We start from the raw sequence: 142,773 nt of genomic DNA, 5'->3' as shown, positions 1-142,773 counted from the left end.
TCATTTCAGTAGGGGAAGGACATGGTCAGACTTTATGTGACTAGATGAACAGAGAAAAGACTGAAAAGCTAGTTAAAAAATAATTATAAAAGCTAACATTTATTGAGCATTTAATGTGACAGGTATTATTCTAAAAGCTTTGCATTTATTGTAGTGCTTTATGTATATTAGTTCATGTAGTTCTCACAATTAGCCAATGTATTATCACAGCCATTATAAAAATGAGGGGAAAAGACACAGAGAGGTCAAGTGACTTACTCAAGAATTCCAAAGCTAATAAGTAGCAGAGATAAGATTCAAACCGAGTCCAGTTCAAAACTCATGCTCTTCATCAATATGCTTTAATGCTCCCTTTTTCTATAATAGATTAGGGCAATAACACAGGCTTGAAATCACAAGGTTCTGCTACATGGCAAAAATGATGGGAAGATGGAGAGATTATGTGAAAGCAATTTGGGAAACAAAAACTGACAATGTGAGGGAACAACTGTGAAGCATAAGGGAGAGAGGAATCTAAGATGACTCTGACTTTTGCCTGGCTGGGGGTGGCTCAGTGGTTGAGCATCAACCTATGAGCCAGAAGGTCATGGTTTGAGTCCCAGTCAGGGCATATGCCTGGGTTTCGGGCTCAGTCTCCATTGTGGGGCATGCAGGAGGCAGCCTATCAATGGTTCTGCCTCCCTCTCATTTCCTCTCTGGAATCAATAAAAATACATTATTAAGATGACTCTGACTTTTGACTTGACTAACTGGGTAGCTGATGATGTTAGTCATGGAGATGCAAATATACATAACTCTGGCAGGCAAGATAGAAATTATTGGACACTTAATATTGATGTGCCTCTGTGACCAAAAAATGATTGCCAGGAAGCAATCAGAGATACTAGTGTGGAGCTCAAGGTAAAGATCTGAACCACAGATGGAGATTTAGAGTTCTCAAGCAAGTGTTAAAGGCTTAGGAAGAGCACATGGGGTAAGCAAACAGAGTTGAGAACACAACCTGGGGAGCATTATCATTTTGAAAGTAAGAACAGAAAAAGTAGCCAGCAGAGAAGACTAAGGAAGATGGTCATAAAGCTAAGATACCAGGAGAGTGGAGTCATGAAAGTCCAGAGTGGAATTTCAACAAAGACAAAATTGTGTTTAATCCCATTAGAAAGTAGATTATGTAACCAGGAACATGTCTGTTTTGTTCATCAAAGTACTCCCAGTGCCTAGAGGCATGAAACATAGTAAATGGTCAAAAACTTTTTCTGAATATGAATAAGAAACCAATAGTATCAAATACCACACAAAGTTCTGGGAAGGCAAAGACTGAGAAGTATCCATTTTATTTAACAACCTCAGGTGTTACTGATCTTGTCCAGAGCAGTTTCAGTGGAATGGTGGAGGGAAAGCCAAATGGAAGGGGTTTAAAAGAATCAATTCCAAGAATGTTTCAAACATTACTTTGCTACTTTTTTCTCATTTAAAAACTTTTCTTTTTGTGTGTTTTAGATTATTAGAACCCTGGCTTTAAAAATTCTGTCTGTGGTAATTCATTGCAGTATTTTGAGTAGAGGAATAATATTATCTGACATTTTTACAGGATTCTTCTGGGTGCTTGCTGCATTGAGGATAGACTCAATGGGATATGAGAGGCATGGGCAGAAGTTGGCAGATCCACTTGTGAGGTTATTGCAATAATTCAGGCAATGGGTGATAGTATATGGGACCAAGATGGTAGTAGTGGGAATGATGAGAACTGTTAAAACTCTGGATGTATTTCTTTAAAGTATATTTTATTGATTTTTTACAGAGAGGAAGGGAGAGGGATAGAGAGTTAGAAACATCCATGGGAGAGAAACATCGATCAGCTGCCTCCTGCACACCTCCCACCGGGGATGTGTCTGCAACCAAGGTACATGCCCCCGACCGGAATTGAACCCGGGACCTTTCAGTCTGCAGGCCGACGCTCTATCCACTGAGCCAAACCAGTTAGGGCAAAACTCTGGATGTATTTTGAAGGTACCGACAAAATTTAAGGGTGTCAGCGAAGAAGAGGAATCAAATAGGTATTAGAATGACAGGAAGAGGAGTTGATTTTAGAGTATATTTTAAAATAATAGCACAAATACATACACACTGACAACCATATGGTGATAGCCAGAGGCAAAAGGGAGTGAGGGGAGGTAGAAGAGGGCAGATGGGGGATAAATGGGGATGGAAAGAAACCCCGCTTTGGGTGATGGGCACATGATGCAGTATGCAGACAATGTCCTATTGAGTTGTACAGCTGAAACATGCATGGTCCTGCCAACCAGTGTCACCCCAATAAATCCAACAACAAAAAATAAACAGCACAGTTGATGCGATGTTGCAAAAATTGTGAAACATAGTAAGTCAGTGACCCCAATGTTTTATCTTTTTTTTTTTATGTTTTATTGATTTTTTACAGAGAGGAAGGGAGAGAGAGGGAGAGTTAGAAACATCGATGAGAGAGAAACATCGATCAGCTGCCTCCTGCACACCTCCTACAGGAGATGTGCCTGCAACCAAGGTACATGCCCTTGACCGGAATCGAACCTGGGACCTTTCAGTCCGCAGGCCGATGCTCTATCCACTGAGCCAAACCGGTTACGGCATTGACCCCAATGTTTTTAGTCTGAACAAGTGTAAGGGTAAAGCTATATTATTGCCTGTACTTGTCTATATTTGAAATATTTTCTAGCCCTAGCCGATTTGGTTCAGTGGATAGAGCGTTGGCCTGCAGACCAAAGGGTCCCAGGCTCGATCTGGTCAAGGGCATGTACTCTGGTTGTAGGCTACTCTCTGCAGGGCCATGGTCAGGGCTCCTGCAGGAGGCAACCAATGGATATGTTTCTCTCGCATTCATGTTTCTCTCTCTTTCCCTCTCCCTAAAAACCAATGGAAAAATACTAGTATCCTCGGGTGAGGATTAACAAAAAACAAACAAACAAAACTTATGGGAGATGAGGGAGTTGCAACCACCGACCCTGGATGAAACTGTTACATAGGGAAGGAGGAACCTAGAGAGCTGCGATGACAAGAAGGCACAGGAGGAGAGGGGATTTTTCCTGAAGAGAAAATTTGCTTTGTTCACTGATAAATCACAGGGGCATAGCACGCTGCTGGCTACCACGCAGGTGCTCAGAAAGCCTGCAGTTGGCCCGAGGCGGCTAGCAGAACGCTGTCCAACACGGACGGGAGCTGGAGCCTGGAGCCAGCAGGGACAGCGAATTCTCGGCCCATCCCCGGCCAGGCAGCACCCGCGCCCTAAGGATCTCCCACTTTGGGCCGCTCGGAAACCAGGGGCAGGAAGGAGGGACACCCATCCTGGGGACACAAGAGGGGTGGGTGGGTCCAGCAAAGCTCCGCCCACTGGCAGGCTTTACCGTTTAGGCTCCGGTGTCCCAGCAGGCCCCTCCCGAAGCAGCTCCGGTTCCTCGCAAGCCCCGGGCGGGCCGGAAATGACGCGAATCGTCACACGTGATTGGATGAAGCAGAAATTGCTTTTCAGCCGGTACGGAAATTGCCTTCCTTTTAGCTTCCGCTCCTGGTCCATGTGAGGGACAGACGGCTGAGATGAGCGGGGTTCGGACTGCGAAGAGGTGAGGGGTAAAGAAGATTCGGGAGGCTGGGTTTCAATGGGGGTCGGATTTTGAGACGTGGATGCCGTTTAACAGATTACACTTGTTTCCCTCTCAAAAATTCACTATTCTTTACTGTTTCCGCGATCCATCTTTTAAAACCCTTTTAATTTAACTTAATTCTCTCCCTAGCTGTATTCTTATCCTTGTGGTCCTGATGCGGTCTCTCCCTCTCCAGCTAAGTTAATATGTTGCATTGCTCTCATCACGTGACTCTTTTCTTCCGCTTCTTCCCCGAGTTTCAGTCCTCTGTGCAGGCAGTGCCAGTGCTGTAAACTCCCTTGTCTTGTAAACCTTTGCTGATGGGAGCCATCTGCGACGTTTTCTCCTGTGATGTTTCATCCCACCCAACCGGGGAACTAAATATAATCCGTTCAGCACAGCTTGCCTTGCAAAGACTGGTGCAGATTCCATAACTCATTTCTGGGTACCAGCAGTATTCCTTAGTTTAAGCATCTGCTTTGTTGAGAAGGTCCCAGGAAAAATTGCTTACTCATCTGCTTTCATCCAGTTCTGTTTCCTCATTCCTGGGAACAAGTGATCAAGATGTCACTTCTGAGTAAGTTGCACCTATAAAGATTTCTTCCATATGGAGGATGCTTAGAAATATTAAATGGTGAAACTGCCTTACCTCGGGCGAGCAACAGCATGTTCTGCCGCCTTCCCTAGGGTCTGATATTTTTACAGCCTCCCAAAGGTCAGTGGGAAATGCAGTGCCAATCACTGGAGGGTGTTATATCTTCTTCATGCAGTTCTGTGTGGGTATCACCAACCACTGTTCACCTCTTGTTATTTCAACTGATAATATTTCTCTTTTATCTCCTTTAACAGCCTTCTGGCTCTAAGGGAACAGGAAGGACTAGAAGATTTGCCAAATGACTACCCCTTGAGCACCAGTGAAGATGAGGTGGGCAACAGTCGCTAAACTGTCTTCTCCAGTTCCCTTCCGCCTCAAAGTTAGGCAGCACATTCCTGGAAAGGAAATAGGTGGCAAAATTGTTTACATTTGTGCAGGTCTTGCAAATAAATTACAACCACTTGTTTAGTGTTTCATGTAGAAGATACTATATTAAGTGCTGTGGGAATTTGAAGACTGTATAAGATACAGTCACTGTCTTCAAGTTGATTAAGTATAGTTGAGTATATAAGAACAAAACATATGGTCCTCATTATAGGATTTTCCTATTTCCCAGATTTGGATTTGTGTAGAGAGTTATTTAAGTGTCTGACTGTAATATACATAATTAAGCTGGATCTCCAACAGATGCTATAGGAATGCCAGCTCTTTATTCTCTTGACAAAGCTACTTAGATTGGTTTTTTAATTTGAGAGTTTCTGAGTCAAATCACATTATGTTGCATACAGAAACATTATTCCCATAGCATTTTTCTTCCCCAAACAAGGTAAGACAGAAGTATAACATTACCAAGGCTCTATAATGAGGGAGTTTGGTTTTTGAAGCAGTTCTTTCAAACCTCATCTGATTCCCCACTGACCAAAAGATGGAGAGATTTTACATGGGCTTCAATTTCCACTCCCTTCATCATTCTGATGGTTTTTCCTTTTCTGTGTCTAGGGGGATGGTGGTGGAGAGCGAAAGCATCAAAAGCTTCTGGAAGCAATCAGTTCCCTTGATGGAAAGAATAGGTAACATTCCCGTCATTTGGATAGGTTGTAACCTCATTCCATGAGATTTATCTGCAACTAATATTCATTGAGTACCTACAACAGTGAAGACACAATGCCAACATCATTAAGAGCACATACTTTGGAGACAGACTGCATAGGCAAATTTTGTGATCTCTCTGCACCTCAATTTCTTCAACTAGAAAATAAGATTAATAATGGTACCTACCTTATAGGGTTGTGACATTTAAATGAGTTAATAAATGTAAAGGTCTTAAACTAATGCCCAGCATTTAGTAAACATTATGTAATTGTTGGCCATTATTGTGTTAGACCTCTGTGCATATGAATTCTTACTGAATACACATATTTTTTTTTATTTTTTTATATTTTTTTTATTGCTTAAAGTATTACAAGGGGTATTACATATGTATCCATTTTATCCCCCCGCCCTAGACAGTCCCCTAGCCTCCCCTATCACCCAGTGTCTTATGTCCATTGGTTATGCTTGTATGCATGCATACAAGTCCTTTAGTTGATCTCTTACCCCCCTACCTCCTGCCCCCCAACCCTCCCCGGCCTTCCCGCTGCAGTTTGACAATCTGTTTGAGGCAGCTCTGCCTCTGTATCTATTATTGTTCAAAAGTTTATAATGGTCTCTATTGTCCATGAATGAGTGAGATCATGTGGTATTTTTCCTTTATTGACTGGCTTATTTCACTTAGCATAATGCTCTCCAGTTCCATCCATGACGTTGCAAATGGTAAGAGTTCCTTCCTTTTTACAAGAATACACATATTTTTGAAGCATTGAGTAGACATTACTTATCCCCTTTAGAGAAGTTAATTGACTTGCCCCACAATCACTGCTCATAAGTAACATCCAGTATTAAAATCCAGGTATGTTTTTTGTTTTTAAATCCAGGTATGTTTGAATCCAAGTCCAATACCTTTTCCACTATGCCTACTTATTCTATTGCCTTGTGTTTTTGAGGGTCTGAGTCTACATTAAGAGATGGTTAGACTACCAAGTCCAGGTTAGGAACAGATTTCCTGGTTGCTTTGTGACAAAACTCTGGGAGAGAAATACAAAGAAGTATTTGTCCCCCAGCAATATGTGTCCGTTCTTTCTATATTTTGTTTTGCCTAAATTTCAGGCGGAAATTGGCTGAGAGATCTGAGGCTAGTCTGAAGGTGTCAGAATTCACGGTCAGTTCTGAAGGTAAGTTAACAAAAGAAGCTATCTGTGCATGGAGCTTGTGGAGTTCCAAAAGTATAATGTCACTTCACCACCCAGGAACTGTTTTTGATGTGATTAATGGGTCATACTTTAAATATTTACCTGTAATGGGTGAAGAAGGTGGTCAGATGCCCTTGAGTTTCTTCCATTTCTAGAAGAAAGCATAGAAAGGCCATGGTCAAGGTCTTCCAGTGAGCTTGATGAGCTACTTCATGGAGAGAGGGACATGAATGAAGATAGCTGCCTCTCATTAGCTTAATCATGTCCATGTTTTCATTTTTATTTTTATTGATTTTTTTTTTACAGAGAGGAAGGGAGAGGGATAGAGAGCTAGAAACATTGATGAGAGAGAAACATCGATCAGCTGCCTCCTGCACACCCCCCACTGGGGATGTGCCCACAACCAAGGTACATGCCCTTGACCAGAATCGAACCTGGGACCCTTCAGTCCGCAGGCCGATGCTCCATCCACTGAGCCAAACCGGTTAAGTCCATGTTTTCATTTTTATTTCAGTTCTCACAGTGCTTTGAGTTTCGACCAGCAGATAATTTCTCTGCTAGAGCTCCAATAAGTCAAGTTACTTACTTGAGGGCCTTCACCTAGTACAGTGATGGCGAACCTATGACACACATGTCAGAGGTGACACGTGAACTCATTTTTTTGGTTGATTTTTCTTTGTTAAATGGCATTTAAATATATAAAATAAATATTAAAAATATAAATCTTTGTTTTACTATGGTTGCAAATATCAAAAAATTTCTATATGTGACACAGCACCAGAGTTAAGTTAGGGTTTTTCAAAATGCTGACATGCTGAGCTAGGTCCTACTACAATGTTTCAGCCTTTTTTTCTCTTTTTGGCTTCCTGGGGAGCCTTTTTATATACTTTGTTTCTTCACTATCTCCCCTACCCCCTTTGTTGGATAGGGTTGAGCTTCAGAGGGACACAAAACTTTGTAATATCCAAGATTCTTTTCACACACTCCCCCAAGAACCAATTTTCACCCCCTGGGTGGGGGAGTGACCTCACCCCTGTGAGAATTCCTGATTGAGTAAATGGCAGAGTTGGGATTTCAACCTGATACCAAGTCTAGATGCCAAAACTTTGTAACCATATTCACAACTTACGAAGCTTAAATAAGTTACATTCTTTTAGTAACCACTACCTATCACTTCCCAGAACAAGTAACAATGTATTCTTCCAGGCCTGTTCATTCAGCAAATACTTCCTGTGCTTCTACTATGTATCAGTTTCAGAACAGTTTAGATCAGTGCTTTTCAACTGGTGTGCCACAAGAATTTTTAAAACGTGCAATACCTATTTAGTCAGTGACACTTGACCTTCTTCCCCTTAGATTATCAGATTTTAAAAAAATGACAGTGACAACAGCCAACACAACAATAGCCATCCAGTGTGAATGAATCAAAATTATACCTTTTCTTTGTCAGATCAATATATATATTTTGGTGTGCTGCAGAATTTTAATAATTAGTTGATGTGTGCTTTGAGATGATAAAGGTTGAAAATCACTGGTTTAGATATTGGGCTATATAAAGAATAATACACTGATATCATGAGGCTTACATTCTAGTGGGATGTGGAGACAATAGAAAATTAAAACAGGATGATGCAATAAAGAGATATGAATGACAAGAAAAGTCAATCATGCAAATGGGGGAAAGCATTCCAGGCCAGAGGGCAGCTGGTACAAAGGCTGTAAGGAAGAAATAGGATCGTATGTTTGAAGAATAGGAAGTGTGGCTGGAACATAGTGGAGGTGGGGGTGACACAGCATTGGAATGACAGACCAAGATCCCATATAGGGACCAGATCCCATAGGGCTGTGTCGTTTAGATCCATCTGGTTGGCCTTCCATATCCTTGGTTATCACATCATTGCCTTCAACCAACCATGATTGCAAATATTTGAATTAAAAAACACCAGAACATTCCAAAAGGCAAAGCTTGAATTTGCCACACACTGAACACTAGGCTGAATCCTTGCGAATCAAGTGATGTGTAGGCATACCCTCCTACAGCCTATATGCAAAATATAGGTTACAGCAAATATGACACCATTTGATGTAAGGGACTTGAGCATCCTTAGATTTTGGTATCCACAGGGTCTTATAACCAAACTGCCATGGATACCAAGGGATGATTATAATTCCAAGTATAATGGGAGCCATTGGAGGATTTTCAGCAGGATCGTGATGTGCTGTGATTTGCATTTTCAAAATATCACTTTGGATGCTGTGTGAAGAATGAATTGCAGTGGGGCAAGAGTGAAAGCAGAAAGACCATCAGAAAAGCAAATGGCTTTTGAAAATTAATTTTCTTCTACCCTCCCTACCCATGTGAGAATGAAGGAAAGTGATCATACCACTATAGCTAGTGATTAAAGTAAGAGAATTATTCCTGCTTCCCTGCATATTTGCCTTTCTGCCGGCATTTTCTACCCAGATATCCGCCTGTGTGATAATTGAGATTTGGCCTCACTTATCAGTCTGACCAGAAAGTTTGGCCTTTCTACAGGATCAGGAGAAAGATTAGTCCTTTCAGATCTGCTTGAGCCCGTTAAAACTTCATCCTCATTGGCCACTGTGAAAAAGCAACTGAATAGAGTCAAATCAAAGAAGACTGTGGAGCTACCCCTTAACAAAGAAGAGGTTGAGCGGGTGAGTTAAAAAGTATCCAATAAGAGGAAGAAATTGAACTAATGAGGAAAAACAGGGTAAGAAGGGAAGGAGGGGGAAAGCCAGACAAATGGAAGGGGAAGTTGTGATTGCCTCACCCTGAAAAAGATTAAAACTATCCTGGGGAAAGTGCATTCCTGAGAAGTAAACAAGAGCTTATCTCTAACATCCTGTTCCTTGGGCTAAGAAACATTGCCTCCTAATTTCCCACTAGTCCTTTGAGTTTGTTGCCTAATTTTGTGGCTCTTGTGTTTCTTGCCTGCTTCAGATCCATAGGGAAGTGGCATTCAATAAAACCTCACAGACGCTCTCCAAATGGGATCCCATCGTTCAGAAGAACCGACAAGCAGAACAGCTGGTTTTCCCCCTGATGAAGGAGCAGTCAGCCTTTGCTCCCATTGAGCATGTGCTTAACGGCTGGAAGGTAAGTGCTATGCAAGGAAACCGCACCTTGGAAAGTGAAGTTACGTAATGTGGAGATTGCAAGGTCTGCCATTGATTTGGTTGGGCATGTTAAACTGAAATTCCAGCTGCGGTCATTATAGTCTGTCAGTCAGAAAGGGAGAGAAGGGGGTAGCAAGATTCATTGTCAGCTGTGCAATAGCCAGTCACAGTGGCTCTATAGTTGCTCTTCATCAGTTTGTAGCATATAATACACATGGTTATTTCTGTGTTTTTGTGTTAAAACATCCAATTGCCATTAGAGAAAAAACATGATGCATTCTTTTTCATATCCCAGTTTTTATAGTAAAAAGCTTTCAAAGCCACATTCTGATCTGGGGGAAAATCAGGAACTCAGCAGACCCAAAGTTTGCTTATAAAGGAATATCACCTTAAAATATAACATTGTGCCCAGCTGGCATGGTTCAGTGGTTGAGCCTGGACCTATGAACCAGGAGGTCACGATTCAATTCCCAGTCAGGGCACATGCCTGGGTTGCGGGCTCAATCCCCAGTGTGGGACAAGCAGGAGGCAGCCGATCAATGATTCTCTCTTGTCATTTATGTTTCTATCTTTCTCTCCCTCTCCTTTCCTCTCTGAAATCAATAAAAATATATTCAAATTTAAAAAATAAAGTGTGGCTGTAGGAAGGAAGGGAGACTTCAGGAAAAAAAATTAAGAGATAATATAATTTGTACGATTCAAAAAAGTCTGACCTACCTCTGACCCCATCTGATCATTTTTACCCCATACTCATCCGGATGTAACCACTTCTGTAAGTTTTTTTGTTATTGTTAACTTGAGTTTTACTGATATATTTGTGTTTACCTTATTTTTGTCAAAAAGGTAGTAGTACGCTACTACACTGCACCTTGCTTTTTCAAATGACAGTGTAATTTTGGAGATCGCAGGAAAATGATGAGATGAGAGGTGAAGATTGCACTAATAATGGTACCTCTACTCCCAGGAACTCCCTGTGCAAGAAGATAGAGTGACCTAGAGACTGTCTATTGAATCTGTTGGACCATTCATGCCAAGATTCATTTTTGAGAAATGACGCCAGTGTGGCACAAATAACGAAATGCTTAGGTCAGGGGGTGCTTTCTAGCTAGCAACTCTCAGTTCTCTTCTTACACTTAGAGTGCAAAGTACCATGGACTAGTAATATACTAGTATTTCTGAAGATTAAGAATCCAAAAAGTCACCTGGCCAGTGTGGCTCAGTTGGTTGAGCATCATCCCATGCACTGAAAGGTCACTGATTTGATTCCAGATTGTAGGCTTGATACCCAGTCAGGGTTCATGCAGGAGGCAGCTGATGGATTTCTCTATCATAGCAATATTTTTCTCTCTTTCCCTTCCCCTCTCTCTCTCTTAAAATTAATAAAAACTTTTTTTTTAAAAAAAGAATCAGCCCAGCCAGAGTGGCTCAGTTAATTGAGCAGTTCAGTTGGTTGAGCATTGTCCTGTACACAGAAAAGTTTCCAGCTTGATTGCCAGTCAGGGCACATACCTGGGTTGCGGGTTCGATCCCCAGTCAGGACGCATATGGAGGGCAACCAATCGATGTTTCTCATATTGATGTTTCTCTCTCTCCCTCCCTCTATGTATGTCCTTGGATGAGGATTTAAGAAAAACAATCCAAAAAGTCTTGGTTAAATGGGATAATGCATGTGAAAGTATTTGTAAACTGCAAAGTGCTAAAAATGATGTAAGATAACTCTTCTCAGCCCCCCTCTCCTTCCCTCCACTAGCAGTTTGCAGAGTTTTCACCTCAAAACCCTTGTTTTTCAAGGGTTGTTATGCCCTCAAAAGGGGAGGGGGAATCCCATTGCTAGAAAATGCTGCCTGCCCCGATTGGAGATTGGCAATTCACAATATACATTAGCTTTTTAAAGGCTATGAAAAGATAGTAGAGAAATCCCTTTGACTTACTCTAACCCAGAGTGTACAAACTGATGTTTCTAACTCTCTATCCCTCTCCCTTCCTCTCTGTAAAAAAATCAATAAAATATATTTTAAAAAATAGAAATAAAAGAAACATCGATGAGAGAGAAACATGGATCAGTTGCCTCCTGCACACCCCCTACTGGGGATGTGCCCACAACCTAGGTACATGCCCTTGACTGGAATCGAACCTGGGACCCTTCAGTCCGCAGGCCGACGCTCTATCCACTGAGCCAAACTGGTCAGGGCCAAGTTGACACTATTGACACATTGTTAAAAATTCCTGCCTTGGCTTCTGTGATAACCTCCTGATTTTTATCTATCTGACTTTCTTAGTCCTTTTTATTCTTGCGCTGTAAGTTCCGTGACTTTTGACTATCAACTGTATATGCTACAGATTATTCTCAAGCCCTTCCTTCTGAGCTCCAGTCCCAGATTCCATATGACTAGCAGGCCTCACCTGGGTCTCCCCTATGCATTTTAAATTTCACACACAACAAAGTAAACCTGGCATTTTCCTTCCCCAGACTCCCAAACCTGTACCACCACCTTCATTCTATAACTCAGTCACTTTGGTTGGAAATCTCAGCCATCTCATTTCTCCTTCCGTTGACTCCTCCCCAGCCCAGGCAGTGAGCTAGTGTGTGAATTCTGTCTCTGTGACAGCTCTCAGATCCCTGGCTCTTCTTCTCATTTTCATTTTCAGCTTTCATTTGCAACTTTACATACAGAGTAGGGCAAAGGTAGGAAAAGAATAATAATTGATAAATAATAATGCAAGAATAAACTCTGTGTTTTGTGTACTCATAATTGTAAACCTACTTTTGCCCCACCCTGTATACCCTCTTACACAATCACCAGGATTTGCTTTCTGAAACAAAACTAATTGTCACGCTCCTTCTTAAAATCCTTCAGAAGTTCTCCAATTGTAGAATGAGACAAACACTGAGCATTTTAGCTGCACTGGACAACACACTGTCCGCTTACACACTTCTCCTTTTCATATATCTGTTTTTGCTTATACTAATATCTCCACTTGGCCCTCTCCTTTACAGAACTGTACTTACTCCTCAAACAAAGCCTAATTCCAAAAGTAAGTCTCTTCCTTCCCAAAGCCTAACTCACCCCCCAATCAGAATTAATTGTTTCTCTGTGATTACTCCTTTGGACTAACATTTAACCTATTATGTTGTTAGTGATGGATTTGTCTCTTTCCTCTGAAAGGCTGTGAGCTCTATGAGGACAGGAATGAGCTTAATCAATTGTGTATTCTAGCACCCTCTACAAGTACCTACAATGTAGCTGCAATCAATAAATATTTGTAAATTGAATTGAATTGGAGGGAGATTACAATATTGTAATATAAATCACTTTGTAGCCTGTGATTGATCACTACTACAAATACTAAAAATGGAAGAATGTGTACCTTTACTATTCAATAGAATAGGTTTATGGTTAAATCAATAGCAGTGTAATGTATGATGATGTGTGTTTATGCATTTGTCTAGATATTTGTAAGTTTGAGACTGACCATGATATATATGAAAACCACATATAAAGTGTGTATGTGGTTTGAAACTGGCTCTGTTGCCTAGGGCTATCTTTGTACCTTGCCAAAATGGACTGTGTCGTGATTGGCCTGACTATTTTAGCCACCCTTACATTATCGGTCAAGCAGTAAATGAGGTGTTTGGCTGACAAGTGAAGTAACTTGTTCACAGTCCATTCGTTCCATTCATGTAGACACTACCTAGCATGCAAAGTTTACTGCAAACTGAGGAACTAGAGCCCAAGTTAGAAGATGACTAGAATTAAATTTGAACTCTCAGGAAGCCAGTTATGTGAAGGTCATATTTTTTTAAAATATATTTTATTGATTTTTTACAGAGAGGAAGGGAGAGGGATAGAGAGTTAGAAAGATCGATGAGAGAGAAACATCGATCAGCTGCCTCCTGCACACTCCCTATTGGGGATGTGCCCACAACCAAGGTACATGCCCTTGACCGGAATCGAACCTGGGACCCTTGGGTCTGCAGGCCGACGCTCTATCCACTGAGCCAAACCGGTCAGGGCTGAAGGTCATATTTTTAAAGGCAGTGTCTTTTTGTGCTCATCTTAGACCTAATCTCCCCTTCCCTCTAGAGATATTTTTAAAAGGAAGCTTATATGAAATCTGAGATTCCTATCTATACCATATGTATAACAACACAGGGGCCATTTTGTTTTGCAACTATCAAAACTGATATTTGGTACTGCTTTTCCTCTTTCCTGCCAGCATTTACTTTAAGGGCATCCTGCTTCTATTCTTAAGAGAATGGCATTCTGTTTTAAATATATTAATAATACAAACAGAGTGATACTCAGTAATATTAGAAACTAGCCTCAGAGTCTCCTTGCTGAAGTTGTCTTAAATCAGAATAAAATAAGGCTTTATCTGCACAGCTGGGCAGCAAAACTGGAACCCCTTCTCTTGCTGTAATAGCCAATCCTGTCCAGTTAGTGATTCTAATTATGGCATCAAAGTAGATGGTCATAGGACTGGAAAGAGGAAGACAGTGGGAGCATGGCTTAAGACTCAGGATGTTTTCTAATGTCTTTAAGGCAAGAACACCCCTGGAGCAGGAGATTTTTAACCTCCTTTGTAAGAACAAGCAGCCAGTGACAGACCCTTTACTGACCCCTGTGGAAAAGGCCTCTCTCAAAGCCATGAGCCTGGAAGAGGTAAGTGTGATAGGCCTTTTATACACTCAGGCAGGGCCTGTTTCTCCCAGCATTTGCTCACAAGCCCAGGAGTCACTGTAAATCTCATTCACTGTAGGCTAAGATGCGCCGAGCAGAGCTTCAGAGAGCCCGGGCCCTGCAGTCTTACTATGAGGCCAGAGCTCGAAGAGAGAAGAAAATCAAAAGCAAAAAGTAAGGAGCTATACCTGAAACCAATATAATTTTATTAACCAATGTCATCCCAATAAATTCAACAAAAAAAGTTAAAAAAAAAAAATAGGTGGCCCGGCCAATGGCCAATTTGGCTTAGTGGTTGAGCGTTGACCTATGAACCAGGAGGTCATGGTTCAGTTCCCAATCCGGGCACATGCCTGGGTTGTGGGCTAGATCCCCAGTGTGGGGCTTGCAGGAGGCAGCCAATTAATAATTCTCTCTCATCGATATTTCTATCATCTCTGAAATCCATAAAAATACATTTTAAAAAAATAAAAATTGGTATAATTACCATTTAAAATAATAATGTAAAAAATAGATATGGAGACCCATGCTAACTAGCCTTGGGTTCCATGAAAGAAAGTGAGGTGAAAAGAACCTTTGACGTGGCAATTGAGGTCATGTAGAAGAGGTCACAAATAGGAGCGACTAACCTTTCTTTTCCCTGAGACCAATCTCATAAAAGTGTTGCCTGCTTCACTAGTGCCCTCTCCACTGGCTTTGGCTTTCTATCTTGGTTGTTGATAAACAAGACGCCTGCACAATTACTTTGTCTCCTTTCCAGGGTGTGACAGAGTGATTCTGCAGAATGAACTCTGAATTCTATAGCTGTTGAGGCCAGCAGAGCTTCCTTCCTATCTTTTTGCCTGTTTGGAACATGTCCTATTCTTCCTTGCACTATAGGTTTGTTCTGCAGAGGTCTGCCCTGTGGGCTGCAGGGAATGAGAGGCCTGCCAGCACTCTCAGGTCCCAAAGTGGCTCCCTCCCATCACCTAGCTCTGTGATGTCCATTCTGGCTTCCGCATAGGGAAACCTCTTGGTAGTAGGGACACTTTTGTGTGTGGCATCATTGTTTCCACTGAATCTCTTTCCTTGTACCTCTCTCATTGCCCTGTAGGTATCACAGAGTTCTGAAGAAAGGAAAGGCCAAGAAAGCCCTAAAAGAGTTTGAGAACCTGCGGAAGACCAATCCTGCTGCTGCACTGGAAGAACTGGAAAAACTTGAAAAGGCTAGAATGATGGTGAGGCTGCCTCTTGCCCTACCCCTGAACCACCTTTCCCCAGAAAGCAATACGGATCTCACTCTCTCCTTTCTTTCCAGGAGCGAATGAGCCTTAAGCACCAGAACAGTGGAAAATGGGCAAAGTCAAAGGCAATTATGGCCAAATATGACCTGGAGGTAAGAGACCATGAGGATGAGAGAATGGGTGGAATTGGAGGAAAGAAACAGAGTTGGGTAAGAGCCATGAGAGTGGATGGAAAACCAGGAATCTAAAAAGGTATCAGAAAAAATAATAATCTATCCTATCTAATAATAGACAAACATGGTAATTAACCGTACCTCCGACACGCTTCCCATTGGCTAATCAGGGCGATATGCAAATTAACTGCCAACCAAGATGGCGGCCGGCAGCCAGGCAGCTGAAGCAAACAAGAGGCTTGCTTGCTCCAGTGATGGCGGAAGCCAAGGTTCCCCGCCTGCTGCTGCCGGCCTCTGAGCTACAGTCTAAGAAACAATGTTGCAATTATAGAAGCTAAACAAACCCCAGAAACCTGCTTTCAGCCAGCCGGGCCTCAGAGCTGGAGCTGCAACAGTGTTTCAATTATAGAAGCCAAATAAACCCAGATCCCTGCTTTCAGCAGCCAAAGTCTCAGAGCTGGAGCCAAGCCTCAGAGCTAAAGCTGGCTCTCAGTTCCAGTGAAAGCCATAGAAGGTAAATAAATCCCAGAATAAAATAAAAAAAATTAAAAAAGGAGAGGTTGGGAGCTTCAGTCACCCGCCAGCCTGAAAACGGCCCTCAGTCCCTCATCCAGACTGGCCAGGCACCCCAGCGGGACCCCCACCCTGATCCGGGACACCCTTCAGGGCAAACCAGCCAACCCCCACCCGTGCACCAGGCCTCTATCCTATATAGTAAAAGGGTAATATGCAAACTGACCCTAAAAGCAGAACAACTGGGAATGACTGGTCACTGTGGCACACACTGACCACCAGGGGGCAGATGCTCAATACAGGAGCTACCCTCTGGTGGTCAGGGCGCTCTCACATGGGAGGAGCTCTGCTCAGCCACAAGCCAGGCTGATGGCTGCCAGTACAGCGGTGGTGGTGGGAGCCTCTCCTGCCTCCTCAGCAGCGCTAAGGATATCTGACTGCAGTTTAGGCCTGCTCCCCGCTGGCAAGTGGACAACCCCCGAGGGCTATCAGGCGAGAGGGATGTCTGATTGCCATCTTAGGCCCAATCCCCCAGGGAGTGGGCCTAAGCCAGCAGGTCGTCATCCCCTGAGGGGTCCCAGACTGCCAGAGGGCACAGGCCAGGCTGAGGGACCCCCACCTCCCCCCCCCCCGAGGGCACAAATTTTTGTGCACCAGGCCTCTAGTATATATATAAAAGGCTAAGTGACTGGCCGTCCGTCTGACCATCTGACTAACTGACCTGCTGGTACATATGATGCACACTGGCAATTTAAAAATAAACATTTACCACACAAATCTTCTAATTAATTTCCTTTCATTGTGCACGAATCTGTGCACCGGGCCACTAGTAATAAAATAAAAAGGTATCAGAAAAATCTCTAAGGCAGAGAGGAAAATGACCAGGAACAAGGTGGAAAAGGAGACATGGAAGGGGAAAAGAGCATTGAAGGAAAATCCAGTTAAAGAGGAGAGGAAAAAAAAAAAAAATATATATATATATATATATATATATATACACACACACACACACACACACACACACACACACATACATACATACTAGAGGCCTGGTGCACAAAAATTTGTGCACTGGGGTGGGTCCCTCAGCCCAGCCTGTGTCCTCTCGCAGTCGGGGGCCCCTTCCCCTGGCTGCTGGCAACAGTTTTCCTCTGGTGCCCGGAACCCAGGCCTTCGTTCTTCACTGGGAGGGGCCCCGGCCCCGGGGGCGTGGCCGAGGCTGGCGCGGAAAGCAAGGATAAGCCCTTGCTCGCCACGTGTGGGCCCCGGGGGCATGGCAGAGGCCAGTGCGGCGGGCTTCCCTCTTTGCTCTTTGCTCGCCACGCCGGCCTTCGCTCGCTGCTCCTGCCCGGGGCCAGCCGGCTTCGCTCCATTGCTTGGCACCTACGTATGCAAATTAACCGCCATCTTTCTTGGTGGTTAACCACCATCTTTCTTGACAGTTAATTTGCATATTGCCCTGATTAGCCAATGGGAAGCGTAGCGAAGGTACGGTCAATTACCCTTTTTGTCTTATTAGGATATATATATATAATGTTTCACATGTTGGTTCCTTGAGGACAAAGAATTTGACTTCCATTTTATTCCATAGCTAGTAACACAGTGGTATATGTACAGTTTAAACAGTAAGCACCAGTAAGAAATACTTAAGTCAGATTGAGAGGAGGCAGCTTTAAGAAATGGACCAGGAAAGGTGTTATTGCAATCACTAATGACAAGGCACACGTGCTATGACTCCTTCCTCCAGGCTCGCCAGGCTATGCAGGATCAGTTGGCCAGGAACAAAGAACTGACCCAGAAAGTCCAGGTGGCCTCTGAGAGTGAGGAAGAGGAGGGAGGTGAGGAAGAAGAGGGTGATCTCCTTGTCCCTGATGCGGTGAATGAGGCACACATGACTGCAGATGGACCGAACCCCTGGATGGTCAGGAATCACTCTGGTGATGCAAAAGAGGCTGAAATCCAGAAGGACCCTGAACAACTTCCAGAGCCCATGGCCAACGAGGCTTCTGAAAGTGAGGAAGAAGAAAGACCAGTGGCAGAGGAAGAAATTTTGTTGAAAGAATTTGAGGAAAGGCGATCGCTTAGGAAAAAGTCGGGGCTCAACCAGGATGCCAAGCCAGTGGGCAGACAAGAAACAAAAGGTGAGTTGTGGTGGACCGGAAGGGAGAGCTTAGTACAAATGCTATGGACCAACTGTGAGAGGAAGACCGTGCCCACCCACACACACCGCAGAATGATGAGGCTCTAGGGACTTTCAAGGGAGTGTTGTGGGTCCTGAAGAGAAAACAGATGATCATAATTACCATTTTTCTTCAAAGGCATTTAATAAGTGGTCATCTGCATGGCTGTATAATGTGTGTTCCAACACGCTTTCTGCTCTTGAGGTCTTGCACTCTTCAGAAAGGCAGGGCTACAGCATCCTTGAAGTCAGGGCAGCCGTCACCATTGCTGGTACCCACAAACCAGAAAGAAGTATACATGGGGGGATGGCAAATCTGAAAATCCCTCACACCCACAGACATAGGTGATTTTGTTTTTGTTAATCCTCACCCAATGGTATTTTTTCCCATTGATTTTTTTTTAGAGAAAGTAGAAGGGTGGGGGAGAGACAGAGAGAGAGAAACATTGATGTGAGAGAGACACATCAATCAGTTGCCTCCTTGCACATGCTGGAGATCAAGCCTGCAACTGAGGTACATGCCCTTGACTGGAATCACACCCACGACCCTTCAGTCCGTGGGCTGACGCTCTATCCACTCAGCCAAACTGGCTAGGGTATGAGGTATTATGAAGCATCTTCAAATTATGGCTGTAGTGTTCTGTATTGTTTGTTAAGTAGGAATGGCATTTTTAGCACTTCATAAATGCTGGCTGATACATGATACGGGGTAAGACTTTCCGGACAGGAATTAATGACTTCACAAGGTATGTGGTAAATTAGAATTTTTACCCCAATGCTCAGATTCATTTGTGTATTATATCTTCTACTAGTTATCTTGAAGAGATTTTACGGTAACAGTGTTAGGTTAGCACCTTTAGGCAGGTCAGAGAGCTCCCGTTCTGAGGAAAAAGCAGGTCATCAAAGCCTGCTTGGGAAACTACCTACATTCACAATCACCTGGCTATCTGGACAGAATCTTTGGTCTGATTATATTTCCTATAGTAATAATGCATTTGGGTGACAGCAGGAATCTGTTTTTATTTTATTTTTAATATATTTTTATTGATTTCAGAGGGGAAGGGAGGGATTGAAACATCAATGATGAGAGAGAATCACTGACTGGCTGCCTCCCGCACGCTCTGCACTGGGGATCCAGCCCGCAACCCAGTCATGTGCCCTGACCGGAAATTGAACCATGACCTCCTGGTTCATAGATTGACGCTCAACCACTAAGTCATGCAAGCCGGGCAAGAATCTGTTTTTCTATGGCCAAAAATGATAAGAGTTGTCACTTAGAATGTATTATAAGGCCTTTACTTGGGATTTTCACCTGGAGAGTTCTGGGGTTAATAGTTACAATCAGTTACTTCCAAGAGGATTTTGGAGAGCAGTGCTGTAGGCCAAGGTCATGGGGCAGTGTCTCTACAACCACAGGAAAGCAGCCACATCCTCCTGAGCCCCCTCAAAAGTTGGCCATCTAGCTAAATGCGTAGAGCAATTGCTTGTGGTATGGAAGGTGGATTTGGATTTCCTTGGATGATAAAAATAGAATGTTACCAACCCTTTGGGGAAATAGTGGGAAGTCATGGACCCCACACAAAGTGGACAAGGAAACTTGGTCCTTGAAGAATAAACGTAGATGTATCCAAAGTCCAGATCTCAAGTAGTTCTTCCAGTGGCTTCAAGCCAGAGCTAGAGAGCAAGGTGAACTTGGGAATGGAGGCAACTTGAGTCAATTCAGGGGACAGTTGAGAAGTGTGTCACTGCCATGTTTCCTCAGGGCTCTCAGAGACCAGTGGTATTTACTCATATGGTGCTGGTGACTGGAAAGTGCAAGCTACTTGACTCAGCCATAACAGGTCATGAAATACTGCTTTAAGATAAAACAATGCTGGATAAGGTTTTTACAAATAGGACATTACAATGTAAATTATAAATAGTAAATCACACTTTTTAGGAATTACAAATATTAAATTACAATGAAGTTGCATTCAGAGGCCACCTGTTCATTAAAAAGGCCTTTTTAAAATTTGGGACTTGGACCTTGGCCGGTGTGGCTCAGTTGGTTGAGTGTCATCCTGTGCACTGAAAGGTCGCCGCTTCAGTTCCAGGTCAGGGCACATGCCCAGGTTGCTGGCTTGATCCCGGGTGGGGGAGCGTGCGGGAGGCAGCTGATCAATGTTTCTCTCTCACACTGATATTTCTCTCTCCCTTTCCCTTTCTCTCTCTCTTAAAAAAAATCAATAAAAGCATATATTTTTTTAAATGTTAAAATTTGGAATTTGAGGCCATTTCCCCAACCAGGGTTTATCTACTGTATGAGGCAATTAAGTCACAGTTCCTGTTATAGAGTGAGTCATTTGCAAAGTTGGGAATAGGGCCCAACATGCTGCTTTTAACTACTCAACTCCATTACCTTGCTACTTGATAGGTAATTATTAGTGCGCTCCTCTTCATTGGGATGCCTCGGTGCCCAACCCCCAGTGGGTGCTCTACAGATGCTCACTGAGAGTGTTCAGTAAGTGCTCATTGACTAAGCAACATCCAACCTCCTTTTCTGACAGCTTTCATTTCTTCCTCCAGATTCTAGCACCCAGGAGGTGCTATCCGAACTGAGGGCACTGTCTCGGAAACTGAACAAGGACAGCCATCAGTGCAGGAAGCAAAACGTGGGTTCAGCAAGGACTGTTTTGTCTGTCCAGAGAGAGGAACCTGCTGGGGAAGAAGAGGAGCCCCCGTTGCTGCAGAGGCCGGAGAGAGCACAGACTCTGGAGGAGCTAGAGGAACTGAGCAAAGAAGGCTGCTTTCAAAATGAGGAGCTTCCCAGGCCTGCGTTAGAAGGGCAGCAGTTGGAGAGGAATAATCAGCCTAGTGCTCCCAAGAAGAAAACGAAGGAACAAATGATAGATCTACAGAACATCCTAACCACCAAATCTCCTTCCGTGAAGTCTTTGGCTGTCCCCACGATAGAGGAGTTGGTGAGCAGAGCCAAGGTCCAGGGTGTCTTGGGCCATTGTGGGGGATCAGAGCTAGTGAAGAAAGTGCCCTTTTTGCACAAGGAATAGAATCAGTGAAGTTTGTTGTGCTGGGATCACATATCGGTAGTTGAGAGGCCCAGAATAGTATGGGGCCACACTGGCTCCGGTGACAATTTGATAGATGCAAATCTGTGAGTGCCACCTAGACTCCAACATCCTAAATCCTGAACCACCAAACTCTTTCTGGGGTTACTCTAAAACTGCCCTCAGAGGAAAGAGGGAGGCACTCAAAGCTCTGATGAGATCCCAGGCAGGACATTCGAAGGTGAGTCAAGGAGTTCTTGCCAAGGTTTTGTGCTATTCAGTGGGATCTCAAACGGTCCAGGACTCCCTGAATAAGTAATAGAAATTGCTCAAGTCAGGAGCCCTGGCCCTCCTTTTGAGGGCTATAAGCTGAAGGATGCCTGCATACTGGCCAGGCCACTTGGAGCTCCTCCTCCTAACACAGTCCATTCATTACTCCACCCTGCAGCTTCCTTACTGAAAGTTTAAAATTGTGTCATATGATAATGAGCTGGGGATATTGACCCTAGAGAGAAGAAAATTGGAGCATGATTGGCTACCAATCTGTATTGCAAGACCATCATTGTTCAGCACTTTCCCCCTAGAGGGCGCTAAAACGTCACCACCCAAAATTCAAGCGCTCCAGCCCAAACCACTACTCTAAAGCAAGCTGTAGCTACAGAACCTCTTAACCACAGTATCTCCCTTCCTGAAGTCTTTGGAAGTCCCCCTGTCAATAGAGAAGTTAATAAACAGAGCCAGGATCTCGGACCATTGGGGGCGGGGGGGTCAAAGCTGATCTAGAAAGTGCCAGAAAAAAGATTTTGTGGTTAGGAGGTTCTGTAGCTCCTCCTTTACCCCAAACAACCCTCTCTGTTCTCACTCTTGTTTCTTCCCAGGAAGATGAACAGGAGAGAGAGCAAAAGCAAATGATAAAGGAAGCTTTTGCTGGTGATGATGTCATCAGAGACTTCTTGAAAGAGAAGAGAGAAGCTGTGGAGGCGAGTAAGCCAAAGGACGTGGACCTGACTCTGCCTGGCTGGGGCGAGTGGGGCGGTGTGGGCCTGAAGCCCAGTGCCAAAAAGAGACGCCGGTAAGAAAGCCTGTCAAGAAGGGCACCAGGTTCGCCCAACTCACCGTCAATGCCCTCCCAGCCCTTTTGACTAAGTCCTAAGGCTCTTAGACATGCTGCTGTTTGCTTTCCAGGTTTCTCATTAAAGCACCTGAAGGTCCTCCAAGAAAAGACAAGAATTTACCAAATGTGATTATCAATGAGAAGCGAAACATCCAGGCAGCAGCTCACCAGGTAAGGGATGGAGAGCTCTTTAGTTGCCTCCTCTTTGCTGCCCAGCTCTCTTGCTTGGGAGGGACATTCTAGTGCTCTGTGGTCTAGAGGGACGTGTGATCTTGACCACGGAATCAAATCTATTTTTGTTTTTACTGACCGGCTCTGAGATGAATAATTTCAGATCGACTTTGCTGTTTTAATTACTGACCGGGAAGAAAGGTTGCGACTTACAGGGATAATCTCTGCAGCGATGGTGAGGCCTTCAGATCTGTGTTTTCAACTAGTAGCCCAGCTAACACTGGTGCAAATGGGTCTCACCAAAGGAAGAATTACTGTTCTTCAGGCTGGTATTTATAGTCAAGGTAATGTCTAAAGACTATAACATTTTTTTAAATATATTTTATTGATTTTTTAGAGAGAGGAAGGGAGAAGGATAGAGAATCAGAAACATCAATGAGAGAGAAACATCAATCAGCTGCCAAGGTAACATGCCCTTGACCGGAATCGAACCCAGGACCTTTGAGTCCACAGGCTGATGCCCTATCCACTGAGCCAAACCGGTCAGGGCAAGACTATAAAATTTGAGCTGCATCTTAAGAAAAACGAAGACGAACGGGCACTTGTTCAGTATAGTGCAAGAATTTTAAATTGTGTCATATGATAATGAGCTAGGGTTGTTTACCCAAGAGAGAAGCAAATTTGAGCAGTCTATTGGAGTGGAGTCATATAAAGTAGAAGTTAGAGGAAAGGCAGAATTCAATTCAAGGAAAAACTTTCTGCTAGTCTAGAGAGAATGTGTCGCTCTGGGGTATGAACATGTGTAGAAAGGACTCGGGAATGAAATTAGACTCAACGACTTCTATGTTCCCTTCAATTCTGAAAGTCTGTGACCCTAAGATCTGCCCCTAGCCAGTATATATTAAAATGACTTGTATGTTTCTTTCTGAAAAAAAGGGGGGGAGGGACTATTTAATAGGTACAAAAAGAGGTGAGGAAATAACATTTCAATAACACTTTATTGATTTCATTTTGTAAACTAGTCACTGCAGAAATTGAACTGTAAACACTGTATTCCCAGTTGAGGCTACATAACCAGAAAACGCAATGAACAGGCATGTATACGATAAGAGCGAGAGAAAAGGAGTGCCTCACCAGGCCAGGATTCTAGATGAAGGGCCGAGTGAGGAACTCAATAAAGACCACCCTTCCCTTCCAGGGGTCTTAGCTATTTGTTTTTAATGCAGTCACAGCAAATTGACAAATAGTTTTCCAGAATCTCCCTTGATTTTTCCTCCTTTTTTAAAAAATATATTTTATTGATTTTTTACAGAGAGGAAGGGAGAGGGATAGAGAGTTAGAAACATCAATAAGAGAGAAACATTTATCAGCTGCCTCGTGCACACCTCCTACTGGGGTTGTGCCCACAACCAAGGTACATGCCCTTGATGGGAATCAAACCCGGGACCCTTCAGTCTGCAGGCCAACGCTCTATCCACTGAGCCAGTCAGGGCTTTTTTTTTTTTTTTTTTACTGATTTCAGCGAGGAAGGGAGAGGGAGAGAGAGATAGAAACATCAATGATGAGAGATAATCATTAATCAGCTGCCTCCTGCACGCTCCCCACTGGAGATCGAGCCTGCAACCCGGGCATGTGCCCTTGACCGGAAACAAACCCAGGACCCTTCAGTCTGCAGGCTGATGCTCTATCCACCGAGCCAAACCAGCTAGGGCTGCCTCATCTTTTAAAATAAGCTATAGACTGCAAGTCCCAGCATGCAATAGAAAAAATATGCTTTATACTAAAGGGGAGACCTTCCAAAACTGAACACTCTATCCAGGTGTGTTTGTTCCTCTTGACCTGGGTGACGTACAGATCTAGCTATCAACCCCAATAAAACTTTACCTTAACCTAAAGAGAATCTTTCCTTCACTACCATCAGGACCACCTGGCAGTACTCGGCTTCTTTTGAGTGTTCCATTGAATATCTCCAAAGACTACTGATTGTAACTTCCCTTTTTTTTTTTTTTTGCTTACATCTTTTTCCTCCTCTTTGGCAATTGGGGAAGTGTTTAAAGATTATTTAAATGTCTGAAGATAGTGCTGTGGTGAGTGGCGAAGAGTGCTGGGCAAGGCAAGGAGCCTGGGTTCTGCTCTCCCTTGAGGCTCCTATTTTCTTAGGTAAATCACTTCCTGTCTCTAAGCCAAAACTGGGTCTGAGGCAGATGACCTTTGTCATTACCTTGGGCTTTCTAGCTTGGACAGTTTGTGATGCCAATGGAGGATGAAGCTAACTAAGTGTAGCAGCCTAGTAGAGTTTAAGGTTCAGGAGTAAACCTCTGGGTTCCTTAAAACATCAGTCCTGGCCCTGGCTGGTGTGCTCAGTGGTTAGAGTGTCGGCCCTAGCACCAAAGGGTTGCAGGTTCAGTTCCCAGTCAAGGGGATATACCTGGGTTTCAGGGCTTGTGCAGGAGGCAACCAATCGATGTGTCTGTCTCACATCGATGCTTCTCTCTCCCTCTTCCTCTCTCCCTCCTTCCTTCCCTAAAAATTAATGGAAAAAAATATCCTCAGGTGAGGATTAACAAAACAAACAAAAACAAAACATCAGTCCTGTTTATCAAGGAGAGGGTAAGAGGGTCACAAAGTCTATAGGGATACACAAATACCCAGGTGTTTCTTGGAGTTGCAAGGCACAAGAATAGGAAGGTTGTGTAGAAGACCCACCTGAGGACATAGCCATGGAGCTACTGTAGTGTTCCTACAGGTACGGGGGCAGTATCAGTGTGGATTTTCAACCCCTTAGATTGTTGGAGAAGCTTGGGGAGAGGGGGATCCTAAATCCAAATTAGGCCCCTCTACTCCCCAATGTCTTCAGCAGATTAGGACTCCTAAGGCTAGATGGAGGCAATGGGATGCCTTGACCTCTCAGTAGCTTCACCCACTGCCTCCCTAGAGGCAGTAGAACTGTGGCCCGTGTGCCAACACTACCTGACCAATTGCCATTGTACACCTGCACCCCAGGCGAGGCTCACGCCTAGTCACTCTGCCTTCCTTTCCAGGTGCGGGTGCTTCCATATCCATTTACCCACCATCAACAATTTGAGAGGACCATCCAGACCCCTATAGGATCTACATGGAACACCCAGAGAGCCTTCCAGAAGCTGACTACACCCAAGGTTGTCACCAAGCCAGGACATATCATTAAGCCTATAAAAGCAGAGGATGTGGGCTACCGGTCTTCCTCAAGGTCGGACCTCTCTGTCATACAGAGGAATCCAAAACAACTCTCCATACGTCACAAAAAACAGCTGAAGAAAAATTAAAGATTGAGTTGCTGGAAGAGTGACATCTTGGTGCCCAGAACCAGGACCCCACCCAGAGTGCTCCTCCATTGGCCGGGTTTTACTACAAGCTACAGAATCAATTTCAAAATTCATCAGCACACATTTTCGGAATAAAGGCATTTTTATCTATTTAACTAGAGTATATTCTGTGTCATTTTCAAGTCAGACAAAACGCCTTTGGATGTTCCCCATTGCACTTCTCTAGGTGTACTTGTCAGGGGAACTCCATTTTCTCACCAAGGATTATATAGTTAGTGCTAGGTTGGAGTGAAGTAAACCTAAACTATGATCTTAAATATATCACATCAGGCATGATCTACTGTAAATAACCATTTTTTTTTACACTCGGAGATAGTGACTAATTATTGTATATTAACCTCTGAACCTATAAACAATATGCACAATCCAAGCTATTGGATTTGGGGCTGGTCGGTGCTGAAGCTGGGCTCAGCTTTAAGTATAGCCACTGTCATTTTCTTGGCGAGTGAGCCTCCCAGCTCGCACAGGTCTTAGAGAAGCTAGCACTTTTCTCATTCTTAAGATACTGAGGTTTTACCCCTACTTTACAGATGAGGTAGAAGAGCTTTCAGAAGTAAAGCTCTATTCTCTTCCTAACTCAGGGCCAACTCCTCTCATTGATTTGATTCAAGCATTAGTCTGCTCTATGATAGTTCACCTGGGCTTCTCAGCTCTGAGGAACCTGCCTTTCTTTGGGTGACAAGAAACAGAGTTATGGACAGGGTCCCCGCAGCCAAGATTCCCAACAAGGAATTGGAGAACCCCTCTCCCCTGATTTCAAAGGAGGTAGCACTATTGTACTTCACCTCTTGCCTTGGAGGTTAGTGCCTCCAGCCTCTTTAGACCAAGACTGGGGGGTTATTTTTGTGTATTACAGACCCCTCTGAGAATTTAATTAAATTATGAACCCTCCCCAGAAAAATGCACAAATATATCTACCATCTTGCCTACAGTTTGAGGAGCTTTACAGACAGAATCCCCCCCCCCATCAACACGGCCCCCTCTTTCCAAGCATACCACTCGCCAAATAGTTTCCAAAATGTTTAGACCTCCAATGTAACTAGTCCTGATGCCTTTATTTTATAGGCAAGATTTCAGAGTAGAGGTCTCCAGTGTTACACATTAAATTAGTGGCTAAGTAGTCACTAGGACCCTAGACTAACATTGAAGCCAAAAAGCCACGCCATAAATTTCTATGAAATTCCCGTGGTAGCTGTGGGCCCCTATTACTATTGCTTATCCTCTCAAAAACCAACCCGGAGCTGGGAATTAAGATAAATACCTTGATCGTGTTTAGAGCCCAAGGGGCATTTTAAAGTTATCTACTGGACTGATATATCAGCGATCTACTTGCTGGGTTGACACCTAAGTCAGTGGCCAGTGCGGGTAAGGGGAGATGGGGAACTCCTGCCTCCGTTTAAAACACCATAAACTTCTCTTTAGAGTACAAAGCGGCCACCTCCGTCCCACCCACCACCCCCCCAAATTGAAGCGTCCAATCAAGTGCCCCCAGTAAATGGCCAATCCCCTTGTACTTTCCCGGGACCCTCCTTAGCTCTCCGTACTCCCCGAAGCCAGGAGTGATGCAAGCGACCCCATCCTTCAAAGGGGAAGGCAGGCGCCAGAACATTTATAAACGACGCCCACTTCCAGCCTTCTAAGCCCCCAAACGGATTCGACTGTTGTTCATTGGGGCTTTTTTTTTCTTTTCTTCCTCCGAACCTCCGAAGTGTTCTCCCTTCCCATTGGCCGAAGCTGCCCCTTGACGCCACCCTGGCTTTGCTCGTTGATTGGTCCATTCTGGATGTGCCCAAGCCTTTTTCCCAGGGTGTGGCGCCCCCCTCCCGCCCCCAACAGGGCTCTGACCCCTGGCTCCTCCCTTTCCCCCCCCCCAAGCCCCCCTCTCTTGTCCGAATGGTACTGCCCTGGCTTCGCTCCCCCGCGGCCCAGGCCGCTGCCCTTAGGGCCCCCGGACGGGGCGGGGCACGCTGGGGACGGGCAGAGGGCGGTGGTGGCGCCTTCCTGCCGAGCCCGAGGCCGCCCCCGCCACCCTTCTCCAGCCCTCGTAGGTCCCACTTTCTCTGAAGCAGTTTTTGTCCTGCCTTGGTAGCCCCGTGCCGTCTGCACGGCCCCCACCGTGATCTTTGGGCCATCCCGATCAGCAGCGTTAAATCCCTGCCCTCAGCGCTCCCCACATGCCCATCTGTCTCCGCCCTCAGGTCGTCGCTGCACTCCCTTTCGCTGTGTCTCTCACCCATACCCTCCCGAGCCTGCTGAAGCCCCGGGCCCCGCTTCCTCGCTGACTGACCATCAGCAGGGTACCCCTCCCTGTGTGTGGCCATTCCTCCCAAGCGGCCTCCCCTTCGCGGCCTCCCCTCCTCTCTGTAGCCAACGTGGTGGAGCACTCCTGGCCATCCCCCCACCCCCGTCGTCCCGTACCCCCGCGCTCCCTTCATGTGTTGTCCCTTCACGTCCCTAAGCCCCTCCCACACCATGCCCCCCCCAACACACATATCCCTCCCTCCTAGGCGTCCCTCAGCGCCCCTCCCCTACCCCTACTAGTCTAAGCCCCTCCCACCCACCCCGTCCTTTTGTCTCCTCTTTGGTCTCTAAGTCCCCCGCCCCTCCCTCACTCCCGCCCTCACTCCCCGCGAGCAAGCTCTTATCACTCCCAGGTCCCGGAGCCCCGCCCCCGGGCCGCGCCCCGCAGGCCCCCTCCCTCCCGCGCCCCCTTCTCCGCCCCCGGGGCTCCGCCTCCCTCCCCCCTCCCACCCTCAGCACGGCTCGCCCGCCAGCCCTGCGGACCGCCCAGGTTCCCTGCTCGCTCCTCCCGCTGCCGCTCCCTGACCCGCCCTTCCCCGGCCAGCTTTTCGCGCTCCCGCGCTCCCCCCTCCCGCACACCCACTCCCTCGGCCCCGCTCGCCAGCCCCTCCAGCGGCCCCGCGCAGCGTGCAGCCCGCCTTCGGGGCAGCCTCGGCACCCCATGGCCACTGGCACCGCAGGGGCCAGCGCACTGCCAGGAATGCGAACCCGGCCCGGGTCGCTCCCGCCCAGCCCGGCCCTTGCAAGCGGCCCGGACTCAGGCGCCCGTCGGAAGTGTTTGGGGGACGGGCCTCCTGCGCCCTGGCCTGGCAGGCGCGCCCCGGAGAGAGACGAGGTGAACCGATCTCCGGGGATGACTTTACCCCGAGCCTCCTCCGTTGCTCCCGCCCCAAACCGGTGCCAGAAGCGCACGGCGCGCAGCTGGGATTCACAGCTAGTGGGACAGGGTTGGAGGACTTGTCTTGGAAATGCCGCAAGCAACCTTAGCTTGGGACCCTGCGGCCCAACGAGGCGAGGACCGGTGACACGCCCCGGCCACCCACGGAGAAAGGGCGAGCCCACGCCCGGCGCCTGAGCCCCCAGCCTCCTGGCCGTGGTCTCCCCACCAGCGGCGCAGTGAGAGGTTGCCTCTGGTCCTTTGTATGGACCCCGCACGATCAGAGGGCTGGAATTACACCTTCAATCGAGGGTGGGACGCGGCTCAAGTGGACAGAAAACCCAGACACATGTCAATAGGCACTTCTTCAAAAGCTATTGGAGAAAGCCCAAGTTCACTATGTTACCTCCCCGGAACCTCTTCTCCCAAACCTTCACTCAGTCTTACCTATTTATCCACCAGACTGGAAGCTGTTTGAAGGGGGCCCAGCTTGTTGCTGTGGCTCACTCAATGGATCCCTTGTGATTGGCAAACAAGTGGATGCATTTGTTAACTGCCCGCCTTTGGGATCTGTGTCATTATTGTGTGACTTAAGGTTGTAAACTCGGGAGGGCCACGACTGGGTCGGGATTACTAGCTCGTGCCAGGCACAGCATGATGCCCAAAAGGACCAGCGATCTTTTTTTTTTTTTTTTTTTTTTTTTTTTTTTTTTTGACTAATGTGCAGGAGACAGATGCCTACCTCCTCTTGGTTCCCAGAACTGGCAGTTCCGGAGCTGGAGGTCCTGAGTGAGGAAGAAACTAAGAAGCTGCCTTAGCTCTTTCCCAATTCAAGCCAACTTGCTGGGGTCAGATCCCGCTGCATTCACCATCTGAACACACAGGGTGATGTGACTTTCTAGTACTGGGAATGGGTTTGCAGAGAGCCCTAAACTCCCCACTTTAACTCCCAAGAGTTGGCAACTGGAGCGGAGAGAAAGGAAGTAGCCAGTGTTTGCTCAGTGTGAAACAAACTGTCCATATAAGGATCAAACCTGTAGCTCTTCAGCCATTTACCCCAAGGTTGAGCTGAATCCCATGCAGAAGAAGGAGGCTGCAAGCAAAGGGGACCCGTCAATAGCAGTTAACTCCAGTGCCCCTTCCTCCCATTCCACTACTTCTCTGTCACGTGGCCACTTTAGAGTCAGTCCAAGCTCCCTGCCCACCTCACACATCAGCCCCCAACCAGACAAATCTCTCTGTCCTTCCTGAGCCCTCCACTGTCCTCAACCAAGCCAGCCTGCTCTAAATGGACACTCAGTGATCCAAGCAGAAACTGAAACAGTAACAATCAGATAGTGTCAAGAGACTTGGGCAGAGATGCCTCTGAGCGCCCGGCCTCCTCCTCTGCCTTGGCACAGATGTTCTTATTGTCCTGGAAAGAAATACGAACTTCCCTCCCCAGGCATGGAGTGGGGACACTCCAGGACTTAGCCCCCCCCCCCCCCCAGGACAGAGTTGCCGACCCAGCACAGCCTCCCTGTGCCCTAATTATTCAGAATGTGACTGTCACCATGCCTCTTCCCCATCCTAGCTAGGGCTGGCCCTCTGGACCATTTGTCCTCCTCACCAAGGAGTTTAAGGGTAATGGGGCTGGAGCTGCATGAGATGATTACTAAACTATTCCTCAGTCCTCTTTAGGTACCGTTAGCACATCAAAATACATATGTGGAAAAAGCTCACAGTTAACACTGGAAGAAAAACAGTAAACACAGTGTCACTTTGCCAGGTTCAACAGTTTTGTTTTGTTTTGTTTAAATGCTAATGGCCTCAAATGGGGAGCAGCATCCATCAGTTAAATAAACAAGCCATTAGACAGAGACTAGAAGTGTCAACACATGACTAATCTACTAATTGGGAGACTGCATCACTAGTGAGGAGCGAGGCAGCAAAGCATGCTGGAGACTGTGGAGCAGACTGATGAAGCACATGGTATGTGGGTGTTGGAGCCAACATGACCTGAATTTGAATCCTGCCTCTCTACCAGTTGTTAGCTGTGTGGCTTTTGGTGAGTTATTAGTTTTTACTTCCCTGAGCCTCTGTTTTCCATTCTGTAAAATGGGGACAATAACAGTATCTACAGCACAGGGCTGTTATGGGGATGAATAAAGAATGTAAGTCATGTTCTTAGTACTGAACCTGCCATATCATGTGTTCGATATCTCTTAACTATTATTGATCTTACTAAAGTACCTAGTACATAGTAGACACTCAAAAACGTTAGCAATGAAAATGAAAAAATTACTATAGATGCCAGATATTAGCCATAAAAAGTGAAGATGAACCCAGACCCCCCTGCCCGCCCCAATACAAGTGACAAAGGGATGCTTTGGGTTGGTTAATTCCAACTTCTTAAGGCATCCCTTTAACCTGGGATTAGGTCCAGCCCTTAAGGATCACTATCCTGTCCCAGAGTTACTGTATTGTGGGGCCTAAGAAGATTGAGTTAAGCTGGCCTTCGCAGGCTGAGACCAACCGAGCAGCATCCTAGGCATCCTTCCCCAGCCATACAGATCCATACTGTACAGAGTAATCTGGGCTGTTCTTGATTGCATCCTTCCTGTGTGGAGACAGGTGGGGATGTTAGAATTGAGAGGGGCCAGAGTAAGGAGGAAGGGGGCAGAGAGGGGCACACAGGGCCCCCAGGATAAATAATTGACCTAGACAAAGTTGTTGGTCTAGGCTTCTTGCCCTGCCCTTTCCTTTTGAAGCCCACTGCCCTTCCTCCCTGTCACCTGCCAAGAAGGATTCTTCCTCTTGATTTGCCAGCCCTGTTCTGCACTGTCACACTCCTCTCCCCTCCTCCCTTCCTATTTGTTCCAGGAGAGTATTGCTCTTATCTGAAAGGTTGGTTAACTACTGGTTTAGAGAATTCCCTCTGCATAGGTAAGGAGTTAAGCTAATAGTGGCTTCACGTGCCACCCCCTCTTCAGGTCTTGTAATTGTATAGGAGCCTCTTTAACTTGAAAAAAAAATCCTCAAGGTACCTGGAAAAGAATGAAAACAGATGGCGGGGGATTTCTGGGCCTTCCAGGCTGAGGTGACATGCGCAGGAGAAATCTTTTACCCTTCATTGTCCATCATGTTGTTGTGCCTCCTTGTAAGTTCTGCCTTGAGCTCTGGGAGTTGAGCAGACCCACCCGACCCCATCAGGCACTCTCCTCTCCAGTTCTACACCTGGAGTACCGCCCCCTCACACACCACACACCCCTAACCCCCACCCCCCACCCCGACCCAGCACACACTTATACCCCAGCAACTAGTTTAGTTAGCAAGCTCCATTCTCCTTCATCCACATCTTCCAGCTGAGCCCTGACATAGAAACCCTCCTGGCTCTACACTTAACTAGCAAAAAGCAGGTTAGCCTGATCAATGAAGCCCTCTGCACAACTTTTTTATTGAGTGCTAAGGGGTTAATGCATGCTCCCTCCTGCCACACCCAATTGGACTGCAGTTCTCAAAGCACACCAGTCACGTTCTGTTCCAGAGCCTGTGCTGTTACAACTACTCTCGGAGCCTGGACCACTGTAACCAGGTCCCTCACCCTGTTCTCTGCAAATCAAGCTCTCCTTCTCAAAGGATCAGCTGAACTGCTCCTGCCTCCAAGAAGCTGCCCAGCTGCCCACAGCGCTATAGGTGAAGTCAGCCTCCCCTTCCCCCCACCCCCACCCCCATGGGTTTACAGCACTTCAAAGTCCCTCTTGGAGGGCCTCCTTGCACATTCGGCCTGGCATAAAAATTAGTTGCAGCTTTTTCTGTCCTAAGAATTATACATAACCTTATGGAGAAGAAGTCCTTCGCTTCTTTTTTGTTTGTTTGGGTTCAAATGTACACAAACAAGTGGACCCCATTACTTGCTACATTTGTTTCAGCTTCCTGTTTTTATCTCCAAACACACAAACAGTGCCTAGCACTGCCTTGAACAGCATTTTCAACAACGGAGCTGGGACGTGGGGGAAAATGGTGAGCATTCAGGCTTTCAGGACAGGCTTCTGGGGGTGACATAGCCTGGGGGAATGGGGAACTATTATCAAAAATTATCCATACTGCGTAGCTATGATGAGCCAGGTGCTTTGCAATTTATCTCATTTCATCCTCACCACCTTATGGGGTAGGTACTGGTATCCTCATTTCACAGAAGAGGGAATGAGGCTCATAGAGGTGAAGGGTCCCCCAGGTGGGCAATAGCTGAGCAGAGATTTGAATCCAAGCCCTGAGCTCTTCTCACTGTGCTATGCAGCCTGCCTCAAAGGGACCAAACAGGCTGCCACCTGCTCTGCTTCAGTTATGAACAGTACAAGACATGCTTTGTGTGTGTCCCTGCAGAATAGGATACACACACACAAGCATGCACACCCACAGGTTCACAGTAGGACTGTAAAATCATTGCACCAATTTTTGTTTGTGGAGTCAGTCTCTTCATCCTATAAGTATCCCTTAGTCCTACAAGCCTGGAGTAGAGGGGAGAGGTGGGAGGAGGCTGAGGGCTGAGCCTGTGGGAAGAGGCAGGAGTTGAGGGAATTGGTGAAGAAAGCTCCACCAAGGTCTCCTGGAACCACGTGGTTTTCAAAGGGGAAACAAAGTCTCTTTCCTCCAACTAGCACAGTACATTCTCTTCAGATCTCTATCATGGCCTTGCAACCCTCATCCTCCTCTTCAGCCATGCTGCCTCCCTCAACAAACATTGCTCTTTGCAGCCTTTGTTCTGTCACAACACCCCACACCCCACACCGATCCACCCCCACCCCCCACCCCACACAGATTAGCGTTGTTCCTCTAGCCTGGGATACCCTCTCCACCACTCTCCATACCTAAATTCTCCAACTCAAGGTTCAAGATTCACCTCCTCCCAGAAGTCTTCCCTGATTCTGATCACCTCTTAACTTTCCCATCTGGTATAATTTTTTTAAATATATTTTTATTGATGTTAGAGAGGGAGAAACATCCGTGAGAGAGATTGATGCTCTGCTCTCTGGTCTTGTTCTCTAGTTGTTTTGTTTCTTTTCTTTTTCCTTTTTTTAATTTTAAAGAGGAAGGGAGAGAGAGAGAGAGAGAGAGAGAGAGAGAGAGAGAGAGAGAGAGAGAAACATAAATGATGAGAGAATCACTGATAGGCTGCCTTCTGCACACCCCCCTACCAGGGATCGAGCCCACAACCTGGGGATGTGCCCCTGATCAGAATCGAACTGGGACCCTTCATTCCGCAGGCCAATACTCTATCCACTGAGCCAAACCAGCGAGGGCTCTCTAGTTGTTTCTTTAAAGCCATTTCCTGGCCTCTTGAACTCACAGTTTCTGCTACAGAGAAATAAAGAAGGTCTTTCTTTTAAACATTTTTTTATTGATTGCTTTTTTAGGCAGAGAGAGGAAAGGGAGAGAGAGAGAGAGAGAGAGAGAGAGAGAGAGAGAGAGAGAGAGAGGTCAGTTGGTTGTTCCACTTATTCATGTATTCATTGGTTGCTTCTTATATGTGCTAAGGGAATGGGGTTGACACTCGAACCAATTGAACTACCTGGCCAGCTCAGGAAAGTCTTTCAAGAAAGACATGTGCCAGGCTGGCATGGCTTCGTGGTTGAGCTTCCACCTGACCTATGAACCAGGAGGTCACGGTTCAATTCCCAGTCAGGGCACAAGCACCCGTTGTGGGCTGGATCATCATTCCTCTCTAAAATCAATAAAAATGCATTTATTTTTTTAAGAAAGTCATGTGATTAGCTTCCCTTTTCCTCCCATGTTCCTCTTGCTTCCTCCATGTTGTTGCCTGGGTTTCTAGCTTTGCTGCCACTGGCATCTTTTCTACAAAGATCTGAGATAAAAAAGATTCACATGTTTACCTTGATCTCTTAAACCACAGAAAATTCCTTCTGAAGCTACTCTATGGGCTTTGCTAGTCCTTTTGTCCAAGCATTTGTAGGAGGGGAAACAATTTAAGTGGGCATGTTAATATATACAACATTACCTCCCACTTCCCTCCCCTTTATCTACCTCAGCCCCTCCCCTTTACTCTCCACCAGCCTCACAATAAACAACCCCCCCCCCATACATAGTTACAGCTAGAAGGGACAGCCCATTTTCCAGATTTGGGGAACAAGCAGGGAGGTGTTGGGCAACAATGTTTCACAGACTCAAGATAAGGCCACCTCATGCCACCAAAGGAATTCTTTCCAGTTGGCAAAATGCTGGGCATTGAGGGGTCACCTTAATCTTTGAGCAGTGACAGTTGGGATAGGTCTCCCCTGCTACGCTGGGGAAGATAGACAAGATTTGAGCCCCCTTTCCACTCCCCACCTCTGAAATTTAAGCGGGGGAGCATGTGCTAGCCCTTACAAGGCTTAGGCCAAATGTCCAGCCTTCCAGTGCCTATCAGTAAAGGCACCAAAATTGATTGCAACTCCCTTAGTCTTCCGTGTATCTCCCTCTCAGCTGATCCTGAAACTAGAGATGCCTCAAGAATGTTGTACCTGATTCTGTCTTATGCATTCTCACATATCCCCCCCTCACCCCCGCCCCAGGAAGGCTGTTGCTGCCGCATTGCGCAGATGGGGGTAACTGGGGCAGTGAGGGAGATAAGACTGGCCCAATTATCTTGAAGGAAGGGAGATTCCTTTCCATCTTTGGGGACCTCCTTATTCCTGGGGCAGTGCCAGTCACCTCCGCTGGGGTTCCCGTTACTGGGGAGTTCAGACAGAGCTTCCGGAAATAGAGGTGAAGAGGAAATGGACGGTCCACTGTTTTCTCTCTCCAGTTCTTTAGGCAGGTGTCAGGGGTCGAATCTTCTCCCACCCCCACCCCCCGCCCGCGATCTTTTCTGGTGCTCCTACAGAAGCTTTCAAGACTCCCTGCCCGTGCATTCCACCCCTGTTTCCTAAAGGCCTTTCAAGAACCGACCTAAGCCTGGCCACTCTCTCCCCTCAGCTAACTCGGAGACCTAGGGAAAGGCCTCTGGGCCTGGCCCTTATGATGGAGCAAGCTGAGAGCCCCAAATGGGTACATGGACCAGTGAGAGAGATGTTCTCAAAGAAAGCCAGGCTCTCCCCACGTAGAAGATTGCTTCTGAGCATCCTCTATAGGAGCTGTGGACTTGCCCTTGCCCTTCTAGTTAAAAGGTGCCTGCCTGACTGCCTATAAGGAAGTGCTACCCTTGACCCTTGAGGGGAGGAGGTTGTACTGATTCACCCATATACTACTCCTTCCCCTTTCTCTTCTCTTTCTCTCTATATTTTAGAGAGGAAGGGAGAGGGAGAGGGAGAGAAAGAGATAGAAACATCAATGATGGGAGAATCATTGATCAGCTGCCTCCTGCACACCCCATATTGGGGATCAAGCCCGAAACCCAGGCATGTGCCTGATGGCCTTCTGGTTCATAGGTCAATGCTCAACCACTGAGCCACACCAGCCCATCCTGTCCCCCTTTCAACCATACAGATTTGTATGATGGAAGAGGGGGAAGGGAGGGAGAAAAAAAGGCTCATTGTGCAACATAGATCAGAATTCAAACTCGCCTGGATTGGGGAAATTGTTCTGTGTGAAGTTGAGTGGTCCATTGCCCCCAGCCCAGATTAAAAGAGAGGAGAGGGTTCAGTCTGTGGCCAAGGTTAGAACTAAGAGTAGATGTCAGGGCAGTTGTCCCATCTTTGAGGCATCCTATTCAAGAATGTGTAGTCACAGTCCCTGTCAGGAACTGGGTTTAACTGGGATCCTTCATTCTAAGAGAGAGTGAAAGGTTCTTAGAGTTGGCCACAGAGCCTTGACTTCCAGTCCTGGCTCTAGCACTCATTTTCTTAATATATCTTTTAATTGATTTCAGAGAGGAAGGGAGAGGGAGTAAGAGATACAAACATCAATGATGAGAGAAAATCATTGATTGGCTGCCCCCTACTGGGGATTGAGCCTGGGCATGTCCTCTGATCAGGAATCTAACCATGACCTCCTGGTTCATAGATCAAAGCTCAACTACTGAGCCACGCTGGCTGGGCTCTAGCACTCATTTTCTGTGTGTGTGATGGCATTAAGCAGGTTACTTCCCCTTTCTGATCCTCAGTTTCTTCATCTAAACAATGGGTAATCTGTCTTTATATCTAAGGTTCCATCCAGTTCTGAGAATGTAATACTTTGGGTCTGTGGGAATATTAAAAAAAAAAACAAAAAATCTTCTATTGATCTTGTAGGGTTAAAAATAAGACAATGTAAGGGAAAGAATCTGAAAAAAAAGTGGAAAGTATGAAAAAGAAATGAAATACTATTTTTTCTCCATTAAAATATTATAACAGTATCACATTCTCACTGTAGAAATTTCATTTGTAATCATACCACATAATTTACTATCATTAACATTCCAGTCTTTTATTTGTATTTAGTATATATTTTAAATAAAAATGGAATCATACTGTCTTTAATTGGTTTGTAACCTGCATTTTAAAAATACATCTTTATTGATTTCAGAGAGGAAGGGAGAGGAAGAAAGAGATAGAAACATCAATGATGAGAGAGAATCATTGATTGGCTGCCTCTTGCACGCCCCCCCACTGTAGATCAAGCCTGCAACCCAGGCATATGACTTGACCAGGAACTGAGCTGTGACCTCCTGGTTCATAGGTCGATGCTCAACTACTGAGCCACACCAGTCAGTAACCTACATTTTTTTTTAATTTATTTTTTTTTGTAACCTACATTTTTAATATAAAATGTGTATTGCATTTTTCTTTTTTAAAAATAAATTTTCATTGATTTTAGAGAGAAAGGAAGTGAGAGGGAGAGAGAGACAAACATCAATCAGTTGCCTTCCTTATGCACACCAACCAGGGACCAGACCGAAACCTGGGCATGTGCCCTGACCGGGATAATGCTCAACCAACTAAACCACACCAGCCAGGGCTGTATATTGCATTTTTCAATGTCATTGAGTATTCTTACTTTGTAAACATGATTTTTGAAGACTCCATAGTATTCTATTTCATGAATGTGCCATAATTTATTTACTCAATCTTGTGTTGGGTAGTTAGATTGTTTACTCTTTTACTGTTATTATAAATATACTACCTTATGAACATTCTTTGTGCATATATGATTTTAGGAACAACTGGATCAAGAAATATGTGTATTGAAGTTTTATGATGGAAACTTTCAAACATATAGAAAAATAAAATAGTATAACAAACTCCTATGTACCCATCTCTTAGTTTCAATACCTATCGACTAATAGCCAATCTTGTTTCACCTACACTCTCACCCATTTCTTCCATGGATTCTCTTTGAAGCAAATCCTGGACTTAAGGTAATTTTGGTATGCATATTTTTAATATTTTGACATATGGTACCAAATTGATGTATTTCAGTAATTTACACTCCCACCAGAATGTTCATACTAGCTTTGTTTAAACAGCCCAGTTGCCACAAACTGGAAATAACCCAATGACTATCACCAGGTGAATGAATTAAACATGACATATTTATTACATTTGAAATACCACTCAGCAATGCAAAGGAACAAACTACTGATACAGGCAACCACATAGATGAATCTCAAAAATATTATGCTGACTGAGAGAAACCAGACCAAAATACTATGTACTGTATAATCCCATGACATACAATTCTTGAAAATACAACTGAAACTGTAGTGACAGAAAGCAGATTGATGGTTACCTCCTGGGGATAGAGGTGGAAGTGATAGACTATAAAGGGACATGAGTAAGTTTTGGGGGATGGTGAATATGTTCTGTATCTTGATTGTTGCAGTGCTTTCTTGAGTGAATATATATGTCAAAACTCATTAAATTGCATAATTTAAATGGATGTGGTTAATTGTAGCTAAATTATCCTTCAATAAAGCTGATTTTTAAAATGTGCTTCCCTGAACTCTTACTGGCAGAGTATTATATGTATAAATAAATAAACAAATATTAAAATGTTTATATATGTATTTACCAACTTGATGGGTAAAAAAATTGTATATTGATATCTCAATATTTGAATTTGTGCTTCTCTAGTAATATTGAATATTTTCCCTAGTTTATTGGCCACTAGTATTTCTTGTTTTGTGAATTGCCAATTCTGGTCCTTTATCTAGTTTTCTAATGAAATATTTGTTTTCTCTTATGGATTTGTATGTCTTCTTTATATATCAGAGATACTAACACTTTGTGATATATTGCAAATACTCCTTGCTAGTAGGCCTTCTAATTTTGCTAGTGGTGTTATCATTTTTAAAATATAGAAGCTGATTTTTTTGTCAAAGGCAAATATCATATGATTTCTTTTTAAAAAGCTCATAGACGAAGAGAACAGATTGGGGGTTGCCAATGTTTGGAGGGGGGGGAGAAATGGGTGGAGGTTAAAATGCAGAAGTTTGACACTTTTACATAGTCGTGTCTATATTTTTGTGTCCTTTATCATTTATTCATTTACTTGCCGGGGTCCAGCCCCAGCAGGTCCAGGGGTCCCCAAAGGTGTGGACGGAGTCGGCGAAGAAGGAATGACACGGAGACAGGGTTCAGTTGATCAGCAGCCTAGCCAGGATCTCGAGCCAAGTTCTGGTCTTGATCTCCAGAGAGGTTCTGCTTCAGATCTCCAGCCAGGTTCTGTGGCCAGGTACTCAAGTCAGGTTCAGTCACCAGGTTCTAGTCAGGTTCTCTTGCCAATTTCTGTAGTCAGGTTCAGTCCAGGATCTTTTGCCATGTTCTCTCGCTAGGCTCCGTCTCCAGGCTCTGAGGCGAGCCTCTGTCCAGGATCCCCTGCCATGCTCTCTCCAGCGAAGCTCCTCCGTCTCCAGAGAACGCTCCCTGTAGGTTCCGTGCCTAGGCTCTGTCTTCTTGGTCCTGTCTTCTGAGTTCTGTGTCCTTAGTTCTGTGTTCTGAGTTCTGTGTGTTTCTGTCTTGTTACAACTGTATTTATACCAGTTGATTCAATCCTATCAATCTCTATTACAAAGGTTAGGGCGTTTCTTATCTCCATTCCAGGGAGAAAAGATTATGTAGTTTAAGCATGATTGTTCGTAGTTAAAGGGATTAATTACCCGCCTGGCACTTAGTTGAGGGGTTTTATTCCCTCCCTAACTTCAGGGGAAAATCCCTACCTGGGGATTCAACCGTTCTCGGAGAGGTGACCTTAGTTAAAACACAGCGCCAAGAAGGTGAGCAAACATATTAAGAACCGTATGCCATATATGCCAGGTCCCTTGAAACAGCAAGGATGGACCGGCTCCCGGCATTTACTTTTACATCTAGAAAGACTTTTCCTTCTCTCAAGACCAGACGAATACTCATCTATTTTCTTCTAGGTTGCTTATGGCTTTATTGTTTGCCATTCTTTACCACTCTGGAGTCAGACGGACCTAGGACCAAATTTCAGCTCCACCCCCCTTACTTACCAGCTGTGTGGCCAAAGGCATCTTCACCTTCCTCCTGTATAAAGTGGGGATAATAATAGTTTCCCACTTACAGGATTGTTTTCAGGATTAAAAGAAACAATATATGTAAAGCAGTTGGCCCAGCTAGCTAGTACATAGCCAGTAACATCAGTGACTTTAATTGGGACACTTTGGGTTTTGTTGCTCTGTATCTAAACATCCTGATAATCTGAAGAGAATCCTGAGAGGCATGGAGGCAGATATTCTCTCTCCCTATCCACTGACAACTGGGCATAGGGATGTGGCCCAGGGTCTGCCTGTCCTTTGCTGGTTCTCCCTCTGAACTTTGGAACTTGATCATTACTGCACTGTAGGGGGACAAGCAATTATTCCTGGAGGTCTCAGAAGCCAGGTGTCCAGAAGTGCAAGGGCAAGTCTCTGAAGGGGACTGTGTGGTCAAGGCATCCTGAGTAAGCCAGTCCTGTGTATGATCCCGACTGCCTGCTTCCCTTGGTTCCTATCCTTTTCCTGAAGTACACAATTCCAGTCACAGTGAGATCCCACTAGCCTTCCAACAAAGTCCTTTTCTGCTGGTTAGTTAGAATCAGATTCTGTGGTTTGCAACCAAGAACTTGACTGATCAGGCTAGTATGATTTAACTCTGGAATTTACTTTGGCAGATGGCATGATGTGCTAACTCTTTTCCCCCAAATAATCAGATATCACCAAAACATTTGTTAAATAACCCATTCTTTTCCCACTGATTTGAAGTGGATGGCATTTTCCATTGAATGAGCACTAACTCTTGGGACTGCCCCATTTACTTGAATCCCATACATCTCCTAGAACCCCAGAGGTTTGTTGTTGTTTTTTTTTTTTTTTACTCTTTTCTCCCAAAACAAAGTCTCGTGTTCTAGAACCCCCAAATGCCTGCTTGATACCAACCCCTCTGGGTATCTAAGGATTTCCCTGTCTTGAAGCTTGAGGACTGTTTTCAGAAATATGTCTCTGCCTTTATGTCTCCCCATAACAAGCCATCTATTTGAAAATTCCAGCCCCAATTTGGAAAATCTCAGAGGGGTTAAAAGAAATGGTCCAAGAGAAGTGCCCACTCGCACTCCATGCCCCTTACTGGCTCCCTGTAATTCTCATCCTCACCTGTGGCAAGGTGAGAATCAAACAGATTGACCTTCCTCCAGACACGGGAACTTGATCTGACCCTCCCAAGACCTGTCAGTGTCTACAGTGCTCACCTCCTAGCCTACTTTGTGGGTGACATAAAAAACGAGTTTGTGCCCAGCCGGCATGGATTAGTGGTTGAGCATCGACCTATGAACCAGGAAGTCATGGTTCGATTTGCGGTCTGGGCACATGACTGAGTTGCAGGCTTGATCCCCAGTGTGGGGCATGCAGGAGCAGCCGATCAATGATTCTCTCTCATCATTGATGTTTCTATCTCTTCTCCCTCTCCATTCCTCTCTGAAATCAATAATATATTTTAAATATGTTTACAATAAACTGAATTTGGAAAGCAGTGGAGGTGCCATCTCTGGCTGGAAGGGTGGGAATGGGATGATGTCCAGAGAATCCTTGAAGAACCGTTAGCCCAGGTTTAGGGGGGAGGGAGAGGCAAAGATGCCCAAAGGAAGGAAGAGAGGGTCCTCTGAAGCAGGGGTTGTGTTGAGTTACAACACAGTACCACAGATCTGAAAATGTCTTAGTTGCCAGTGAGTGTATGGGAGGACAGACACTTGTGGAAATGGCCAAGTAAAAGGACCCATCCTAACCAATGTCTCAGGAAATAACTGGCATTGAATGTGATGTTGGGGAACAGGTTATTCCATCATTGTCTTCCCCAAGGACCTGGTATGACAGGGTGGTCATGGGTAAAGCATAAAGAAAACAAAAAAATAAAAATAAATTAATAAAAGAATAAAGGAAACAGTAGTCCTAGGAGCTTTTATTCTTTATTTGCCAGCTTTATTGAGATAAAATTGACATATAACCTGGGAGCTTTAAAAAGCAACAGAAATCTACACAATGGACTACTATATGGCCACTAAAATGGTATTTATAAGAACCTTTTAATAACATGAAAAATTCTTGCTGTAATTTTAAGTAAAAATTTTAAAAGGCAAGCTACTAGTATGCATTATATTGAATTGAATCACAAACTGTATGGGAAAATGTGGGTTTTAAAAAAGACTGAAAGGAAATGCACCAAAATGTTAACAACAGTTGATTTTTTTTTTGGATGATAGTTATGTAACAGTACTAGGTACATGCAAAATATTAAGGCTCTATTAAGTTTCAGATTCTATGCGTGGCATTTTTTTTAAAAAATGTATTTATTGATTTCAGAGAGAGAGAAACATCAGTGTGTTCCACCTATTTATACATTTCATTGGTTGATTTTTGTATGTGCCCTGACCGGGGATCAAACCCACAATCTTGGCATATCAGGACGACACTCTAACCAACTGAGCTACCTGGCCAGGGCTATGCATGACATTTCACTTACATAAATTATCACGTGTGGACACAATGACCCTGTGAGACAATTACTCCTACTTTACAGGTTAGAATACTGAGGCTCCCAGAGGCTAACTAAAATCCACACAGCTCAGAAGTGGCATAATTGGTAATTATTGGTTAAAAATTTTGTTTCTGCTTTTATCTATTTTCCAAAATTTTGTTTGTTAATCCTCACCTGAGGGAAAGACAGAGAGAAACATTGATGTGAGAGAAATATATCGATTGGCTGCCTCCCTCATGAGCCCCACCGGGCATATGTGCAACCAAGCCATGTGTCCTTGACCAGAATCGAACCTGGGACCCTTTGGTCAGAAGGCCAACGTTCTAACCACTGAGCAACCGGCTAGGGCTATTTTCCAATTTTTTTTTACAGTGAACCTGGGCCTTTCTGCCTTTACCCAACTATCTCTTTATCTAATTAATCCTTTTTGGATTAGGAACTAAGTGAAGCATTCTCTCCTGCTCCTTAGAGTTTGTGATTGCTTTCTTAGTAGAGCAGGAGCTCCTGGTGTGGAAGGACTCAATCCTCAGTAGTGGGCAGAGTGGTATACAGTGATGCTGAATAGATGTTTGTGGAATACAGGACTGAATGAAGGAATAAATGAGGAACAGTCATGAAAAAGTTAATTGAAATAATGTTGATGCCTTGAATACACAAGGTGTTGGGGAAAGGGACAGTCTTTTTTTAAAAATATATTTTTTAAATTGATTTCAGAGAGGAAGGGAGAGGGAGAGAGAGATAGAAACATTGGCTGCCTCCTGTAGGCCCCACACTGGGATCCAGCCCGCAACCTGGGCATGTGTCCTGACCAGAATAGAACTGTGACCTCCTGGTTCATAGGTCAATGCTCAACCTCTGAGCTACGCTGGGCTGGGCGAAGTGACAGACTTTAAAAAAGAAAGCCACTTTTTCTTTTCTTTTTTTCAAATATTTTTATTGATTTCAGAGAGGAAGAAAGAGGGAGAGAGAAGTAGAAACATTAATGATGAGAGAGACTCATTGAGTGGCTGCCTCCTACACACTCCCTACTGGGGATGGAGCCGGAAAGCCGGGCATATGCCCTTGACCAGAATGGAACCCAAGACCCTTCAGTCCGCAGGCTGATGTTCTATCCACTGAGCCAAACCAGCTAGGGTGGGACAGCCTTTTTACCAGGATGTTGAGAAGGGTGCCTCTAGGACTGTAGCCTTCCTATGAGACGTGGGTCCCCTTGTCCTGAGAAACCCAGCCAGCCATACCTCAAGTGATATTCCTAGCCTTAAGGCCCTTCCATGTAATGGTTCTGCCCTCCCAGGTTTGTAGCTACCATGCCCTTTCCCCTAATGAAATATCCTTGTGCTTGTCAGGCCCCAAGAAGCACAGTGGCTGGAGGAGAGAGGGTCTAAGGCAGTGGTTCTCAACCTTCCTAATGTCGCGACCCTTTAATACAGTTCTTCATGTTGTGGTGACCCCCAACCATAAAATTATTTTCGTTGTTACTTCATAACTATAATTTTGCTACTGTTATGAATCGTCATGTAAATATATGATATACAGGATGTATTTTCATTGTTACAAATTGAACATAATTAAAGCATAGTGATTAATCACAAAAACAATATGTAACTATATACGTGTTTTCCGATGGTCTTAGGCGACCCCTGTGAAAGGGTCGTTCGACCCCCAAAGGGGTCGCGACCCACAGGTTGAGAACCGCTGCTCTAAGGCGAGAGAGATGCTGGAATCTCAGAGCACCCTGGTAGCCCTTGTAGATAACAGGGAGTTGACTATATTTTGCCAGCTAAAAAGGATAACAGGTAAAGGAATTCATCCTTAAAATGCAATAAGAAAGGACCAGCCCATGCGCCTGGCTCACATGGCTCACCATTAGATTCCAGGTTGGGGCACATGCCTGGGTTTCGGGCTCAATCCCTAGTGTGGAGTGTGCAGGAGACAGATGATCAGTGATTCTCATCATTGATGTTTCTATCTCTCTCTCCCTCTCCCTTCCTCTCTGAAACCAGGGCGGCCAAGGAACACCTGACCTGCTCACAGGGACCTGAAATCTGGATTTAGAATCCCTTCCCAGTGATGCCAATGGTGAGGCCATGCTTGTGATGAGGCCATGGTCCATGCTTACTGAGTGGCTGACCACCTCCTATCCCTGTGGGACAAGGGAGAAGCGTACAGGCTACTGACTTCGTTTCCTCCTGTCCCGTCCTTGCCCAAAGCAAAAATTGGGCTGAGGAAAATTTTCATTGAACTGGTAGCACTTTGGAAAATTATGGCCAATTCCCAGTAATCAGCACCAACAAGGGGCCAGCAATGGGGCCTGCCATTAGATAAAGAGAAATAGCAATGTTCACTATCTAATTTGTTTTAAAACAACAGATTTACCTTTATAATTATGAACCAGTGCAGGTTCCTGCTAGAAGGAGCTGGCCAGGGCTTCAGGCCTTGTGCTCAGAATAATCTCTCCACCTGCACCTGAAACCAGGGACTCCAGAGCTCTCCTCGGGCCTCAAGGCCTTGCTCAAATCCTACTTCCTGCAAGAAGCCTTGTGGTTCCTCAGTCATTTCTCCTTCCTCCATGTGCCCTCTAGCACTCATTAGAGCCCCTTTCAAGGTCAGCTCTGTCTGTGACTGTCTGTGACCTCCTCTCCCTCTAGAGCAGCGGTTCTCAACCTGTGGGTTGCGACCCCTTTGGAGGTCGAACGACCCTTTCACAGGGGTCTCCTAAGACCATCAGAAAACACATATATAATTACATATTGTTTTTGTGATTAATCACTATGCTTTAATTATGTTCAATTTGTAACAATGAAAATACATCCTGCATATCAGATATTTACATGACGATTCATAACAGTAGCAACATTACAGTTATGAAGTAGCAACGAAAATAATTTTATGGTTGGGGGTCACCACAACATGAGGAACTGTATTAAAGGGTCGCGGCATTAGGAAGGTTGAGAACCACTGGTCTAGAGTATAAGTCCCAGAAGCGAGGTCACAACCTTTCATCTGTGTTGTCCATCTCGGCAGCTGCCTGTACCTAAGCACAGTGCCTGGCACAGTGAACACCGCACCTGAGCCTCATTTGTTGTTGCCCAATGGATTGGACTCACCTTGTCAGGGCCCCAACTCCCAGTGGACTTGGGATGGGGGCAGCTCTAAGGTTTGGGAGATTACAGATTTCCGGGGAGGGGGAGGGTAGTAGCCCCCTGCGGATAACGGGGAGTTGCCCTTACTTTGCTAGCTACAGAGGAGTATTTACCAGGATCAATTACAGCTGACTTTGTCCGTCAGGGAGTGGGGGAGCGGCCAGCTTAGCTGCAGGGGCAGAATGAGCCAGCGGGGAATAAAGGGCTCCTCCGTTGGGAGGACGGGGGTCCCCGGGCCCCGTCGGTCACGTCCCCCCCCCCCCGCCCCCATGTGACACCAGAAAGTTGAGGCAGGAGAGCGTCAGGAAATGGGGAGCTGTGCTGCCCTCCTCCCTCTGGCTCTTCCTTTCTCTTGCTGTCCCTGCTGGCCTCCCTCTTGGGCTCTTTGTCGGTCTGTCTGTTGGCTTTCTCTCGGCTGGCTGTATGGGAGCTCACTGGCTTCTCTCTCTCTCTCTCTCTCTCTCTCTCTCTCTCTCTCTCTCTCTCTCCTCAGCTCACGTGACCATCTGCTCTCAACGGCTCCGATCACCTCTTCCTGAGGCTGCACCTTCGGTTGGTAACAGGAGACACTCGGGTGTTGGGGGCAGGATGGGTTTCCTTCCTCCGCGTTTTCCTCCTCGCCTTCTCGGGCAGCTCCGGCCGCACCTCGGGCTCGGCCTCGGCCCGCCACCCCTCCCGCCTCTCCCAGCCCCTACAGAGCTGTTACCTTCCCTCCCCTCCCCCCCGCCACGGCCTCCCTCCTTCCCTGCCGCCTCTTTAGGGAGGGGGTTTCGGCGCAGGCGACAGACAAAAGGACCTGTACGAACTCAGGGGCACCCTGTGAGGCGCCCCACCACGTGGCCCCTCCCTCTGCGGGCGGCGTGCTGCTCCCCCTCCCCAGCGGGAGTTCTGGGGAGCTCTGCCCCTAGGCATCGTCCTTTCTGGGCCCTGATCGCGCCACTCGCTCAGCCTCATTGCTGAGCCTCCGGGCACCTCGAACACCGGGTGCCAGTCGGGGAGCCGTTCGGAGGGCTGAGGCCGTTCTCTTGGTTCCCAGGCTGGGGATCAGCCAGCCTAAAGGGGGAGACTCGGGCCCCGCCGTCGGAAGGCTCCCGGTCCTGTGGAGATGACAAGGTCTCCAACCTCAGGGAGCCTGGGTCTGATGGGAGAGGCTGTCACCTTCCCCTTTTCAGTACAAACTCAGTTAAAAAAAACAAAAACAAAAACGGGGGGGGGGGAGCGAAAAAGTGTGATGCAAGTGCCCTGCCAAAGCACAGCCGGACCCTGCATGTTCGTGAACTTCTGACAGAAGCAGATTGCTTCCCTGCCCATCTTGCCCAGCACTGTGAGCTGCCGCTTCCCAGCCTACCAGCCCCCAAGCCAAATTTTGAAATTAAAAGTGAACTCTCCTCTCCTTCTATACCAGGGTAAGGTTCTCAACAAGGGCCATTTAAGATAGGAGTTCTCAAGTAAATTGGACAAACCATTTTCAAAACTGTCACTGAAATGCACACTTAGCTGGTGGCTATAGCCAGGGGACTAGCCTGGTCCCAGACACGTTGGGTATGCATTTTAGAGCCTATGGAGGGACAGCTTCCCAGAGCCTCCCCCCCCCCCCAGCTGAGCCCTTAAAACCACTTCAGGCAATAAAACTAAATTCCCTCCGGTTATATTGCCTGTGGCCAGAGCCACACTTGCTACACCTTTGGCATATGCCAGGCCAATCCTGATAACAAATTATCCAAATTCTGGGAGTGGAGGGGTGCCAGAAGAAATTCCATCTCCCTGTGATCTTGGGGAGGGACTTGGGCTGAGAAATGTTCCAGGCTTGACAGGTACCGGGCAGAACAGTACTTGCTTTCAACAAAATCTAAAAAGAATGGTCACCACAGCTACGATTTATTGAGCACTTACAAAGTGCCATGCATACAGTGCACATCATATTTAATCCCAATAAGTCTCATGTGGTAGGTAGTATTATTATCCCTTTTTAACAGATAAGGAACTATGGCTCAGAGGAGGTAACGAAGAGGTCACACAGCTGGCTAGTGGCAGAACTGGGTTTGGAATCCAGGTCTGGCCATTGCCCAAGTCCAGGTTCTCAACTACTATATTATCCTACCTCTTTCCCACAGGGAGTGATTCTAAAATTCTCCCAGAAGGAAGGGGGACAATCATGGGCTAAGTCATACTCTTGCTGGAAATGAGCTATTTACTAAAATGTGTAAGGGTCAACAGGGGCCCAAAGTCATCCTCCTGGATTTGTAGATGCCACAAACTCCCAAATAAAAGTCCAGACTGTTAGATTCCTAACCTAGAATCCAAAGGACATATCCTATCTGCCCATCCCCACAGAAGTCATCCCATTTCCGGTTTCTGTTGTTTGTGGGTAGTGTTGAGATTTGCAGGATGCCAGGCCATGAGTGAGCTTCTTGGAGACAGTGTTACTGGAGTGGGGGTGGGTTTGATAATGGACCCCCACTGCCCTACCCCCAGTCCTCCCTGGAGGGAGGACAAATAGGCGCATTGATTTGAAACTCTCCCAGAGGGCATTAGAGTAATGACTCTGGACTGTGATGCCTACACCCCCTTTGACCTCCTGACTGACCCCTGCCCTGGGAGGTTCCAAAGGCCACAAATCTCTGTTGCTTGTGGGCCATGTGGTTTGTGGCTGTTTGTAGTTTTGGAAGGGAGGGGGAAATGACAGGGGTAGGGGATACTTCTTCTCACTGTGCTGGGCTTCCCCAGAGAACTAGTAAGGGGCTGGCAGGGCCCCTTCCAAACCCTGCCAAGACACACTGCAACTACTGATACGGCTCCATCATTTATTTTTGAAAGCAGCAGGGCTCTTGGCTTATTTGCATAAATGTTTGCACTGACTGCTATATTTTGGTTCCAGAGAAGGGCACCAGGACACAGACCATAAAGATTTGCAACTGGGCAACTCAAGCCTGCCCCTGACTAGGTGAGCTAACCAGCCAGCCACTGATGGCCCTTCACCTTCTGTGTTCTTTTTTTGAAATCCCCTCTGAGAGTAGAGTCCAGCATGAGGATATGTGGCAATAGTAAGATCTTGCCCCTAAAGGGGTGCTTCTGTGCCAGGTGTGTAGGTGAATGGGTCGATAAGAGCATTTTGACTTGAAAACACCTGGGAGTCTGGACTCTTGATTTCTACTGTTCAATAAAGAAACATTTACTGAGTGGCATCTATGTGCCAAACACTTAAGTAGGCACTGAGATAACAAACATCAAGACCCTGTCTCCATTATTGAGGCATTCATAGTCTAGCATGGGTGACAGAAACATATTCAAATAACCTTAGTGCAGTGTGGCATCAGAGAGAGGATGAGAGGATTGCTAAGGCAGCACTCACCTAGTCAGAGTCTGAAGGGACTTGGTGGGAGAACATAATTGCTAAATCTGAGTCTTAAGCATCACCCCCCCACCCCCAATCGCCAAGCTGTTTTAACTTCTATAACTGATTCCCTGTGTGAGTTCAGCAAATGTTTAAGCTCTCTGGGCTGCCTTCGTTTCTTCATCTTCAAAATGGGAGCAATAATCTGGAAAGTGGGCCCCTGTGTGTCCTGTATACCCTACCTCCGTCTTGCCTGGTCCTATATCCAACATCGGCCCCAGAGTGACAACATAACTTTCAGATTCCTCAGGATCTGAAAGCTACATGCAGGGGCGTGGCGCCAAAGGGAGGTGCGGGTACAGATGGGGGGTAACCTATTCTGGCATAACCATCTTTATGTACCTTAGCACCAGCATCGGGGAGGAGAGTGGAGCTGCTGGGGAGGAGGCAGTTTAGGATTAGCAGTCAAGTGTCGCCTGCTTCAGCACCCCCACCCCACCCCCGCCCCCGCCATGCAGTCCATTTTGAAGACGGGGGGCACTGAGGGGACGGGCTGTCCTTCCCGACCTCCATCCCTCAGTGATTGCGATTGCCTTAGTTTCTCTGTGGAGTTGAGCATTAGCCCGCACGTTTAAAAAAATCCTAAATCTGGTCCATCTTTGGGGAGGGGTTCACCAGTTCCGTTACGTACTCCCCACGCAGAGTAAAGGACTTCCTTTTACTTGTCCTGAGCGACCCCCTTAGGGCTCCGGGGTGGTACGGGAACTGGGGGCCCCGTGGGGGCCGAGCCGGCGACGCTGCCCCTCCAGGATTTCCTGCACTCGGCGCGCCGAGGTCGGATCGAACTTCGGCCTCCGCGGAAGGCAACTTGGCTTCCCTTTAAAAAGGCACCAACTCCCGGCCCCCGCCCCGGAGCCGCCTCCGCCCCTCCCCCTCCGCCCCCACCCCGCGAGGCTCCGCCCCGCGCCCTCGGCGTGGGGGGCCTCCCTGCCACCTGCCCGCTGCCCATCCCACATACAAAGCGTGACCGCTGGGGACCGCGGCCGCGCGCGCCGACACCGGCCCCGCGCCACGGCGACCGCCCGCAGCTCGCCTGCCCGGGCCGTCTGCGCTTACCCAGCATGCACTTCCAGGCCCCAGCTATCTCGGAGCTGCAGCCCCGGGGTCAGAGCGGCCGGAAGAAACAGGAAGTTTGGGACTGTCCTAGTCGCGGGGCCGGGAGTCCTAAACAGCAGGCCCTGCACTCGGCGCTACCTCGCCCTTCCCCGCCCCCAACCGCTGGCGGACTTCCCTGGGGTCCGTTTCGGGGGCTGGCCTGAGCTCCAAAAATCCAGATGTGTTTGTGGGTCATTCAGGCACATTCCCAGGGTTCCCTTCGCTGTAGCATCTCCGGGCTTTCTGGATGAAAGGGTGGCAGGGGAGGTGTGCTGCCGCCCTGGTGGGGTGGTAGGCCCCTCTTGTGCCCGCGGAGAGGGAGAAAGACGCTAGATTGGGTGGAGGAAGAGAGCTGGAAATTAGCCTACCACAGATGTCTCTTGGGCAGGTAGGGTAGAGGTTGGAACTTGGTGCTGAGGCCAGAGTTATTGTCTCCCCTCCCCTCTGCCAGTTAACTTCGCTCTAATCTGCCCTCCACACTAACTAAGGCTGCCCCATTATCCTCAGAAACAATCTCACTAACCTGCACTGCTGTTAATCAAGGGCACCAGACAAGTAGAGGGAATACCTATTGCCACCCGACTCCTTGGGCAGAAAACCCTGTTAAAAGGGTTCTCTATCCGCATACCCTTTTTTCCAGGCAGGTAGAGCTCGAGTCTCAGTTCCCTTGGCCGCCCTATCAGTCTCTATTGCTACCCCAAGGTGAACCAAACCAGTGCCATGGGCAACCACAACTGTCCACACTTGAGCCTCTAGCTGGCCTATATCTGAGAGGATAGGGGTCATGATGGATCCCAGTGGGATGCATTGATTCTCGCATGCCACTTGGCTAATCCTTTCTAGTTGTGCAGACAGGCCTCTGTGTGGACATGCTCATTCTCTTTCATAGCCTTATACTCCCAGCTTACTAAGGATTTCTAAGGTCTCCTGGTGACCTTGACTCAGTTTGCATCTTCCTAGATTTCTGGAGATGAAAAGGGGCAAGCAGAACAAGAATGAATATTTTGGAAGTGGGAAAGTGAAGGTAAAAACTTATTGGCTGTAGAATGATTGTGTGACTGTCACAGACATAGTTTCTGTCTAAGACACCCCCGAGGCAGAATTAGTTGGTCTTTCCTCTGTGCTCCCATAGCATAGGATTTATACCTCTATTATCGCATTGTATTGTAATTATTTGTTTCCATGTTTCTCCCCCCTGCTAGATAGTGAGCTCCTGGAAGGCAGAAACTATGCCTTATTTATCTCTGCAGCTCCCTGCACAGACCCTGGCTCACAAAAGGGCTGTTGGATAAATGAACTAGAAATGGGAGGGATTCAATTAAATGACCTCCAGCATCTCCTTCAGCTCCAATATTCTGTGATGCAATTTAAACATGCACCCATAGGTGCACTCACATACATGTAAAGACACAAACAGCAAAAAGACAAGCACCATCATGTCATAGTCCCCGTGTCAGTGTAAGACCGCTCCTTGGAAAGTGAACAGATGTTATATGATGCCAAGTAACTGGCCTTTTGAAAGTTGAATCTCCAAACCTAAACATCTGAAGTGTTGACAGCCAACGTCACAACTGGTTTGGCTGATTTCCCTCCCCACTGCCTTGACTTTTAAAGCATCCATGGCCATACATGTAGAAACAGTGAACATTCCAGCTAAAAGTGCCTTCTGAGATGCTCTGGTACAAGTCTCTCTATTTTACAGATGAGACAGTCCAAAGACAGACAGGAGCAGAAATGTCAGTCCCTCATTCTCACCACTTGGAGCATGCACATATATGACACATGTTTGTATGCAGACACCTGCCTGGACCTGCACACATGACTGCTGACATGCATAACTATGATTGTATCCCTAAAACATGTGCCACCACAACAACAAGGCACCCCCTTCCCCCCAACCGCCCCCTAGCAAATGAAAATGGCCCCATACCCATGTGGGTGCTAATGAGGGAAGGGAGAGCAGGGGTCCCCTGGGCCTGGGCAGTCCTTGACAGAGTGTGAAGGGAATGGAGAAGCCTACAGGTTTGCAGCTGTCATTTAACGTGCTCGGCTAGCCCAGCTCCTCTCGCTCGCTCGCCTCTGTCTGCAGAGGGGAGGCGAGGAGAGGAGACATTCCGGGCTCATTCCAGCGAGCAGTGTGTACGCTGCAGGCGTGGTATGCGAGTAAGCAGCGCGCTTCCAGCTGCTGCCTTACACTTGGAGGGCTGACAGGCACCCTCCCTCCCCCCAAACAAAACTCCCTACCCACCGCTGGCCTCTCTTCACATGGGCATGATTAAGGCAACCGGGCTGTTGCAAGCCCTTCTCAAAAGGAGAGAAATGATGGCTTTTTCTCCACGTAGCCTGCCCACTTTTTCCTAGAGGATCTCCCTCGCAGACCCACCTCTAACTGGAAGAGAGACTGCCCCCCTCACATTCCACCCGCTTCTGGTAGCCCCGTTACAGAGTGCTCCTTTAGCTCCCATGGCTGCTTTGCACAGTAATCATTGGTGCCTAGGCATTGATCCCCAGTAGTGTCCTCTCTCCCACCTCCAACCCACTTAGCACGAGCATCCCATCCTTGCCTTTGTAGAGCATTTTGTAGCTTCCAAAGCACTTTCCCACATGTGCCTTATTTCACCTTTACCACAACCAGGAGACTGACACTCAGAGAAGATAAGCCAGCTGCCCAAAGTCACACAGCTAATACATGGGGATGAGGCAGCCACACCTCCGCCTTTGTCTACAAAGTGCAGGCTTTGCCCACGATACCAACCTAATGCCCAGTTGATGTCCCAGCTCCTAAAGAGAGGGAGCCTTCTTTTAAAAAAAATAAATAAAATATATATATATATATATATATATATATATATATATATATATATATATATATATTGATTTCAGAGAGGAAGGGAGAGGGAGAGAGAGATAGAAACATCAATGATGAGAGAGAATCGTGGATTGGCTGCCTCCTGCGTGCTCCACACTGGGGATCGAGCTCACAACCTGGGCATGTGCCCTTGACCGGAATCGAACCTGGGACCCTTCAGTCTGCAAGCCGATGCTCTATCCACTGAGCCAAACTGGCCAGGGCGGGAGCCTTCTTTCTGCTGCATTTGAACCTCCAGGGTACCTGAGGTAGGACTGGCTTTGCACACAGTGGGCACTCTGAGGTCTGGGTAGTCAGACAGATGATACAACCAGCCAGCAAATCCTGGAAGTTCCAGAAAGGGAGAAGCACAAGACTAATATTGTGGTGTACCACCCAGTCTTTCCAGCAGCCCCCACCCCTCATGTCTTCTCTGCCCTTACTAACTCAGAGAGAGCAGTGCCAGGGCCAGAGAGGAGCGCATCCCTATGGTGGGGACTCCGGCTCTCCTCTCCCCCTCTCCTTTGGGGCTTCGGAGTGTCCAGAGCTCATGAATAAAGTGAATATTGGAACTAGTAATATACTAGTCGGAGTGTTGTTTAGATCCCTCTTTGCAGGGACGGATGGATTGTGCCAATAGAAAGCCGGGAGGCCCCAGCCCTTTCATGCTGACTTGTTAGAACTGAGGGCACCTCCCACCATTTTATGAGTTTCAGCTGATTTCCCTTGAGGGCAGCCCCACTGGGCAGCCCCCACCTCAGTCAGACTCCCTCTTGGTACCTGGGTCCCGCCCCAACTGTCCTCAGGGGCAGGGCCAGCCCTAGGGCAAGCTGGGGCAGGAAGTGGTTGCAATTACACACTCCCGCCCACCCTGAACTGGCTGCCACTGCCTGAGTGGCAATGCTAACTTGGTTGGCCTGGGATGCCAGGGTGGGGGCTGGAAGAAGGCTCTGCTGGGGGCTCCTGGGCTGGAAGGGAGCTCGTTTCCTGAAGGAAAGGAGTTTCCAAGGCTGGGCAAGGCTGGAAGGCTCAATTGACTGCTAATTACATCAAGGGATGAGGGGAGGTGGTCGTGGGTCTCCATCCCCACCCCAGCAAGGCAGCCACTGTGCACCATCATTTCTTTTTAGCCTGGCCACTAGCTAAAAGCAGCTTTCCCCTGCTGTTTGGGTTCCCTGCCTGCAACTGCCAGGATAGTCCGCCCTGACAGCCCCTACCAGGAGAGGACAGGGTTTGACCCTTTGCTGCTGCAAACCAGTAGAGCACAGTGGTTTTATACTCCCCCCCCCCCTTGCTCCCTAGTTTCTTGGGCATTCCCATGGGGGTGGGCTCTAGACCAGGTGGAGGGTGTGAATGGTGTGGCCATAACCACGGGCTACACAGAGAAGGATGAGGGAGTTTGAGAATGTTTGCAGGAGATGGCTTCAGAGCTCTCTGGGGTGGGCTTTCACTGAAACCCTGTCCTCTCCTGGTAGGGGCTGTCAGGGCAGACTATCCTGGCAGTTGCAGGCAGGGAACCCAAACAGCAGGGGAAAGCTGCTTTTAGCTAGTGGCCAGGCTAAAAAGAAATGACGTGCAGAGTGGCTGCCTTGCTGGGGTGGGGATGGAGACCCACGACCACCTCCCCTCATCCCTTTCGCTCAGAATATTGGGGCTACATTGGAAGAATGGGGGTAGAACGGGTCTCAGTGAAGAGACTGGAGAAACGCAGAAGATATGGGGGAGGAGATGAGTGAAGTAGTTAACAAAATAAGTTCGAGAAAAATAGTCCGAGGACCCAGTGGTTACAACAAGGCTTCTCCTTGCCCTTCACCAGCATCTTCTCCTGCAAGCCCCAGGGTTTTGGTTTTGTTTGCACCCTACAAAGCCTGCACTTAGCTTCAGAGCCCCATTTTACATCCTACTATAAAAGCTTCACATCACCCTCCATTCCTTGTCCAATTGATACCGCTCTCCTTCTCCCAGGCCAGGCCTGCCCAATCCGCTGAGGTGGGCTGGGGCTAACTTTGGAGCTGCCCAAAGAAGAGGGTTTCCCCTCCCACTCCCACTCATCTAGACAGGAGTCAAAGATTTTTTTGGCCCAGCTTGGGCGGGGGTAGGGGGGGAGCTTCTGATCAGCATCCATTTTCCCTGGGGTCCTAGGATCCCAGGAAACTGGGAAACTATCGTGGGAAATTTAGGGCTCCACAGACAAGGGAGCGTAACAAGGGAAAGAGGGAAGGGACAAAAAAGTGAAAAAAGACAAACCCACCATGCTGTCTGTTACTAGAGGGCTGGAGGGATTCCTTTCTTAAAAATATATTTATTACTGATTTCAGAGAGGAAGGAAGAGGGAGAGAGAAATAGAAACATCAATGATGAGAAAGAATCATTGATGGGCTGCCTCCTGCACGTCCCCCACTGGGGATCAAACCTGCAACCTGGCAACCTGCAACCTTCTGGTCATAGGTTGACACTCAACCAGAGTCACACTGGCTGGGCTGGAGTGATTCTTAACCCTGCTTTAGTCTTGCTTCATTCAATGATAGAAATCACAATCAGAAAATTGTCTTTGAATATGAAAAAATGATGACAGGACACAGGATCAAATAAAGGAAAAGGGATGGAAGTGTTTGTAAACTATTAAATTCTATACAGGTGTGAAGGATTACTCTTATTACTATGCATTACAAATTTTCATTTTGCTCCCATAGATCTGGTTTATTCCATATAGGAACATGACACAGCCAGGTTAGCTCTGGGGTATTTGAGGCCCAGTGAAGCATCTTGTGTGTGTGTGTGTGTGTGTGTGTGTGTGTGTGTGTGTGTGTGTGAGAGAGAGAGAGAGAGAGAGAGAGAGAGAGAGAGAGAGAGAGAGAAATGGGAAGGAGTGACTGGTTAGAACCCCTTCTCTCAACATTTGTCCCCTGGCAAAATAAGATTATATAATGAGCAAGGAGAGACTTGAGGAGAGAAAACCTAACAAATCGCATGGTCAGAGACGTCTAGGAGACAAATCTTGTTCTCTCTGTACCCTCAATACCCAGAACAAGCTGGGGGTGGGGGTGGGGAGGAGCTCGATCTCCTGATGTCTGCTGAATGAATGACTGATGGCCCGAAATGAGGGAGGGGTGCTCCAACACTTCTGTCTCCACTGCTGCCACCACAGTGCAGATGAGTCTCTCAGCTCCTTACAGCTGCAGGAGTCACATTCTACCAGCCCAGTCACCCAAGTGCTGGTATGTCCCTGCAAGTCTGTGGCAGCAAGTCACTATACCCTTGATGTCTCTGCCATAGCAAGAGGCCTGGTGCTCAGAGGCCCAGCACACAACCAAGGCCACTCACACCACACAAGTCACTGCTATTTGATTCTTCACAAGACCCTCCAGGCTCTTGTAAAGCCTCAGGACCTGTCTGAACATCAATCAACAAACAAATGGGGTCAGGATAGGGAAGCACTTGGTGACCTGCAAAGCCCCATACAAATGTAAGGGATTATTGCATTGTGTTGCAAAAAGAGATTCAGATTCTTTGAGGGTTGTGGTTATTTGGATTTTGGCAAATAGGAGTTGACTGTGTTATAAAATGAGTATGTATGGAGAGTGTCTGTACACGTGTGTGTTCAGTGATAAGACCCATAGATAGAAACCTACCTGGCCAAATGGCACAAAGACTCATTTAGACTACGCAAAGCCAATATTGGTAAGTTAACAAGAAGTCCCTGGCCCTTTTTCAATATGCTTTTATATAGGTGCTCTTATCAGAGTCTCCCCACAACACTATGCCACTGTTAAGTCCCTCGGACTTGAGCTCAGTGTAATAAAGCACACAGTGAGCTTGGAGGAATCTACTTTTGAGACTTGGAGGCTCTGAGAACTTTGCCTGGGAGAAATTTTCATGCACAGTAAAACATGGTCTGTGTAGGTCCTGGCAGGGCACTCCAGACCCATGCCAACTTCCCTCCATTCTCTGTCCCCACAGAGTAGTTCCACAATGCCTCCATAATGATCCCTAGAACAAGAAGGCTCCCTTTCAGTTAGTCATTCAATCAACAAACATGTTTCGAGTGCTTTCCCATTGGTGTTGGTGCCAGGCCTTCAGCTAGGCCCTGGGGCTACAAAAACGAAGACCCCTTCATTGCTCACCATTCATCTCTCACCTCTCAAGCAACATGTTTTGTGGTATCTCTTCCCCTTCAAGGCTCTTCTTGATGCTCATTTCATTCTGTTGAGCAAAGCCAATGCCAATGCTTTTGGATCCAGCCTGGTTGTTTGGTCTCTGACTAGGCAGCAAGGGACCCCTTTGAAAAGGGCAGTGATCATTATCAAATGGGGCTTTTGGACATGTGGAGCAGGTACCTCAAACCTCCAGAGGAGATGCAAACAAGCCTGATTTTTTGTGTGACCACACCCTTGAAAGGTCAGGAGAAAAATCATGCGATCAGGGTTGTGTTGGAACAGCATTCTCACCTCAGGTTCTATCAGAGCAGACACTTTGGGTTTGGAAGGCCAGTTAAAGGACTCTCTTATTGGTGGTCCCCAGTACATGGCTATGTGCATTCTTTTTTGAAAATATATTTTTATTGATTTCAGGGAGGAAGGGAGAGGGAGAGAGAGATAGAAACATCAATAATGAGAGAAACTCATTGATCAGCCAATGATCACGCACCCTACTGGGGATCGAGCTCACAACCCAGGCTAGTGCCCTTGATCAAAATTGAATGCAGGACCCTTCAGTCAGCAGGCTGATGCTCTATCTACTGAGCCAAACCAGCTAGGGTGGGTATGTGCATTCTTGATGGAGAAACTCTAGTTAGTTAACTAGAACATTCAGGTAGAATGACTTTCTGGATTTTGGAATTTTCTAATTTATTGAAGGTTCACCTCCAACTCCTTTCTTGTTTGGCTGCTTGGTGTGGAAAATCTAACACACATGAACCCACTTTCTAGATGGTCAGTAGAGTCTATGGAACAACTTGATGGAAACTATGTATGTTTGCTGGGTGTCTTGCAAAGATTTGCAATCAATGGATCCCAAACTGGGGTCCTCGAGCCCATAAAAGCCTGGGAGACAGTCTATGAATTACATCTGTTATTTCATAAAGTCTAGTGAAATGTGCCTGCATGAGGCTGCAGAGGTTAACTATAATATCAAATATTTTTGGCTTTGGCTGGAATTAAATGACCTCCATGTGGCTGTCTGAGGCTGATCTGAAGCTCTGGTGTACTTTTATATGTATCTAATACATTTAAAAAAATTTATTTATTGCCCTGGCTGGTGTTGCTCAATGGTTTGAGCATTGGCTCTTGCACCAAAGAGTCAACGGGTTCGATTCCTGGTCAAGGGCATGGACCTGGGTTGCAGGTTCAATCCCTGGCCCTGGTCAAGGCACTTGTGGGAGATAACCAATAGATGTGTCTCTCTCACATGGATGTTTCTCTCTCTAAATATCCTCAGGTGAGGATTAACAAAAAAATAATAAAAATAAATAAAAATGTTATTTATTGATTTTAGAGGGAGGGAGAAAGGGAAGGAGGGAGAGATTGATTTGTTGTTTCACTCATTTATGCATTTATTGGTTGCTTCTTGTATGTGCCCTGACTGGGGATCGAACCTGCAACCTTGGCATATCAGGATGATATTCTAACCAACTCAACTACCTGGCCAGGGCCCATATCTGATATATTTTTAAATAGAAAATTATTACTTGCAAATATCTTCTCTTTAAGGAAGATAATTATTTTGAACACAGAGTTAAGAGCGTGGATTCTAGAACCAGACTGCTTGGATTCAGATACCAATTTGAACACTTCCCTGCTGGGAATGGATAAACAAAATGTGGTACATCTATAGGACGGACTATTATTTTTTTAAATATATTTTTATTGATTTCAGAGAGGAAGGGAGAGGGAGAGAGAGATAGAAACATCAATGATGAGAGAGAATCACCTGCCGGGGTCCAACCCAGCAGGTCCAGGGGTTCCCAAAGGCGTAGATGGAGTCGGCGAAGAAGGAAGGACACGGAGACAGTGTTCAGTTGATCAGCAGCCTAGCCAGGATCTACAGCCAGGATCTGTGTCCATATTCTCTTGCTAGGTTCTCCAGCCAGGTTCTGTCCAGGTTCTCCAGCCAGGTTCAGTCACCAGGTTCCAGTCAGGTTCTCCTGCCAATCTCTGTAGTCAGGTTCAGTCCAGGATCCCTTGCCATGTTCTCCTGCTAGGCTCTGTCTCTAGGCTCCGAGGCCAGTTCCTGTCCAGGATCCTCCGGCATGCTCTCTCCAGCGAAGTTCTTCTGTCTCTAGAGAACGTTCTGTGTAGGTTCTGTGCCTACGTTCTGTCTCTCTTGGTCCTGTCTTCCAAGCCCTGTCTCCTAAGTTCTGTGTTCTGCTGTCTAGTTACATCTGTATTTATACCAGTTGATTCAATCCTATCAATCTCTATTACAAAGGTTAGGGCGTTTCTTATCTCCATTCCAGGGAGTAAAGATTATGTAGCTTAAGCATGATTGTTCGTAGTTAAAGTGATTAATTACCCACCTGGCACCTAGTTGAGGGGTTTTATTCCCTCCCTAACTTCAGGGGAAAATCCCTACCTGGGGATTCAACCTTTCTCGGAGAGGTGACCTTGGTTAAAACACAGCGCCAAGAAGGTGAGCAAACATATTAAGAACCGTATGCCATATATGCCAGGTCCCTTGAAACAGCAAGGATGGACCGGCTCCCAGCAATCACCGATTGGCTGCCTCCTGCACACCCCCCACCAGGGATTGAGACCACATCCAGGCATGTGCCCTTGATCAGAATTGAACTTAGGACCCCTCAGTTTTCAGGTCGATGCTTCATCCACTGAGCCAAACCAGCTAGAGCTGGAATATTATTCAGCCATAAAAAGGAATGAAGCACTGATACATGCTACAATGCAGATGGACCTTGACAACATCATGCTAAGTGAAAGAAGTCAGAAACAAAAGGCCTCATATCATATCGTATCATATCAATATTATATTAAATGAAGTATTTGGAATAGGTAACTCCATAGAAATAGAAAGCAGATAGGTGGTTACCAGAATCTGGGGGAAGGAGGGAAAGCGAAGCAACTGCTTAATAGGTATGGAGTTTCATTTTGGGATAATGAAAATGTTTTGGAACCAAGTAGGGGTGGTGACTGCACAATATTGTGAATGTACTAAATTTCACTGAATTATTCAAAATGGTTAATTTTATGTTATGGGAATTTGACCTCGATTTAAAAAAAAACTTATTAGCTGGGCAACTTTGGACAAGTCACTGAACCTCTCTGTACCTCAATGTCTTTATCTGTAAAATGGGAAAATACTAACATTTACCTTATGGGGTTGTTATGAGGTTTAAACAGATTACTATTTGTAAAACCCTTAGGACAGTGTCTGGCACATACTAAGTGACATATAACTGTTTTAAATGGGGTTCATGACTGGCTGGTGTTGCTCAGTGATTGAGCATCATCCTATGAACCAGGAGGTCACGGTTTAATTTCTGGTCAGGGTACATGCCCGGGTTGCAGGCTTGATCCCCAGTGTGGGGTGTGTAGGCGATCAGTGATTCTCTCTCATCATTGATGTTTCTATCTCTCTCCTCCTCTCCCTTACTCTCTGAAATCAATAAAAAATATTTTTTTAAAAATAAATGAGGTCCATGAGGGGAAAGAAACATTAAAACCCTTGGTAGAACAGTTTGGGGATCTCTGATGAAGATGAAAAAGTGCTCAGTGTCTGCTGAAACCGGTTTGGCTCAGTGGATAGAGCGCCGGCTTGTGGACTGAAAGGTCCCAGGTTTGATTCCGGTCAAGGGCATGTACCTGGGTTGCGGGCACATCCCCAGTAGGAGATGTGCAGGAGGCAGCTGATCGATGTTTCTCTCTCATCGATGTTTCTAACTATCTCTCCCTTCCTCTCTGTAAAAAATCAATAAAATATATTTTTAAAAAATACCCGACGAGGTACCACCCCAAACCTATTCAGTACGACCCTGGGTGGGAGTGATGCCTTGGCATCTGACTTTTAACAAACTCCCCCCAATTATTCTTTTTTTTTTTTTTTTGCGACTGTCTGAAATTTCTATAACCTTGCTCTGGGTGCAGCAGGGCAGGGCCTCAAACTGTTCCAAAATGTTCTAGCAACCCCCAATTATTCTTATGCATATTGAGGTTTGAAAATTTTTGGTGTGAGAGTTTAGACTGAATGTGTACTGAAAGCAGAACACTGGCTCCCTGGATTTTTGAAAAATCTAAGTCATAGTTTTCACCTTGTTTTTTTAATCATCTTATAACTTTCTTCCTGAAATGGACAGTTCTTCCTCTGGAGCCCCTTACAGTTTAACGAGTAAGAACAGACGCACATGGATGCATATAAACGCACATGCCTGAAATAAGAATTGTATCTTCACTGAGTTATCTATAGCAGCAAAACTATGTGCTTACTCTATTCTGTTCATGTCGGAAGTGCTATGTTGGGCTGCATGGAGGACACAGTAAAACATGACCCTTGCCTCTAGATACAGATTCTAAGAGACAAGATGGCTATTGAAAAGGCTAGTTGATTTGGGAAGTGTGGTGTGCCGGGGGGAGTGGAGGGTTGGGAGACAGCAAGTTGGGCAGGACTTGAGGGGCCCAAGGTTCTCACTGAATGCCTAGTGTCAATCAGTCCCAAAGTATTCATGCAGCGCAGGCTGCTCAAAAGCAGCCAGGCAGTGTTGTGGATGCCCCCTTCTATGACAAGGAGTCTGCCCTCAGATGGGGAAATAGAGTTAAAGCACAGAGCACAGAAAAGCACTAAGTGCTAAGTTGCGCAGTACTTACCACAGGGCCAAGAATTCAGGGGCAAAAGCATTCAGTGAAATCTCCGTGGAAGTAAGGCTTGAAGGACTTGGCCAGGTGGAGGAGAGCTAAAGTGTAGGCACATGGATAGGAACAAGAATGGTATGCGTGGGTTCAGCAGGGCACCTCAGTCCTGTGCCAACATCCCTAAGCCTACATACAGTCATCCCACAGCTATAGGAACACAGACTGGAGTCAGGTGAGCACCCTCTTGCCAAAAATATCTCTCTGTTTCTTGATATTATGGCTGTGACTTTTACGTATTTCCGGACTTGAATTAAGCAGGTGCTTCCAAGTTCTGAACTCTTTAAAAAGTCCTCACATTAAAACAAAAACTGCTATGGGGCATCTACTGGGTGTCAGGCACTGTTTGAAGTGCTTAACATACAACAACTCATTTGATCCTTTATTTTGAATTTTATTTCTTTTTTTCAAAATATATATTTTACTGACTTTTTACAGAGAGGAAGGGAGAGGGATAGAGAGTTAGAAACATCGATCAGCTGCCTCTTTCATACCCCCTACTGGGGATGTGACCACAACCAAGGTACATGCCCTTGACCGGAATCGAACCTGGGACCCTTGAGTCCGCAGGCTGACGCTCTATCCACTGAGCCAAACCGGTCAGGGCGAATTTTATTTCTTTTTAAAATCATTTTATTTTTTAATGATAGTTGACATACATTATTATATTATTTTCAGGTGTACACCCCAGTGATGAGACATTACATAACTTCCTAAGTGATCATCCTGATAAATCTCGCGCCCATCTGGCACCATGCATAGTTATTAGAATATTGTTGACTATATTCCCTATGTTGTGCTTTACATCCCCATGATTATCCATTTGATCCTTGTAAAATTTCAGGATGTGTTTATTAGTCACCATTTTATAAATGAGGAAACTGAGGCTTGCAGAGAAGTTAAGTGTCCAGGGTGATATCTCTCAGAAGTCGTGGAGCCAGGATTCAGACCACCATGTGTGTGTAAATTCAGAGACTGTGTGTGTAACCACTACATGGGAGGAAAAAGGCAAAAAGAGACCAAGACTTAAAACTGAGTCTTTAAATGGCAAGAAGGGAAGCCAGGTGTCAGCCTCAGTTTCCCCACTATAAGATAAGGGGGTTGGATTAGATCATTCATGCAAACATGTGCAGAGGGCCAGGGTGGGGGGCGCTGGGGGAGAGGAAGGAGGCTGTGAGAAACAGATGAGAAGTATTGGGTCCCTTCAATACAAGGAAGTTAAAATCTAGTTGGGGAGAGAGATAGGCAGAGCGTAGAAGTGCTAAATAAAGGACCAAGCTCAGTATTGTGGGGGTACCCTGTGGGAAGGAAGTAGGGATCAGGGAAGGTGGCATGAAAGAACTGGCTGGAGTAATGGTTGAGTGGGATTTCAACAAGCTGAGAAGGACATAGAAAAAGCTGAGGGAGCGGTCAAGAAAGTCCTGTTGGCCAGAAGGCTGGTTGTGTGAGAACAGAGGACTTGTGAGGGACACGGGAGGAAAGGAGATTGCAACCCAATCAGGACCTTATCACGGAGGGCCCTGAAAACTAGGTCAAGGCTTATGGACTTGATTTTGTTAGTGGAAAGTCAATGCCAGTTTTTGTTGTTATTGTTTGTTTGTTAATCCTCACCCGAGGATATATTTCCATTGATTTCCAGGGAGAGTGGAAAAGAGAGGGAAAGACAGAGAGAAACATTGATATGGGAGAAACACATTGATTGGTTGTCTCCTGCATGCGCCCTGACCAGGGCCTGCGCCCCAGGAAGGAGCCTGCAACCTAGGTAGGTGCCCTTGACCAGAATCGAACCCAGGACCCTTTAGTCTACGGGCTGATGCTCTATCCACTGAGTCAAACCGGCTATGGCCACTGCCAGTTTTTCAGGAAGGCCTGAAAAGTTTTTTCTTATAGTCCTCTCTACCTCTAATACTGTCTGCTTGATTCAGAACCTTGTTAAGTGTCTAGGAGTTTTAGGGAAGGTGGGGTTGACCTGGAGAGCCTCTGGGGTGATTTTAGCCCCCTTACTATTTCCCCCTCCCTTGGCTATAAAATCTAGAAAGGTTGTTAGTTGTTTACAGAGTTAAGTTTAACCAGACATACTGTCTCCCCATCTAGACCTGGGGCTCTGAGGGGGCAGAGACCAGGCCTTCCACAGCATGCAGTGGGTCGCTGGAATGCCTCTCCAGCAGCCACCTGCTGCACTAGGGTTTGTGCATTTGAGAGTTATGAATAGTGAGTAGAGGCAACAAATTCTTCCCTTCAGCTTCTCTCAGGACACAAAATGAAACATTAGAGAACACTTAGTGTCTATAACTCATTGTCAGCTTTGATGACCTAACAGCTTCACTCCTTCTCTGAGTTGGCAAGGCTGTTTCTCTCCCCTGATCCCCTTTCAACTGGGGTAGCTTAGAATGAACCCTTTGGCAGTCCTGAGATCCAAACCTGACTTCATCTTCAGCTGATTGGGGCGCAGGAGATGAAGGGACAGCCAGAAGCTTCAAATTTGCTATATTCTGACACTCTAAAGATTTAAGTCACTGGAATATTATTGTTGTCGTGGTCATAGGGCTGGGCTGTTTTACCAGATAGAGTCCAGCCGTGGGCAAACTACGGCCCGCGGGCCGGATCCGGCCTGTTTGAAATGAATACAACTAAAAAAAAAAAGACCGTACCCTTTTATGTAATGATGTTTACTTTGAATTTATATTAGTTCACACAAACACTCCATCCATGCTTTTGTTCCGGCCCTCCGGTCCAGTTTAAGAACCCATTGTGGCCCTCGAGTCAAAAAGTTTGCCCACCCCTGAGATAGACAGAGAATTGAGGCAATTACCCAATAAATTTAATCAGAGGTTGGTTTGGGGCCTAAATTACACTGGGACCCCCCAAATGCCATTTTACCTGGTAAGTTTTGGGAGGGAAGGGCCCAGGCAGGTGTCACCCTTAGGTATCTGTGATGCACCTAGGGAGTCTGGTGATGTCGACACTAATGACAATAACTTCTGCATGAGTCCAGCAGTTTAGAGTGTACAAAATTATTTCCCATCCATTATCTCATTTAACGCTCAATGGTGTCCCTGTGAGGAAGGTAGGACAGGTGCATTGATTTCCATATTTTAGAGTGTGTGTGTGTGTCCCAAAACACACTACCTGGCATCAGGCTGGCGCTACTCAAATATTAGGGCTTGCCTGAGGTCTCACTGCTAGTTATCCACAAGACAGGGCTAGAATCTGGTTCTTAGAACTCCCCAAACAATTCTCTTTCCATTACACCAAGCTACCTTTCAAAGAGTCCAGGCCCAGGCCAGTAGCTGTTATTGATGGGAGAAACAATTAGGAAAAACTCTGCCTGCAAAGGAATATTTTGGCAGTAAATGGAGGTGCCATACCACATTGAAAAGAACTCTGATATGGAGTGAGGACTCCTGTGGTTGAGTCCTAGCTCAAGAGATCACTAGCCATGTGACCTTGAGCAAGCCGCTCACAGACATTCGTAGACTCAGTTTCCTCAATTACAAAATTGAGAATTGTAGTAAGAAACAAGTGAAACAATACAAGTGAAAGGGCTTTGTAAACACTCTGATGGTGTACAAAGGTAAGATATTATTATGATGATTACACTGTGGTTCTAGTCTCAAATAAAATAATCATTAATATCTACATTCTCTACAAGCTCTCCCCACCCCGCTCCTTGGTTTCCCATCGTCTCCTGTAGGGCAGGAAGGGTGGCCCCCAACAGGAAAGGGCTCAGAGAAGCTAGAGCTTCAGCCAGGAAACAACCGTCTTGCCCCAACCTTCATTTCACCAGATAAATGATGCAGCCAAATGGTAAGACACAGAGGAGTGGGAACAAAGGGTTCCAGGATCCATTTCAGCCTCAAAACAAGGAGCAAAGTAGCCCTTAGGCCCTAAGGGCCTTAAGTAGAAATTTAGTAATTATTAGGTTAATTAAAAATCAGTGGAGACAACCAACCCAAATCAAAGCAGAACTGGTGGGGCCTGCATTATCAGGCTCAATAGAGGTGATTTCCAGCCCCCACCCACACATAATAATGCATTTTTGAGTTCATATGTTGATTTGCTTAAACAAATCATTTCCAAATCTTCACTTTTTCTTAGTGCTTCTTAGGCCAAAAACTTTTTAAGGGGTGTGTGTGGGGTACATGGCAAGGTGAGAGTGGTCAAGTAAAACAGATGTTCCCAAGCAAACTAAAATGACAAGCATTATGTCCCCATTGCTGGCAATAGATTTGAGGTTGGTGAGGACAGCAAGTGGGCCTTAGACAACAGCCTCAGACAGCAGCAAAGCCACTGCAGCCTTAGTGGCTTGCTCTTCTCCGCAATACTCACACACATCCTTTAAACCAGGTGAGGGAGACATACCAGGCAAGTCTCAACTGCCATCTCTAAAGTCCTTCCAAAGGAGAGAAGATACCCCATAGCTTAGAGGTGGAACCTCTGGGCCTAGGACAAAGGAGGGGGCAGGGAGGAGGAAGACATTAATCCAGCAGGGCTTCCTTCTAGTCCAAATGACCTTCTGGCTTCCTTCGTATAGATAAATATATAATAAATTATATCAATATATGTGCACATAAAGATTTTTTTTTCAAATTCCTGCTATTCATTTCACATTCCGTTTACAAAGCCCTGAACCCTCCTGGAGCTGCGGGGCACCTCCCCTAATACCCTGTAGGCTGAGGCGCTGCCTTTGAAGTCCCCAAGCCGGGCTCAGGGTTGGAGCTGCTAAGAAACACCCTAAGAGTGGAAGGAAGTCTGCCGGCAGCTTCAGCTCCTTCGCAAGCTGCTCTCCTCGGAGCTAATGTAAAGTCATCGGAGTTCCAATGTGGACCACAGGCTTCTCAGCCCTTCAGTCCTGGGGATAGCCTGAGATGTAAACATGTACGAGGATTTATTCCTCTGGCCAGACTGAGAGTCCTTAGGGTAAAGGGTAAGGGTCAAGGGGCTGGGTTTGATGACTGAGGAGCCTGGGGAGAGCGGGCAGAAGCCGAGTCCTCTTGGAGCTAGGTTTTCGACCCCAAGTCCTGCAGGCATCCCCCTTTACAGACCTTTCCTCCTCCTCCTCCTCCTCCTCCTCCTCCTCCTCCTCCTCCTCCTCCTCCTCCTCCTTCTTCCTCCCTGGGGCCTCTCACTCCTGCCCCCACGATGCCACCACGCCCAGGCCGGGAGCTGCCTTTGGAGGGCGACCCAGGGGGTTTGCAGCCGTGGAGGTTGCCACGAAGGGTGGGCCGCCCGGGAGACGCGAGGCGAGGCAGCAAGCCCCGGCATTTTCCCTTCCCCAGCACCTGTCCCACTTCGGCGCTGGGGCTGGGGCTGCTCCCGCGAGCTGCCTCGGTGCCCGAGCGCTGGAGCCTTGCACCGAGGTCGCCCGGGTTAGGGAAGTGGGGGGCCGGGAGAGGGGCGGGGCGTCCGGCGAGGGCGCCCCCCCACGCGTGCAAGACCCTACGCTCCCCCCCCCCCCCGCCTCTACACTGAGTCTAAGGGGAGAGAGAATCACACATAAAGCACGAGCAAAAAAAGCTCGATCTCCGACCTCGAGCGGCATTGCTCGCCCCCCCCCTTCCTGGAGCCGCGGGCTGGCAGGGGAAGGTGGCTCTGTTCTTCCCCCGTGGCCAGTGCGGGGTCTGCGGCTGCCCGGCGAGGTTCCGGCTTCCCCCGGGCTGGCAGGGGGAGCCCCGAGAACTGCAGGCCCGCCCCCCCTTCCTCCTCCTCCTTCCCCTCCTCCCCCACGTGTCCTCCCTGAGCCCAGCGGCCTGATCCCAGCACCCTCGCCACCTCCCTCCTCCTCCCGCGTCGCCCGCTTCCCCGGCGGCGTGGAGAAGAGCAAAGTTGCGACAGCGGTCGGGGGCTCTGTCCAGGTGAAGGGGGCGCGGTGGGGGGTGGGGGGACGGTGCGGCCCTGAGGCGGGGGCGGAGGGAAGATAAAGAAACTTGCTTTCCGCGGCCCCCACCCTGCGCGGGTTCGGATCTTGCGTGGACCGAGCCCTCGTGGCGAGACGCGGCAACGCCGCCCGGACCGAGGCCAGCACCGGGACCTGGACCCGGACCGCCCGCCTGGGCCAGATCGGCGGTTGCAGGCAGCGGGCCAGGCCAGCACCCAGGCAAGGGCGGGGTGGGTGGCCGTACACCGGACCGAACCGGGGACTCCGGTGGCCTGGGCGCGGGCCGAATCCGGACCGGGCCGAGTTGGGTGGCGAAGTAGGACGTGGATTCGGGGGCGGGGCGCCGCGGGAGGGGGAAACCAGGCCCGGCCGGACCGGCCTGGGCGTGGGGGCGGGGGGCGAGTTCGGGGCACTTGCTGGGCTAGGGACCGAGCCGTAGGGCGGGGCGGCGCTAGGGGCTGGGCCGGACCCATGGGGAGAGGGCGAGGGGAGGGGGAGCCGGGGGTGGAGTAGGGGCGTGGAGTTGTGAGCGGGGTCTGGCCTCTGCCGGGGGCGAAGGTAGATCCGCGGGGCCGCCAGCGGAGGGAGGGAGGCCCGCGGCAGCGCAGCGGCGGGGAAGGCCAGCTTCCGCGGAGTTTGTGCCTGGGCTTCTCAGGCTCCCGCCTCCTCATGCGCACAAATGGGGCTAGGGGACCGACTGGTAAGCAACTACGAGTGTTAGACGGTGTTCAGCGGCAATTCAGGGAAAATCGAGGAAAAGACACCGTCTGCAATTATGCCAAACCTCCCACCCACTTCTTAGCATCTGGATTCTGCTCTCAGGGGGCCGCGTACCCTCCCCGCCCCAACCCTCTGATTCTCCAGCATTCCCACTACCTCCCCCCCTTCCCTTGGCCATCTGACCCTCTCAGGGGTATGTGTTTGGTGGTGGACGGCGGCGGAGGGGGGGTGTACCTTCCCTCCCGCCAAGGCAGCCTAGTTCGTATCTTATTCCTACATATAGCGTCGCTTCGAGTCGCGTGGACATTAAGGTTTAGATCACATACTACCCACTATCCCCTCACCAAGTGATTTGATGACTTTTAAGGAAAGGGACGAACCCCTGGATTTCCATGCCCCGGGTGAGGTTTGAGGATTGGGGTTCACCCCCAGCTTACTTCCACTACTAACCCCTTTCCTTATGAGCTATTTCCATGGGAATTCGAACTTGGGTGGGGGGAAACCGGAGTATTAATGTGCTTCTCTATCTCTTCACAGGGTCGGTGTGCCAAGGACGTCTAGTCTCAGAGGGAAAATAGACACCAGTCCAACTCGGGTCGCCCCCACTACTACCTCGGTGAGGGGGGCAACGATAAAAAGGGGATACTGGTGGGTAGGGGCCCATCATAAGGGAACTGGGTAGGTAGTGGCTCCTAGGGACTCCGTTTCTTGGCGGGGAGGGAGACGCGAGCCTAGGTTTCAGGGGAGGGAGATGGGGAGGGAGATGGGGGTGAGGACGAAGGGGGGGGCAGTGGCGGGAAGAAGGGGGGGGAGTCACGCCCTGCCAGCAAGGGGAGCCTCCCTAAGGCCCTTGGGAGAAGAGGATTCAATGCATCTGCTCTGTGATGCCCAGCAGGGAAGATCTGGGGTCTCTGGATTTGCACACTGTATCAGGCACCAGTGGCCTGAGAAAGTCAGGTCGGGCATTAGGTGGAGAGCGTTGAAAGAAAGAGGGAGAACCCCTAGGCCTTGGTGCACTGATCTTTTCCTTTCCTCAACCTCTCCCTTCGAGGGGCGTCGAGGGTGGGGGCGTGCGGCTCTTGCAGCCCCTCGGATTGAGCTCCTCCGCCTTTCCCGGGAGGCTAGCTCTTTGCCCGGCTTGTTTCAGCCACCGCCGCCTCCCTCTCCGGAATCCGCTCGGTCCTCGCAGTGATCCCCTCCTCCTCCCCTCCCCTCCCAGTGTCACCGGGGCTCTTGGCTCTGCCCCCTTCGCCGCCGCCTGCTCCCAGCTTTCGTCCCTCCCTCTCTCGCTTACTCCCTCCCTTCGCCTCCTCCTCCCGATTCCACCCCCCCCCCCACCGATCAGGCGGTATTCTGGGAGTTGTAGTCCCGTAGAACCCGAGCTGGCGCCGCCCGCGGACCCCGCCGGACTCCACTTCCCGTCGAGCCCTGCGACCGGCACCCACTCCACCAGGCTTCGCTCGCACACACAAGACACACACACACCGCTCTCCCCCTCACTCTTTCGCTCGCCGCGGTTGCTGCCAGTGTGTGGCTCTGTCTCTCCTCCGCTTTGCTGAGCCCTCCCTTCTTCCTCTCAGTTCCTAGAGTCCGACCGCCGCCGCCGCCGCGGAGAGAGACGAGAAGGAGGTCGGTGGCGATAAGGGGCGGAGGGGGGCATCAGATCCGGGCAGTAGGCGGCGGGTGGCGGTACTAAAGGGGTAAGAGAGAGCCCGGGTGGCGGCCTGAGCCTCCCCGCGGAGCCGACCGGAGAACAGGTGCGTCTTTTTTTCTCTCCCCCAACCCCTCCACCCCTTTTGGCTCCCCGGCTTTCTCGTATCCCCCACCCCCTGCTTCTTTCCATCTTAAGCCTTTTCTCAACCCTGTCCCTTCTTCGCCCCGCGGCTGTTCAGCTGCCCCCCGGGGGCGCCGTCCTCTTCGTGTCCCCGGACGTAGTGCTCCCTGGAGCTTGCTCTGGTCTCGCCCCTCCCTTCGGGACTGCTCCTCTCCACTTCGTACCCCATTCCTGCCCTACCCTACCCCCACCTCACCCCTCTCCCTCAGCCAGGTGAGACTTGTTCGCTAGGATTTGAAAGAGTCTTCTTACCGGCTGGGCGGGGGTCTCCATGGAAACGGGGGGTCTGGTTGATCCTAGGGGGGAAACCATTGGCATTACCCCACTCCTCAGAAAAGGAGGTGGAGGCTACCGTTTTGTTAACTACCTGGCCCCAACCCCCAGATCCAGGAATCCGAGGATCGGAAGGGAGGATGGCCAGCAGGGCAGGGCGAGAAAGGTCTTGTGTTTTGTGTGTGTGTGTGTGTGTGTGTGTGTGTGTGTGTGTGTGTGTGTGTGTGTGTTTTGGGGGGGCGGGGGGGTTACTGTCCGTGATGAAGTCTTTAAGAGACCGGGAGAAAATACCCTCCAACCTCAGAGGGGAGGTGCGACGGGTGCTCTTCAGGGCTGCGTTCTCTCCGGTGTTAGGGTGCAGGAATCATAGGGTAAGGGGTACCCTTAGGTGGCGGCGGGGCCTGGGTTCGGGAGTGGGAGTGCTGTGATGGGGGCAGGGGCAATTATCCGAGTCCCTGGAAAAAAAGGCGGGGGATGACTTCGGAGCGCCCTGGCTCCGCTGCCCTCGCTCCACGGGCAGGGGCCGCCAGGCCGGGCGCGGCGGGGAGGGGTCTTAAATTGAAGGGGGGGGGATGAGATGGGGGCAATTCCCATTAGCCCCGGCAAGCCAGGGGGGAAATCCGGCGTGGAAGCTCTCCACCCGCTTCGCGCCAGGCCTGGAGGCAAGTGGTTTGAGAGCAGAGCCGAGGGCTGGAAGGAGGGAGGCTCCAGTTACGGGGCCGGGTTTCGGGATCAGGGGCAATCCCCCAGCCCTTGGAGAAGGAGGGCGAGGGATGGCCGCGAACCCCAGGGTTCCCCCACCCTGGTCCTTAGGGGCGTGAGGAATGGACAGCAGGCCCAGCAGAGCTGGATTCGAGCGGATCGCGGCTGGGGCGTGGGGGGGCTTAGCGGTGGGCTTCTAGGGGGGAGCAGTCCGGCGGCGGGGCGGGCGGGGCGTGGGGCTCCGGCGGGCGGCGGGGCGGGGCCGGGGCGGTGCTGCCGCCGCCGCCACTGCTGCTCCTCCTGCTGGGGCCGCCACAGCCGCTGCCGCCGCCGCCGCCGCTGCCGCCGCTGCTCCTGGGCGGGGAACGGAGGCCAAAGGGAGTCCCGTGCCGGGGCAGAGGGCGCAGGCGGCGCACGGTGGGGAGGGGGTAGTCCTGGGGGCGGGAGCAGGCAGAGGGGTGGAGCCCCGACGGGGGGCGGTACGAACCGGGACGAAGACGACGAAGAGCCCCGGGGGCCGGTGCGTGGAGAACGAGGTGCTGGGAGAAGGAAGGGGGGGTTGGTCCCGCGACGGGCCTCGTGGGCTTGAGTCCTCGAGGTTCTTCTTCGGGACAGAGCCCTGAAGGGGTGCCCATTAGCCCGGGAAGGGATCGCGAGGTGAACTGGACGGTGGAGGGGGCCTTCCTCGCCAGGGTCCCGCCGAGAGGAAGGCTGGGCCAGAGGGACGTCCGGGGCAAGGCTGGGAGGAGCTGGCTGTACCTCGGCTGGGGATTTCGAGTTATGGAGGTGCGGGAGACTGCTGTAGGGAAAGATGTGGTTGAGGGGAAAGGCGGGAGGGAAGCACACTGCAAACCCGTGAGGCCAATAGCTCAGGCCAGTGGGGTGCCCTTCTATTCCGCCCACACCTCCCCTCTCCCCCAGTGGAAGCACTATGTTTTTTGTTTTATTGTTTTGAAATTGTAAACGTTGACTGTAGGAGCTGTTGATGTGATGATACTCATTCATTCTTGGTGTCTGCCAGAGTAGTCGGTAGGTAAGGAAAGGTGTCTTTTGGCTAGGATGCATCTAGCTCAGGGTTTAGGACCTCTTTAGGCAAGTATGGGAAAGGGGTCCTGGAATTTGTGCGACAGCTGAATACTCTCAAGACAGTTTGGAGGTCATCCCTGTGGCACAGAGGTGGACTACTATTGCAAAATTCTTTGCTGAGACTTCTGGGGGTGCAGTTGTAGGTTAGTGTTACTCTGGAAGCCCCATGATTCATTGGGCTTAGAAGATTTTCTCAAAGTCACACTGTTGGAATGTTTTTTGGGGGGAATGAAGGGGAATGGATTCATTTAGGGTTGGGAGGGGATTAGGTTGATAAAGTTTCAAGGTTGTAGGGACTTTAAAGGTCATCTAGTTCTCTGTTTGCCTGTCCTATCCTTGAATGTTAGGATAGGGGGAGGTTTATTTTGGGGGGAGATAGTAGGCAGCACAGTGGAGCAGAGTTTAGTTTAGTACCAGAGTACTCAAATTGGATGGTGATGTCACCATGTGGTACCAAAGAGTACAGTATGTAGGAAAGAAATTTGGAGGATTCCACTGGGGAGTTAATGGGGTAACCCAATCTCGAGAATCACCCAGAGGCTCCAAATAGGAGTAACAGATAGGAAGAGGAACCTATAAAATTTTGATTAAGAAGCAAAGTTAGTAGGAAAACTGGGGGAACTAGGAGGAGCAGGGAGCTTTGTGACTCAAATTCAGAGAATCTGAAGGTTGATAGAGTTTAGGAGGGATATAGCTGTCTTGACTAAACCATGTGGATATTCATAAGCAGACTCATCTTTTGATACGACACCTGAGGCAGCTTCCCTTGGGGTAGATGTTGGGGGTGGGAGACACAGGCTGTGAGGCACAGCTCAAATGAACTTTTAAGAGGGCTGACCCTGTTACTAGCTTTGCAGCAAAGGTAGGTATGTTTCTTTCCATTTTGGCTCTGATAAGTCACTGATAGAGGAAGAGGAGGGGACTCAGATGCCTGGGTTAAGTAGGACTTGTTCTTTAGAATAGGCCCATGGTCGGCAAACTGCAGCTCGTGAGCCACATGCGGCTCTTTGGCCCCTTGAGTGTGGCTCTTCCTAAGCCTTAGGAGTACCCTAATTAAGTTAATAACAATGTACCTACCTATATAGTTTAAGTTTAAAAAACTTGGCTCTCAAAAGAAATTTCAATCGTTGTACTGTTGATATTTGGCTCTGTTGACTAATGAGTTTGCCGACCACTGGAATAGGCCAACAGAGAACACAGCAAATTGTTGGGGTAGGGCAGAGGAAAGCTAAGTCCATGGCAGACTCTTCTGTTGGAATCTGGATTGAGTAGAGTGGAGGGGAGTTCCAGAGGAATGGTGGCAATACCAAGGGTACTTCTAGATCTGACGTGATTTACCAGGTGAGTGGAGGGAGGATCCCTTTTTTTCTCAGTGGCATAGACTTCCTTGGGAAGCAAAGGAGGTTCTTCCCAGGACCTCTTTGCTTTAATCATGCTGCAGTTCACTACATAGGAAAAAAAATTCGTACAGGTGGCAGAGGGTCTCATATGACAAATCTGGATAACGGATTTTAGAGAGGTACTTCTTTCAGGGGAACAGAATTATGGGCGAAAAGGACTTGAACACTAGAAAGAAGGGAGGTAAAAACAGCGTCTGGAAGAGAGTTGGTTGGGCAGTGAAGGGGGAAGAAAGGTGATCATCACTGGTCCTATGTTAGGACCAACTAAGGGAAAAGTGGAACCTTGAAATCTCCAGGATAATGTTTTCCAAAGTAAAGTTGGAAGAAATTTTAAGGCTATTTACACTTCCATGCTAGAATCACTAAGGTTGAGGCAAGGGAGAAGAGTGATCTTGGGTAAAAATAGGGTTGAGGAGAAACCAGCATGTAGGAAGAAATATAAAAATATTTACCCATAAGGAGAGAATCTACAGATAGTATATGGTTTTAAAGTGCAGAGTGTGAGAGAAAGAAGACCTGTACTCAGGTGTTATCTGGAGCTGTTGTCGAAGAAGGTAAGAACTTGCCTTTGGTAGCTGCTACCTTGGGAGAGCCCAGGAAGCAGAGGTTAGCTGAGATCCATGGCTTACAAGTTTTAGCATTAATTAGAAAATCTATACTAAATAAGGATACTGAATGGGGGAAGGAATTCATTGTCCTAAATAGACTGGCCTTGAAAGAAGGAGAAAGTGGGAATACACCAGTTTTTCCAATCTGCAAGTGGGAGGAATTCTAGATACAGGGAGGTGAATGATGGAAATTCCAGAGTGAAATAGGATAAAGAGCAGTGACCTGAGAGCCTTGGGCCAGAATTGGAGGGTAGGGTGGGGCATGGAGGAGAGGTGCTAATCAGGAGTTGAACATCTGGAGTGGTTCATTGATTCTAGGCTGAGTTAAGTTTGAAATGGAATAGAAGGGTCACAGGGGATAGGGAGTTGTTTTCCAACATCAGTCAGCATCTGGAATTGAGAGAAGAGGAGTTCATGGTTGAGTTGGGTGGGAAAGTGAACCCTAGAGTGGAACAGAGAGAAAGCTGGGAAAAGTGGACATTGTTGATAGGATAAAATAGATGGGAGAAACCACTGAATGATTACACAGGGAGTAAGGAAAGCTCTAGACCTTTGAGTTTTTAAAAAGAAAGGAAATTTCACTCTGCTAGAGTTCTAGTTAGGCATGAGTCTATGCTTGCCAGAACATTTGGCTTTAAGGCTAAAGAGGGAGGTAATAAGAGGTAATGTACCTTACGGCCACTAGGATGCTGGTACAGTGTTTTACATAGCCTGACATGCAAACTAGGCTTTGTTAATGCCAGTTTTTGAATGCTCATCCTTAAAATAATGTAGAAACTGTTCTCTTTCCAAATCTACCCTTTCTTACTGTTCATAACTTAAAAGCAGTCTTTTATGATGAGAACTTTCTTATGTGAACTAAAGTTGAATTCTGGTCAAGAATAAGATTTAACTGTTTCTATTCCCATAATTCATATGTGCTGTTCTGTTTCCCTGTTGTTGTTGCTTTTTTGTTTTTTTGTTTTTAAGCAGAAGCCACCCTTTCCCCATAAAACATTTAAAAGTAAATAGTTGTTTAAAAAGTGACTGCAGGCTGCATGTCAAGGTCATATTTTCCCTGTTCAATGAATGGTGATGAAATTGAAAAGAGATGATTTATTATTTGTAAAACGTGGTAATTTTCAGATTTGTTAGCGAGAATATGTGAGGCAGGATACATCTTTATTTGGATTTTAAGAAGACCTTAATTAAGCTAACTGTCTGTGAAGAATTGAGAATACTGATGGGGCAGGCAAAGCTTTGTGTTTCAGGCTTCTTTATCTACTGTCTGCTAAGAAACAAAATTTGGTTACCTCATTGCTAAGGTATGCCTAGAAATCTTAGTGTTAGTGCCATTTAAGGGTACAGTTAAGTTTTGTTATAATGCTGGTGTCCAGGGATAGGAGAACAAGCAGTTTTTTTATTTTTCCAAGTTCTTTAGAGAAGTGCACTGTATGTTACCCTAATGCCTGAGAGGAGCCAATTCACTCTTTACCTGGATCCATGAGGTATTTTACAGTGATGAGGTTTTCCTTGGTTTAACTTGGTCGTACCATACGCAGGTTAGAATCTTACGGTGGCTCAAACTTTAGCATGCATCAGAATTGCCTGGGGCCGTGGTCGGCAAACCGTGGCTGGCGAGCCACATGTGGCTCTTTGGCCCCTTGAGTGTGGCTCTTCTACAAAATACCACGTGCAGGTGCGCACGTACAGTGCGATTGAAATTTCGTGGCCCATGCGCAGAAGTTGGTATTTTATGGAAGAGCGACACTCAAGGGGCCAAAGAGCAGCATGTGTCTCGCGAGCCGCTGTTTGCCGACCACTGGTGGAGCTTTGGAGACATACAGCCTCAGGTTAGAGTCCTTTCTCTTCTACTTCCTAGCTGGGTGTCAGGAAGCAAGTCACTTAACTTTCTTGAGCCTCGGTTTGCTTATCTATAAAATGGAGACGATAATCCCAATCTCGTAGGGCTATGAGGATTATATGAGATGATATGTATATAGTACCAGGTCCATAGCAGGTGCCCAATAAATGGCATCTATTATTATGTTGTAATCTAGTTTTTCTTATTCAATTGTGTCCTATGACAATACCTTTTATAATACACTATGGTAAACTTGGTAGTAGAATGAAAGCTGTCAATAACGCCTGAGCACACTCCCTTTATATCTTGATTCTCCTTGCTCTTTCTCCATATTCCTGTTGTATTAGTGCATATTTAGCATTTACAGCATGGTGGGAAGAAATAAATTGGCTCATCACTGCATTATTGCATCCATCTTTGAGGTGGAAGTGGCAACTTCTTAAACAGCTGTGCTGTAACACTGTTCAACATTTCAGGGCAGGAACTGAAGAGTGTATATCCAGTTGAAACTTCATGGGACATTTTGGGCCATCCTAAAATCATGACCCAAGACTAGTTTACTGGGGTGACATTTTAAAAAACCATTGCTTTCTGAAAAGGGCTGCTGTGTTTCATTATGACTGGTTGGGCTTTCCAGCTGTCTCTGACATCTGGAAGTTCTACAAAACTGGTATATAGAGCCTGGGCTTGGTATAGCTCTGAAAAGGATATTCATCAGCAATTGGATGGGAGAGAATAACATCTCAAATAGCTCAGGTATCACCAAACCAAACTTCTGAGCAGGTGGTGGGCTGTAAAATAGCATCCCTCTCTGCTGCCAGAGTGGACTTTGATGCCAACAATCAGTTCTGCCAGTAAAGGGAAAGTGATAGCAGCTCTGTTTAAAACAGATGCGTTAACAAATTACAATTGACCCTTGGACAATGCAGGGGTTAGCGGTGCCCGACCCTGCACAGTTGAACATTTGCATATAATGTGTGTTTTTTTTTAAATCCTCACCTGAAAATATTTTTCCATTGATTTTTAGGGAGCGTGGAAGAGAGAGGGAAAGACAGAAACATCGATGTGAGAGAAACACATCGATTGGTTGCCTCCTGCATGTGCCCTGACCAGGGCCCGGCCTGGATATGAGCCTGCAATCAAGGTATGTGCCCTTAACCAGAACTGAACCTGGGACCCTTTGGTCCGCAGGCTGATGCTCTATCCACTGCGCCAAACCAGCTAGGGCACCCCAATGCTTTTTATATAGGATTCTTGGTTGCCGTATGATATAGAGAGGATTTCTGTTTTTTTCCAGTGGTTTAGCAAGTATTTATTGAGTACCTATTGTGTGCCTTGTATGTTGCTAGACATTATGGGGAAGATGATTAAAGGAAGTATAAAATATTGTGCCCTGGCTGGTGTTGCTAAATGGTTAGAGCATTGCCTCATATCCTGAAAGGTTATGGGTTCTATTCCCAGTCAGGGTACATGTAGGTTGTGTGTTTGATCCCAGGTAGGGCATGTATAGAAAGCAGCCAGTCGATGTTCTCTCTCACATTGATCTCTCTCTCTCTCTCTCTCTCTCTCTCTCTCTCTTTCTCTCTCCTTTCTCTTTTCCCCTCTTTCTAAAAATCAATAAGCATGTCCTCGGGTAAGGATTTAAAAAAAAGTATAAGATGTTCTTTCTTGCCTTAAGGAACCTATAGACTGGTAGCAGGTCGAGCCAACATTGACAGTTTGAAACTATGTGAGTTAATAGTATATGTGTGTGTGTGTATATATGTGTGTGTGTATACCTTTGAATGAGCGATATATATAAAATGAGTTGAGCCCATAGTCTGTGGTGAGAGAATAGAAAAAGTAGCCTGATAATGACCTCTCCAAATATTTGTGTAAGAGGTCCAGGAGACTTTTTAAAAAGGCCAAAGTTTGGTGAAGAGGAATCCTCTTTTGATAAAAAAAAATTCCATATCATGAGTACAGTATGTTGAAATGGAGATAGCTGAGGGCCACTGTCATGGTCCAGGGCAGAGAAGATACAGAAGCATCACAGAGGGGACTCAAGCCTCAAATTACAATGACTCAACTTTGGAGTGTGAAAGACACACAAAATATCGACATGGTCCTACTGAAGCCCAAGACTATATATCCAACTCTTACTTTTGATCTAGTAGAAATGAGAAGTGCTCAAAAGAGGACTAGTTACTTAGGGTGACATTTTGAGGTGGCTTTGTATTTTTGAAAAGGACTGATTAATTTTGTAGTGATCGTTTAGGTTTTCTTGATATCTGTGACATCTAAAAGTTACACAAAATCTTGTAGTTAGATCCTAGGTCAGTATAAAGATTTGATGAGGTGCTTTCCTTAAATGGAGTAAAACAATTTCTTTGCAGTGGGAAATGGGAGTGAGTACTATTTGAATAATAAGATAAAAAGTATCATGGGTAGAAGAGCTAAACTGACTTGATGGCATGAAAATATAAATGAGAGATTAAGCTCTAGCCGGTTTGGCTCAGTGGATAGAGCGTCAGCCCTCAGACTGAAGGGTCCCGGGTTTGATTTCGGTCAAGAGCATGTACCTCTGTTGCAAGCTCAATCCTTGGCCCTGGTCAGGGTACATGCGGGAGGCAACCAATTGATGTGTCTCTCTCCCTTCCTTTCACGCTCTCTGAAAATCAATGGAAAAATATCCTCAGGTGAGGATTAACCAATAAATAATTAAATAAACAGAAGACAGATTAAAACTTTATTTTTTGCCTATTTCATTGTTGGATTGGATTGCCTTTTTTAAAAAAATACATTTTTAAAAATATTTTTATTGATTTCAGAGAGAAAGGGAGAGGGAGAGAAACATCAATGATGAGATAGAATCATTGATTGGCTGCCTCCTGCATGCCCCCTATTGGGGATCAAGCCTGCAATCCAGGCATGTGCCCTTGACCAGAATCGAACCCAGGACCCTTCAGTCTGCAGGCTTACGCTCTATCCACTGAGCCAAACCAGCTAGGGCTGGAGTAGATTACCTTTGGTCCTTTCAAGTGCTTTCATTATTGTCAGTTTTAGGTAGGTACTAGTTTATTACCATTTTGCATATAACATAGTAAATGGACATAGTGAGGTATCTGAGATGGCTGAGAAGTGGGGGCTGAAGATGCCCTTTAAATCCCACCCCCCCACAGTTTAGGCTGTGGGAACTGGAGTATATCACTCTTCAAGGATGTTGTTGCTGTGTGAATAGAAGATTCCAAATGGATTTTGGCAATTTTTAAACATCAAATTGAATGGATGGGAATTCTACCCTAGTGAGGAGATTGAAAAAGGTGTGGTTTGGGTTGAAAAAGGTTTGGATGGTAATGTTGATGAAAGAAGGGCTCCAGGGAGATTGCAAAGCACTGGCCACTCCATTGAGATGAATGTCTGGCCTCCCAAGGTAATTATTGGAAGTAACTACATTTCATTTGAATGAGTAAGCTCTCATGTGTTGAACAGATAGTTAAAATTCCTTTGTATCCAGTCTCATAAATGTTTATAGACAAGGTTTTTTAAGATTTATTTTTTACATATATTTTTATTGATTTCACAGAGGGAGGGAGAGGGAGAGAGAGATAGAAACATCAGTGATGATAGAGAGTCATCGATTGGCTTCCCCTGGCACACCCCATACTGGAGACCCAGTCTGCAACCTGGGCATATGCCCTGACCAGGAATCAAACCTTTACCTCCTGGTTCATAGGTTCATGCTCAACCATTGAGCCATGATGGCTGGGCTATTTTTATTTTTACAATTTTTATTTTTTATTTATTGATTTCAGAGAGAGAGAGAGAGAGAGAGAGAGAGAGAGAGAGAGAGAGAGAGAACAAATAGATTTGTTGTTCCACTTAGTCATGCATTCACACATGTGCCCCAACCAGGGATTGAACCCTCAACCCTGGTGTGGTGAGATAATGCTCCAACCACTGAGTACCTGGCCAGCGCTATAGGCAAGATTTTTTAAGATGGAGGTACCCAAGTGGTCTATGAAGGTTCCTATGCTATAACTCTGTATGGACAACTACTTAGCCTTCTTGTTAAAGTACAGGAATCAATATATCTGGGAACAGGATGCAGTGTCCCTTATAAGACTGATCCCTTGGGATAGAACCAGTAGATAGCAAAAACAAACAAACAAGCAAACAAAAACAGGGGAACTAGAAGGTGTTGAAACAGATTGCCAGGCAGAAGGTTGGGATGAGCAGTGCAAAGGGCCCCTTCCTCCTTTAAATTGCACAGCAGATTATTTACAGTTGATTTTGTGTGTGTGTGTGTGTGTGTGTGTGTGTGTGTGTGTGTGTGTGTGTGTGGTGTGGTGTGGGGTAGTAGAGGGAAGCAAAGTAAAGTGATTGTGTAGGAAAGTATGGTAGGGAAAGATGAGGGGATATAGGTATTGTGGGGAATGCTGAGGAGAATATTAGAATACTACCCTCATATGGGAAATTAGTAAATTAGAACAATTTACACTGGAGAATGTCTTCATTAGGGGATGAGGTTTGTAATTAAGTAAGGAAAATAGGAATGATAGTCTCCTATTGAATACACATGTAAGAAGGCAGAGTGACAAGAAAGGTAAGATCTGTGGAAGAGGTTCCATATCTTTTAAAAATGTTTTAAAATTGATTTTTAGAGATAGGAAGGGAGAGGGATAGAGAGATAAAAACATCGATAAGGGAAGAACATCATTGATCGGCTGCCCCCCCCCCCCACTGGGGATGTAGCCTAAAACCTGGGCATGTGCCCTGCTGGGAATCGAAGAGGCAACCTCTTGGTTCCTGGGTCAATGCTCAACCTCTGAGCCACATCGGCTGGGCAGAGCTTCCATATCTAAAGCCAGGTAAAGTTATCCTTGTTTGGGTCTGTGTACACTTTCCTATTGAAAAGAATAATTTGGACATGTTTTGACCACTCTCTAAAGACACTGTGGTGATTGGGTAGAAGTCATGGCCTTTACACTTTAGCCTGAGGATCTCAATGCCAATAGTCTCTTGGATCTCCTTGGAGATGTCTTAGAATGCTGTTTTCCCCAAAGTGAGGTAATGGGTGGCCTCTCCTTTGCTTCTGTGAAATTTGAATATGAATGCGTCTGTCTAATGCAGCAGTTCTCAACCTGTAGGTAGCCACCCCTTTGGCAGTCCAATAACCCTTTCACAGGGGTCGCCTAAGACCATCCTGCATATCAGATATTTACATTACGATTCATAACAGTAGCAACATTACAGTTATGAAGTAGCAACGAAAATAATTTTATGGTTGGGTTACAACATGAGGAACTGTATTTAAAGGGCCAGAAGGTTGAGAACCACTGGTCTAATGGGTGCTTTACCCAGATCTCTGGATTTCTATCCCAGCAAAAGGTCGCAAAGTTGGTTTTCTTTACTTATTAGTCATCACTGACCCAACCCTCCTTCTTAAATTGTCTACTGGCCACGCCTGTCCTCTTGAGGACAGATTCAGGGCCAGGCTTCAAGATGAATATTTTCCGGCTCTCATTTTTTAATGTCATAATTGCTTCCAGGTCACCAGGCAGTGTGAATCAAAGAAGCCTGGGGGAGTATTTCCAGATTTAGTTTAACTGAGATCTTCTTAATCTTTAGTTTCTAATTTACTGTCTTTTTCAAAAATATATATATTTTCTTGATTTCAGAGAGGAATGGAGAGGGAGAGAGAGATGACAGAAACATCAATGATTAGAGAGAGAATCATCAATCAGCTGCCTCCTGCATGCTCCACACTGGGGATCGAGCCTACAACCTGGGTATGTGCCCTGACCAGGAATCGAACCATGACCTCCTGGTTCATAGGTTGATACTCAACCACTAAGCTACATAAGTTGGGCTCTAATTTACTATCTTGATGGTAGAATCCAATCATGAATAAATGGGCAGGTTTCACATTATGTTGTTCATGATTCTAGGGAATTTGTCCGCTGGGCGCATACTCTGTTTGGCCATTTTCAAGGTTAACTTTTTAATTAAAAAAAATCCTCACCTGAGGATATTCTTATTGATTTTAGAGAGAGGAAGAAGGAAGGAAGAAGGGAGGGGAGGGAGGGAGAGAAAGAGAAACATAACTGTGAGACAGAACATCAATTAGTTGCCTTTCCTACGATACAACCTGCAACCTTTTGGTATTTCCGATGACACTCCAACCAACTGAGCCACACCGGCCAGGGCTCAAGTTTAACTTTTTAAACAGTTTCTACCTTGGTAAAAAGCATTTGTCAGATATAGATGCTCTGTTACCTCATTTTGTGTCCTTCTCTTCCTCATATGCATGATGACCATGCTTTGCTTGTAGTCATTGTGAAATCTGCTTGTTTGGGTATCTTCATTTCAAAACAAAACCAAAAAAGTATATCCAATTGTAAAATCTTTTTTGATATTTTAGTGCTGTCCATCCCCTATGACCAACTCCCTTTAACCCTGAGATGGGCTCTAATTTGATGTTCTCTCCCTTTTGATAACATATTCTCTTGAAACTTTTCTAAAATGTCTGTCTTCAGTGCTTCCCCACAGTGTTTCAGTTTGGCCCATGATGGCGAAATATTTTAGGTTCCCCTATTTCATTTTTTTCCCTTTTGGTTGTTATATCCTATGGGCTTCTCTTTTATGCCTTTCACACTTGCCTTTGTCTTCTAGTGTTTTGTTTTTGTTTTTGTTTTCGGAAAGTTTTTTGCTTCATTATGGTTTCTCTTCTACCTGCTTGCTCTCAGCTTCGCTGCTATTTTCACCACTTAAAAGTTATTGTTCTCCTATTAGTCCATTTTCTTTTTGGTTTTTCCTGTTTCATAGTTTGGTGGTTATGTCTGGCTACCTACTTGCTGCTGCCTGCTTGTTGGATTCATTCTCTTGGATCTTGTTCGTTCGTTCTACTTATGTGTACGTGTGCTTTTCTAAATAGAAAAGTTTTATTTATTGGTTTTTTGTTTTTTTCAACCACACTTAACACTTTGGGTTGCTGGAGCAAGTGCTCTCCTTTGTTCGCACTATGAGTTGACTGTGTCTTTTGAGTTTTCCCCCACAAAGTGGGGCTAACTTACTGTGGTCCCACTGCCTTCTAAGTGGTGACCAGCATTTGATTTTGGGGCAATGCAGCTGTTCATTTCTTAACAATTATATGGTTGTGACATCTGGGAAAATCCTTTGAGGTATTTCATATCCTTGTGCCTGTGCTTCCTGGGTCACATGGGGTTACCAGGTTTCTTCCAAGTTCCTTTTAAGAATTTCGCCTTTTGCCTTTGATGTGATGGAGAGAGAGAGAGAGAGAGAGAGAGAGAGAGAGAGAGAGAGAGAGAGAGAGAGATTGATTTTAGAACACATACCACACACGAGTGTAGGTGCTACGAGCAAAAGCAAGTGGTATACGAGTGTGTACACCAGCAGAACCTACCAAGTATGGCATATCTGTAAGGTTTTTCCTTTCCTCTCTTGAGAAGTAGTGTACAATTGAGCAGTTAGTGATTTGATTGGACATGCTAGTAAAACAAAACCCTAGGCCTACTGGATTAGAAACTCCAGGGCTGGGACCTACAACTCTTGTTTTTTGAACAAGTACCTCAGTGATCCTGACTTGGGAAACATTAATGTCTGTTAGCCATCTTGACTCCTTCCATCTTGTGTGGGCATTGGCGCCATCAGTGCCTCTTTAAAAGTTCCCCTTGCTTATTCTCCAGCTCAGGAGGATCCATTCTTTCCTGCCTATGCTTTCTATCCCTCCATGTCCCTCTCCTGCAAAGGCTACTGCTAATTAGCACCAGTGGGCTTCATATAGGAAGGGATGCTGCTCTGACAAAAGCACAATTCAAGACTGGGAGGCCAAGATTTAAACAGATGTTTCATCTTTGGGAGCTTGTGAAAATGTATGTATCATTTTTTTCGTTAATCCTCATCCAAGGATATTTTTTTCCATGATTTAAAAAATGTTTTTATTGATTTTTAGAGAGAGAGGAAGGGAGAGAGATAGAGAGATAGAAACATCAATGAGAGAGAAACATCATGATTGGCTGCCTCCCCCCCCCACTCCCACTGGGTATCGAACCTGCAACCAGGGCATGTGCCCTGACCAGGAATTGAACTGGTGGCCTCCTTGTTCCTAGGTCGACACTCAACCACTGAGCTACACCAGCTGGGCTCCATGATTGTTTGGAGAGAGTGGAAGGGAGGGGAAGAGACAGAGAGAGAGAAGCACTGATGTGAGAGAGACACATTGGTTGGTTGCCTCCCACAAATACCCCAGGGACTCTGGAATGATCCTGCAACCAAAGTATGTGCCTTTGACCAGAAGTAAACCCAGGACCCTTTAGTCCGTGGGCCAACTCTGCAATCACTGAGCTAAACTGGCTAGGGCCAGTATCGGTTTTGATCTCTAGGTAGTTATAAAATGAGTATTGTGTGGTAATTATTTTGGTTTTTACTTGGTTTTCTTTCTGTGGTTGTTATTTTGTTTTGGGGGACAGGAGTCTAAAAACTCCTTTATCTAGGTGATGATATTTTTTTATGTTGTTCTGTTTCCAAATGCCAGGATTTCCCCCTCTGATTGCTGTCCCAGGCCCTAATTTACTTTTATCTGCTGCCACTAACACTCATAATTCGTGTTGAAATTTATCTTATGGCAAGAACAACCCCTTCCATGACTGGAGTCTTCCAATGCTTCATAGTGAGAAAGGTGAAAAAAGTACCTGGTGTATCAGCCATTAGGCTGAGGTGTTGTTTCTTAAACTAGGATATTCCAGGACAGTCTAAGAAACAGTCAAAACTTGATTGACCAGGATGTTCAGGGAATGCAGTCCTGGTGAACTGATGTGAAACAGTCAATCTATTTGTCATACTTCTTGTTGAAATCTTTCTAAAATTATGTGTTAACCCATATAACTGTCTTAGTAATATTAAAGATAATTTTCAGAAAAGGCAAAATCATGAGTCTTGTACAGATATAAAAATGAACACGTGTTAAAGATTTTATTTTACTCATTAATCAACAAGGGAATCAGACAGATGTTATATATGGTTGAATGTAAAAGTCCGGAAAGCATAAATTTTTACGGAGCAAAGGAATTGAGTTGCAAATGGAGGCAAAACTGGTTTTTCCACAGTAGGGAGGGAAGTCAATCCAAACTCTATGGGACAAGACAGAGTTTGCATATCCATCAGTTACCTGCAATTTACAGAGGTACAAAATAGCTTAAAGACAGTGAACCGGGCTAGGATCTGGCAGCTCCGAAAGGGTGTGTGCTATAGACAATTCATAGGGTTTTCATTGAAGTACAACAGTTTTTTTCTGTAGTAAGATACATGGTGGATACTTTTTTGGGGGTTGATTTTTCTTCTTATATTTTTTCAGGGTTATCACCTCAATTCTCATCCGAGATTCAGTTCCATATAACATGCATTTACTAATTACTTACTATATGTAAGACATTGCAGGAGGACTAGAGACAAAAAAGGCGGGCAGTATTTCTTTACCTTAAGTAGCTGATTGCCTGGTGGGGGAGACAGACATGCCACTCCTCCAACTAACCACACTGTGGAGGAGAATAAGAATCAGGGCTGCAGTAGAGGTAGGAATGAAATGCTTTGGAACCAGAGAGGGAGGAGTTAACTGACCAGGGGCTAGGGCTGGGGAGATGACATGATGACATTTAAGCTAGGCTTGAGGGTGACAAGGAGGAAGAGGGTGTACAGGAGAGACCATTTCAGGGTGAGGAAACAGCAAAGTCCTGAAATTGCATGGCCTGTACAGGGAAGGGTTAGGATGACAAGGACAGCAGGGGAATAGCAGGATGTGGCAGAGAAGACAGAGATTTGAGGCTAGGTCGTGGAGGGCCCTGAATGCGGTGCTAAGAAACACAGGCTTGATTCGGAAGACAGAGGAAAGCTATTGAAAGCTTTTGAGGAGGGAGGGGATGATGGGATCGAACTGGTGCTTTAGAAGATGAATTGATTGTAGAATCAGGAGATTGGAGACAGAGGGACGAGTTGAGAGGCTATTGTAATATTCTGGGTGAAAGATGATGAAGACCTGCATCAAGTTAGTGGCCAGAGGGTAGGAGAGGATGGAGATGGCATGATTTAGGCTTGGCTGCTGATTGGATGTGGGCAATGGGAGAGAGAAGGAGTTGGATATGAGGAAGGTGCTGAAATTTCCAGGCTAGGAGATAGTGGTGCTATTGACTAAGAGAGAAAACACGCTGGGCGTGGGGGTGGGGTGGGGAGCAGGTTTATGGGAACAGATAATGAGTTCAGTTTGAGACACATTGAGTTTGAGGGGCTCTGTGGACATCCAATTAACAGCAAGTTGTTGGCAGCTGGAAATTCTGGTCTGGGTCTAAGAAGAGAGTTCAGGGCTACAGGTAGAGATCTGGTTGAGTTGAAACTGTGGGAGCTCATGAGCAGAGAGACAAGAAGGGGCGGGGCTGACACACACATACACACTGAGGGAGAGAGGTGGGGGCAGTGGAGAGCCAGCAGGAGCCAGACAGACTAGAGGAGGATAAGAGAGGAAGACTGAAGGCTGAGGTGTGAGGAAGGAGAGTGGGGGCGGGGGTGAAGGAAGGAGGAGGGGGAGTGGGAGGAGAGAGTGGAGCCTGAGGGAAAAAGAGGAAAGTGAGATAAAGGAGGGAAAGGACTCTCGACTAGAGAGGCAGGAAAGGAAAGAAAGTTGGAGGAAGAAGGGACTGTACCAGAGAGACATAGGAAATAGGGAGAAGCGAAGTGGGAGAGGGGGGGAGAGAGAGACTGTTGGGAGAATATGAGGGTGAAAGGGAGGTGATGAGGAAGAATAGAGGGAAATAGGAGAGAGATTGAGGGGGGGAGGGAAGGGAAAGAGATGTATGGGGTAGGAAAAGAAAGAGGGAAGGAGAAGAGATGGGAAAGGGTGGCAGAGGTGAGGAGAGAATGAGCATGATAAGGGCCAGGTTTCTGGGGTGGGTGGAGATAGAGAAGGGCCCTAGAGAAGGCAGCAGGCACAGAGTCAGAACAGCTAGGAGAGGGCCAATTACAGGGAAAGGGGTGAAGGCATCAGTAGCCTATGCTGCAGAGATAGGGAGTTAGGTGACGACCAAGAAGTGTGCAGCTCTGCTCACCCCTCACTGCATCTTTCCCTTCGCTCACTCCCTGTGTGCCAGACTGGCCTCCTGGCTCTTCCTTGATTTTAGCAGGCAACCTTAAGCCTTAGGACCTCTGCATCGGTTGTTCCCTTTTCCATGGAATGCTCTTCCCCCAGATAGCCACATGGGTCCCTTTGCTTCCTTTAAGATGTTGAAATATCTTCTTCTCAGCAAGACCTACCCTGATCACCCACTTTCAAGTTGTAGCCCATTCTGCCTCCCACCCCTGACCATCACCATGCCTCTTGGCCTGTGTTATGCCTCCTTCTAACACTACAATAAATATAGAATCATTTAATGTGTTTATTGTCAGTCTCCTCCCATTAGAATATAAACACCATGGAGGTGGGGTTTTTGGTTAATTGTTGAATCCCCAGTACCTAGGTCCTAGGACAATGCTGGCACATAGTAGGAGCTCAATAAGTATTTGTTGAATGAACTGTATAATTGTGTTGAATATGAGCAATATCTGAAAATTGTTTAAAGAATGAATTAAACAAATCCCTAATATGACTATGAGTTGCTTCTTTGGAAAGTGGAGAATAGCATAAAATTCTGGTCACTGTAGGTTTCTGTTTAACTGAACCTTGATGAATAAGGCTTTTGGCTAATAAGTCAAGAGTTTAAGTGTCTCAAGATAAGCTTATTGGGTAAATCTCTCTTTTTTGATGCCTCATTTTCTCTAGAAGGTGAATTGGCTGTGCAGTGGTTGTTAACAGTGAGAGAGAGCTGGACATTGGCTGGTGAAGGGGGTGGTATGTCATGGGGGTGACAGACTGAAGGCACAAGGACAGAAATGTGTGGTTCTTGATGGAACATAGTTGTTTGTTTCTTTGCTTATTTGTGGTCACAGTACAAGGAGTATTGCATCTGATTTGGAGGGAGCTTTAAAGCAGGTTAGATATATGCATCACATCTGTATAACTCCCAACTTGAAATCAGAATAGAGTATTTTTGAAGAGCTTATAATGAAATCGTGTGCTTCCTCTGGAGAGCTTAAATTGGCTACGTCACTCAAATACTTCAGTACCCATGAATTAGAGTTGACGAGAAAAAGATCCCCAGTAGTCTTTCACTGTTCACATATGGAAACGACCCTCTAATTGTAGTTGGTTAGGCTAAATGTGTGTAAAAAAATATACTGTCATTTCATTTGTCTAAAATAGATTGAATTTCCTCGAACACTCAAGCATATCTGTCTTTATGATAATTTAGAAAATCACTCTAGGTGATTAACAGCATTCTCATCTCCATCCTGAAACCTATGGATTCCTGAAAAGCTGGTGCTCCCTCATCCCCATTTGGACCTTAATTTCCCATGGTAGCCTGGCTTATGAGAGAGATGGCTTTAACATCTGGGTGCTATAATTACCTTTATTTAAGTGTTCCCTTGTTAAAGGTGGTTAAGCAGGTGGTTACAAGTTTTGATTTTTGGGGGATTCTTTTTCCTCAGGGGAAGTGGCCACAGCAGGTCCTATCTGGTGGTGAGTGGCTGTCATGATCTCTACAGCACCGCTCTACAGCGGCGTACACAACTGGACCAGTTCTGACCGGATTCGCATGTGCGGTATCAACGAGGAGAGGTGAGGAGGCTGGGAAGGTGGCTGTTGCCGGCTTCCAGTGAGTGGTGCCTACTCACCAGGGGGTTAGCCACAGCAGGGCCTGGGGAGGGACCCTGGGGATGTGGCTGGTAGTCATTTCTAATTTTCCTGAGATAGGACGGGGCTGGGATGTGTGAGTGGCCTGCTCTGCCTTCCCATCTCTGTTCAGATGAAGGTGAGGAGGCCAACAGATGACTTCATCAACCAATATTTGTCTACATATTAAGAGCTGTCATGCCCTAGCTGGTTTGGCTCAGTGGATAGACTGTCAGCCTGTGGACTGAAGGGTCCCAGGTTTGATTCCAGTCAAGGGCACATGCCTGGGTTGTGGGCTCTATCCCCAGTAGCAGGTGTGCAGGAGGCCGCTGATCAGGGATTCTCTCATCATTGATGTTTCTCTCCCTCTCCCTTCCTCTCTAAAATCAGTAAAAAATATTTTTTTTAAAAAGAACTGTCAGATGGTAGAAAAAGGGGAAGCTCAGGCAATTGCAGTTTTTATTTGCTGCATCCACGTTTGGTGCTCAGGATATGCATACGACATTTTTGACCCTTGATATAAGCCTGGAAGAAAGGCAGTTCTATCATTGAGCTTTATACTGGGTACTGTTAGTGAGTGTTCTGGTAACCAATGCTTTCCTGCCTCACGAGATTAATGACGATTCACAGTCAGATCCTTGTCTACCTAAGGGAGATCAAACTGCTTAATGTAGTTTTCATATGAAATTGAGAGTTGGTGGTGCCTACTCCATCTGGGTGTGTGTTCAGTTTTCTGCACACCAGAATATTTCATTGACCAACCTCTATGTCATTTTCTGATCATGCCCCATCTGAAGAACACCCAAAGTGGCCTTTAGATTCTATATTTGACTTTCATAATTCTTGGCCAGAGCTGTGTGTGATGGTTACAATGCCTCTCCCATTTTTAGAGAAGGCATGGCTCTCCCATGCTTGCTGGTATTTAGCCGTTGTTTCAATCCATTGCCTGTTCACATTTGGTCAATCACCTAAAACATAGAACGATGTGGCTTTTCCTAAAATTTAAGATCTGGCATTTTCCTTGGATAAATCTTAGAAGAGTGTGGATGGGTATGTGTATATATGGGGGAGTGTTGGCAGTTTTGAAGGGAAAAGAAATGGACATCTTTGTGTGGATCTACTTTCTTTTTCTGTTGTTAACTGGAGAAGTGTGTACTTGTCTGAGGTTCAGGTTAGGAGACTAGACCTTTTTTATATTTTTAAAAAGCCATCAGCACCTGACAGCCTAATGTTCTTTATACTGGGGAGCAAATTAGAGATGGACTTAAAAGGAATTTAATTTTAGAATATGAAAGTCAAGACCAAAGAAAATGAGACAAAATTCTTCTCATATGTGCATGAGAAAGGTATTTTCCTTTGCATATGAGGTATGGCCATAGATAATTATTACGGGGTGGTCGGGGGAAGGCAGGGTAGTGCTATTGATTTGTGTTAAGTATTCATTGGCAACTAGTTGTAAGTGGTTGAGACTTTGATGCAGACATCTGGACTAGAGCCTTCAAAAATATCAATGTATAAGTTACTTTCCTTCACTGTCCAGTCTAAATGCCTTCCGAGAAGGAGCAGGGAGTGGGCCTCAGACCTGATTTTCCCTCTTTATGGACCTTTCTTGAGATGTTAAATTACCAAAATATGCCTAGTAGTTAAGAAGACCTTTTAAGCGTTGTCATTTCTGATCTCGTCTACCCTTTATTGTCACCTTCCCACTGACTGCAGTGTAGGCCATACTACAGCTGATTTCCAAAATGTGATCTCACTATATTTAAAAGGCATTTCTTCAGCCCTTTACAACTTATGGAACTTAGACATTTTGAGTATAACACTGCACCTGTGGCTTAACTTTATTTTAATATGTATTTTTATTGATTTCAGAGAGAAAGGGAGAGGGAGAGAGAGAGATAGAAACATCAATAATGAGAATCATTGATCGGCTGCCTCCTGCACGCCCCACATTGGAGATCAAGCCCGCAACCCGGGCATGTGCCCTGACTGGGAATCAAACCGTGACTCCTGAACCACAGTTGGCTGGACTGTGGCTTAACTTTTAAAGTTATGTTTGGAAGCCTGTCCAGCTTCATCAGATACAGTGATGGCTGCAGGGACAGTGGGCAGGGGCTTTCTCCTGGCCCCAGGTGGCTGACTCTAGTAAAACCTCCAGCTAAAGCTCTCTGCTTGCTTGCTTCCTTTTTGCACCCATTCATTCCTGCATTCAACAAACATTTATTAAACCCATTGAGAGCAAACCAGTCATCACGAGATATAAGTGGTGAGTGCCATAGAGAGACAGATACAGGTTCTGTGGGAGTCTAGGTGCAAGATTGACAAACATCCTCGGGGAATAAAGGAAGAGAAGGTTTCCCAGAGGCAGTGACATTGGAGTTGGGGCTTGAGGGATGAGTAGGAGTTTGAGGTGAGGGTTGGCCTTTCCCATATGGCATGTTTGGGGAAGACCCTGTGGGGAATGAAGGTGGTCTTGGGATGTGGTGGGACTGAAGCAGGGAAAGTCTGCAGGAGCTGGGAGGGTAGGAGCCTGGTGTGTGTCATGTAGTCAAGGAACTATAAAAGGCCTGGTCTGACAGGAGTGCTAGCCCTTAATAATTAGGAAAATGGCCTGGAAAGGTTGTGGCCACTTCTGGTTTAAGTCCAACACAGCCTTGAGCGTAACAGCCCAGGGTCATCTCTGTTGGGAAGAAATTGTGGGATTGATTTTCAGTCCTGATTGAAGCCTGCTTTGACCCCTGCTCCCTCCTCCTGGTCACCTGAACCCCCCTAACCTTGCCTTGTTGACCGAGCTCTCCGAGTTTACCCCTCCCCTGCAAGCTATTCCTGTCCCAGGTTCTCTCAATGGAGCAATTTAATGTTTGCTTAGCTTTGCACACCCCTCTTCTCAGAGGATTTGAAATGTGGCCTCACGACATTTTCCCAGAGCCTCGGGGGCTGGCACTCAGGCGTGGGATGGCTGGAGTAGCCAGGACTGCTGCTCCTGCTGCCACTGCTGCTGCCACTTCCAGTGTCTCTGGGCTGGCAGGTGGCTCTGCACTCCCTGGTGGAGGGCAGGGTTTCTGCTTTCAAGATGATTTTATGCCAGGTGGGAGCTGAGCAAGGGGGGGGGGCGGTGTCGAGTACGTAGCCAGCTTCCCTTTGCATGGTCAGGAGGGGAAATAATGTAGATAAATAGCATTTTTCCTCTGAAATCCTTCATGTGGAGTTGGTGAACAGGGGGCACTTCCGCTTAGTTTTCCTGGTCACACTCCCCCCACCCCCAAGCATTCTTGGCAAATCTATTTGGGACACGCTTCTCCTCCCATCCCAAGGCTGGGGGATAAGTCTTGCTTTTCTGGTCTCTCGGGAGTTGATGTCAAAGTATGTTTTTCCTTTTCCTCAGGCCCCCTTTTGCCCCATCGATGCGAGACCCCCGACTGCATCTCTAGCCCTTGCTTCTCCTTACTATCATTTCTGTTTGTCGCCAACAGTCATTGCCAGCAATGGAACCCTGTCACTTCTACCAGCTTAGCTGTCTTTTAAAGGGAACAGTCCACCCCTGCTCCCCATTGCCACCTCTGGGGCCCTGAAAAGATGGGGAGAGGCCTGTAGTGAACCCCTTGCCTTGCCTTTTTGCTTCTCTTTCCCCAGGTATAAGTTTGGAGTCCTTCAGTGGTGCCCTGTTCCAGTGAAAGGGAGGAAGTTAGCCTGGCCCTCCCCATTCTCATGGGCTTGCCTGCAGGTGCCCAGACTGCCCTTTGGCTAGGGTGGTGGTACGGCGGGCACTAGCTACTTTGGGAGCTCAGAGTGAGGGCTCTGAAGAAGGGATCCCAAAACCCAGGCAGTCTACCTCCTCAGCGGCACACAGGGCGTTCCAATCTTTTGCTCCGTAGGAACCACAGTGGGCATTTCTGCTGGAGCTTTATTCTTGCATCCAAACTCCCCTCGCACCGTGGCTCCTGCCCCATTGTGTCTTCCCTAGGGCAGGCAGTGGTACGCTCTTGCTGTGGTCAAACCACCAAACTTCCAATGGGTTTTCTCTCTTTAACTTCACCCTCCTAGTCTGATATTACTTTTTTTTTAAGTCAGGATGTACCATGTTCTAAGGTTCTTATCCGAAATGTAGAGAAGATTTTTGAGCAGGTGGGACGATACAGTTAAGTTTTCCTCCTTTGGGACCCAGATCTCTGGCCTTGAGCCCTTCTCCCTGTGATCTACCAATTTGAATTTGGAGTCTGTGGCTTTAAAGGCCTTGCTTGGGATGGGAGAGAATGCAGTAGTCCTGGGAGATCAAGGAGAGAATGGAGAGTTGGCAGGGGGTGGGACACAGGCAGGGGAGAAAAGCAGGAGGAAGGGGCTGGCTGGAGCTTGGTGCTACTCTACAAGGTGGGAAGAGGTACCCTGGAGGGAAAGAAGTTGTACCCTTGAAATGCTCTTCAGCACCCAGTGACCTCCAATCAGTATCATTACATGTACGTACTAATAAGCATGGATCTGCTCTAGGCAAGCCCATTGGGTGACTGGGTGATGAGTCATATTTAGAACATGAAACAGTGGAGGTGGTTATTTGTTTTAGGAAAGGATTACCCTTATGGTACCTGCAGCCCGCTTCCTTTATAGACCTAAAATAAGATTGCATTTAAGAGAAAAGCCCAGTTTGCATGCCTTTTGATATCTTCTGTAACTCACCTCTCCCCTTTTTGGCAATGCCCAGTAACTCACTTTGATGGGTAAGCTCTGGAGACAAGGCAAAGGTGCTGGGGTGTCTTTCACACTCTTGATGAGAGCCCTAGAAAACAGGATACACGACCCCAAGAGGGGAATCTATAGATAGCAGATGGGGCTCCTTTGCAAGAATTTGCAAAGCTGGGTGTGGAGGCTCTCGTTTATAACCTGGACCCTCCAATTCCTTGTGATTTCCCCCAAGCCAGCAAGGGAAACAAGGCAGGAAGGTTTATGGGAACCCAGGCAGGTAGGGGGCATTCTGGGGAAGATGGCCGGAGTCCAAAGACTAGGCCTCATGTTCCTTCTCTGGTTGTGTCTCCCATGATAGAAGAGCACCTATTTCTGATGAGGAGTCCACGACAGGTGACTGCCAGCACTTTGGATCTCAGGAGTTTTGTGTCAGCAGCAGTTTTTCCAAGGTAAGGGGCCATGTGGAGCCACATGCCACCCGCCAAAGGGTGGAGCTAAATTGCCCGGGCAATGTGCCCAGCCTGTCATCCTCAGAAGAGGGACAGGAAGGGGCAGGGTATTTCCCAGGAGTTGCTGTATGTGAAAAAGAAATTGGCCAGCTGCTCTTTGTTTCTGCCGAGACCCGGTTGGTCAAGTTGCAAAGAGGACCAGCCATCGCCTCACCCAGGCCTTGAGATACTTGAGCCCTCCACAGAGAACTACTAAGATGGGCACGTTGCTCTGTCGTTGCAGGTGGAGCTCACAGCAGTTGGAAGTGGCAGCAATGCCCGGGGGGCAGATGCAGATGGCAGTGCAACAGAAAAACTTGGGCACAAGTCAGAAGACAAGCCCAACAGCCCCCAGCCAAAAATGGACTATGCTGGGAATGTGGCAGAGGCCGAGGGCCTTTTGGTTCCCCTGAGTGGCCCGGAAGACGGGCTCAAGCTTCCCCCTACTGACAGCACCGAGGCCGGCAGCAGCAGGCCTGACTGCTCCTGGACTCCCCTCAGCACGCAAATGAGCAAACAGGTGGACTGCTCGCCCGCTGGGGTAAAGGCTTTGGACTCTCGGCATGGTGTTGGGGAGAAAAATACTTTCATTTTGGCAACTCTGGGAACTGGAGTGCCCGTGGAGGGAACCCTGCCTCTGGTTACCACTAATTTCAGTCCGCTGCCAGCACCCATCTGCCCCCCTGCTCCCAGTTCTGCCTCCGTCCCCCCATCTGTCCCCGATCCATTCCAGGTTCCTCTCTCTGTCCCCGCCCCAATGCCCCATTCAGGGCTAGTTCCTGTCCAGGTTGCCACTTCAGTTGCGGCTCCTTCCCCTCCCTTAGCACCAGTCCCTGCCCTGGCTCAGGCGCCACCATCAGTGCCCACACTCATCTCTGATTCGAACACCCTCTCAGTTTCAGCCTCAGTCTTGGTGCCTGTGCCGGCTTCTGCTCCCCCTTCAGGCCCTGTTTCCCTGCCGGCTCCAGCCCCTTCCCCCATGTCAGTCTCAGTTTCAGCTCCTTCCTTGACCTTGATCCAGGCTCCTGTGCCCCCTTCTGCTCCGACCCTGGTCCTTGCTCCTGTCCCCACTCCAGTTCTGGCTCCCATGCCGGCATCCACACCTCCAGCAGCTCCTGGCCCTCCATCAGTGCCCATGGCCACTCCAACCCCATCCTCCGGCCCGCCTTCCACCCCCACCCTCATCCCTGCCTTTGCTCCTACACCGGTGCCTGCACCCACCCCAGCCCCAATCTTTACTCCAGCCCCCACGCCCATGCCGGCTGCCACACCAACTGCCATTCCCACGTCTGCACCCATCCCGGCCTCCTTTAGTTTGAGTCGAGTGTGTTTTCCTGCAGCTCAGGCACCAGCTATGCAAAAAGTCCCTCTGTCCTTTCAGACAGGGACAGTACTGACACCGAGCCAGCCGCTGGTATATATCCCACCTCCGAGCTGTGGGCAGCCACTCAGTGTGGCCACACTGCCAACCACTCTGGGGGTCTCCTCCACTCTTACACTCCCTGTCCTGCCGTCCTACCTACAGGACAGGTGTATCCCTGGCATGCTGGCCTCCCCAGAGCTACGGTCTTACCCATATGCATTTTCTGTAGCCCGGCCTCTGACTTCAGATTCCAAGGTGGTCTCTCTGGAGGTGAACAGGCTTCCGTGTGCTTCCCCATCCAGCAGCACCAGCACCCAGCCTGCGCCTGATGGGGTCCCCGGGCCTTTGGCAGATACTTCCCTCTCCACTGCTTCTGCCAAGGTGCTTCCAACGCCACAGCCTTTGCTGCCAGCCCCCAGTGTGAGCTCAGCCCCGCCGCAACCCGCCAAGATGACAGGTGGCACCGAGCAGCAAACAGAAGGGACTTCCGTTACCTTCTCTCCCCTCAAGTCACCTCCACAGCTGGAGCGAGAGATGGCCTCTCCATCTGAGTGCAGTGAGATGCCCCTCGACCTCTCCTCTAAGTCCAACCGCCAGAAGCTTCCATTGCCGAACCAACGCAAGACACCCCCCATGCCCGTGTTGACCCCTGTGCACACCAGCAGCAAGGCCCTCCTCTCCACGGTCCTCTCTAGGTCTCAGCGTACAACCCAGGCTGCCGGCAGCAATGTCACCTCATGCCTGGGCTCCACTGCCTCACCCTTCGTCATCTTTCCTGAGATAGTGAGGAATGGGGACCCGAGCACCTGGGTGAAGAACTCAACTGCGCTGATCAGTACCATTCCTGGCACCTATGTGGGAGTGGCCAACCCAGTGCCTGCTTCCCTGCTGCTGAACAAAGAGCCCAACCTGGGCCTCAACCGAGACCCCCGCCATCTCCCCAAGCAGGAGCCCATCTCCATCATTGATCAAGGCGAGCCTAAGAGCACTGGTGCCTCCTGTGGCAAGAAGGGAAGCCAGGCTGGGACTGAGGGACAGCCAAGCACAGTCAAACGTTACACCCCAGCCCGCATTGCCCCAGGGCTGCCGGGCTGCCAAAGCAAGGAGCTCTCTCTATGGAAGCCCACTGGGCCAGCAAATATTTACCCGCGGTGTTCAGTCAACGGGAAGCCCACCAGCACCCAGGTCCTGCCTGTTGGTTGGTCACCATACCAGCAAACATCTCTGCTTTCCATTGGCATTTCCAGTGCCGGGCAGCTGACCCCCAGTCAGGGGGTGCCCATCAGGCCCACCAGCGTCGTTTCTGAGTTCTCTGGTGTGTCATCTGTTGGCCCCAGTGAAGCTGTGCACGGACTTCCTGAGGGGCAGCCACGGCCTGGTGGCCCCTTTGCTCCAGAGCAGGACACTGGCACAAAGAACAAAACTTGCCGGATCGCTGCCAAGCCTTATGAAGAACAAGTCAACCCTGTCCTTCTGACTCTCAGCCCTCAGACAGGGACTCTAGCACTGTCTGTTCAGCCTAGCAGTGGAGACTTAAGAGTGAGCCAGGGGCCAGAGGAATCAGAGAGCCACCTCTGCTCTGATGGCACTCCTAAGACAGAAGGCCCCCAGGGGACTTGTGGCCTGAAGCTGACAGGAGACACAAAACCTAAGAACCAAGTGCTGGCCACCTACATGTCTCATGAGCTGGTCCTGGCCACCCCCCAGAACCTGCGCAAGATGCCTGAGCTGCCTTTGCTACCTCATGACAGCCGCCCCAAGGAACTCATCTTGGATGTGGTCCCAAGTGGCAAGAGGGGCTCCAGCACAGAGCTTTCACAGCTTGGAAGCCAGGTGGACCTGGGGCGGGTGAAAATGGAGAAAGTGGACGGTGATGTGGTCTTCAATTTAGCCACCTGCTTCCGGGCTGATGGCCTCCCAGCAGCTCCCCAGAGGGGTCAAGTCGAAGTTCGGAGTAAGGCCGCACAGACTCGAGTGAAACAGGAAAGCGTAGGGGTCTTTGCTTGCAAGAACAAGTGGCAGCCAGACTCAGTGGTGACCGATGGGGTGACTGAATCTCTGCCGTCTAAGAAAATAAAATGTGGCAAGGAGAAGGATGGTGAGGAGCAGCTGCCACAGGCAAAGGTCATAGCCCGGAGTTCTCATGGACCCAAGGTGAGTATTGGACTGAGGTTGAGGGTTGAGGACAGGGCTGAGAAACCAGTGGCCTGCTTTGTCCTGCAGGTGTCAACCTTGTTTAACCGTGGCAGGATTCTTGAGTAGCTCTGTGACCTGAACTGATGGGAAGGCTTGTATAGAGTGAATAATCTGCTGTCCCCTTTCTAAGTCACATTCTCCATATATAGTGTTCTAGCATGGGGAGGGGCTATATTTGTAGGATGTGGGAAATGATTTGGTCCCTGAGGTGAGGGAAGCCATTGTCTCAGATGAGGTTGGAAAGTGGAAGAAGGTATTGGTGAGGGAAATCAATAACAGGCCCTTCCCAGCAAAACCATTCTTCCTTTTCCTTTTCCACGATGACCTCTGGCCTTGAGAACTTGGGGCCCAGGGAGGGAAGGGGCCTTTGACAAAGTTGTTGTCTCAACCACTGGGGAGCCTGCTCAGGATTTGCTTGGAGTTTAGTGGGGCTAGAGCCAATTTGGCTTCTGGGCTCATCCACCAGTTTTCTACCCCCTCCCAATGCTTAGGGTGGCAGCATTGGGGCTCTGCCCATTGAAAATTTGGTGTGCAAGGCAGATGGGCACCTGGGCCGGGATTGTTTTTTAAAATAAATAAATATATATATATATTTTATTATTGATTTCAGAGAGGAAGGTAGAGGGGAAGTTATGTTAAAAAGTGTTCAAATTGGATGTTGATATACATCAATGAATAGATTTGCAGCCAGAGCACCATGAATTTGTTTTGGCAGGAGTTTTTAGTGTTTTTTGGACTATAGAGTGCTTTGAGAAGTGATGAGAGCTATAAAGCCTGTCCCCAGAAACATGACTTCAGAATTTTGACAATAATTTCAAGGGGTCCATGGACCCTTCCCAAAGCCCACCTATGGACTGCAGGTTAAGAACCCTGGGGATAGAATTTGGTTGAGTTTTACTCAGTGACCTTACAACCACCTCTGTATGGCAGAGATATTCCAAGTAGGAACATAGGACATGACATAGTAGAGCATAAGTAGTAGAGCATTTGCTCAGGTAATTGTGATCTGCCCTTGAGGGTAATAATAATAATAATAATAATAATAATAATAATATAATTATTACCATTTGTTGAACTCCTATATACTACAAGCTTCCTATATATGTTATCTAACTTAATCTTTAAAGTAACCCAAGGAGGTAAACACTACACTCATTTTACAGATAAGAAAATCAAGGAAACAAACTGAGCGGGTATGTTATCCGAAGTTACACAGCTACTAAATAGCAGAGCTGGAATTCAAACTCAGTCCTCATTGGCTCCAAAGTTCACATTCCTCTCAGCTATACCATAGCATCGTTCACCCTCATTCACAGCTGTTTCACTGACCACTTAGCAAGTGTTTGTTGAGCAGCACCTACATGCCAGTTTCTCCCAAGCAGTGGGAATACATTGTCAGGAGGGAGGTATAGCATTTTGGTGAGTGTGCTGTCTGGAGCCAGGCACAGTGCCTGAGTTTGAATCTTGGCCCTACTTATCTGAGTGATGTCAGTCAAGTTACTTAATCTCTCTGGCTCTCAGTTTTCTCATCTATACAATGAGACCATGATAGTGCTTACTCTAAAAAAAATAATAGTGCCTACTCATAGGGCTGTGTAAAGATGAAAGGAATGATGATGTGAAATGTCCAGAAGAGGCAGGTCAGTAGAGACAAAAAGTAGATCAGTGGTTGCCTCAGGTTGGTGGGGATGGGGATTTGGGGAGTTATGGCTTCATGAGTATCGGGTTTCCATTTGGGGTGATAAAAAAAGTTCTGGAACTAGATAGTAATGATGGTAACACAACTCTGTGACTGTTAAAAACAATTGAATTGTATGGTGTATCTCAACAAATTATATGTCAACAAAGCTGGTAAAAAAAATAGATTAAATGAGGTGATATACTTAAATGCTGAGAACAATGCCTGGCACATAGTAAGTGCTTAGTAAATGGTAGTGGCCGCTGTTATTATTGTTAGTATTGCTAACAAAATAGATGTGCTGTCTGCTCTCATGGAGCTTATATCTTGCAGATGACTCAATGACAGGCTAGGCACTGCCTATTCCTATCTTGGATGGATAGTTCACTGGGCTCACTGACAGATGCAGAGGCCAGAGAGTAAAGTTACAGGATTAGGGACCTTGAGGCAGTGCTTAGCCATGGCCTGTAATGATTTAATAAATGCCCATTTTTTCAGGAGAGCAAATAACTTAGAACTTTCTTTTCTTATATTCCATTTTCCTGAGGGGGAAAAAAAACACGTTGATAAGCAAACTATGATCAGGAGTTAATTTAAAACAGCCCCTTTCAGGGCACGGCCAAGAATCAGAAGAGTCACCTGTCTCCAACTCCACCTGCCCAGGGCCTTGCAGAATCCTGAAGAGCCTTTTGAATCATCAGAGAAGAATGAGTTCTGCTTCATCTGGCTCTGAGTGTATTTAACTGTATTCTCATCCCTTGTAAAACTTCTTGGGGAAAACCTTTCAAAACCCTGCTCACTGGAACATTCATCTTACACAGTGGCCCCACCCTCTCAACTTTTTGCCTAAGTTGGAGTACGCAATATATTTTCACTCTTAGTGCTGCCCCTGCAGAAGATACAAACCTTCTAGATGTTATACTTGTTTTTGTCTGTTTTAGTAAGTAAAAGTTAATGATCTATACTTGAAAGAGCCAACTGAAAAACGATATTCAGAAATAAGTAGGACATGTTCAGATTTACATGCAAGGAACTTTTTTCCCCTCTGACTTAAAATAGTTTTTCTCTGGCCATATCCGAAGCTCAAATTTTAAGCAGCAGTTCCTATCTCCTTTCCTCCTCAATTATTATTTTTTTCTCTTAACACGTTAGATTGTAGGAACTGGCAGCTAGCAAAGGGAGGAACTGAACTTAAATATTCAGCCGAATAAGAAGCAGGTGGTGTCCATGGGTTAGTAGGAGTCCCCGGAATTTGATGGGGAATGGCAACTTCCCTGTCCTTGGAGAATTGAGATCCCCATTCCCATGGAAAATGTTCCATCAATAAGATAACTGCCATCCCCTTAGCTGGAGCTAGACCAGTGATGGCGAACCTTTTGAGCTCGACATGTCAGCATTTTGAAAAACCCTAACTTAACTCTGATGCTGTGTCACATATAGAAATTTTTTGATATTTGCAACCATAGTAAAACAAAGACTTACATTTTTGATATTTATTTTATATATTTAAATGCCATTTAACAAAGAAAAATCATCCAAAAAAATGAGTTCGCGTGTCACCTCTGACACGCGTGTCATAGGTTTGCCATCACTGAGCTAGACAGGGATAACCTTCAGCGGTTCTCAACCTGTGGGTCGAGACCCCTGAAAATACATCCTGCATATCAGATATTTACATTACGATTCATAACAGTAGCAACATTACAGTTATGAAGTAGCAACGAAAATAATTTTATGGTTGGGGGCCACCACAACATGAGGAACTGTATTAAAGGGTCGCGGCATTAGGAAGGTTGAGAATCTGGTGGCGTATAGGTCTGCTTGGGGGAAACAACTTTCTTCCTAGGGCTTGCTTTCATTGTTAAGACATTTTGCTTATTCTGCATTCCCTGGATACTAGATACTGAAAATCCCTACCCTGTCCTATTTCTTATTTGGTGGAATGAAGAGACCTCGGAGCTTGTGAGAATATGTGACTATTAGGCTGAGAGTGTCCGTACGGTGCCTGTCTGATGCATTGAACAGGAGGTGTGAGTTGGGTTGGGCAAAAACAGTTGAGGACACAGGTAGGGAAATAGAAGAATGAGAGCTGATGCAAAAAGGCCCAGTGTGGGAGCCAGGAGCACTGATCCCAGCTGCCACTTTGTCACTGCAAGCGCAAATATGCTAACTTGCCAGGTTTGCCTGGTAAGTGGCAGCCCCTGAGTGAGCATATGCTGTGGGTTATGTGTTGCACAGGACAAATCATTTAACTTATTGTCTTGGAACCTCAGTTTCCTTGTCTTTTTAATGGGGATGATTGTAGCTTCCTTCTCAAGGTTGTTGGGAAGATCAAATCTACACTAATAAAAGAGAAAAATGGTAATTGGCGTACAGCGCTACCCTTTTCATTGGCTAATCAGGGCTATATGCAAATTAACTGCCAACTAAGATTGGCAGTTAACTGCCAACAAGATGGCGGTTAATTTGCATATGTAGGCACAATGCAGGGAGGCAAAAGGGAAAGCAGGAAGAAGCCCCCTGCCACTGACAGTGATCGGAAACCCAGGGGGGAGCTAAGAGCTGGGGGGCAGGGCAAAGGCGGCTCTGGGGCCGCCTTTGCCCTGCCCCCCAGCCATGATCGGAGAATCAGGTGCCTTTTCCGCCCTGGCCAGTGATAGCAGGAAGTAGGGGTGGAGCCAGCGATGGGAGCTGGGCACGGTCGAAGCTGGCAGTCCCAGGAGCTAGGGGTCCCTTGCCTGGGCCTAAAGCGAAGCCCACGATCGCGGGGCCGCTGCAGCTGTGGGTCCCCGCTGCCCGGGCCGGACGCCTCAGTCAGAGGCGTCCTGCAGGGGCAGGGGCGGAGCCCGCGCGATTGCGGCGCCCCCCGCTGCCACTGCAGGTCCCCGCTGCCAGGGCCGGACGCCTAGGCCAGAGGCGTTAGGCCTGGGCAGGGGCAGAGCCTGCAACTGCGGGGAGCTGGGGGTCCCCTGCCCAGGCCTGACACCTCTGCCGGAGGCCTCAGGCCTGGTCAAGGGGCCGATCCGGTGATTGGTGATCGGAGGGTGATGAGGGTCAACTCCTCTGGCCGAGGCATCAGGCCTGGGCGGGGGGCGGAGCCGGGGATTGGGGGGATATGATGGTCCCCTTGCCCAGGCCTGAAGCCTGGGTCAGAGGCGTCAGGCTTGGGCGGGGGGTGGAGCAAGCGATCAGAGGGAGATGGGGGTCCCCTGCCCAGGCATGATTCCTGGGCCAGAGGCCTCAGGCCTGGGCGGGGGCCAGAGCCAGTGATTGGGGGGAGATGGGGGTCCCCTGTCCAAGCCTGACACCTCTGGCGGAGGCGTCAGGCCTGGGCAAGGGGCTGATCAGGCGATCGGAGGGTGATGGGGGTCTACGCCTCTGGCTGAGGCATCAGGCCTGGGCTGGGGGCAGAACCAGTGATGGGGGGGAAATGAGGGTCCCCTGCCCAGGCCTGACGCCTCTGTCAGAGGCGTCAGGCCTGGGCAAGGGGCCGATCCTGCGATTGGAGGGTGATGGGGGTCAACGCCTGAGGGCTCCCAGTATGTGAGAGGGGGCAGGCTGGGCTGAGGGACACTCCCCCCCCACACACACACCCAGTGCACGAATTTCGTGCACCGGGCCCCTAGTAAAATAATAAAGAGGAGAGTATTTTGAAAAGTTGAAAGTGCTGCAGAGTATAAAGTGGCTTTATTAATAATGCCTGGGCCTTTTCCATGCATTTCATAAGTGTGGGAGATTTGGATTGCTCCTGTGTCATGCTTTTCTACTTGTTTCAGTTGAATCTGTTCTCTGTTATTAATTTGCACGTGAAAATAGATAATTTTTCTTGAGTTGGCCCGTATAGCGAATCATTTTCAGTTGTTGGTGTCAATACCATTCACAGTGATTTTGCACCGTTTAAAATGACTTTGAGTGTTTATTTAGCATGTGAGTGCAGACTCTGTAGACCTGTTTAAAATGATGGGGTATAGATGTCTATGAGGATTACCTAGGGCACAGGATAAAGTTCAGAAAAACCTCTGCACCCTGCTGTGGAAGGCAGCCAGCAGTCCCTTTCCCTGGCCCCCACCTGGTGTCCATGTGTCAGAATCAGGGCACAGGGCTCAATATTAGGAGAGCTTTCTTAGGAAGGAAAACTGACCTCAGACCTGACCTTCTCTACCTCTCCACAGTGCCGGAAGCCACCTAGTGACTCCCAGGAAGTCACCAAGAAAAGCCCCAAGGGGGCTTCAGATTCAGGAAAAGAGCACAATGGAGTCAGGGTAAAGCACAAGCACCGGAAGCCAACCAAGCCGGAGTCCCAGTCTCCAGGAAAACGAACAGATGGCCAAGAGGAAGGTAGGCCCCTGGGTCCTGGCCCTCTGGGCTGGGCTGGGCTGCAGAGGGATCCCTCTGCAGGCCGGGAGGAGGGGCTCTGAGACTGACCAAAAAGTGAGACTTCCTCACTCTGCAAGGAGGATATAATTGACACCTCTGAAATCAAAGGGAAGAGAGAAGGGAGAAGCGGCTTATTTGCCTCACCCTGGTTGCTAGAATAGAATAAGACATAGTCTGAAGGCCGAAAGAGGTGGTTTTCAGACAGGCAAAAGTCAGTTCTGCAACAGAGTAGGCAACCCATTACCCTGCAATAGGTCCAGGCTCAGAGAAGAAACGAGTTTAATGAGGATTGAGACGAAACAGCAGAATGGGGTTTGTTATACTATTTTCTTTACCTTGGGTGTACTTGAAAACTCCCATGATAAAAAAGCTAAAAATGACCAGTTAGCCAGCTAGAAGGGTTTAGAGAAATTCTAAACCTCTATTATTTAGGGACGCACAAGATGTTTGGGGTGGGGAGGTGTGTACTTAACCCGTATCCTCTGCCACTAATAGCTCCTTGGCGCCCTCATCAGAGAGAGAAGCCCAAGTATTTCTGCCCACAGTAGCCTGTGTTCATGGCCTTGCCCGTCTGACACGACCTGCCTCTTTTCTAGTCTGTTCTTATATAGCAGTTTTTCTCTGTCTGCCGCTTCCTGCTCCCTTCTTCCTGCCTTGCTCAGTCCTCTAAGATTCATTGAGGTTACCCTTCTCTGGGACTTGCTCCAGCTCTGTGAGAACTTTGTGGAGGTGCAGCAGCCGCAGAGTCATACAGGCAGCCTGGCCTTCTCCTTTCTGGCATGCTGGTGAATCTATTCGATGCACTGCCTTTTTTTGGTGTCAGCAGAAATGACCCAACTCCCAGGTTTTCAAAACCACCAGGAAATGCTCCTTCTCGAAAAGAGATACGTAGGTGATAGCAGCCTAACGGGAGCTGATAACTGAAACCAGGGAAAACATACACCCTCCCTTGATTTTCCCACCTGAGCCACTCAGGGGGGGCTTCCCAGTCCTTAGACTCTGACTGTGATATTTCTGCCTTCTGCCCCGAAACCACACATCACTTCAGGTTCCTTGGAGAAGAAAGCAAAGAGCAGTTTCCGTGACTTCATCCCTGTGGTTCTGAGCACCCGGACGCGCAGTCAGTCTGGTGAGTGAGTGCGAGGCTGTGGTCCATCTTGGCACTGCCAAGAGAGAGAGAAATCTAGCCGAGTGATTTTGACATTGGCCCAGTTGGAGATTTGGGAATTTGATTCACTGTGCCAAGGTGCCCAGCTCCTGGTGGAGACGAGAGAGCCTAGGGTGGGGATGGGTGGGGGGATTGCCCAAGTTGTGAGGAATATTTACTTAGATTTTCATAACAGGGATTTGACACCTCTTGTTGGCAGCCAATGGTAGAAAGCGGAAAGGCCTGTGCCACTTAGGTAAACTGGCTCTACCGCAAGCTTTGGCATCTCATGATTATTGGGGCCAAGCTTGGATACAGACATTTAGCCCTAACCCTAACTCTGGTTCACCCAGATTTTTATGCAAAGTGGATAGATTGGGGAAGCAGGGCCCAGTGTAAGCTCAGTTATCTGACATTCTATTAACTGACACTTCAGCACATGGAGAGCACAGTGGTAATTGGGACTCATAATGACAGCCTGGAAGCCTCACAAAATCCTGAAGTGTCCTCTGAATCATCGAAGAGGGCTTACATTGCTACCAGCCCCATTTTCGCGTTAAACACATTATACTGCATTTGATTCTTTAGAAATTGGTGATCCTGTGTGATCTCTATGGTGATTCTGTATTATCCAGAATATTAGATTAACCAGAACACTTTGTTCCCTGGCTGATCTGTATAATGGCAAGTTTGCTGGATATTTGCTGTCTTTAAGTGGTGTGACTACTTGAAGCTTTGGTCAAGGGCTGCTCTGTTTCCCTCAAACCATTTCTTTCTTCTGCTTACCTCACTTGGCTTTGGAGATGGTTGAGTTAATAGACGGGCCTTGGGAGAAAAAGGGTGGTGTCTCAGATCTGCTTCTGAGGGAGATGTCAGATCCCCTGTAGTGCTAAACTGGGCCAATTTAGGATTATACTTTTGTTGTTAGCAGAATTGAAGGAAGGAATGGGGAGGAAAATGGCCTCTTGGCAAGATGGCAGAAGAGGGTAGGGAAGAAACCATCGTCCCGGGGTGGTGAGGAGAGGAGGGGGAAATGCTTTGCCAGAGGTGTAGAACAGCTGCAGTGGAATAGGGGGAGGTACCGGGGAGAAAGCTCCACCCCTGGACTCTTGCCCCTCAATAGGAGGTGGGGTCAACATAAGGGAAGAGGGACTGGCTGAGGAGCATTTGTGCGGGACTAACCCAGGCCAGTGCCACAGGAAAGGAACTCCTTCTTGCTTCGCTTTTCCTGAGACCCTTCTTTTGTGAAGACCCAGATCTGCTTCTTTAGGGTGGCTCTATCAGTGAGATTGGTGGTCACATAGTAAGCAGGGGCGGGGGACCCCATGCCAGTCTGCCCTCCCTCACTCTCTTCTAAATCCTAATTTCCCAAGGGGCAAGGACCTGTGGCCCTCTCCTGCTCCTCACAAAATGCTTGGCACCTTGTAAGCACTAAGTAAGAGTTTGTGGAATAAAATAAAGTGGCAACATGGATGAGGAAGGGTGTGTGGTTTGGATACTCAATAGCTGTGTGATATATTAGACTCTGTAAAGCGCTTATGGGCAAATCATCTCCTTTGAGCCTCCAAACAGTCCTGTAAGATCTTTAAGGCAGAGAACAGTATCCCCGTTTCATAGATGAGGAAACAGAAGTGAAGGAACCTTCCTACAGCATACAGCTAATAACTGCCAGAGCCTGAACTTGAACCCAGACGTTCAGATTTCTAATGCAGGACACTTGCTTCAACACCATGCTTTGTCCTTTGAAGAGATACCTGACCACCTTCTGTATGTCCTGTCTACAGGAAGCATCTGTAGCTCCTTTGCTGGAATGGCAGACAGTGACATGGGAAGCCAGGAAGTCTTCCCCACAGAGGAGGAAGAGGAGGTGACCCCCATCCCAGCTAAGCGTCGGAAGGTGAGAAAGACCCAACGGGACACCCAGTATCGCAGCCACCACGCCCAGGATAAGACTCTGCTGAGCCAGGGCCGCAGGCACCTGTGGAGAGCCCGAGAAATGCCCTGGAGGACAGAGGCTGCCCGGCAAATGTGGGACACCAATGAGGAGGAGGAGGAAGATGAGGAGGAGGGTCTGGTGAAGAGGAAGAAAAGGAGACGGCAGAAGAACCGAAAATATCAGACTGGGGAGTACCTGACCGAGCAAGAAGAAGAACAGCGGCGGAAAGGGAGAGCTGGTAAGCCTGCCAGGGGCTGCTGCCCCAGTGAGCTGCTGTCACCCAAGCCACAATGACTTTAGCTTCTGGGCGCCCTCTGCCTTTTCTATACCTGCCAAAGGCCTCTGCACCCATAGAAACCTGGTGCTATGAGCCTCAGCTGCCAGAGAGGTCATGTTTTTTATATATATATATATATATATATATATATATATATATATATATATATATATATATATATATATTTTATTGGTTTCAGAGAGGAAGGGAAAGGGAGAGAGAGGTAGAAACAATGATGAGAGAGAACCATTAATCAGCTGCCTCCTGCATGCCGCCCACTGGGGATCAAACCTGCAACTGGGCATGTGCCCTGACCAGGAATTGAACTGTGACCTCTTGGTTCATAGATTGTTGCTCAACCACTGAACCATGCTGGCTGAGTGAGGGGGTCATTTTTAAAAATATATATTTTTATTGATTTTAGGGGGAAGGGAGAGGGAGAGAGAGATAGAAACATCAGTGATGAGAGAGAATCATTGATTGGCTGTTTCTTGCATGCCCCCTACTGGGGATCAAGCCTGCAACCTGGGGATGTGCCCTGAGTTGAGCCATTATTTCCTGGTGCATAGGTCGATGGTCAACCACTGAACCACACTGGCCGGACCAGAGGGGGTCATTTAACACTAGTCATAGGTTTTGGCTTGGGGTTGAAATTGAATGAGTTTGGACTAATCTACAGGTGAGCTGAGGATACATAGGCCCAAACTCTTCAATTTATTATAAAAGTCTGAATCTATGGTCAAGGCCACAGTGACATCCTGGCATGGTACAACTCAATACCAGGGAATTCTCTGGTTGGCTTGAGGGAGTTGGGTTTTTTGGGAGGCTGGGTTCTCTCACCTAGAATCTTGGGTTCAGGAAGGAGGAAGGCATTAATTGGCTTTTCTGGGATGTCTCCAGCTCCTAAACTAAAATAAAGTACAATGGTTTTCTCAACTCAACAGAATAACTTAAAGTAGAAGTAGGCATAACTTTGCTTTCTCCCTTAAAGCCACAAAGGCTATTAAGAGGCAGCATGAAGCCATAGCCAGTTGCTCAGTGGTTAGAACATTGGTCCATAGACTGAAAGGTCGTGGGTTTGATTCCGGTCAAGGGCACGTAGCTTGGTTGCAGGTTCAATCCGCAGCCCTCGGCCAGGTGTATGTAAGAAGCAACTAAAAAATGTATTTCGCTCACATTGATGTTTCTCTCTGTCTCTCCCCCTCCCTTCCACTCTCTCTACAAATAAAAAAAATATTCTTGGGTGAGGATTAATAAAACAAAACAAGAAAAGAGGCAGGGTGAAGCTTTGAGGTGACCAAGGTGGCATTATTTTGTTGGACCCGAGTTGGACCTAAGGAGAAAAGCAGGTTTTCTTTGGCCATGTCAGATGCTATAATATGTAATCACGAAGAAACAGCCTGTCACCTAGCTAATATCAGTATGTTTCACTAAGTAATGTTCCGGAGCATTCCTATAATGGATTTCTAGATGAGCAAAACACACATCTCTGAGCTCAAAAATAACACCTCTATCTCGCACTCACTCTCTTTCTCTGACCTCTGCCCTTGAAGCAACAATTGATTGTCTCCTGTGATGTATTCATCCTGAGCTGCTGGCAAATATCTGCCGTTTCCTGATTAGCAAAAACTGAATAACCGCACACTCAGCTGGTAGTAGATATTGGGCTTGTTATAATGCAAAGAAGGCTAAACTTCATTTCCAGCTCTGTTTAAATAGAGACATATATGATACCGATCCCTACACTAATGAGAGTAATTGAGCTAATTTTCATCAACTATGTGAGGCAGCAGGGATAGTTTTCCCTTTTTTTCTGTCAGAGCCATAATGGATTGGTCAGGAATGAGTTGTCAGGCTGTTGGCCTCAGCCACTTGTGTTCGGAGGAAGAGGAGCTTTGGTAGCACCAGTCTTCTCTAATGAGGGCTAGTTTCCTAGAAACTTGGAAACTTCTTATTGAATTTATGGGCTTTTGAAACCAGAAGATCCTTCAAGGTTGCCTGGTCCAGTTTTCCATTCAATACAGAGATCTCCACAGCACTCTTGGCAGGTAGCCTTTCCTTAAACAGCTCCAGGAGCATGGAGAACACTGCTTAGCAAGGCCTCCTATTTGACTTGGGGGCAGCTCCAGTTGGAAACTAGGTCATTCTCCCTCCATGTGTGTGTCTAAGCATTTTCAGTTGAGGAAGTTGGCTTTGGTATATGGCCTGGTCACCTTCCTCCAGATCTGGTAGTGACCTTCATGAAGGAATTTCTTGGCAAACATCTCTTCTCAAAAAACTCTGATCCCTCCTATTACTACTAACCACCTTTCAGGTGGACATCAGAGAGTCAGGCAGAGTCCAAACTAGACAGGTTACCTTACTCCCGTTAGAGCTTCATGACCTTTTCTTTGGTTCTGGGCTTGTGTTATTTCCTTCTTCACCAACAGAAGGGAGAGGAAGAGCTACTCCAACTCCCACACCCACTACCTCCACTCTCCGTTCCTTTCTGTGTTACCAGGAAGCCCTTGCTCCACCACAACTGTATAAACTCCAGAGCCTGCCCTGGTCCAGGTAACGGGGTAGGGGCTGCTGCCTTTTTGTGGCATTGAATGCTGTAATATGGCTACCCCATGTTTTCTGAGGTCCTCACAAGGCACGTTCTGTCCCTTCCTCTTTTTGCCTCAGCTCAAACTTGTTGCGTTAAAATCCCTGGTTTAGAATATTTTGATCGGAAGTGCCATTACAACCCATCTAGTACAGCAGTTCTTGGACGAGTTTGGGGACCCCCTAGTGCAGCGGTTCTCAACCTGTGGGTCACGACCCCTTTGGCGGTCGAATGACCCCTTCACAGGGGTCGCCTAAGACCATCCTGCATATCAGATATTTACATTACAATTCATAACAGTAGCAACATTACAGTTATGAAGTAGCAACGAAAATAATTTTATGGTTGGGTCACAACATGAGGAACTGTATTTAAAGGGCCAGAAGGTTGAGAACCACTGCTCTAGTGGATTGGGACTAGTTAGGAGAAAGTGGTAGTGTGACTTCTGGCCTTCTAAAAGCTTTGCATAACCTATAGTCAATTCCTCATACTGTAATGATGGCTCCCACATCTGGTCTGCCCTTGGTGATGCCACATGTGAGAGCACGTGGCCAGGTCCAGGGAGGCGAGTTGAGAACTCTTGGATCTTGGCAACCCCCTCATTTTACAAATTGGAGAAACCAAGGCTGCAGCTATACATTTGACAGGCATGCTGATCTTGTGCCATGTACTAGGTAGGCATGGTGGTCAGGCTTATGGGGGCGATAACACATGGGCATGGCCCTATGTAAAGAGCTTACACTTAAATAATATAATAATGATGCCTTACTCTTTCTAACACTTTATAAAGGGATTTTGCATTTGTTACCTCATTTGATTCTTATATTAGTCCTATGATGTGGATTATATTCTCCTCATTTTACATGCATAGAAATGAGGTTTGGGGAGGTTATGACTTGTCTCCAGCCAGTCACACAGCTAGTGGCGTGGCCAAGCCATGTAACACTAATAATAGCTAAGAGATAAGGGTAAACCCCGTCTATCCCTTCTACATGTGAGGTTTAGGACTGACCTGGGTGATGAGACTCTTGGTAATGGGATTCCCAGTGCCAATCAGGGATCCCTGCTCTGGAGTTGGAACCAGTTGTAAGAAATTAGGAAGTGCTTTGTTCAGTGAGCTGTGGGTAGAATTAGAGATGTTACCCAGTCTATTCCAGTAACTTGATTTCCACCTCAGGGGGCAGCAGGTTTCTGTGATTGTCCACCGGTTGAGTCCCAATGGCACTTTCTGGTTTTAGGGAGTTTCTGTGGCTTTGATCTTTCTGTCCTCAGAGAGTGACCAACAGGGCAATCAGGCGGGTAGAGTTGAGGCTATGAAGGAAGTCTCCCACCATTTACTCCCCACTCTAGTATGCTTCATACTTCACTTCAGCAGAGCTTCTAAATTTGTTTTCCTATTGGAATGGAGAAAGAGGCAAGGGGGATAGGGAGAAAGCTGAAAAGGAAGTTCTGACTTGCTTTGGGCTTTGGGGAAATCTTTTAAAAATGACCCTCATTTTGGGGACAGAGAGATGAGTCTCCCCCTCCTGGCAGTGCTGGGAGTTGTCACCTGCTTATAGAGGAGGGACTGACATTGAAATAGAGTGTCCATTTGAGAAGTAGTTCATGGAATTGTCAGCACCAATACAGGTAGATAATTACACAAGTTTGTACTGAGATTCTCATCTCCAAATTCCTCTGATTCATGTTGGAGGAAGGCTTGATTTTCTGTGTTCTATTTCCCTGACATTCCTTCTTTCCTCTTTCGTGCCTTCAGATTTAAAGGCCCGTAAGCAGAAGACTTCGTCCCAAAGTTCGGAGCACCACCTCAGGAACAGGAACCTTCTCTTGCCCAACAAAGCCCAAGGGATCTCGGATTCACCAAATGGTTTTCTCCCAAATAACCTGGAGGAGCCAACCTGCCTTGAAAATTCAGAAAAGCCATCAGGAAAACGAAAGTGCAAGACCAAGCACATGGTGAACGTCTCAGAAGAGGCAAAGGTGTGTTGCTAGCTACGGGGAGTTGTGGGAGAGGGGAGTGGGCTAGGGTTGCAGGCTTTCCAGAGGCAACTCTGTCAACAGTTCTCTGAGTGAGACAGTGAGTGAGTGAATGAGTGAATGGGAGGATCACATTAACCCATATTTATTAAAGTATTTTAAACTAGTTCTAGAAGCATTCAGGGGAGGATTTCAAGTTAGAGCTGACTATAAGCATTTGCAAAGTATAGGGTTTGGCTCATGATTGCTTTTCCTCCACAAGCCTTGGATCGCTTTTGAGTTAAGGAAGAGTTAAAGAATATGGCAGCCTGAATAGCTTGTTAACATCCAATCAAGAAGCTTTTGTCTGCGCTTAACTCACTGGGAAATCAATCAGGGAGATTTCTGAGTTAATCAAGGTAGCAAATGGGAGCAAGGTAGTTAATGTCTAGAGACAAAGGTTGCTGAAGGGTGGGGCCGAAGGAATTCCACTTGGGTCCCTTTATAGCCACCCATCCCCACACTCACTATCCAGTCGAAAAGGAGCAGGTAAGTGGGCACTCACCATTCAGTAGCCAGGCAAACATTCTAGAAACCCTGTTTAAAATTGACATCTCTTTTGGGTCTGATGTTAACGACATGGGTGTTAGGTTCCACATTATACAATTTGAAAAAATCACAGTTCTCATCATGGGTGAGCTATACATTTGAGAGAAGTGAAAGTTTGGGTTCAAATGTGTACTCGTAATATGTGTTCATCATTGCCAACAACAAAAATACGCTCATATTGGGCTTTTTATGGTGGTTGTGCTTCTTCTTGCTCTTTCCAGCTCCCAAGCAGGGGTCCCTGCGGGGCACTGGCAAAAGGTGGGAGACTAGGTGCTTGTTTGCCCCCCCCTTCTTCCCCATTCTGGAATCTGTTTCCAGCTCAGATGAGGTACTCAAATGTAATTTATTATCTTTAAAAATAGAGATGAGCCCTAGCCAGTTTGGCTCAGTGGATAGAGCATTGGCCTGCGGACTGAAGAGTCCTGAGTTTGATTCCGGTCAAGGGCACATGCCCAGGTTGCAGGCTCCATTGGCTGTGCAGGAGGCAGCCGATCAATGATTCTCTCTCATCATTGATGTTTCTCTCTCTCCCTCTCCCTTCCTCTCTGAAATCAATAAAAATATATTTAAAAAAGAAGAGATGATACTCCTTCCATCTCACAAGGGTGTTTAGGGGAACAAAGGAGGAAGTATGTCTGTTAAAGGCTTTCATCATCCTAAAGTGCTTTCTGAGTTGGTGTACATCCTTGAGCGTTAGCCTAGGCAAGAATGAGGGGACAGCCCTAGCTGGTTAGGCTCAGTGGGTAGAGTGTTAATCTGCGGACTGAAGGGTCCCAGGCTCGATTCAGGTCAAGGGCAGTTACCTGAGTTGCACATGTCTCTCTCACATCGATGTTTCTGTCTCTCCTCATCCCTTCTACTCTCTTTAAAAATGAATGGAAAAATATCCTTGGGTGAGGATTAACAAAAACAAAACAAAACAAAACAAAAGCAATGAGGGGTCAGAGGTACAGAGTAGCAAGGGAGCAATGACCATTCCCTGCAACCCCCAGAGGGCTGAGGGGTGGGGGTTCTGGGGGGAAGGGCAGGAAAGTCAGGTCTGTGCTGAGTGCTCCATTCACACGATGGCTCTCAATTCTCACAGTGACTCTTGGAGGTAGGCGCTGCTGTCTTCTTTATAATTAGGAAACTGAGGCTCTTGGAAGTTAAGGGACTTGTGCAAGGTTACTTTGGGGTCCTAAGTGACAATTGGTTCATGAAGCAGGCCAGGCTGCCTACTGGAGCCCCACCCCTAGCCCCACCCATCCTGCTCTTTGCATATGCCTCCACCCTGTGAATGGATGGCTGCTCCTCTATCCAGGAGTCACTGGGGGAGGGGAAGGCCAGGGAGGGCAACACTGCAACCCTGAGCAGTTTTGGCAAAGGTGGGAGTCACTCTCCCTTCTCCCAGCTCTTCCAACATTGAGATGGCCTTGTCCCACACAAAGGTGACCAGCTGCCTCGCATACTGGAGCACATGCTGATACTTCTGTCTGGTTATTCTGCTTGGCGGTGTGTCCACTGAAATGTTCCTCCCAGAGAGGTTTTGTCCCTCACAGGGCCTCACTTTCTCCCTCGCACCTTTCTTTCTCTCCCAGTCACCACCACCTACTCCAGTTGCCCCCATGGCATGGGGCTTTGTAGTGGGAAACAAGGTAGGGGTTGTGGGGGACACGCCTGCAACACTGAAGCTGGGGCATTGGCCATAGGCTTTTTCTCACAGGGGATCCGAGCCAGGATGGAAGGGGGAGGGGGAGGTGACTCCCATTTACTCTTGTTCCTCCCCATCTAAGGCAGCCTTCCTTGTCTCTGGGAACTCTGGCCCCTAGAAGGAGAGTTACCCTTTGGCTCCTATCTTCGCTTAGCAAAAACCTGGGCCCTTTACCCAGCATCCTCCAGTACTGCCATTAAACACCATTGTCCTGCTGGCAGCAGAGCAGCATTCTACACTCAGAACTAGTAGAACTAGTGCCTTCCTGCTAGTATTGTATCTCTCTGCCCCTTTGGGAAGAGGATGGATAGCGGCTCATGTTGTCTTGGGATTTACCAGGGGAAACAAATGCCCTGGCCCTCCTTTCCTGGCTTCATGTCTTTCTAGGCAACTTTTCTGGCTGCCCAGGGCTTGGAAGATGGCTCAAGTCAACAAATATTTGTTGAAACTACGTGCCCAGCCCTGAGTTAAACACTATAAGGAACAAAAGAGAAGATGCCAGTATAAACCCTGCTTTCAAGGAGCTTAAAACTTAGCAGGGGAGGCCAGACTTGCCCATGGCTTCCTCCCAGAACGAGTGATCCAAAAGAGAGCAAGGAGAAGCCACATTGTCTTTTAGGACCAAGCCTTGGAGGTCACATATCATCATCTGAGCAATCTCCTGTTAGCTACATAAGGTTAGCCCTATCCAGTGTGGGAGGAGGCTATGCAAGAGCATGAATATCAGGAAGTGGGGATCATCAGGGGCCATCTTGGAGCCTGATGAGGGTACAGTCTGCCCTCTGCCTCCCAATGATTCATGTCCCTCCCACGTGCCAGACACACTCACCTGGCATGGGCCTTTCCCAAGGACCTTCAAAGTCTCAACTAAACATGGCATCAGCTTCAAATTTAGAATCTCATAGTCTAACTGAGGTCCAGGTTCAGATGAGGCTTCTTGGGTCTGGTTCCTTGAATGCAGCTCCTGGAGCACAGTTCTTCTCAATATGAAGACCCCTGAACTAAGGAGACAAGTTACTTGTCTCCATAGATGCAATACACCATGGTGGGACAGGCATGGGAACTTACTCTAGACATTCCAGTTCAAATGGGAGGAAAAAGGAGACACGGGAGTCATTCATAAAGAAAGGACTCTAATGTTTTGTGAGCACCCACCCTGTGCATAGTTCTGGAGCCTCTTGTTCATGATTTCAAAGACCCTGCAGGGGAGGGAGTGGGGGTCAGAGAGTTGGGGCTTTGCAGCTAGTAGATGACAGAGGCAGAATTCAAACCCAGAATTGCCTGAATCCCAAGCCTGAGGCCTTCCACCACTCCAGGTGGGCATGAGTGTGACCTGGGGACAGGTATGGTAGAAGATGGGGAAAGCCTGGTTAGATGTGGGGGAAGGTTTTTGCAACAAGAGTGAAGGCTTTCACAAAGGCTTTAGTCAAAGTTAGTTGTCTCCGCTCATCTTTACTCTCAGAGTTTGCTTCTGCTTATAGCAGTGGTTCTAAACCTTCTGGCTCTTTAAATACAGTTCCTCATGTTGTGACCCAACCATAAAATTATTTTCGTTGCTACTTCATAACTGTAATGTTGCTACTGTTACAAATTGTACTGTAAATATCTGATATGCAGGATGGTCTTAGGCGACCCCTGTGAAAGGGTTGTTCGACCGCCAAAGGGGTCGTGACCCACAGGTTGAGAACCGCTGGCTCATAGGGATGATGTATACAAACCTCTATGAATGGAGATTGGGACAGGTTACAGAAGGCATGCAGAGTGCTTGAGAGAAGCTGAGATGTCCCCTCAATCTCTGATGTCCAATCCCTTCGTCCTTCCTTGGTTTGTGTGGTTGAGGATTTGAGCCCCCTTAGCATCTGCTCTCTGGGTAGAAGTGAATGGGAACCTGTGCTGACCCAGGACTACATCGCTGCTTTCCAGGGCAAAGGACGTTGGAACCAGCAGAAGACACGATCTCCCAAGACTCCCACCTCAGTGAAAGCCACGGAACTGTGCACACCCTCTAAGTGCCGAAGTGCCAGCCTAGAGGAGGCCTCAGAGCCCCCAGCAGCCCTGCAGATTCCCCCAGAGGCACGTAGGCTCATTGTGAACAAAAACGCGGGCGAGACCCTCCTGCAACGGGCGGCACGTCTTGGCTATAAGGTAAGGAGCATCCGGCTGCAGGACACAATTGCCCTAGCATCTGGAGGAAACCCTCCCGTTGGCTCTTCTGTGGCCTGGGCAGGGCTTTGTTTGGGGCTTGAACCTGGCTGGCCTCCTTGTTGTGAATGCAAGCTTATTTGAATGGCAACTTAGAATGAACATAACTGAAATGGTAACACAATATTATGCAATACATATCTAGGCCAGAAATGGTTTTGAGGGGGTTATGTTTTCTTGAATTACCTTGTGCAGTGGCTCCCGCACTCAGAGGAAGAGGAGTGATCATAGAGTAGGTCCCCCTTTTTTTTAGGTTTCTGATGCCTATAACCAACTCTTTTAAAATATCTTTCAATCGCCCTGACCAGTTTGGCTCAGTGGATAGAGCGTCAGCCTGCGGACTGAAGGGTCCCAGGTTCGATTCCAGTCAAGGACATGTACCTTGGTTGTGGGCACATCCCCAGTAGAGGGTGTGCAGGAGGCAGCTGATTGATGTTTCTCTCTCATTGATGTTTCTAACTCTATCCCTCTCCCTTCCTCTCTGTGGAAAAATCAATAAAATATATTTAAAAAATAAAATAAAATATCTTTTTATTGATTTCAGAGAGGAAGGGAGAGGGAGAGAAAGATAGAAAGATCAATCATGAGAGAGAATCATTGATTGGCTGCCTCCTGCATGCCCCCTACTGGGGACTGAGCTTGCAACCCAGGCATAAACCCTGACTGGGAATCGAACCATGACCTCCTGGTTCATAGGTTGATGTTCAATCACTGAGCTACACAGGCCGGGCTGTAACCAACTCATTTAATGGCTATCGCACTCCCAGTGTCTCACTGGCAAGCTACGATCTTTCTTGAGCACCTAGTGTAGGGGCCTGGAGAACTGCCAAGGGAGATCTAAAGAGAAAACGATGAGCAACCCCTGCCCTCAAGATTAAATTTTCTTTAACCTGGGGCCAAACCGCAAACAGGAAACTGCAGGAAAACTAACCAGGACAGGGCCAGAGCGGTAGGGCAGCCTGTCACAGGAGGGAGAGAGGGGTAGTCTGAGGCCCGGGAGAGAGGCGAACATCTGCAGTGGTTAGGAGAGTCGGGGGCCTCTTGCTCCCTGGGGCACAAGCAGGAGGCAGCACCCCTGAGGCAGCATCCCCAATGCAGGCACATGTGCTCATGTGCACACTTGTTCACTCACTCTACCGGCCATCCTGTGAGCTAGCTGTCAATCAGTATGGCTGAGCAGGCCATTTTCACCAGGGCCTGGGAAGGTTGATAATGGGCCCCTGGTAGGTGCTGTGGTCTCTTCCCTCAGAAGAAGGCTTGCCTCTCCCTTCCCCTCAGCTTATTCACCAGTTTTATCCCAGACTAGTTAAGGTGCTTCTGGGCCTGGAGTTCTGCTTCTGATCCTGTCATCTCAGCCCAGGGAAGCTAATAATTACTACCTGGACAAATGACCACACTGGATTATACTCAGAACAGTCTTTTTTGTTGTTGTTGTTAATCCTTACTGGAGGATATTTTCCCCATTGATTTTTAGAGAGAGTGGAAGGGATGGGGAGACACAGAGAGAAAAACATCAATGTGAGAGAGACACATTGGTTGGTTGTCCCCCAACTGGTGCCGGGGATCAAGCCTGCAACTGAGGTATGTGCTCTTGACCGGAATCAAACCTGGGACCCTTCAGTCTGCAGGCTGACACTCTATCCACTGAGCCAAACCGACTAGGGCAAGGAACAGTCTTGATTAGGGGAGGTCTGAGATAAGCATCCAGGTATAGTACTTAAAATGATGAAAACCAGCACCCATGGGTAGTACTTAAACCAATTCTTTCTTCCTTGCTCTCGAATTACCAGCAGAGGCTATGCTTGTCACCACATGTCTCATTGCCCTTGCAAAGCACCAGACTAGGGAACCAGTGCTCAGGGAGTCGAGGCCTGAGGGTATGGGCTCTGGGTGGGTAGATGAGCCTCTCTGAGGCTTTCACCACAACAACCTACACCCAGATGAGTGTTGCTGGTCATGAGAAATGCCTCCCCATTGGTGAGGAAACAGTCCAGAGCTGAGGCCCTGGTGATGGCCGCTCAGGGCTGACTTTGTTGTTGTTGTTGTTTTTCTTTTTCTGTTAATCCTCACCTGAGGATATTTTTCTATTGACTTTTATAGAGAGTGGAAGGGATGGGGAGAGACAGAGAGAAACATCAATGTGAGAGAGACACATCTATTAGTTGCCTCCTGCACATGCCCCGACCAGGGCTGGGAATCGAGCCTGCAACAGAGGTACCTGCCCTTGATCAGAATCGAGCCCAGGACCCTTCAGTCCATGGGCTGACACTCTATCTTCTAAGCCAAACTGGATAGGGCAAGGCTAACTTTTTTAAAAAATATATATTTTATTGACTTTTTACAGAGAGGAAGGGAGAGGGGATAGAGAGAAACATTAATGAGAAAGAAACATTGATCAGCTGCCTCCTGCACACCTCCTACTGGGGATGTGCCTGCAACCAAGGTACATGCCCTTGACCGGAATCGAACCTGGGAGACCCTTGCATCTGCAGGCCGATGCTCTATCCACTGAGCCAAACTGGTTAGGGCGGGGCTAACTGTCTTGACAAAAGATTTTGAGACTCGCCTGTTGGTCCCCAGAATAAAGGGCAGGCTCTGAGACTCTCCCAGACATTTGGAGAGCTTCGAACCTAACTGGGGTGGTTTCAAGAATTAGGCCACTTTTTGCTCATGGAGCTATCCTTGTCCCCACAGGACGTTGTTCTCTACTGTCTCCAGAAAGACAGTGAGGATGTGAATCACCGCGACAACGCCGGCTACACAGCCTTGCATGAGGCCTGCTCCCGGGGCTGGACCGAAATTCTGAACATCCTGCTGGAACATGGGGCCAATGTGAACTGCAGTGCGCAGGATGGCACCAGGCACGCCCCCCCCACCCCTCCCTGCCACTCCCACCCTCCCCCAGCTCAGCTCCAGTCTAGACCTTTGCAGCATGCCAGGCTGCCAGGCTGCGAGTTGCACAGAGGCCTTGTCAGGAGGGGTTTTAGGAAGAGATCTGCAGACTGCAGGGGGGACCGGATTAGGGCAGAGATGGATGTGTTCCCAGCTGGCCAGTCCACAACATTTACCAGGGGGAGACTGAGGTTGTCTAGGGATCACCCCATCAGATGCATCTTTGCCAGGAAGACTGCTCAGGCTTTCCTCAAACTATCCTGGTGGTGCACCTGTCTCAGGCAGAGTCTCAGGCTTCAGGCACTAGGGTAACATACAGATTTAATTTTTTTTAATAGCTACACTTATATTTTATTTATTTATCCTCACCTGAGAATATTTTTCCATTAATTTTTAGAGAGAGTGGAAGGAGGGGGAGATACACACACACACACACACACACACACACACACACACACATATCGATGTGAGAGAAACACATTGATTGGTTGCCTCCCACATGAACCCCCACCAAGGCCAGGGATTGAGCCTACAACCCAGGTACATGCCATTGACCAGAGTCGTGCCAGGGACCCTTTAGTCTGCAGGCTGACACTCTGTCCACTGAGCTAAATCAGTTAGAGCCTGATTTGATTCTTGATTGATCTCTATACCCTTTTTAAAAAGACACCTGCTGTGTCTTATAGAAATTGCACCCATTCTCTTCTACTCTATCAGAGCGCTTACTTCCTGGCAAAATTGAAACATGAGCCACATACCAAGTGGGGTGACTTGGGTCAAAGGACTCTGGCTCTGCTTGGCCACCACTTGTGGAGCTGTTTTGCTCATCCCTGCTCATGGGAAGTCATCAGGTCCTTCTGTTCATAACCCCAAGCATCTGCTTTAAGTTTATCCTCAGTCGAGGTCCATTCTCTCCAACCCCAGTAGTACCAATGGAGCTTCATTGTGCCATAGAGACAGTCTCAATATGTGGGGGGAACATAAGAGAGAGAAATGGAAGGGAGGAGAAGAGCACAGGGAGAGAGTAGGTGGGGAGATGTAGTGGGGGTGCAGGCCAGAGATGGTTCCTCTCCTCTAAGTCTTACCCACATTGTACCGGGGTCATCTCATTTTACTTCTCCCTGACAAGGCAGCCTGAGGTCTAGACACCCAGCTTCCCACTTGTGCCCTATTGTCCTCACCCTGTATCACCTCCACAGGCCAGTTCATGATGCAGTAGTCAACGACAACCTGGAGACCATCTGGCTCTTGCTGTCCTATGGGGCCGACCCCACACTGGCCACCTACTCGGGGCAGACAGCCATGAAGCTGGCCAGCAGCGATACCATGAAGCGCTTTCTCAGCGGTAAGCACAGCCCAGACTTGAAGCCAGCATCCTTGAGGCTGGCTTCTGAGTCCTGAATTCCTGAGGAGAGAGTCTTCATCTCCCTCCATCTCAAACAGCTCCCATGAGAGGCGTCAGCCCTTTTCACAGGCTTTCTTTCAAGCGTCTCAGAAATCTCTATATACTTTAAAAAGCCCAAAGGCCCACTTCCTCTTGTCCTTGTGCTGTGAGTGTCCACATTGAATGCATCCTCTTCAAGACCCTGCCAGCCTGCGGGGACCCATTTCCTAGCGAGGCATGTAGGGCAGGCCTCCCTATGGGACAGCAGCCCCACTAACAGATTTAATTGGGGGAAAAATGTATTGACCTCTGCTTTGAATGGGATATCAGTTGCAAAGAAGTGACACAGTGTTTTGTTTTCTGTTTTTGCATTTTCTCCTGTTGGTGATCAGAGTAGAACCCTTGGGACCCCTCCTGGCACTTTATTTCTCACAGCCCTTGCCTGTGGTAACTGAGTTGTTCCCTCTGCATCCCCCCCACCCCATTCCTTTCTCATCCTCACCTAACCCCTGTGAAAAAGTGTCTGGTGTTCAGGCCTATGGCAAGGGCCACAAGCCAACATGCGTTCGTTTTCTCATGAGCAGATGGCAGCTGTTTGTCTGCAGTTAGATAGCTATAGTGAGTTGGGCAGCGGGAGGAAGATAAGGAGGGAAGTCTAGCTCGGGCATGCTCAGTGGGAATCTTGACCTTTGAAGGAAGAAACCCTGCCTCCTCAGTAACATCACAGCTTGGCCCTCCCTCTAGCAGTTACTTCTTCAGACTGCCTGAGTGACAGACAGACGGAGCTGTATCACTCACCCTCCTTGGAGGTGTTGATGTTTGTGGTAGAACCCCTCTGGGATTGGAAGCCCACAGGACTAAGGGTTTGCCCAAGGTCACTCCCTGGTTAGTCTCCCCACCTCTCCCTGCCCCCACACCACACATGCCCCAGAGAGGCAGTTCTGGGCTCCCAACCAGGGGCTCATTTGTTTATTGAACAAAGGTTAACTAGGTAGCTGATGATGGAGGAACCAGAACTGAAGATCTTCATGAAAGGAAGACTAGATGGGAAGTGCCACCTAGATGCTAATAAAAGCTGGAGGGGAACAATGGAATGCCACTGAGGGAGGCCTTGACTTCTGCTCAGACAGCCTCCATTCTGTCTGCAGTCAAGTCAGCTAAACCCAGCAGTTGCTGATCACCTAATACAGGCCTCAGGCCTCACAGCCAGACCCAGCCTCTCCCTGGCTTAGGGAAGGACTCTCTTTTCCTTTCCCCCAGCTCTGGCATCCTAGGCCCCTATCATCAAGGGGCAGAGCCACTTTGTGATGCCCATTCAGTCATTTGTCCTGGGCCAATGATGACTCATATTCCCTTGGCTGAACCATTCCCAGAGTGCAGGGCTTGAGGAAAGCACTCTGTGGCCTCCTCCCACATACCATACATGTACTCTCTTATATGCACACATGTGGAGGTGTCTGCACACCACTCGATTCCCAGGAAAAGCTGGCACAGGTGACCATCCAGAGCATCTCAACTTGATAAACGCACTGCATGAAGCTCTGTCTCTAATCAACAGCTCTAATCCAGGGCCTCTGTGGTCTAGAGATTGTCCTCCTGAGCTCCTGGGGGTCTTGGGGCCTTCTGGGTCCACATAAAGCTATCTCTGATCACCTGAGTTAGCAGACGAACTCTTAAAATAAATAAATATGTATATATTTCAGAGTGGAAGGGAGAGGGAGAGAGAGAAACATCAATGATGAGAGAGAATGATGATCAGCTGCCTCCTGCACGCCCCCCACCGGGGATCGAGCCTGCAACCTGGGCATGTACCCTGACCGGGAATCAAACTGTGACCTCCTGGTTCATAGGTCAACGCTCAACCACTGAACCACACCAGCAGGGCAGCAGACGAACTCTTTACTTCTCTGACCCTTTCTCTAAAATCCCAACAGAGTTTGAATGTTGAAACCATTTTAAGTAGTTAAGAAATTAGAAATAAATACGTTTCTCTCTCTTCTTCTCATTTCTATGAGAAATAGGTAGCCTTTTGATGCCTCCTTAAACTGACTCGAGTGCCAATCCCTGTTGCAGAAGCAAGAGAAGACTTTTCTTAATTCCTGCACTTCGTAGCTTGTCCAGGCCGAGCACCTTTATTCAAATCTTGACATTGTTTCTCAACATTATGGGGTGGAGCTGTAGCTTCATAATGGGGTCCAGGAGCTGAAAGGAATGTAAAAACGGAACCACATCTTTTCCATGCAAATGGAAAAGTGGCATTAAAGGGAGATCTCTGTCTGGCTTTTGGGGAAAGTGTGAATAAGCCTGGAGACCAGGACCTTAGCCTGCCACCCCAGGAAGGCAGGCACTGAGAGTCAGTGGGCTTCCAGGAGGGGGATCTTGGGTCCAAAGGCTGTTTGAGGGGATGTGAGGGCAATATGCAGGGTCTTTTTAAAGAATCCAGGTACAGTTCACCTAACAGCTGTTTCACACTTAGTATATTTACAATGTTGTGCAACCATCATCAGGCGCTTTTTTGGTTCCTTAAAGTGAGTATTTCTCTTTTTGTGTCCTCGTATCCCTCTTTCTCAGAGCTCAAGAAGCCACTGGGTAGAGTGGCACAGTGGCTCTAGGAAGCACCATGAGGCTGGAGGTTGGAGAGGCAGTTCCCTCCATTCCCCCACCTCCCTGTCCCTACACCTGGATGCATTTGGGTGGACTTCTGGATTTTTCTTTCACCCTTCCTGTCTGGCTGAAGTATTTTAAAAGCTCTTTGCTTTTCATCTCCAGGCATTTGCCTGATCAGACTCTCCATAGGTTGTCTTCTTCCTCCCCTAGTGGGGATCCCACTGGGCAGAAAATGAAGGAGAATCCCAATAGGGTGCAAAGGGCTCGCAGTCGGAAAGGTGAGCGAGAGTATCAGGGTTGCGCCTTATGTAGAGCTTCCCTCACTTTGTGCAAGGCCCTTGTTCAGGAGGAGTCTGGGAATCAGATCCTCTTTTAAATACGCAAAGGAATATTACTATTTACGGGTATCTGCAGTGAATCCTTTTGTAAAGCAGGTTGGTATTCATTTGGGTTATAAATGTGGATCTCCTGCATTGGGTTGGCTTAAAATGAGGCCCATTTCTCCCGAGCTCATGAAGGATGTAGTGGCACTCCTTCATGCATTTATTCATCCACGCATTTAGTGATCACCTGTTAGTTTTCAGGTACAGTGCTGGGTACTAGAGGTCAGATAGTGAGCCTTTCTCTTACATCCTGGGGCTTGGAGCACCAAGCCATCCAACCTCCCTCCAAAGGCCTTTGGAAGACCTCCTCCTCGGGTCAAATGACAGGCAGGCATGTGACTGATTTGCCTTTGACCCTTTGAAGGGAAGAATAATATCCAAGCTAGCCAAGGGAAAACAGGTTCATTTTTCCTCCTTTGTTGGAAAGAATGTGGGAGCTGGGGGCGTTGTTGCCGTTTGGTTTGGGGCATTGGAGGAAGTATCGGGACTGCTTTTCCTCCCACTGATGAAAGGGTTAGCAATTTACCACTTGAGGTCACTGAATCACAGGTTTTTGTTTTTCCTGCCAAAGACCTCTGCTGTATGACCCCATGTTGAAGACCGCTTGTTTTTTGTTTTTCTCCCCTTTCATGTCCCTCAGCTGGCAACTTGGTTGGAGGAGATGGGGAGTGGTCTGTTGGGACTAGAGAATCTCTGATTGCCATGGTGACCACTCAAACTGAGTACTTAAAACAATTTTTTTTAATTGAGGCAAAATTCACATAAAATTAACCTTCAAAAGTAAACAATTCAGTGACATGCAGTGCATTCACAATGTTGTACAGCCACTACCTCTATTTCGTTCCAAGACATTTTCATCACTCCCAAAATGAAACCCCATGCCCCATTAACCAGTTGCTTTCATTTCCCTCTCTCCCCAGCCCCTGGCAACCACTCATCTACTTTCTGTCTGTATGGATTTGCTCATTCTGGACATTTCATATAAACAGAATCGTATAGTATGGGGCCTTTTGTGTCTGACTTCTTTCATGGAATAGCATGTTTTGAAGGCCCATCTATGTGTTAGCATGTTTCAGTACCTCATTTCTTTTAAGGTTGAATAATATCCCATTGTATGGATATACCACATTTTCTTTAACCATGCATGTTGACTCACATTTGGGTTGTGTCCACCTTTTGGCCATTGTGACTAGAGCTGCTGTAAATGTGTATGGTACAAGCATTTGTTTGGGTACCAGTTTTCAGCTTTTTTGTTATATACCTAGGAGCAGGATTGATGGACTGAGGGTATTTTTTAAAAAACTATGTTTTTATTTATTTTTTAGAGAGAGAGGATTATTTTGGTTAATCCCCAATTTTTTAGGCAGGGAGAAGGAGAGAAATATAGAAATATCAGCATCAATCAGCTGCCTCCTGCTTGCCCCCCACTGGGGATGGAGCCCACAACGCTGGCATGTGCCCTGACCAGGAATCGAGCCGTAACCTTCTGGCTCATAGGTCGACGCTCAACCACTGAGCCATGTCAGCCGGGCTGGACTGAGGGTTATTTTTCAGGAAAGAATAAGAGTAAAGGACTGAAAGTTATGGGAGGGGGCAAGGAAAAGGAAAGTTAGTCTCCATCCTGATTGTATGTGAAGACCTGTGAGGAAATGTGACTTGAAGCTGCACCATCGAGCAAGCCTTGTAGTTTCTTCCTGTGTTCCACTCATGGGCCTGTTCGGACTTTTGCATCTTTGCTCATGCCAGTTAACTTTGGCCATCTCAAAAAGGGAAATTCACCTGCAAATGACAAAGATTTGCTGTTAGGAGAATTAGAGGAATGTGCCGGGGGCTCTGAAGGCAGTTTCCAAAGAGGCGTCCTAGGAATGTAGTGACCTAGGGCTGCTCTGATGGAGTCCTCGTGTGACCTCTTGGTGGGGACTGCAGTCATTTGAACATATAGGTTTCCACATGCTGGTTAAGCAAGCACATTACTTTATAGTCTGTAGTCTTGCCTTGTGGTAATTTCTCCCTCCCTTTTTTTGTTATTTTGGTTAATCCTCACCTGAGGATATTTTTCTATTGATTTTTTAGAGAGAGTGAAAGGGAGGGGGAGAGACAGAGAGAGAGAAATATCAATGTGAGAGAGACACATGGATTGGTTTCCTCCTGCACACACCTTGGTCAGGGTTGGGGATTGAGCCTGCAACTGAGGTACATGCCCTTGACTGGAATTGAACCTGGGATCATTCAGTCCACAGGTCGATGCTCTATCCACTGAGCCAAACTGGCTAGGGCTCCCTTCCTTTCTTTCCCATATATTATGTTCTTACTATATGTAGGCACCTGGGCTTAGGTACTAAGGAAACAGTGATGAACAAGTTAGATGTGGTCCCTATCTTTATGATCTCATCCCTGGATCTCCTAGCACACCTAGCACAGGGCTAGGCACAGAATAGACACCTGCCTGACTGACCAATGCTTTAGGAAGAAACCACTGTCAACTCTAAAGTGACAGGATACAGAAGAGCACATAAGCTGGCAGCCGTGACCTCAGAGTTTTTTCATAGAATGAACAAAAGATCTAATATACTTGACTAAAGGTTTTCCATTTTGGCTGCTCAGCCATTACTTTGAAAGCTTCTCTCTGGCTGCCTTTTCCTACTGGAAGAAACCCTTCATCTCCTAGAACGCTGCTAAAAACGGACTCCTTTCACCGGGTCACAACAGCTAAGAGGTATTTTTGCTGATAGGATGTGTGAAGATAAAGGTATGTTGGAGTGGATAGGACCTTCCATCATGGGAAAATAGCTCTGCTCCTTTAAGAGTGGCTGCCTGCTCACTTCCTCCTGGGATTTCATTTTCAGGGGGCACTCACCTCATCTGTGCCCTGTGGACTCTCCTGTCCTGTTGCCCATGTGTCCCTTAAGGGCTGGTGGCAACCATACACAGCTAAGTCAGCTTGCCAATTGCACGAGGTGGCATATTGGTAACCGCAGGGCCATGTGCCCACAGATGACACAATTGAATTTGTTGTTAAAGACCTGCTTTTTGTCCACGTGGGACTGAAAATTGAAACAGTTCCACTAGATGAAGCGTAGCTAGGAAACAAGGAGGCTAAGTGGTGACCTGATGTCTGTCCTCAGATCAAGCAAGCAAAAGGTGGTTACAATTTTTTTGTGGTAAAGTACTTATAACACAATTTATTATTCTAAGAATTTTAAAGTGTACAATTGAGTGGTATTAAGTATAGTCACAATGTTGTACAAACATCACCACTATCGAGTGTCAGAACTTTCTCATCACCCCCAAAGGAAACCCTGTACCCATTAGGCAGTCACTTCCTGTTCCCTCCCAATCACCAATCTGTTGTATCTCTAAATGTGCCTGTTCTGGATATTTCATATACATGGAACCATATAATATATGGCCTTTTTATGTCTGGCTTATTTCACTTAATATGGTGTTTTCAAATTTCTTCTAAATTGGAGCATGTATTAGCACTTCATTCCTCCCTGTGGCTGAATAATATTCCATTGTATGGATATACCACATTTGCTTATCCCTTTATCAGCTGAATAACATTTGGGTTGTTTCCACTTTGGAGCTATTGTGAACAGAGCTGCTGTGAGCATTTGAGTGTTAGTTTTTGCTTGAACACCCATGTGAAAGGTTTTTGTGAGGATAAACTTGGCCATCTCCTAGATGTTTTTTGTTGTTGTTAATCCTCACCTGAGGATATTTTTCCATTTATTTTTAGAGAGTGGAAGGGAGGAAAAGAGATACAGAGAGAGAAACATCGATTTCAGAGAGACACATCAATTGGTTGCCTCCCACACGGGTCCCTGACCAGGGCTGGGGATCCAGCCTGCAACCGAGGTACGTGCCCTTTACCCCTTGACCAGAATGGAACCCGGAACCCTTCAGTCCACAGGCCGAGAAACTGGTTAGGGCTCCTAGATGGTTTTCAAAGATGAAACAGGAATTGTGCTTCCTTATCTTACTTTGAATTGGGGAGATCATGATTTGGCGATGTTTCTCTCATCGATGTTTCTAACTCTCTATCCCTCTCCCTTCCTCTTTGTAAAAAATCAATAAAATACATTTTAAAAAATGATTTGGATAAATAAGCATTGTAACCAGCAGGGAATTAAAAGTCCTGGGATAGGTCTAGGATTCTGCTTGCAGAGTAATTGCCCTGCACCATTTAAAGCAGGGATCCCAGACCTAAATGCCTTCAGGCTGATCCTGTAAGAGAGCAGAGCAGGCTGGGTGGGGACTGTTGAATTGGACAATAGCACATGTCGCCTCTCCTTCCAGCCAACTGTTGACATGCAGGAATGTGGATTCAGTGTTGCCAGACCTTCTAATATTTTTTTCAAGAGAAGTTGGAAATCTGGATTTTTTTTAAGTGAAAGCTCTCAGTTTTAAAATGATGGATGTTAATTATTATTATTAATTTTTGTTTGTTTAAAACACTGGGCCAACCCCCAGGTGGTCAGTGGGCTAGACTTGGCTCCTGGCTGCTGGCTTGCAACCTGTGATTGACAGCCAGAAGCACATCACTCTCTCATCACTCCCAGACCCTCTTGTGGTCCTCCCCTTCTCCCATGTTCCTAAGCCCATGTGTATGTACTTTGCTTCAGATTCTTTATCCAGCCTACCCTCCTTGTCTCACTGCCTTCCCTTCTTTTATCAGATCACCTTTCGGATCTTCAGGGCCGCGCAGAGGGTGATCCTGGTGTATCCTGGGACTTTTACAGCAGTTCCGTATTGGGTAAGCTTGCGGTGGGATTCTTCCCCCACCCCCACCCCTAACTATGGCTCAGAGATGTGGGATTTGCTTTGTATTTCACTAATTCTTCTTAAAGGCCGGAGTGACCCTGTGGAAATTGCCCTTCTTACCCTGTTACTGTTAATAGCTTATAGACCTTTTCAGCCCAAACTCTAGTGCTTGCCTCCCCCAGACTCAGAACCCATTGGCCTAAACTAGGAGATGCTGCTTATTTGGAAAAAGCTATCATTAGCCCTCTACCAACCCCACCCTGGGTATTTATTTTTAATTTGCTCTCTTCCAAGGTCCCTTTCTCTTCCCTTGTTTTGTCCTAACCCAGCCAGAAGCACCACCCCTATGCACATTGTCACCTTTTGTGGTATTGCTCACACTCAAGAGAGACCCAGCCCCTCATCTGGAAGCTGCCACTCCCTCCCTCCCCTGGCCCCACAATGTGTACTGCAGTGATGGCGAACCTTTTGAGCTCGGCGTGTCAGCATTTTGAAAAACCCTAACTTAACTCTGGTGCCGTGTCACATATAGAAATTTTTTGATATTTGCAACCATAGTAAAACAAAGACTTACATTTTTGATATTTATTTTATATATTTAAATGCCATTTAACAAAGAAAAATCAACCAAAAAAAAATGAGTTCACGTGTCACCTCTGACACGCGTGTCATAGGTTCGCCATCACTGGTATACAGTTTCTGAGATAGCTACCATCTCCCCAGCCCTTAGCCTTCTGGCCCAAGTTTTCCTCTCTGAGAAGAGCAGCCAGTCTTTATCCGTGTCAGTCATCTATCATTCACCGTCAGGCCAGGGGCTGCAGACTGAGGGAAGCACCACCCTCTAAGCTTCAGGGGAGCTGGAGCAGGAGCAGGTGGGGACAGAGTGAAATATACCACACCCACACTCATCTGGGCAAGGGAGCTGGCCAAGCCCTCTCTGGGCTTTTGGAGATTCCAGCAGGCAGTTGGGGTGGTTTTGGAAAATGGGGGGGTGGGGGTGGTGAAGAACAGGTGTTTTTAACCTTGCCTTTGACCATGATGGTATCTTCAGGCTTTCATCTCCAGCAGTGGAGCAGCTCATCCTTCACATCACCTTGCTTTTTTCCAACTGAAAGGTGGAGTAGTATAATGAATCTCTGGCCTCAAAAGATTACTGTCTTCCAGGGATCGAACTTTCATGTGCCGTGGGATTATCGAAACTTGGCCCTGGCCAGGGTTCTGTAGGCTTGCTGTTTTTCTTCTAATCACCCACCTTTATACCCCTTTGTGTTTTTGTTGTTGTTAATGCTCACCCGAAGAGGATATTTTTCAATTGATTTTTTTAGAGAGACTAGAAGGGTGGGGGAGAGACAGAGAGAAACACTGATGTGAGAAACATTGACTGAATGCCTCCCGTACACACCATGAGCTGGACTAGGCTGGGGATAGAGCCTGCAATCAAGATATGTGCCCTTGACCGGAATCAACCAGAGAACCTTCAGTCCTCAGGCCGATGCTCCAACCACTGAGCCAAACTGGCTTGGGCTGTCTTTTGGGGGGTTTTTAATCCTCACCCGAGGATATGTTTCCATTGATTTTTAGAGAGAGAGGAAGGGAGAGGGGAAGAGAGAGAGGAAAACACTGATTTGAGAGAGAAACATTGATTGGTTGCTTCCTGTTTGTGCCCCAGCTGGGGATCAAACACGTTGTAATCCGGGCACCTGCCCTGACTAGGAATCGAACCCGAGACCTTTCTGTGCATGGGATGAAGCACCAACCAACCCAGCCCCACCAACCAGGGCCATACCCCTTTGTGTTGTTGGAACATTTCTGTTCTTCTGTTTTGTGCATCTAGCTAAGTCCTAATTCCCTGTGTGCTCTCCTTACAGATGAAAAAGAAGGGTTTGCCTGTGACCTCCTACATAACCCCCCTGGGAGTTCTGATCAGGAAGGAGATGATGGCGAAAAGGATGATTTTATGTTTGAGCTCTCAGACAAGCCTCTTCTCCCTTGCTACAACCTCCAAGTGTCAGTGTCCCACGGGTAAGTGTCTGAGAGACCTATGGGGACTGAGTGCCAGGATCCTGGCAACCCCTGGTCTGCCTTCCTTGGAGGGTGGAATTCTCCAGAAGGAAGCCGAGACCTGGAGACAAATGCTGCAACATGAGAAAGATAATATATGACTAAGGCCATCCTCACTTTCCAGCCCAGATTGGTTATGTTCACAACAGAGGCTGGGCTGTAAGCTCTACATACGCTGAGTGTATATATTTCCCAAACCCCAAATCTAGCTTCACTCTCTGGAGGAGTTTTGTGCTGTTCCTGGGTGAAAGAGGGGATCTGGGGGATATTTGGACTGCTGAACTATTAGAATCTCTGGAACATTTTTGTGGTTTCTGGGGACAGCCAGACAGAATATTTGAAATCGAGAGTCTAGGAAAGGTCAGGATATATGGTTGCCATAGGTATGGGGCCCCTGGGGTCTGTAAGTAATCCCCAGGCTGCTTTCTCACAGACTTAATGCTGGGGAGAGGATGGCCATCAGTGCTATCATCTCAGATTAACATGTATTTTATATCAGGGATCAGCCATTGTCGGAGACTAGAATTTACCTGACACTTAACATTAAACTGAACCCAATTTAGTCTCTATTTGATGACTTGGAAGGCTGTTGGGCAGCCTGCAGGGCCACGGTTCTTGTCAGGTTTGCCGTACGGCAGCGTGTGGCAGTGCTAGTTAGGGTGATGAAGGAAGAATTGTCCTTTTTTTCTTAGCCTTCATCAAGTATTTTCTCTCTGGTCTCTTCTTCACATATTTCAAACAGCTTTGCAAACACTTTCAAGGATACTTTTCCTTTGATATCTATTGTTAAAATATCAGATCTTTTTTTTTAAGTGAAAACCCACAATAGAGGGAGGAGTGGACAGTGGCTTAGGAATCCTTCAAGTGAGCTCCTCCGTTGAGGACTCCAACCATTCCACCACAGTTTCTTTGCATCCCTTCCCCCATGGCCAGATAAGAATAAAAATAGCCTATATGATGACACTGTAGGGATCAAGTTTCAGGGGCTTTTGGTCCTTATTCTTCTGGGCATAAGCTGATCCCTGAGGGCGGGGCTGGGCCTCTGGGATATAGTATTGCACAGTTAATTAATTCCTCCAAAGTATTCAGCACCTCCTTCTTTGAAACAGGATCTTGGGCCCAGGCAGTAAAAGGACCAGGGCTGTGTGCTCTAGGTGTGGACAGAACACAAGCAACCTGGGCGGCACGCCACTCGGCAAGCAGGGTGGCAGGGAGGTTTTTTGGTCAAGAGCTGGGTGTGGGTAACGCTGGTTTTCCTGATGTTCCATCTTCTAGCGCCTCTTCTGAATCTGCCCTGCCCCACAGCTGCAGCACGATGTGAAAATTTTGTTTTTCAAGAAGTAGGGGGGTGTGGAACAGTGACTTGCTGAGGCCTTGTGGGGTTCAGAGTGCCTTCTGCATCATCAAAACAAACCTGAATTCTGATCACTAGTGTCAATGTTCTAGGGGGTTTGCCATTCTTCTTTTATTAAATATATTTTTATTGATTCCAGAGAGGAAGGGAGAAGGAGAGAGAGATAGAAACATCAGTGGTGAGAGATAATCATTGAGCAGCTGCCTCCTGCGTGTCCACAACCCAGGCATGTGCCCTAACTGGGAATCAAACCGTGACCTCCTGGTTCATAGGTCAATGCTCAACCACTGAGACACACCAGCTGGGCAGGGTTTGCCATTCTTTGATGATCCAAGTATATGGTATTTATAGTCCTTTTCTCTTAACTCAGAGCACTCCATTCCCTGATTGTGTAAGATGACAGTTTTCACTCATTTGGAAGAAATGTTGCATTTTAGGGATAAGACTTGTGGGTCTTGGTAGAAGTTTTAGGCACTGTGTAGAACCTTCAATTCCATAAACATGTCTTAAGCAGTTGCACCTTTCCGAAATGGGCTCCATTATAAATAGTATGACAGGGGTGTGAACCAAGTGCCAGAGACTGTGGAGGGTGGGACGAGCAAGCAGCTACATTGGCGGAAGGCTTAACAGGTAAGATGGCATCTGAGCTAGGCCAGAGAGGAGAGGAGGAGTGAGGGTGTGGCATGAGCAAAGGCACTGAGACACTCAGGTTCCAAAAGTTCAGAAAACAGGGCTAGTCCTTCCCCAAATGGCTGGAACTTTGGTGGAAGATACTCTGTGTGTGTGCGTGTGTGTGTGTGTGTGTTGGGTGATGATTGGCCTAAAGAGGTTGAATGGGGTCATGATGCTTAGAAGGTCTTGCATAATGTCACGCCAAAGAATTTGAAGTTTGGTGTTTTTTTGTGTTTTTTTTTTTGCTGAAGGTACTGGGGGTCCATTGAAAACTGTTTAGGGAATGAGTGAACAGGTCAGGTTTCTTTTTAGAAAACTAATAGTAACAGAGGGTCCAGTGAGGGTTGGGGAACAGAAAAGTGACTCTTGGCAGCAAGGAAACCAGCTAGGAGGCTGATGTAATATGTAATATAGTACAGGCCAAAAGTGGTGAAGGCTGGACGTGGGACAGTTGAATGGCAAGAAGGGAAAGCCCTGGACGCAGGGACCACTGACATGGGGATGCAGCATCGCTTCTTGGTTTAGTCCACGCAAGCGGCTGGCCTATGACTGGCCTCTCCAGCACCCCTCTCAGCTGTCCCCAGGCTGCCACCCAGTCGGGTGTGCTCAGCAAAGGCAGACCGGCTGTAATGTGAGCTCCGGCCCTGCAGAAACGATGGTGCTGCCGCTGGAGAAAAAACTTGTCTAATGCATTCCAGAGCCAAAGAGAAATGCCTTTTGGATTACCCGCAGTTTCGGCCTTTCTCCATGGCCCCCCTCTGCTGGGGAAGATCTTGGAGAAAAAGGAGGCAGGGGAAGCCAGAGTGCGAACAGGAAAGAGAAACCAGTGGGGCTGCAAGGGTCAGTGGTGAGGAGAACTGGACCCCGCAGATGGTCAATTCTGGGGCATGGTGCCGGTGAAGGCCTAGGGGAGCCTACTAAGAGTTTTAGGTTCTGGAAGGCCCTTTCCCCCCTGCTCCCACTTTTTGGAAGAGGTCAGTCATGGGTGGAGTGCTTGCCATTTAGCTGAAAAGCTGGGCCAGCCAGTAGAGCGGGCAGGAGCAAATGTTTGCCTCAGCTACACCCAAGGAGCCTCTCGTTTAATGGGGGTTGGGGGGCGTTGCCAGATGGGCAGCCTTCCTGAGCCTTCCAGAGTGTTCCCTGCACGCCCACCGCTTCCCCTCCACCCCCTTCCATAACTCCCATCCTTGCCTTTTGCAGGCCCTGCAACTGGTTTCTCTTTACTGACGTCCTGAAGAGGCTGAAGCTTTCCTCCAGGATCTTCCAGGCCCGGTTCCCGCACTTTGAAATTATCACCTTGCCCAAGGCTGAGTTCTACAGGCAGGTGGCCTCCAGTCAGCTGCTGACCCCTGCCGAGAGGCCCGGAGCCATGGACGAGTGCCCCCCGGGCTCCTCGGAGACTGTGGAGCTGGTGCGGTATGAGCCTGAGATACTTCGGCTCCTGGGGTCCGAGGTGGAGTTCCACCCCTCGAACAGTTGATGGGGAAAACAGCTCCTCCCTTTTCTTCTTTCTCCTCCCAATTTCACCCTTCCCCACCGTCCATGTTTTCCCCCACCCAGCACCAGACTGCAGAATGAGGCAATAATCCGGACCAACAAGAAGCCGCCTTATCAACGCCAGCATTAGTGACTGGATTTTTTTTTGAGGGGGGGTGTTACAATTAGTTCTCATCTCCCTGTCATCGTTATTGTTGTGTGGTTGATGATGGGGGTGGAATGTTAAACTCCACATCTGAGGACAAGAGGTCCCGGGGGTGGTGGGAAGTGGCACCAGGGTCCCTTGGACTGGCCTCCTTGTATATGACTAAGACCAAACCTGGGCCCTGGGTGGCCGTGGCCTGTCTGGAGGAGAAAGGAGAAAAGCCTAAATCTCTGAGCGCCCCTTCCATTCCCCTGTGTTCTTCTGTCTTCCATAGTATTTATTTTATTAGTATTTAATTTGTATTTCATTGGTTTCTGATAAGTCTGTATCACTGTGATAATTTGAGACAACTTGTATTGAGGGACTTTCTTCACCTCCTTTCTTTGTTTTTCTGTTGATAAGCTCTGGAGCTGCTCCCCCCTCCCTCCCTCTGACAAAGTTACTCCCAGGGTCTCCCCTACCACCACTGGGGAGGGGGTGGAGAGAGGTGGGAGCCATCCGCTTTTGACTAATGAAGGTGGCTGGTGCTGGCCCAGGGCTGGGGGTTTGGGGGTAAATCCTGAGGCTTTGGTGCTCCCCTACCCCCAGTTTTTTCTGTTTCATCGCCCCCTACCCTTTTCAGCAAGCAGCCCTGCTACCTTGACATTGGTGTTTACTGGGGAAGAGACAGCATCGTGGGAGGGAGGGGTTGATGAGAGTTGAGAGGGTCTGAAGGATGAGGTCACCTCCTCCTTGTGCTTTCTTCACTGCTCCCCTCAGAGTGCACAATATGGGTGTGTTCCTGCAGCTATGCCCCCTGCACCCCCAGCCGCCCACCCCTGTGTGCTCTTAACCTCTGTGGATACTGAGCCTCTCTGCTCCCAACCCTTTTCCCCCATCTCTCTCCATCACCAGACTCACAGGACCCCTTCCTCTCTCCCTTTCCTCCTCCCTCTGCCCCCTATTCTACTTTGGAATCTGCAGAGGGCTCTGGGGTTGACTGCCAGATGTGAAGTCTGGCCTCAGCTGTTTCCTAGGTGAGGGCAGAAGACTGGTCTCGGGCAGGACCCGGGGCTGAGTGTGCGGCCTCCAGCACTGGGCGTGTTCAGGGAGAGAGAGGGATGAGCTTGGGCTGCTTCCCTGTCCCCACCCCACCCCCGTGTGGAATTGTCTTTCCCACTCTTGTTCTTATTTTTCTACCAATTGCTATTTTTCCGAACAATCCTTGTAGAGAGTATGTGCCATCCAAAGGCAGGAGGGCCTAGCTGCGGCCAGCTCTGGTTGGAGATGGTACAGTTTTATTGTACAGGTGCTAAAACAACAACAACAAAAGAAGAAAATGGAAAAAAAAAAGACAAAAAAAAAGACAAAAAAAAAAAAGCCAGTTTGAGGATGGGGACAATCTTCTCTGGAGACTCCTGACCCATTCGGGAGCATTGGTGGTTATTTTCTTTGTATTGTGTTTGTTCTTTGTTCCAAGGGGAGGGTCTCAGCCCCCTTCTGTAGGACTGCTCCCCACCCCCATCAAACTGCCCAGTTGGTTTTGAAGTTGTTCTCCCTTTTAAAACAAACAACAACAACAACAACAAAAATATATATATATATATATAAAGTTGAGGGGTTTTGGGTTTTAATTTTTTTGTTTTGTTGGGGTTCATGGTATTTTGTGGTTTATTTTGTTTGCCTTTACTTTTTTGCATTTGGGTGTATATTCTGGCTGCCCTTTATGTTTCATTTTAAGCAACTGGCTGTGGAGTCAAAAACACTTGCATACTGAAAAACCTGTGTCAGGGCTTCTGTCTCCTGTCTCTCTTTACTCTCTGTATTGGCTTTTCTGTGTTTGAAGAAGATGGGCATTGTGGGGAGGGCAGAGGGGAAATTCCTGATCCTGCTTTGCAGTTTTGGGTCCTTCAAGGTACAACTAAGGAGGGCAAGCTGGAGTGGCTAGTGAACATTTACATCACTGGGGCTGGATCAGGAAAGGAAAGGACAGGAAAGGAAAAAGGAAAAGGAAAAGGAAAGAGAGGGGCAAGTCCTGGGGGACTGGCTGGTGGGGAGAATTGCTTACCTCTATTGGTTGAGTTTGTGTGTGTGTGTGTGTGTGTGTGTGTGTGTGTGTGTGTGTGTGTAGGCATGTGAGTGCATATGTATGTGTGTGCATGTACAGGCACGTTGGCGGGAGGAACCCTCTTTTAGGTGGCTGTGAGGAATGGTCCTCTCTCACTCAAGGAAATCACCTGCCTCCTGCCTCTCTTTCCTGCCCTGGACCACCCACATCGGCGTCTGACTGCAGGGTCTCACCACAGCCCTTACTGTTGTGCCAGTGTCCTGGCTGCCCACCCACATAGTACAGACCTTCCGAGGTTCTGGTTGCCTAAGATCCAGCTGTTATGGAGGCAAGATGCTCCACTTGCCTGGATGCCCCGGGTTTTAGAACTTTTCTCCCCACTTCTGAAAAATAGTGATGGAAGCTATGATTCCTTCTGACCACTGGCTCCAGAAAGTACTGTTTGAGGGGAAGGGGATGTTTGATAGGCCTATGATGGGGCCATTTCAAGCAGTATTCTTAGGGCCTCTCATTGTGGTTTAGGTCTCTGGAGAGCCCTGTCAGTGTATAGGCCAGATCTGTATATTTGGCCAACTGAAGTCCAGCCATCTCCAGGAAAGAACAGTGAGCTGCTCTCTTTTCTCAAGCCACAGAATCAGCCTCAACCAGAGTCTTTCTGACCAGATGGAGGATTATCAACCCCTTTGGTCCCCAGCATGAATCGTTCTCACTGGCCTTTGCTTCCCCACTTTCTGATCCTGAGACCCTTTAACATCCTCCTATCTAATAAAAGAGAAACATGGTAATTAGCGTACGACCGCTACCCTTCCCATTGGCTAATCAGGGTGATATGCAAATTAACTGCCAGCCAAGATGGCGGCCGGCAGCCAGGCAGCTTGAAACTAACATGAGGCTTGCTTGCTTCAGTGACTGAGGAAACTAACGTTCCCCGCCTGCCTTGCCGGCCTCTGAGCCTGCAGTTTGAAACATTGTAACAAATATAGAAGCTAAACAAAACCCCAGAAACCTGCTTTCAGTGAGCCAGGAACTCAGAGAGCTGGAGTTATACATTGTTTCGATTATAGAACCTAAACAAACCAGATACCTACTTTCAGCAGCAGAGGCCTCAGAGCTGGAGCCAGAGCTAAAGCTGGCCAAGAATAAAAAAGAAAAAGAAAAAAAGGAGCTTCAGCCCTAAGCCCCTCACCCAGACTGGCCAGGCACCTCAGTGGGGACCCCCACCCTGAAGGGTGTGTGACCAGCTGCAAACAGCCATCATCCCCTCACCCAGGCTGGCCAGGCACCCCAATGGGGACCCCCACCCTGAAGGGTGTGTGACCAGCTGCAAACAGCCATCATCTCCTCACCCAGGATGGCCAGGCACCCCAGTGGGGACCCCCACCCTGATCCAGGACATCCTTCACGGCAAACCAGCCAGCTCTACCCATGCACCAGGCCTCTATCCTATATAGTAAAAGGGTAATATGCCTCCCAGCACCGGGATCAGCATGACAGGGGGCAGCGCCCAAACCCCCTGATCGCCCTGCGGCTCTGTGTATGACAGGGGGCAGGGCCATAACCTCCCTATCGGCCCTGCTCTGTTCGTGACAGGGGAAGGCACCCCAACCTCCTGATCAGCCCTGCTCTGTGCCTGATACGGGGGGAGCTCCCCAACCCTCTGATCACCCTGCGGCTCTGTGTGTGACAGGGTGCGGCGCCCCAACCCCCTGATCGGCCCTGCTCTGTGGGTGATAGAGGGCGGCGGCCCAACCCCCCCACCCCCACCGGCCCTGCTCTGTGTGTGACGGGGTAGAGCCATAACCTCCCCATCGGCCCTGCCCTGACTGTGACAGTGGCGGCGCCCCAACCCCCTGATCGGCCCTGCTCTGTGGGTGATAGAGGGTGGCGCCCCAACCCCCTGATCCGGCCTGCTCTGTGTGTGACAGGGGGCGGTGCCCCAACTCCCCTATCGGCCCTACTCTGTGAGTGACAGGGGGGAGCTCCTCAACCCCCTGATGGGCCCTGCTCTGTGCGTGACAGGGGGGAGCTCCCCAACCCCCTGATCGACCCTGCTCTGTGTGTGACAGGGTAAGGAGCCCCAACCCCCCTGATGGGCCCTGCTCTGTGCATGACAGCGGGCAGCACCCCAACCCCGCCCCCCCACGGGCCCTGCTCTGTGTGTGACGGGGTAGAGCCATAACCTCCCCATCGGCCCTGCCCTGACTGTGACAGTGGCAGTGCCCCAACCCCATGATCGGCCCTGCTCTGTGGGTGATAGAGGGTGACGCCCCAACTGCCCCCCACGGGCCCTGCTCTGTGTGTGACGGGGTAGAGCCATAACCTCCCCATCGGCCCTGCCCTGAGTGTGACAGGGTGCGGCACCCCAACCCTGTGATCCGCCCTGCTCTGTGTGTGACAGGGGGCGGTGCCCCAACTCCCCTATCGGCCCTACTCTGTGAGTGACAGGGGGGAGCTCCCCAACCCCCTGATCGGCCCTGCTCTGTGCGTGACAGGGCGAGCTCCCCAACCCCCTGATGGGACCTGCTCTGTGCATGACAGGGGGATGCTCCCCAACCCCCTGATCGACCCTGCTCTGTGCGTGACAGGGTACGGAGCCCCAACCCCCCTGATTGGCCCTGCTCTGTGCGTGACAGGGGGTGGCGCCGCAACCTCCCCATCCACCCTGCCTTGAGTGTGACAGGGGGCGGTGCCCCAACCCCCCAATCAGCCCTACCCTGAGCGTGACATTGCAACCTCCCGATCCGCCCTGCTCTGTGCATGACAGGGGCGGCGCCCCAACTCCCCAATCGGCCCTGCTCTGAGCCCAACCAGGGGCTGCACCTAGGGATTGGGCCTGCCCTCTGCCACCCGGGAGCAGGCCTAAGCCAGCAGGTCGTTATCTCCAGAGGGGTCCCAGACTGCGAGAGGGCACAGGCCGGGCTGAGGGATCCCCCTCCCCCCCGAGTGCACAAATTTTTGTGCACCAGGCCTCTAGTCTATATAATAAAAGCATAATATGCTAATTAGAGGGATGTCCTTCCGGACGTCCTTCCAGACAAAGCCACAGTGGGTGGGGCTGAGGCAGAGGTGGCAGAGGCCCCCAGCCATGGTGGGCGGGGTCATGGCCCTTGCAAACATTTCGTGCATCATGCCTCTAGTTATATATATAATTTATTTCAGAGAGGGAGGTAGAAACATTGATGGAAGAATCATTGATCAGCTGCCTCCTCCATGCCCCACACTGGGGATGGTGTGCTCAACCCAGGCATGTGCTCTGACCGGGAATCAAACCATGACCTCCTGGTTCATAGGTTGACACTCAACCACTGAGCCATGCTGGACAGCCCGAGACCTTTAGTATAGTTGCTTTATCAGGTTTCCAAACAGCCTCATAACAGTACTGATTTCTGGGTGAGAGTCCTCTGTTTGGCACTTGCAGATATGCCAAACTCCGATATGTCAATAGGTGGTGAAAGCCATGTGGTGAGTATCAGGGCTCAGCTAGGCCCAGGGTGGTTTGGGAGCTCAAAAAGATGGACAAGGGCACTGGGGTGGTGGGAAAGACGTTCTGGGAGAGGTGATGCCCGTACACTTTAGTAGAAAAGTAGGAATTAGGGGTGGCAAGGGAAAAAAATCTTTTTTTTTTAATTAAATCTTTATTGTTCAGATTATTACATTGGAAAAAAATCTTTGAACTGAGGAGACAATCTGAGCAAAGTCTTGGAGACAAAGAAGGTAGTATGTGCAGGAAACTATAACCCATTTCAGTGTCACTGCAGCTGGAAGGGACAGATGGAGAGGGAGGGCACAGGAGCCCTGCTGGCCATGCCAAGAAGCACAGCTTGGACTTTTGCCTTAGGTGATACAGAAGGATGGGAAACTTTAAACTGGGTAGTGGGTAGTGACAGGGTTTGTTTTTGTTTTAATAAATTGGTAAAAATGTGTTGAAGGTGGGGCAGGTAGAGGGAGGAAAAGGTAACTGCTTGAGATCCCTCCCCAAAAAAAGATGAAGGGAGAGTGGTGGGGGTTCTACAAGGATTTCCTTTTAAGACAGGAAGGAGATGCTGTGGCAAAGTCAAAATGAACCAAAGGAATAGTCGTTTGGGGAGCCATGGACAGCTACAGGCATTTGGTTTGGTTGTGTGGGTGCTCACACCCCTTTGGTTCCCTGGAGAAAGGCAGAGTTAAAAGTGGAACCAAACAGCAGTTTATTTCTTACCTCCATTTTGGGTTCCTTTCCCCAGACCTTTCTTGAGTCCTCTGTCCTTCAGCCCAGGTTAGGAAGATCAGAGCAGGAGGTGTGGACGATGATATGAAATCTGCATCCCTGGTGAAAATTGGGGCAAAGATGGTGGCCTCTTATGAAATTACCTCCTAATACTTTCAGTGTGGTCTAGACCAGGGGTCAGCAAACTCATTAGTCAACAGAGCCAACTATCAACAGTACAATGACTGAAATTTCTTTTGAGAGCCAAATTTTTTAAACATAAACTATATAGGTAGGTACATTGCTATTAACTTAATTAGCGTACTCCTAAGGCTTAGGAAGAGCCACACTCCAGGGGCAAAAGAGCCGCATGTGGCTCGGGAGCCGCAGTTTGCCGACCGGGTCTAGGGGAAAGGGCCAGCTCCACAACTTACCACCTAGGTTGGTTAACCTTGGGCGAGAACCTAATGTTTCCGACCCTTAGTTGCTCCATCTGCCAAATGGGGCTCAATTTACCGACTAGGGAAGAAAATCATACTGAGTAAACAGGGCTGTTCAGCTCGAAGTTAGTTCCTCCCACACGCCCCAGGTCATGAACCTACAGTTAGTTAATGACCTTCTTACCAGACTGTTCCTCTTTGGGGTGAGGGGTTGAAACGGAGGTCCTATTCAAGGGTCCGTATTCTGGGAGAAAAGGACCATCTGCTATGTCTGCATCCCTATTTGGGTGGCTGGATGGGGTGGGGGTGGATTGGGTAGTAAACCCCTGTCCCTTCCTTATTCTAATCTCTAACAGGGAGGAGGGCGGGGGGAGGAAGCTCGTTAGGTATTTCTATTGTGTCCCACCCCGCTAAGACGCACGCGCGCGGGGTGTGTGTGTGTGTGTGTGTGTGTGTGTGTGTGTGAGAGAGAGAGAGAGAGAGAGAGAGAGAGAGAGAGAGAGAGAGAGAGAGAGAGAGACACGAGGGCGGGAATTGGGGGGGGGGCGTGCAGTGCTCTGGCTTTCTGGACCCCGCGACGGGCGGGCCTCCACGTGTTCCCCTAGACCACGGATTTCAATGGGGGGGGGGGCCTGGCTAGCTTGCAGCGTCGGGCTGCTGGGCGCAGATACATTCCGGGCTCACGCAGCGGGCAGTCGGGGGCCCTCCGCTGTCAAACCAATGTAGCGGGCGCCCTGGCCCGATCGCTTTCCGATTTTAAGGTAGAAAGCAGCGCTGCGTGAAAGTGTAGTTAAAGGCAGGCTACGGAGGGGAGGTGGGCCAGGCCAGGCGCACTGCGGCTGGAGCAGCGGCCTCGGCAACACGCGCGCCCGGGCCGGAGAGCGTGGCAGCTGGACTGCTGGGCCGCTGGGCCCGCCTCGTGCTCACCTGCTCATCAGGGAGGCTGGGGGAGGGGAGCGCCAGGGGCGGGGCCATAGCACGGCCAGCCAATGGGAGGAGGGCATTCCACCGATCAAGACCTGCATTTCCCCTGGAAAGTGGAGGGAGGAGGCGGGAGCCGGGGAAAGTTCGAAGCTACTGAGCCATGGAAGGCCTTGGCGGGGGTCAGAGTCACACGGGGATAGTTGGGGGCGCAGGGTCAAGACATAGAGACTAAAAGATGCCGGCCCTGTCCGCCTCTGCCGGGAGCCGCAGGCCCCGCCCCGCTGCCTCTCCTTCCCTGGGCTCCTTGGGGCCACCAGCCCGCTGTCCTCGGCTGGACAGCGCCCCCTGCTGGACGTCGGCCCCCACGTCCTGCGTGCCAGGTCCAAGGCTCTGGGAGGCTTCAACTGCCTGGCCTCCCAGCTCTGGGAGCTGCCTGGAGAGGAATAAGCTCATTTGCCTCAAATCCAGCAACGTTGGAGCTGGAGGCAGTGGCATCTTTAAAAATATGTGATGGGGTCAAAAAGACCTATGTTCGTGAGAATAACTTCTTGTCCTGCCCCTCCCACTGGGCCTGATCT

At 47.7% G+C, this 142,773-nt stretch overlaps 2 protein-coding genes across 10 annotated transcripts; both read left to right on the top strand.

The window, feature by feature from the left end:
* Positions 1-3,470: 3,470 nt before the first annotated feature.
* Positions 3,471-26,215, top strand: UTP14A (UTP14A small subunit processome component). Its single transcript, XM_059680230.1, has 15 exons — positions 3,471-3,611; positions 4,482-4,557; positions 5,227-5,297; positions 6,433-6,497; positions 9,052-9,194; positions 9,481-9,636; positions 14,201-14,320; positions 14,418-14,512; positions 15,432-15,555; positions 15,636-15,713; positions 17,995-18,388; positions 20,992-21,386; positions 22,349-22,542; positions 22,656-22,755; positions 25,797-26,215. Exons 1-15 carry the CDS (start codon positions 3,586-3,588, stop codon positions 26,058-26,060), a joined length of 2,301 nt encoding a protein of 766 aa, XP_059536213.1. The 5' UTR covers positions 3,471-3,585; the 3' UTR covers positions 26,061-26,215.
* A 42,067-nt stretch (positions 26,216-68,282) lies between these two features.
* On the top strand, positions 68,283-136,148 carry BCORL1 (BCL6 corepressor like 1). 9 transcript variants are annotated; one of them, XM_059679462.1, is made up of 14 exons: positions 82,994-84,773; positions 89,473-89,602; positions 94,692-94,782; positions 95,066-98,338; positions 104,231-104,396; positions 105,484-105,564; positions 107,367-107,756; positions 112,139-112,362; positions 116,561-116,782; positions 119,534-119,700; positions 120,931-121,076; positions 128,784-128,861; positions 130,738-130,891; positions 134,157-136,148. In XM_059679462.1, the coding sequence occupies exons 2-14, from the start codon at positions 89,517-89,519 to the stop codon at positions 134,434-134,436; spliced, it is 5,358 nt and encodes a 1,785-aa protein (XP_059535445.1). In that variant the 5' UTR covers positions 82,994-84,773; positions 89,473-89,516; the 3' UTR covers positions 134,437-136,148. The 9 variants fall into 9 exon arrangements, with proteins under 9 accessions (XP_059535439.1, XP_059535437.1, XP_059535444.1 ...); XM_059679456.1 differs by lacking the exons at positions 82,994-84,773; positions 120,931-121,076; positions 128,784-128,861; positions 130,738-130,891; positions 134,157-136,148 and adding exons at positions 68,283-68,410; positions 69,691-69,769; positions 77,927-78,043 and having other exon boundaries at positions 119,534-120,130; XM_059679454.1 differs by lacking the exons at positions 82,994-84,773; positions 120,931-121,076; positions 128,784-128,861; positions 130,738-130,891; positions 134,157-136,148 and adding exons at positions 68,283-68,410; positions 69,691-69,769 and having other exon boundaries at positions 119,534-120,130.
* The last annotated feature ends 6,625 nt before the right edge of the window (positions 136,149-142,773 follow it).

The sequence above is a fragment of the Myotis daubentonii genome, chromosome X (genome assembly GCF_963259705.1).
Source record: "Myotis daubentonii chromosome X, mMyoDau2.1, whole genome shotgun sequence".
Taxonomy (NCBI): domain Eukaryota; kingdom Metazoa; phylum Chordata; class Mammalia; order Chiroptera; family Vespertilionidae; genus Myotis; species Myotis daubentonii.
The sequence above is the reverse complement of the archived record's forward strand: the minus strand, read 5'-3'. Positions and strand labels throughout refer to the sequence as shown.

What these genes read in the sequence shown, in the direction of transcription:
- UTP14A (XM_059680230.1), top strand. Translation starts at nt 3,586, where the DNA reads ATGAGCGGGGTTCGGACTGCGAAGAG. An exon ending in AAGAAAATCAAAAGCAAAAA is followed by an intron (nt 14,513 to 15,431) that starts GTAAGGAGCTAT and finishes ATTGCCCTGTAG; the next exon opens with GTATCACAGAGTTCTGAAGA. An exon ending in AGTGCCAAAAAGAGACGCCG is followed by an intron (nt 22,543 to 22,655) that starts GTAAGAAAGCCT and finishes TTTGCTTTCCAG; the next exon opens with GTTTCTCATTAAAGCACCTG.
- BCORL1 (XM_059679462.1), top strand. Translation starts at nt 89,517, where the DNA reads ATGATCTCTACAGCACCGCTCTACAGCGGCGTACACAACTGGACCAGT. An exon ending in CATGAAGCGCTTTCTCAGCG is followed by an intron (nt 121,077 to 128,783) that starts GTAAGCACAGCC and finishes TTCTTTTATCAG; the next exon opens with ATCACCTTTCGGATCTTCAG. An exon ending in CAAGTGTCAGTGTCCCACGG is followed by an intron (nt 130,892 to 134,156) that starts GTAAGTGTCTGA and finishes TGCCTTTTGCAG; the next exon opens with GCCCTGCAACTGGTTTCTCT.